Source organism: Girardinichthys multiradiatus, chromosome 20, assembly GCF_021462225.1.
Source record: "Girardinichthys multiradiatus isolate DD_20200921_A chromosome 20, DD_fGirMul_XY1, whole genome shotgun sequence".
Taxonomy (NCBI): Eukaryota; Metazoa; Chordata; class Actinopteri; order Cyprinodontiformes; family Goodeidae; genus Girardinichthys; species Girardinichthys multiradiatus.
In genome coordinates this window covers 48748833-48863348 of record NC_061812.1, presented here as the reverse complement: position 1 = coordinate 48863348, position 114516 = coordinate 48748833, and the positions used below count along the sequence as shown (strand labels likewise).

Sequence of the window (114516 nt, the reverse complement as noted above, 5' to 3'; positions counted from 1 at the left end):
CTGCATCAGTTCCACCACCCTCTACATCAGTTCCACCACCCTCTGCTTCAGCATCACCACCCGCTGCATCAGTTCCACCACCCTCTGCATCAGTTCCACCACCCGCTGCATCAGTTCCACCACCCTCTGCATCAGTTCCACCACCCGCTGCATCAGTTCCACCAGCCTCTACATCAGTTCCACCACCCTCTGCTTCAGCATCACCACCCGCTGCATCAGTTCCACCACCCTCTGCATCAGTTCCACCACCCGCTGCATCAGTTCCACCACCCTCTGCATCAGTTCCACCACCCGGTGCATCAGTTCCACCACCCTCTACATCAGTTCCACCACCCTCTGCTTCAGCATCACCACCCGCTGCATCAGTTCCACCACCCTCTGCATCAGTTCCACCACCCGCTGCATCAGTTCCACCACCCTCTGCTCCAGTTCCACCACCCGCTGCTTCAGCATCACCACCCGCTGCATCAGTTCCACCACCCTCTGCATCAGTTCCACCACCCGCTGCATCAGTTCCACCACCCTCTGCATCAGTTCCACCACCCTCTGCTCCAGTTCCACCACCAGCTGCTTCAGCATCACCACCCGCTGCATCAGTTCCACCACCCTCTGCATCAGTTCCACCACCCTCTGCATCAGTTCCACCACCCTCTGCTCCAGTTCCACCACCCGCTGCTTCAGCATCACCACCCGCTGCATCAGTTCCACCACCTTCTGCATCAGTTCCACCACCCGCTGCATCAGTTCCACCACCCTCTGCATCAGTTCCACCACCCTCTGCTCCAGTTCCACCACCCGCTGCTTCAGCATCACCACCCGCTGCATCAGTTCCACCACCCTCTGCATCAGTTCCACCACCCGCTGCTCCAGTTCCACCACCCGCTGCATCAGTTCCACCACCCTCTGAATCAGTTCCACCACCCGCTGCATCAGTTCCACCACCCTCTGCTCCAGTTCCACCACCCACTGCATCAGTTCCACCACCCTCTGCTCCAGTTCCACCACCCGCTGCATCAGTTCCACCACCCTCTGCTCCAGTTCCACCACCCGCTGCATCAGTTCCACCACCCTCTGCTCCAGTTCCACCACCCGCTGCATCAGTTCCACCACCCTCTGCTCCAGTTCCACCACCCGCTGCATCAGTTCCACCACCCTCTGCTCCAGTTCCACCACCCTCTGCTCCAGTTCCACCACCCGCTGCATCAGTTCCACCACCCTCTGCATCAGTTCCACCACCTGCTGCATCAGTTCCACCACCCTCTGAATCAGTTCCACCACCCTCTGCTCCAGTTCCACCACCCGCTGCATCAGTTCCACCACCCTCTGAATCAGTTCCGCCACCCTCTGCTCCAGTTCCACCACCCTCTGAATCAGTTACACCTCTCCCTGCTCCAGTTCCACCACCCGCTGCATCAGTTCCACCACCCTCTGAATCAGTTACACCTCCCTCTGCTCCAGTTCCACCACCCTCTGAATCAGTTCCACCACCCTCTGCATCAGTTCCACCACCCGCTGCATCAGTTCCACCACCCTCTGAATCAGTTCCACCACCCGCTGCATCAGTTCCACCACCCTCTACATCAGTTCCACCACCCTCTGCTTCAGCATCACCACCCGCTGCATCAGTTCCACCACCCTCTGCATCAGTTCCACCACCCGCTGCATCAGTTCCACCACCCACTGCATCAGTTCCACCACCCTCTGCATCAGTTCCACCACCCTCTGCTCCAGTTCCACCACCCGCTGCTTCAGCATCACCACCCGCTGCATCAGTTCCACCACCCTCTGCATCAGTTCCACCACCCGCTGCTCCAGTTCCACCACCCGCTGCATCAGTTCCACCACCCTCTGAAGCAGTTCCACCACCCGCTGCATCAGTTCCACCACCCTCTGCTCCAGTTCCACCACCCGCTGCATCAGTTCCACCACCCTCTGCTCCAGTTCCACCACCCGCTGCATCAGTTCCACCACCCTCTGCTCCAGTTCCACCACCCGCTGCATCAGTTCCACCACCCTCTGCTCCAGTTCCACCACCCTCTGCTCCAGTTCCACCACCCGCTGCATCAGTTCCACCACCCTCTGCATCAGTTCCACCACCTGCTGCATCAGTTCCACCACCCTCTGAATCAGTTCCACCACCCTCTGCTCCAGTTCCACCACCCGCTGCATCAGTTCCACCACCCTCTGAATCAGTTCCACCACCCTCTGCTCCAGTTCCACCACCCTCTGAATCAGTTACACCTCTCCCTGCTCCAGTTCCACCACCCGCTGCATCAGTTCCACCACCCTCTGAATCAGTTACACCTCCCTCTGCTCCAGTTCCACCACCCTCTGAATCAGTTCCACCACCCTCTGCATCAGTTCCACCACCCGCTGCATCAGTTCCACCACCCTCTGAATCAGTTCCACCATCCGCTGCATCAGTTCCACCACCCGCTGCATCAGTTCCACCACCCTCTGAATCAGTTACACCACCCTCTGAATCAGTTCCACCACCCTCTGCATCAGTTCCACCATCCGTTGCATCAGTTCCACCATCCGCTGCATCAGTTACACCACCCTCTGAATCAGTTACACCTCCCTCTGCTCCAGTTCCACCACCCTCTGAATCAGTTACACCTCTCCTTGCCCCAGTTCCACCACCCGCTGCATCAGTTCCACCACCCTCTGAATCAGTTACACCTCCCTCTGCTCCAGTTCCACCACCCTCTGAATCAGTTCCACCACCCTCTGCTCCAGTTCCACCACCCACTGCATCAGTTACACCTCCCACTGATACAGTTACACCACCCTCTGCTCCAGTTCCACCACCCTCTGAATCAGTTACACCTCTCCCTGCCCCACCTACAACTCATCTTCCGTCTGCTACGCCTCAAAGAAAAACTCCAACTGAGAAATGTAAGTTTATTGTTTGATTTAAAAAAATGTATATCAAACTACATTGTTTAAATATGTCAATTTCAGTTAGCATACATATGTATGTCTCACAAAGACCCTATGTCTTTGTACAACTATGTTGTTGTCTTGTGTTAAACTAAAGAAAAATGAAAATCAATCAATATAATTAATACTGCAAGCTTTATTATTAATTTCTGGGTTGAAAATAGCTGTCTTCATCAGTGAAGTTTCTACTTTCTCATACTACAGTCATCTGATTTGCGGAATGGTGGATAACATAAACAGTATTTTTTTAAATTACAGGAAATAGGTGTCATGATACTAAACTTATCTTTAACTTTTGTTTTGTCTTTCACTACCCCCTACCCCTTCCTCATCATTAGATGTACATGATGCTTTCACGGGAAAAGATGTCCATGTCCTTCTGTTGAGAGCGAATGCATACAAGTTGTCAGTCAGTCATTTTCTACCGCTTATTCTATAGTGGGTCGCGGGGGAGCTGGTGCCTATCTCCAGCAGTCTATGGGTGAGAGGCGGGGTACACCTTGGACAGGTCGCTAGTCCATCGCTGGGTAACACACAAACAACCATGCACACACTCATTCATACACCTAAGGGCAATTTAGAATGACCAATTAACCTAACAGGCATGACTTTGAACTGTAGGAGGAAGCCGGAGTACCCGGTGAGAACCCACGCATGCAGGGGGAGAACATGCAAACTCCATGCAGAAAGACCCCTGGCTGGGAATTGAACCCAGGACCTTCTTGCTGCAAGGCAACAGTGTTACCAACTGCACCACTGTGCAGCCCCATACAAGTTGTTTTACTGTGACATAAGTAAAATCGGTCCTAATATGGAACTGGAGAGTGAGGTACAACGAATATATTGTTTTTAAATTTCAAAGTTGTTACAGTATTTTGCTAATCTTTGGTCATTTACAACACATTTGCAATCTATTAATGCATTTATTGCTATAATCGTGAAGGATTACAACATCCAGAATACAGGTCAGACTGCTTTTATTGATTCAATTGCAATGACAGCAATGTGGCAGGGAAAAAGTCCAAGATGAAAGGTATATCTCAGGCATTCTACTATGTGTTTATGTGTGAGTTTTCCATGTGGTAATAACAGTTTTGAATCAATGATAAGATAATATGTTATTGGTTGTGATATTTATTCTTGAATATATATTACCAGGTTTTGCTGTAGCACTTAGAGCAAATTCTAATCTTGGTACATTGTTTGTATAACTAAACATACATTTTTGTTTGGTGACATCAAAACATGTTTACTGCTTTCTTAAAACCACAGATGAACCCAATGGATTATGAAGTAATTCTGGGAATTCATAATCATCACAACCACTGGACATTAGTGGAAAGAATTTGTTTTTATATTTTAAAAATATCTTATATAATAGTTATGTCATAAGCAAAAACCACATGAAGACTGTTGATTGCACACTTATTAGGTGATCTACCCACAAGACAAAAGATCTTTGTTCTTGGATCCACTGGGGTAGTCAAAGCAAGACATCCAGAAATGTTTGCAAATCACAAGCTATTAAATTCAGATGATGGTTCTTCTTATTAATATACCTATATTAACAGAGCATTTATGAGGAAGAAGGGATGCAGTGTGTCAAGGTGGACATGTGATACTGTCAAACAGCCCAAACAACAGGACAGTACATCATGTGGAGTATTTGCATTGAAGGTCCATACACATTTTCACACAATGTATGATTATGATGTATATTTTTAAACATTTAAACTTTGTTATTAATTTAAAGCCATTAAATAAAGCTTTATATATCAGTTTGCAGAAATACTCCTTGCAAAAGAGGCTGTGGATTTCCCTGTTTCCACAGAGGCGGTTAACAGCCTCATGTTTGACATTGCTGTGAAACTTCTCCTTAACAGTGGTGAGAAATCTAATATTGTTCTACCAAAAGTTTCTTATTTTAAAGTTTGCATTAATTGTTATCACGATTACAATTGTTTGCAGTTGTTGATACAAAGATAGGAATACTTAGCCAAAAATAACTACATTGACAATAGGGTGTGCAATAACATTTGTTTAAGAACCTTTTTCCTCTTTGTCCACAAATAAATAAATACAACCATTATATTTTCTGTTGTTATTAAACTAAATCATAATGCTACTTTTATCACTAAATATGTCCAAACATGCTACAATCTCATAGACAGCTCCTGAATAAATTGTGTTTGTGTTTACCACATCCTGTTTAATAGAAACCAGATAGTAACCGGATTTGCATCTTGAAGCAAGTCACTGAGCTCCACAGACAAACAAACTTTGAATCACAAAAGATTTGCAGAGTGAATATGCAAAAACAAGAAAAACTGAATATATAGCTATATTTTTATACTTCACATTTATTCTTATCAGATGACTTGGAAGACTTGTGCCACTTCTGCGGAGAGATGGAAAAGAGACGGACTTGAACTGGGTAACAACATTTTAGAATTATTCAAACATGTATTGTTAGGAGGTTAAATGGAGAGGACCTAAACTGCAATTTTAACTTGCGTAAGCAAGCTTTGATAGGATCCTGTCCTCCTGCGGACCGAAGTTGGAATAAGAAGGAATAGAAAATGAATGGATGTTATAATTGTAAACAGATGTTTTTGCTGAAAATGCCTCATATTATTTGTCCTTTTTCTAGATCCAATGTGAGATGTGTCTGAGGTGGTTTCATCAGGCATGTGTGGGAAGCCAACCAACAGAAAACACATTTAAGTGCTTTGCATGTTGTTTTTAGGTTTGTGTGTCTGCTGTGGTGTGCTTGTTTGTTTAGACTTTCTCTAAAAGTCAATAAATTACATTTTGAAAAATAAGCGTGATATTTTTCTTCACAAAACCTTTGTATAAGGTAACTAGGGGAAGAAAAGACCCAAAGTCTCAAAATGCACTAAATGTAACATCCATGAATCCTGCATGTTATTTTGTTCCTATGTTATAGAGGAGGAACTGATTATTTCAGCTGTCTGTAATATTCTGTTCCCCCCTGTAATTCTGGCAAATAAAGAGTAAATGTGTCCAAATTCACAAGAATAGTTGTGTATGATGTGAGGAATGACCCACCCAAAATATAAGGTGATTGGTTAATCTCTGTCCCATGGGGCAACAAAACATTACGAGGTGTGAGCGTCAGGCTGGAATACTGTGTTCCTCTATGATGTTCCTATAAATATTTTCCCCTCTTTTTAAAAGAGAGGAAATATGTTCTCATACATGACAGGGACAATATATTTAATATGTAAAGTACTTAAATAATATTAGAGTGGATTATTTTAAACAAAACATCAGACAGTATCATTATCAAAGCAGTAAAATATCTTTTATAAATCCAGTATTTTGTCATATTTTACATTAGAACGCGATTTACCAGAAAAATAAGCTACACTCTCATCTATTCAGGAAGCCAACAGAGTGAGCATCCATTGTTTTATATCAGTAATAAAAAAGTAGAAATAAATACGACGTGTGTTTGGTGTCTGACTGATGACTGTCAGGTTAAAGTGAAAATGACACAAGTTGGAAAAGACAAACAACACGAAAACAAGACCAGGTTCATTTTGTATTTATTTCTTTTTTCTAGGAGCTGTTGATTAAAAATGAAGTAACAACATTGACATGAATACGTTTCGTCGTTTTACCGACAAATCGATCAGAAAAGCTGTGAAGACGGTCGGGTTCCGCCTCTCTGGCTGCAGTGCGCGCTCCCGACACAGAGGGAACAGAATATTTCAGGGGAACAGAATTTTGCACAACAGCTGGAAGAGTTATGCTGCCACCTATTGGATACCCGGCATTTACACAAAAGTCACTTTCTATCTTAAATTCATTTTACTTACATGATCTGTCATTAAATCTTACAATTTTGGTGAAAACTTTGGTCAAATAAATTTTCAAGACAGATAAATGTGTTTACTCTAAAGACTCTATCAGATAAGAATAAAATATCAGGGGTATTTGGTACAGTATTATTAAACCTATCAACGGACAAAAAAAAATTACCCATATTATTTTATTATTTAACAATTAAAAAACCTGTACATAACAAGACCGGTGAGGTTAACAGTTTTAATTAGTTTTTTTATTGACAGTGTTGGACCGGATCTGGCTAACAAAATCTTAAACAAGTGGTTGCCAGATTTCCAAACCACTTACCTGTAACTTGTCGTTTCAGTCTGATACATTCCAAAGACATGCCTGTTAGGTTAATTGGTCTCTCTAAACTGCCCTTAGGTGTATGACTGCATGTGTGCATGGTTGTTTGTGTGTTGCCCTGCGATGGACTGGCGAGCTGTCAAAATTTAAATTCTATTTAAAAATATTATGTGGGTTTCTTCAAGGAGCCATTGTAGAATGTGATGGCTGTGGGCAGGAAGGATCTCCTGTAGCTGTCTGTCTTACAGCAGATCTGAAGAAGCCTCTGACTGAAGACACTCTCTTGTTGTAGGACAGTCTCATGAAGAGGATGCTCAGGGTTCTCCATAATGTTCTTCATTTTATGAAGAATCCGTCTTTGTACAATGATCTCCAGAGGTTCCAGAGGAGTCCCCAGAACAGAGCCAGCCTTCTTTATCAGCTTGTTGAGCTTTTTTAAGTCCCTGGTTCTGATGCTGCTTCCCCAGCAGATGATGGCAGAAGAGATCACACTTTCCACAACAGACTTATAGAAGATATGCAGCATCTTGTTGGAAACACTGAAGTACCTAAGCTTCCTCAAGAAGTACAGTGTGCTCTGTCCCTTCTTGTAGACGGCTTAACACTTGCATCTCCAGTCCAGTCTGTTCAGGTGAACACCGAGGTATTTATACTCCTCCACGACTTCCACCTCTTTTCCCATGATGGAAATAGTGTTAGACCTAGTCCTGTTTCTCTTAAAAATTTCAATCATCTCCTTTGTTTTATTCACCTTCAAGATAAGATAATTGTTTCTGCACCATGCCACAAAGTAGTACACCAGCTCCCTGTACTCAGTCTTCTTGTTTATCTCTGATCCGCCCCACAACTGCAGAATCTTCTGAGTATTTCTACAGATGACAGGGGTCTGTCTTGTCCTGGAGGTCTGAGGTGTACAGAGTAAAAAGGAGTGAGAGTACAGTCCCCTGTGGTGCTCCTGTGCTGCTGACTACCTGGTTAGACTCATAACCCTTCAGTCTCACAAACTGTGGTCTGTTTGTCAGGTAGTCTTTGATCCAGGAGATTGTTGAGGCCTCCACCTGAGTCTTCTGGAGTTTCTGACAAAGCAAATCAGGTTGGATTGTATTAAATGCACTGGAGAGATCAAAGAACATGATCCTCACAGTGCTGCTTTGTCCACATGGGTTTGTTGAAGCAGGTGTATGATGGCATCTTCAACTCCAACTCCACAGCGATGAGCAAACTGAAGGGGGTCCTGATGGTTTACTGTTTGCTTACTCAGGTGGGCCAACAGGAGTCTCTCTAGGACCTTCATGATGTGACATGTCAGGGCAACAGGTCTATAGTCATTGAAGACTGATGGGCGAGTTTTCTTTGGTACCGGAACAAGACAGGAGGTCTTCCACAACACCGGAACCTTCTTCTAGACCAGGCTAAGGTTGAAGAGATGCTGCAGAATCCCACAAAGCTGCTCTGCACAGACTTTCAGGACTCTAGGGCTGACATGATCTGGACCTGCAGCCTTGTTCCGGTTCAGTTTCTCCAGTTGCATTTTCACCTGACGTTTTGAGACACACAGGTGGAAGGGGGAGGCAAAGGGAGCATCAGCATCTTCTGATTAGGTTGAAGGCAAACATGTAGAAGCAGAAGGGTCCATGGCTGAGGTGGAAGATAAAACATTTGAGGTGTTACTGGACAGCCGTGGGTCAAAAGAGGGTGGGATGTCTGTTTGACTGTGAGCAGGAAAGAAGGATGCTGAGCTTGTTTCTGAACTGAACCTATTGAAGAATGTGTTCAGTTCATTGGCTCTGTCGAGACCTTCATCGGTCTGATCTTCCTTCTGCTTGAAGCCTGAGATCTTCATCTCTGACCACACATCTCTGATATTATTTTGCTGTAGCTTGCTCTCCAGCTTCTTCTCTCATATCTTGACTTAAAGTTGCTTCTGTATACTCCTCGAAAATGTCTTCCTCTCTGAAGGCTCTTTTTTTCTTGTTAAGCAGGTCCTTCAGGTCACTGGTGATCCTGGGTTTTGTTATTGGGGAAGCACCCACGGTTCTTGTGGGGATGATGTTATCCAATAATCGATGACACTCTCAGTCATGGCATTGATGTCCTTTCCATGTGGCTGGCACAGTGCGTCCCATTCTGATATTCAGTTAAAACTGATGATCTCCTCTATGTGTAGAAAATAAATTGTCACAGTCCTGATTAAAGCTTATAAACGATCCATGTGTAAAAATATAATTTAAAGAAAGGCTTCCAGATAGAATAAACCTACATGCTGATAGGAAGTTCATCAGCTCACTGTATTTTATCACAACTGTTACAACTGGCCTTATGCCCATACAGATGGAAGGATTCATCCCACTTCAGATCTCCTTTACATGGATTTAAATCCAAGAGCAACATTTCTCAAAAAATGTAGAACATTGGAAACTACAAGGCCTCACCTTGAGACAGAAATACATGTTGTTTGTCTCTAGTTGCTTCTCACTATTAGCTTTAAAGGCCGACTCAGCCTTGTATCCTAGCAACTTAAGCAACATGACCAGAAAACGAGTGGCTGTTTTCTTATCAGCCTCCTTAAAACATATTAGCAAAAATGTCATGACTAACATGACTCAATTTTCACAAAATTGAGTCATGTTACAGTCTGTAAAATAACAGAAGCCATTCCCCCTCCTTGCAGGGTTTAGTGAGAGTGGCAGAAAACATAGTAGGAGGTGTCTGGTTGTCATGTCAACACAAAGCATACTCTGTGTGGACCATTCTGCAGTTGCCTTGGAGACCAAGTGAAGTCTGTAGCAGTGGAATGATAGATAAACATTTGTTTGCTATCAGCTGATATTCTTTGTTAATTTTACAGTTGATTTTACACAAAGAAAAAAGGTTCCACTTACCACTTTACCTTATCTGAAAAGGTTAAACGGACAAAAAACATTTGTCTATGTAAAAAACAATGAATAAAAAAATGACGAGAAATTTAAAAGAGCTTTAGAAAAGACTTAACGATAAAGCAAGAGATCTTAGAGATTTTGTCTCTACTTCTCTACTTCTAAAGCTTGTATAGTACTCTGATTGACAAATTTGTTCTTTTTTTGGAAAGAAAAGAGGAAGGCTTAAAAAGCTCAAAAACAAACATTTATTAAAAACTGGTCTAACTTAACTTGATCAAAGGAACTTCCTATACGGTGCTCCCTCTCATCACGACCAAGGGATGTTAAAAAATAATGCTGTCTGGGTGTTACCACATTCCCTGATTGGTTCTTTTTATTTTTTCCTTCTGTGATTTGTAACTTTAGAAAACAATTTTTAACAGATTTTAATCCTACTTTGAAAATAAAAGAAATATGATGAGAAAAACATGTTTTACGCTTGTATATAAAGGAATGACACTTTTTATTTTTGAAAACACACTTATAACTTTATCATGGCTCCATAATACAACTGTAAACATGTCCAGTCCATCACTGTGTTCGTCTGTGGTAACAGGTCAAGACAACTTGTCTTGGACATAGTTGTCAGTCTTTGGAACCAGTGCCCTCCTCTATAAAGGTCAGATTCTTTGTCATAAGTGATCCTTTAAGCTGAGGACACACTACATGAGTGCTTGACCAATTTTACCCCCGATTCTCAGTTGGGAAAAGTCTGCGTCAGTCTGCGCTAGTTGTGGTCAGTTAGCAGGGCGAGTTGGTACAAAAATCTGTTAGTGTTAGAGAAGGCAAAGAATGTCATTCTTCGTCCTCCAACACGGCAAGTGGAATTAAGAACAAAAAGTTCTATTTTCGTCTCATCTGACCACAGAACTTTGTCCCATAACTCCTTTGGATCATCCAAATGGTCGTGGGCAAACTTAAGACGGGTGCTGATTTAAGCAGGGGAACCTTTTGTGCCATGCATGACTTTAAACTATGACATCTTAGTGTATTACCCACAGTAACCTTGGAAACAGTGGTTCCAGCTCTCTTCAGATCATTGACCAACCAGCTCCTCTGTAGCTCCTCCCTGTAGTTCTGGGCTGATTCCTCAATTTTCTTAGGATCATTGATACGCCACGAGGTGAGCTCTTGCCTGGAGCCCCAGTCCGATGGAGATTGACAGTCATGTTTAGCTTCTTCCATTTTCTAATAATTGCCACAACAGTTGATCTTTTTTCACCAAGCTGCTTGGCAACTGCTCCGTAGCCCTTTCCAGCCTTGTGGAGGTTTACAATTTTGTCTCTGGTGTCTTTGGACAGCTCTTTGGTCTTAGCCATGTTAGTAGTTAGAGTCTTACTGATTGTGTGGGGTGGACAGGTGTCTTTATGCAGCTAACGACCTCAAACAGGTGCTTCTAATTTAGAATAATAACTGGAGTGGAGGTAATAAGTGGACCTTTTAGAGGCGGACTAACAGGTCTTTGAGGTCCAAAATCTTTGCTGATTGGCAGATGTTCAAATACTTATTTGCAGCAGTAACACACAAATAAATTATTTTTAAAAAATCATTCATTGTGATTTCCAGATTTGTTTTTTAGATTACGTCTTTCACAGTGGACATGCACCTAAGATGAAAATTTCAGACCCCTCCATGATTTCTAAGTGGGAGAACTTGCAAAGTCGCAGGGTGTTCAAATACGTATTTTCCTCACTGTAGTTTGCATGTCTCCTTGTACATGCATGGTTTCTTTCCAGGTATTTCAGCATCCCTCTACAATCCAAAAACATGACTGTTATGTTCACGTGTCTCTGTGATGTACTGGCGACCTTTTGCCCAGTGATCACTTGAGATAGGCACAAGCACCCCACAACCCTGCAAGTACAGACGGATGGTGTCTTCAAGAGGCCAAAACATTAACCTTTTCAGCCCTAAGGGTTTTAGAAGCCAATCCGCCTTGAATAACTGAAATCCGCCAGGAATAGCTCCACAGTTATAAAGTCAGTCAGTCATTTTCTACTGCTTATTCCATAGTGGGTTGCGGGGAAGCTGGTGCCTATCTCCAGCAGTCTATGGGCGAGAGGCGGGGTACACCCTGGACAGGTCGCCAGTCCATCGCAGAGCAACACACAAACAACCAAGCACACACTCATTCATACACCTAAGGGCAATTTAGAGCTACCAATTAACCTAACAGGCATGTCTTTGGACTGTGGGAGGAAGCCGGAGTACCCGGTGAAAACCCACACATGCACGGGGAGAACATGCAAACTCCATGCAGAAAGACCCCCAGCCAGGAATTGAACCCAGGACCTTCTTGCTGCAAGGCAACAGTGCTACCAACTGCACCACCGTGCAGCCCTCAAATTGGCCAGGAATAGCTCCACAGTTATAAAGTCTAAATGCAAACTGTTGGTACTTATGTAAAGTTAAGACATCCAATCCAATCCAGTCCAATTTATTTATAAAACACATTTAAAAACAGCACGTTTGCCTAAGTGCTATACATACTAGAATAAATAAATAAATAGAAGATAAAACAAGACATCCAACAGACATTTAAAAAACATAAAATACAATAGATACAATAGGAGAGTCAACTCACAACTGGTCCAATCCTTTTGGGAAAAGATGTTTTTAAAAGAGACTTAAAAATAGGAATCGACGATGCCTGTCTGACGTTTAAAGGCAGTGCGTTCCAATGTTTGGGTGCCATAACAGAAAAGGCTCTGTCTCCTTTAAACTTTTTCCCAGTTTTTGGGGCAACTAAAAGCATCTGGTAAGCTGATCTAAGCACCCGCGAAGGAAGATAAGGGTGGAGTAGATCCTTGAGGTACAGAGGAGCAAGACCATTCAAGCATTTATAAGCTAACAATACAATTTTTCAATTAATTCTGTAATGCACAGAGAGCCAATAAAGCGAAGCCAGGACAGATGAGATATATTCATATCTCTGCATGCCAGTAAGAAGGCAGGCAACAGAATTTTGAACAAGAAAATTTGTTTTTTAACAGGCTGAGGTAAAACTGCTTCAAGTAACATCACATTTCACAGTCTGTCTCCAACTGATCAATACAGTCAGCTTCTTGTCTCCGAAGTTTTCCTAACTCACTGAACCAGCAGTAGATAAGCCAATAGAAATGTCAGCATAAATAACAAGTTCACTTTTACTCAAGCAAGCTCTATAAACATGTGCAAAGTTAACTGCTAAACCCCTACAAAGACATGACGGGGGCTGCGGTTGCAGGTGGATAATGTGCTTTAACACATGTATTTGTTCTCTGTCTGAAAGGATGAGAACAGCACATGTACAGCTACAGCATCATGAGCTGCACTGCTCTCAGCCTGTGTCAATATATGAGATTATGTGTGGGTGGAAGTCAGTGGGTGGGAGAGTGAGCATGTGAGGCAGATAGAAGTCAGGTACTGCCTCAAACTGTTGATGGTTAAGTCAGCCGCTGATGGTAAGTTTGCCTTTTTTGGAGCACTTCCTCTGTCAAGAGGAAATTGATTTCACTGCAAAACACTTGTATTCAGCCTCACTCTTCTACTGATTTATTTGTGTTATCTTTGCTTTCAACTTATTCTTATCCTCCAGATGTCTTTGTTTGACAGCCAACACTCTCCCACCCAGCATTCTCCTCCTTCCTGCCCTAACTCTCACAGCATGCATCTCTGTCTCTTTATTTCGCTCTTGCTCCCTCATTCTGTGTCTCATTTGCATGTCTTCCGCTTTCTCGTCACAAGAAACGTTTCTTGTCAAAGAGCTGAGAGAGGATCAGATTGGAGAGGGACATGAAGCAGGTGGGTCTGGTCAGAATGAAGCTGTTTAGAGGACTCTGTCATCGATCAGGCTGTATATCAAGCCGGTAAGTGAGCTCTGCCTGAATGTTTGCTGCACTTTCTTCTGAACTGTAGTGTTCTGTGTTACTACTCACTGTTAGATAGTGCATGCACTGTTTTGGTGTTTCATTCCTTCTTGTAATATCTGATAGAAGTATAGTTGAACTTTCTTCAAATCTTACTCAATTGTGTTCTTAATCTTATTCATTTTATCCATATAAAAGTCACTGGTAATGTCCATAGTTAATTTTTATTTTCATTTGATAAATACTTACTAATGTTTGTTCATACTATAAGCTGAACTTGCTTTTTAGGACAGTATAAATTTACAGTCATTCCACACAGGAAACATATTTTAATAGTTTAATAAAAATTTGATATTGTTGTAGGGTTACAAACTAAAAACCTTTTAATGCGACGCATCTCTTCAGCTAAACAATAGGAGGTGATTTACATGGTGATAAGGAAGTGAAAGTACATTCAGCTCAAAAGCTATGTACAGTGAATAATGTCAAAAAGTAAAATCCATGCACACAGGGCATTTTGTTTAATGTGATCAGAAGCGAACTTCCCTCTGTACACAACACCACAAAGTCTGTATGCTGCGTGGGCGTGCTCATGCTTCACAGCCAACAAAAGACTGTGTTCCATGCCAACTGTACGTCTGTGGTTTTAAGCCCCCCACACTAGAACAAAAAGAAATGTAATTTGCTCCTCCTAGCATGCACATTAATATTTGTCATGTAGGAGAATTTGCACATTGATAAAATTTACAAATGCACCAGCTGGTCTATAGACAGAGCCACCACACATTACAGAGAGAGTCAAGTGCATGCCGTGTTGTATTATTGGAGCAGGAAGCTAACTTTAGCAGACTTGTTTTGATTTGAGTCCTGATATACAAGAGTACCTGATCGTTCCACATCAGCCCTTCCTTCTGTTTACTTCAAGTTTGCATTTCTCTTCTCAACTGGTCTCACATTTGATTCCTTCCCACCTGCATATAGAGACTCACATGCCTCCACTTTTCTCTGCAAACATGATTATCATTACTCATCACTAGAGTGATGACATTAAGAAGTGGATGTGTTTTTGTTTTGGGTACTGCAGCACTGTGAACATGAACAGCAATCATTTGATTCTAAACATATTGATACAATGTGAAATTAAGACTGGCTTTGCTATCTGTGCTTAAGGATAATGCATATCTGTCTTCATTAGCTGCTTTAGCACATTGCAGGGTTGCTTTCTGTACCTTAAGACATAAAGCAGTGTGCTCAAATAAACTTACCAGCCCTTCTCACCTAAGGCAAAGAAAAAGACTAAAACAAACGTTCGTATCTTACAGGTAATTAGAGACCCGACACTGGTACATCACGACAGCTGCGGCGTTACCATGGAGACTGGAAAGCTGGGGCTGGCAAGTGTTCCAGTGCACATCAGCTCCGTCGGAGCACAGGCAGAGAAAAAAATGGACATCCAGACCCCTCTAACGGCTGTTTACATCCAAACCCTTCCCGCCTTGCCAATGCAGCCTTACCCTCAACCTCCTGCAGACGCCAGAGAGACAAGTGCACTTCATCTGGCCATGCCGCCGCTCTACTCCAAAGAGACACTTCCCTTCCTAACTCTGCATCTTGCTGGAGGATTTCAGCCTCAGCTGGGATTGAATGCAGCTGCTGTTGCTGCTCCAGCTCCTGCAGTCAAGCCTAAGTCTGCAGGCAAACATGTGTGTCCTCACTGTGGACGGGACTGTATGAAGCCTAGTGTGCTGGAGAAGCACCTCCGCTGCCACACTGGAGAGCGACCTTATCCCTGCACCACTTGTGGAGTATCTTTTAAGACTCAGAGCAACCTCTATAAACATAGACGAACTCAGGCACATGCCCGGCAATCATCTGAGTCAGAGCAGAGCAACCTGGGCAGCCAAGAAAGCATGTATAGCTCAAGAGAGACTTGTTCCTCCAGTTTGTCTCTTGATGAGCAATGTGAAGAGTTAGGCACCGAGATGAAGCATGCCACACTAATCGGTGCTGAGAGCACAATTCCTGCCGTTCAGATGCAAAGTTCTGTCAGTGAACAGACAGAGACAAGCCCAACAGTTCCCAATACAGAGACAAATGGGAAGGAAAAACTAACAGTGGAGGGGGATAAGCAGAAAATGGAAAATACAAAACAGTCATTGACGATAAGTCGGCATCTTCAGCTTCAGAGACAGGAAGCCACTATATTCTCCAAACAGTGGGAGAATTCTGTATCTAGAGGGAAATCACAGAGTCATGAGAGTACAGACTCTGGCTTCAGCGAGAGCAGCGATTACTATCCAAGTCCCAGCAGTGTCTTACCTGAACACAGTGTGGATTTCCTCTCTAAACCTAGCAGGGATGCTGTTGAAGAAACCCAGAACACACATCCATCTTCAGGAAGAGGCCAGGGTGGAAGCAATGAAAAAGGTACAGCAAGGGAAAAGGAGCAAAAGAAGCTAGAGGAACGGATATCGAAGCTGATTTCAGAAAACACAGCTGTTGTGGAGGACAAACAACTTGAAAATGTAAGGCCAAGAAAGACTGTTTTGTCAAAGCAGGGTAGCATTGACCTTCCCATGCCATACACCTACAAGGACTCTTTCCATTTTGACATGAGGATCAACCCAACTCAGAATATTGGGGTGCAAAGATACAGCAAGCCCAGGTTATACAACTCAGTGCCCACTCAGTGCTCCTCTACCATGGAACATGCCCCCTTAACACGCAGCAGTTCACTCCCTTTCAGCGTTACCCTTCTGCAGCCTGAGATAGGGAGCCCAACCTGCTTCAATCACAGCGATTATGTAACAGACATCCGTAGGGGAAGCTCTGGCCAGATCATCCCAACAGGTTTATCGAAGAAGCCTGTGAACCAGTATTCGTCTGCTCATCGCCCACTGGTTCGGCAGACAGCCGTAGACTGCAACCACGCAACAGACAGCCTCCTCACAACTTCATATGTGGAGGAGGCGAGCACCGGCAGTCTCAGCTGCGACGGAGATGGCAGTGACATTATTGAAGAGCCAAGCAGCAGAAAGTTCAGGAGGAAGAAAGCACAGAAGTTTGCTTACAACAAGTGGTACATGTATGGGGGTGGAACATTTAAAAAGCTCTACAGTCCTGACAAAAGTGGTGATACCAGTGCTTTCAAAGGCAGGAAATGTTCAACAAACGTGGTTCAGGAGGCAGTTCAGGGTCTACAGAAAAGAGCTTCAGTGGTTCAGAAAGAAACAGTAACAAGGTCAGGCTCAACCAGCAATGCAACAGCAGGCCATCTCTCTACCAATCACTCCCTTGTCTCTTCTGTGGATCTAAATGCACCAGATAGTTCTGTTAAGGCTCCACACAGGAGACATTTGTCTCTGTCAGTATTGCCATTTCCTGCCACCCGATCAGTGCCTGGCAGCAAAACAGACCATCTGACCCAAACAGAGGCAGGTAAACTAATAAATGTTCCAAAACATCCTGACTCCATGACAGAGCTTTGTGAATCCCATTTTCCATCTGACAGGAAAAAGCAGAAAACTGGAGACAAAATAATTTCCTCTCTGGAGATGGAAACTGACCCAAACACACCAACTCAGCACTCCGCATATGTCACTGGGAGCGCATCTACACAGGTTACAGATCTTACCTTTGTCCAATCTAAAGAAATCCCAAATTCTCCTGAGCTCAAGGGGTCCCTCTTTTTGCCATACTTACTCAATGCAAATGTTTCTCAGATTAGCACTTCAGCAGCTACTTCCGTCCCTGTTGCTGCCAAGAGCAGCTTCCTCCCCAAGTACCAGCTGAAGTTACCCAATGCCCATGAACCTGATCCTGCATCTTTACCACAGGTTGTAATTACACCAAAGAGAACAGAGGACTGTACTCCCACTCCTGATTTGTTATCAACTCCCACCAACCAAACCTCAGTGATGGCTTGTAAAAACATATTTAGTAACCCTGTCACTTTCCCATCCATGCAAACCCAAGACCACATTGCCTTGCCTTGCACTGTCACAAGTCTTTGTCAAGTTAAAAGATCACACCACCACCATAGTTTTGCATCTAGTGTATCTGTCATGCAGAGGCAGTCTGCAGCAACCACAATAACAACAAGCTGCTTTCAAGATTATACAAGTGGATTATGCAGCGCTTTATTGCATTGTTCAGAAACTGCAACTGACTCAATACATAAACAGTTACCCAGACCTTCTTCAACTGCAGCTCCAAACTTGTCTTTGTCTACAGTAAATAATGAGATATCTACTGCCGCCGTCACAGGTCTTTCACATCATCTGTCCTACCACAGATCTAACCCTCCTCTGGGACATAGACAAATCTCAGCAGCTTCAATCCTGGCAAACCGCAGAAACAAGGCAAATGTTGATTCTATCTCCCCAGTTGTACGTTGTCGCATTGTGCCATTGGACCAGCAAGCTGAAAATGTTTTTTATGTTCACACAGCAGATCTCCAGATCTGTCTTCAAATCATATCTGATGAGCAGATGGCTCTCATTGCACCCCAAATTGAGCGTCAGTCATCTCCTAGTCCGTCACAGATACATGAAATTGAATTAATGAGCCCAGAAGGTGTCCAGAATAAGAATCCAAATTTCGTCTCAATGAAAATTAGCAATGTTGAAGGAATACATGAACAACCAAGAAAACAAAAGGAGGGTGGCAGACACGAGTCTTTATCTAGACTTAACCCAGAGATTGGAACACATCCACAGTCTGTACAGCCTGTTAAAGAAAAGACAGAACATAGCGATGCTTGTAAAAAAGCATCATTAAACAAATCTATCCCTCCTCAAGCACCATCCCAACAATCTCACAATAATGGCCATCTAATCATGGTCACACAGACTCGAAATTCTTCAGGCAGCATCATGGCAACCTCTGCTTCATTCAGAGGCAAGAAATCAGAAGTGAGCCAAACCTCAAGGGCAAAACAAGTTCTGTCTTCAAACCTTTGTAATGAGGAGCAATTTCTTTCCAACAGGAAGGTCAGCCAAACAGGAATGGTCCCACAAACACTTTCTGGTCAACAGAGCATGTGCGAGAGATCTCTTTCTACCATTGTAGCAAATCAGAACAGCAAGAAAAGCGAATCTTTGGACAAAAGCCAACGAGAGCCTAAACATCCAGGACCCTCATGTAATGCGGATGTATTGAAAAGCCATGGTGGAGCTGTGGTGTGCAAAGTCAGTAGGACAGAGAGCGCAGAGTCACTCAAACAGGCCAACAGTGGCACAGGCATTGACGGATCAGTCTCTCCATTTCCCATCGATAACTCCAATGTTCTAAGACAGCTCAACCCGCAAGAATGTGTCTTTCACAGTCATGGAGTGGAGCCTACAAATTGTGTGAGCCAGAGTTCATTCATATATGCAAAGATGCAACTGAACAGAGTGGAACCTTTTGATAATTCCTCTTCTACACTGGAAGTTTGTGGAGATGAAATACAGAATATAATAAGTGAACATTCAGAGAAATCCCTGGGTCAGTTCACCTTACAGTCTGCTTCTGTTGACATGAAAAGACCCGGCGACGTTACAAGCATTCAGAGCTGCACTGCAGGTATAAATAACTGTTTATTCATAAGAAACATCTGACTATTATGTGTTATATTAGTTAGGATACACAGTGCAGGAATCAATCCACTGTTTATACCTGCTTGGTCTTATAGTTGTTATTGGGTGAGAAGTGGGGTACACCCTGGGCAGGTCGCCTGTCAATTACATGGCAACATTGAGACACACACCACAAACGACCATGCACGCAGACACTGACAAATAAGGGCAAAATCATTTTTTTGGACTGTGGGAGGAAGCCAGAGTACCTGGAGAGAACCTAAGCATTTAATCCATGCAGAAAGAAAGAACTTACCAAAAGTATGCCTAAATCATTTCTCATTACCCAAAATATTGAATAAACAGATTTCAAGGCAGTTAGTCTCCAAATTATCTAAAAAGTACATAAAATCTGTTAAAGAATGAGTTTGACTTTAGGGACATCTGAAAGAATTATTTTCTGGGATACAGGGTGGTAACTTTGTGCATTTCTAATGGTAATCAGTCTATTTGAAATATGGGAGCAGGACAAGAATGGCCTTATTTATGGTTGGTTCCATCAAATGTAAGAAAAACCATCTCATATTAGACACAGATCTTTATTATAATCATCAGGTAAAACATGTATGTATGCATCAAAATTGTAAAAATGCAGACTATCTTACTTAGTGCTTGCTCACGTGGTGCATCAGTTTACTCAAAAAGGGCAAGTAAACAGATCAAGGGGAACACTGTTCAAAATACGTTCCCGTCCATCATGGTGGCTCTAACTTATCTGAGTCTGCTGAAGTCTCTGCCATTGTTGTGTTTAGTTCCTGTGAAACTGGTATCCTGCTGTACACAGACAGCACAGGAGTGCTGCACATTACTACACCAGAACTGTCAGGAAAAGCTCTTGAATAGATCCCAGGATGCAAACAGACAGGCAGAAGCAGCTTGGTGAGCAGAAAACAGTTTAATAAAAAAAAAGTAAAATAAATACAGTCAGGTACAAGGTAGCTTGAGCAGGCATGGCATGGGCAAAACAGGACAAACCAGCAGAGAGCAAAGAGAATAGACGAGTATAAATAGTCACAGGTGAAACAGAGAGACCGACAGCACAGGCAGATTGAATGAAACTATTTTACAAGCTGACTGTAGCAGGATGTGGTAACTGTAACATGAATGAGCTGAACAGAGATGCAATGAAACAATGTAATCAAATGAAAGTTGTACAGATGTAACAGAACATAAACAGAAATGCACCATGAACAGATACAAGACAAAGAAAGAAAATAAACCTAAAGAATGAAATAATAAGGGCTGAACACAGTCGCCAGTACACGGGGAGTCTTCACTACTCACAGTACGCTTGACTATCTTGTGCCCTATAAAGCACCAGCTGGAGAATCATTACCAATAATGATAACAGGCAAGACCTGACAAAAATAACAAACCCAAACATCTCTGAATCTTGACGGGAATGGCATGAGCTGATCAATTTCAGTCTCTGGAAAAGTTAGGTAGAGACCTCATTCGAACACAAGATGGCAGCACTTTCCAATAAGTTTGCAGAAGGGAATCCTCCTGTAAATCTGGCTTCATGCTTCTGATTCCCAGGAACTATATTACTGATGTATTTTTAGTCATTGCACAAAGAGTAAAATGCTTGTCAGGAATTCTGACTGCAGGCAGAAATAATCAGAGGAGCTTTGATTGTTAAATTTGTAATTATTCAAAAGACAGTGTATGGGTGCCTGGGTCCTCGGGTCTAATAAGATCTGGTCCTTATATTTGATCACAGAGTTGGAGTTTTATTACAGAAAATGTCAATGTAAGATGTCACCTGGGTAACCAGCAAACAAAACATCTAAATGTGTTGTAACTAATTTTTCTGAAGATCCCCTTTCTTTGCATTATCAGAGCTAAATCCTTTTTCTGTGCTTCTGAGCGATAAAACTAACAGAGTACCCTCAAAAAGTGTTCATGTGTGTTTATTTAGAGTTTTTAAACATAAGAAAAGTTAATTTTACAATAATTTCAGGTCACTGACCTTTCATCAAAGCAAGCACAGTATCAGCTGCAACTAAACATTTTAACTATTCATATCTCCTTAAGCAATGAATTCCAAGTGGAAAACTGCATCTCTTTTAAACAAAAGTAGATCTTCTACTGAAGGGGTTTTACAGGACTGCTACACATTACTCTGACTTCATACCCATTCACTGACAGAGAGAGGTGAGCATCAAATGAAGCACCCAAAAGGATGCTTCATTTCTGACTTAATTTATTTAACATGTCAACTACTTGTGGCTATTTACAACTATGGTAAAAGAAAGTCCACCATCTGTCAATTCTAGAGATTAACATGACTGACCTGGTCTTGACAAGGTTCTAAAATAATGTAAGGCTAACCTAGATTTATGGATATGTTAAACCCACAATTTACCATGTTATGTTTCTTTTTAACAAAGATGATACCAAAGTGGAAAAAACTTCAAAAACAGTGGGCAAAATGCATAAAACTCAAGACTTTCTAGGGGATTTTCTTTCACAACAACTTTACATTTTGAATGTACACGTAGCATAAAAGGAAGTCTTATTTTGAGTTGGCATGAGGTTGGGTATTTGTATTGTTCAACTGCACAGCATGTGGGGCGTACACCTTATATCATCCCACACTGTGTTGTAAAGAGTCATCCCCACATGCAGGGCAATACCTGGATACAACAATCCGAACTATTGCAGACCTAAATAAACAATGTGACCCCTATCAACTGCTGTCAGGATCTGTCTGATGCATCTGTGAGGCGTTCTTTTTGAACAAGCTGATTCAGTGTTATTGTGTCGTTAAACCTGATCAAATCCTGCAAGCCGGCTGGCGGTGAAACTTCGAACCTTAAAGAAAACAACTGTTTTGTATCTGTTTATGTTGCCTAAGGGATTACTGAGGGAGCACAGAAGGATCAGGACCCAGAGGAACATGGGGAGACCCCTGGGCAGCCAGAGAGCACAGACTGGAGACCAAAGCAGAACCAAGGGGAGCCAGAGACAAAGCACCAACGCTTAGATGAGCAGGGTGGTGACGTTCTGACAGTGGTGGATCAGAAAAAGGGGATCGAGACAGACAAAGGGCCAGAGTCTCACTGCAGATACGTGGTTGTACCGGACATAACCAAGCCAAAGGTGAGATGAAAAATCACTGCTCATGTGTTGAATGTTATATATCCTTTCAAAGTAGCTTTGTGTTAGCCTGAATCAAACGCAAAGCTGCACACTTCTTTAGAAGAAATCTGGTCAAAACGTGTGTTCAGAATGTGTTAGGCGATGTTTGGGATTTTGTAGTTGCAGTTTTATGATTCCTAAAACCAAAGTCTGAAGAGCAGTTTGTTATCGGAGTCAAACTGTCATTTTCCTAAGCAAAATTTATTTCCTTAGATGTTATTAAAGATGAATATCTAGTTGGAATCTATTCATGGCTTGCAACAGTACAGTCCTGTAGCCAAAACAAGTGAGTTCATCAGTGATTGAACCTCTTTAAAAGAGAGAAGACTAATCTAGATGGCTCAATAAAAGTAATTGCAGGTCCATATCACTCCTTACATTTTTAGCAAAGGTAATTGTAAAGGTGCTGTCTGTTAGAAAAAAATCTTAAATCCTTTCAGCCAGGTTTACAAACACAGTACAGCTGTAAGACTGTGTTAGCACAGGGTTCAAATGACAATTGTTTGACTAGCAATGCATCAAAATGCTTCCCTTCCTCTTGGCCTCCCTGAGGGACACACTCACCAGGTGTGATTGCACTACACCCTCCATCTCTCTGTCTTTCTGAGTTCCCCGTGCATGCGTGGGTTCTCTCCGCATACTCCGGCTTCCTCCCACAGTCCAAAGACATGCCTGTTAGGTTAATTGGTCTCTCTAAATTGCCCTTAGGTGTATGAATGAGTGTGTGCGTGGTTGTTTGTGTGTTTCCCTGTGATGGACTGGTGACCTGTCCAGGGTGTATCCCGCCTCTTGCCCGTAGATAGGGAACCAGTCTAGCTCCATACCACACCTTACTTTCTTTTCCAGTTTGTCAATCAGGAAGTCATGATCAATTGTATCAAACACAGCACTGAGACCCAGTAAATCCAAGACATAAAATTTTGATGCTTCACCTGACAGAAAAGGATTAAACAGATTTTTATCAGAGCAACAACAAAAAGTATTAAATAAGTTACCAGACAAAAATGAAGACAATCAGTAAATCAATTAATTCTGGTGTTCCAATCACTACCATATATGCTGCAGGCGTATAGAGTTTGATTTGGAGAAACTTGACTGCAAGAGTTCTGACCTCAACCTTATAGAACAACTGTATGTGTTTATATATATATATATATATATATATATATCCACTGTATCCATTGATATATGAAATACCTTGAAATAATAAAGAAAAGTTTGGAAGAAGACTCATTCCAGTCTGGTATTGTGAGTACTTTGTTTTAATTATAGATTCAGCTCCACCCAAATCTGTCACGGAGTGCCATTTTTGGACTTTGTTTGTGGCTTTGTGTTTGTTTACCTTTTGCTTAGATTTTTCTATTTTGGTTTTTGTATCATGTTTTCTTTTCTCCCTCTTCCGCCTCCTGGTGTTTACTTCTTAAGTTCTTTTATAGTTGTTTTCTTATTACTTGGTACGGTTTATCATTATTATTGTAATTATTATAGTTCTTGGTCTTCCCTGGATTCTCTAGTTTTATTTCTCTTTAGTATCTTTGTGTTTAATTGTGTTTTATTATTTATTCCTTTGCACTCTTCTTGTTTACTAGTTTATTCTCTGTTTCCTTTCCAGTTAATTCAGTCAGTGTAGTTAGGTTTGTATTCAGGTTTTCTTTATGGGTTCTTTGTTCTCAGGTTGTTATTGTTGTTCCTATGTTCCCTCTAGTTTCTCTGTTTACTTTAGTCATGATTATTCTAGTTTTCTTATTCCCCATTTGATTATTTATCTTTGTCTATAGGTTTGCTTGGTCTGTGTCTCTGTTTATTGTTTAGTTACTTTGCCCATCCTCAGTCTTTGTATTTGTTTCACCTGTTCCTTGTTCCCTTGATTATCTGCCTTTGTTATCTCACAGTATATAAGTTGGTTTTGTGTTTTTGTTCAGTGCTGGTTCCTTGTGTTTGTCACACCTCGTTCTCGTCCATGATTATGCTTTGTTTTTTGCCACGCCTTGCCTTGGGAAATCTGCAGTGATTTTGCTACGTTTTGACCTTGTAAATAAATCTTGGAATTACAAAGATGATCCTGCCGAGCTCTTGTCTGCACTTTGGTCCGATCCAAAACCACTTTGTGACAAAAATCCTCCACAAATCATTCACACATTTTGAATTCTGATATCTGATGATGGTGTAGGAACAGATTTCAGGGATAATGGATACAATTTTTTTTTTTTAACCCAAAACAGTTTGTGATTTTTCTTATGAAAGTGTTGCAGCGCAATGGATATATAATTCAGCCCATGTGTCAGAGCAGTAGTAAAATGAATTACACAAGATAGTGTTTAGTAAACAGTTTAATTGCAGAACCACACACAGGGGTATGTTGATTTATGCCACTTTATAGCATCAAGCAATCCATTATATCAATAACAGAGAGCGCTGACAACAATTAAACCAGCAGAAATCTGGATATCTAAATGCCTTATAATGCATTACATACTTTATGATGCTTGATGAGCAGTGTGTCTACGGTGTAACAGTCCATAAAAATTATTTTAGACAATTTTTTATAAATCTTTATATACAACATTTTGATCACAGACAAAAGAATAAAACATAGTGCAGATGACAAGTTCAGTGTCTCTGGGTTAACAGAGGCTGGTCACATTAATAGCAACTGAAACAGCCAGAACAGCTACTCATGTTTACAGAACCTGAATTTTGCTGTAATAAATTGAAATAAATTGTGCCTATCAAAGTATGGAGTGTGAGTGGACCATTTCAAGAATTAGGTTCCTCTGACTATATGGTGTCCATAGCCCTATTTTCTCCCCGCAGATCCGCTTAAGAGAAGCCATCCGAGTGGCATCAGGAAAGTCAGTTAGGTTGATTACTTGAAAATAAGGAAACAGATCGTCATTAAGCTGAGTCCTGACAACCAGACATCCAACGACACTTTTAAACAGCTTGGTAGAAATGAGGTCTTAGGTACTAGCTGCGGAGCTTAATTGATGTACAGTTTGTAATTTAAATATACGTCTTGAAATTTGAGAGAGTTTTATTGATTTAAAGTTACATAGAAGGGAGAGGTGCACTAACCAGAACTGGCCGTTGCAACATTTCTAATTTTATCAATCTTTGATGTAAAGTGCAAAACTTTTTGACAGAGTGAAACTCAGTTGATGTAGAATTCTGAGGATTAATGAGCTCAGTGTTGAACAAGACTTTGCTGATCTGAGAAAAAAAAAAAACTGTTTTCTGGACATTTTTATTTCTTTGTTGTACTCGATCTGTGAGCTTCTGTAGGATGTGTAGTCAGATAATGTTGCCAAAATTAGAAATATCCTATCCAGGAGTGATGCTGAAAAACTAGTCCATGCATTTGTTACTTCAAGGCTGTACTATTTTAATTCTTTACTATCAGGATGTCCACAAAATGCAGTTAAAAGCCTCCAGCTGATCCAAAATGCTGCAGCAAGAGTTCTGATGAAAATCAAAATGAGAAATCATATTTCTCCTATTTATAGAATAGAATTTAAAATTCTCCTTCTCACATATAGTGGCCCTCTAGGAGTCCTACTCCAAGGACTCCTAGAGGGGTCCTTGAATTGAGATCTTGAGGCTGACTCTTGAGTCTTCCTATGGTCCAGGGAAGGTCCAAGGTCTAGGGAAAGTTGATAAAGCACTGTTCAGGAGTGGAGGGATTGGATAAGTTTTAGGTAGATTCACTTAGAAACATAACTTCTAATTGCTCAGAGGTTGCCAGCAATAACTGGAACTTAATCAGAGGATCTGGCGAGGAGTAAAACTGGGTACTCTTTTAGATGTTGGAAGAATGGGCTCAACTGCACCCCTCTCCAGCACACCAGGCACATTTTGGGGAAGATATGCTGCCTAGGCAGCTGATGATCTCATGACAACAATTGAAATATCATGATGTCAGCAGTTAATGTCTTTCTATTCTTTTATTCCAGGGAGAACAAACAAACGTAGATCCCTTTAAAATATCCTGCATGTCTGAACAGGATTTAACATCTCTTTCTCAGACAAACTCAGGAATGTCTGAGTGCCTTCCAACCAACCTTCATCAAGCCCTAAACACGTCACCTAACACAGACATGCCTGCTAACAGCATTCACACCAGCCTTTTAAATTCTCCACCACTGGAAAGCAATGATCTCTATCCACCACAGAAGAACTGGGACAGAAGCACCATCATCTACGATCAGCAAATGCAGGTCTCATGTGAATCAAATTCTCACGGGAACCAGCATGCTCCAATGCCGGTTCCTTTATCGGAAACACAAAGTGTTTTTCTAAATGCTGAGCCCATCCTTGAGTCATTGTCCAGTCAAGATCAAACAAAAAGCCCAATCAGTTTATCAGCTCAGCAAGACTTTACCACCACTGGTAACTCCAGGATAGCTGAAAGCTATTGTGATGGTTTTACTGTAGAAGGTAAAAGAAACCATAGTGTCTTACCAGATTTCGGGACATTCTCTTCTACATACTTAAGCCAAGTTGCCAAAGTCTGCAGAACGTCTGCTGAGATGACTAGAGACATCCAAATGCTGCAAGACAACCAGATGATGGCATCTTCATCTCAGCCCTTTTCATTTCTGGAACCTGATCAGAAGCAAGACACTACAGACAAACCAAAGGATTTCACCAATGAGAGCTGTAACTCTGGGAGGCCTGACATTAGCAACAAATACCAGTCCATTTTCATGATTGGGTCACTTCATGAACAACCAGCAGACTGTCTGCCCAGTGGAGTGAGGCCTGTGCTGAGCTTCCAAGACAATACAGAAGACACCAGCAGCAGTGACGATGAAGGAAAACTTATCATTGAACTCTAGGTAAACATATGTCATGTATTCTACAGAGTTTTTTTTTGCTGTGTATATTTTTATGAGACAATCCATCCTGAAGCCAAAATGAGGACAATGGCGGAATTAATTCAGTGGTAAGAGAAACAGTACTGCACATGTCAATCTCAACCTCTGAAACTTTAATATGGCATTTGTATATTTGAAAATATTCCCTATGACTGTAAAAAGAAATGTTGTGGTAATACTGTAAAGAGTAAATTAAGCTGTAATTGCAAACTGGGGTTCATGGTAACTCTGGTTACCATGAACCCCAGTTTGAGACAACTCTGCCATCAATGTCTCTTTACATCTCATTAAAACCAATTGTAAAAATAGTCCTGAATGGCCACCATTTGTCAACACATTCCTTTAGTATTGGAACATAATAGGACATATATTATCAGCTTGTATTGCTATTTGTTGTTAGCATCACCACAATTAGCCAATCCTACAAGTTGTCAGACTTGCAACTAGAACTTGCTCAACTCAAATGTGAAATTTCCAGATCTGAACTCCCACTTCCAAGACAAACCGACTGCACCCTTATAGTTGCTATATAATCTAACCTAACAGCAGTAGGTGTAAGTCCTTGTAAAATGCTGACCTGTTCAGAATGTAACCCTCTCAGTTCTACTGCTGTGATAGAATCCAGCACCTCCTGTGAACCAACGGATTAACTGTGTACAGAAAATAATTGGATGGATGTAACTCAATGTTCCTCAACTGGAAAGAAAGTTTTAGTTAAAATAAATTAACCAATATTATACTCAGACCGAAAACAACTTCAATACCCACAGGGAATGGTCCAGTTTTGTGCATAATTTAGTAAACATGTAAAGTGATTGGTCTATAAAGAATTCCATATCCAAGAAGCTTGGACTCCTAGAATTGGAACCTGAGCCTCCCAACATGAAGTGAATGTTACAAGTCGGTGCTTTGTCTATAGACAGACAAGTAAGCATGTACAACTAAGCCCACATTTATTCATACCCCTGGCAGATTTGGGTTTAAAGTCATCTTTTAGTGTGACTGAAGTGTTTCTTCTGACTGGAAGCAATGTTATCATTTTGGAGCAACCCAACATGAATCTGATTTAGAGCTCATCACCAAAGATGAATCATCAAAATACCAGTGGAGACATGCAAAAAGCTGCTCAATTATTAGAAGAAAGGTGTGATTGCTGTAATGCCAACACCCAATGATTACTTTGACATGTCATTTTTATTAAAATGTAAATTAAAACAGTTCATTAAAAAGAAAATCCAGTCTCTGCTGTCTCATTTCCTACCAAAATAAAATGTCTTGGTTAAAAAATTGTTTTAAATTTAAATCTGCCAGGGGTATAGATGTCTTGAAACTGAAATGTTGATACTATGTAGGCATTTGCAACACTTGACTGAGTTTGATATGGGTCACATTATGGGCATGTATGGAATTAAGTGGTTCCACTGTGCAGTTACTCGGACTATGGGGTGTTCTCTTTACAAGTAAGGTGTGTAGCCTCACACAACACAAACTGTATGTTACATTGAATTCCGCCTTTTATATTGTACAATTTCACAATAGATATCTGAATTATCTTAATTTCCCCACTGAGGAACAATAAAGGATATTTCTATTCTATTCTCCCAAGGCAGTTTGCAAGAACCCCACAGGCCTCTTACATTTACAGTATCACCTTCTGGCCACTCAACCACTGATAATGCTGTATAAAGTGTGTATGTGGTAAATCACAAATTACTGTTGCCACAGGTTAACAGAGGGACAAATACAACTAACAACTGTAAGGAAAAACGACAGGTAAGATGCACAGTAAGCGAAACCGGAACATAAATGTGAAATGTCTCTTACTAGGAGGGAGTAGGCAATCTGCCAGGAGGAGAGGGATTCGGACTGAAGAAGAAGTGAATATAGAGTCAATGGTAAGTCCGATGATTTCTTAGTTACTTGGGTTAGAGCTTGGAGTGCAGGCAAAGCATCAGAGGAGAGGTGGAGGGTGGACAAGTTAGGTTGAATCGTCTCTGGAGAATCCGGGTCTGGAAGCAGCCAGCCGGGGAAGTTCCAGAGTTCGGCGTCAGGTAGGTGTGTGTGGAAGATCCTTCCTGGGGAAATCCTAGGAGCGAGGCTAGTGCGAAACGAAGCCACCGGGGCCAGCCCGGGTAACCTCCAGGTAGTCGCCGGTTCAGTTCACTAAGAAGAACAAAGAATAAGTTAAACGTTGTCGAAGGCAAAGTACACATAAACTTAATTAATACGAGACTGGCTGAGTAGCTACCACAGAGGCTAATACTCGAGCGACGAGATGGTGGCTGCTTCCTGCTTAAGTACTCCAGGACTCAATCATCGAGATGGAAAACACCTGTCTCCACCACTGCTGAGCACTAACGCCTACTAGGAGTCAAAAAACGCAGACAAAAACATACAACAGAAACTCCAGCCCTGACAATAAGGTTAGATGAAGCATAGAAACATTGTTTTTCAGACAGTTTTTTGTCTGTTTTACTTTTTTTTGTTAACACCAATTAACTACTGTTACTTATGAGCCAGACAAAAAATGTAACAGAATAAGTTACCTTATTTACATCAGGCCTCTACCATGCAACCACCTACTGCTATTATATTATGAACAGCACTGAGATTTATTTAAGACTACCGGAAGCTTTGGAAATGCCAATAAATCTAGCTTTACAGTGGCTTGTAGAAGTATTCATACCCCTTGAACTTTTCCACATATTGTCACATTACAACCACAAACAGAAATATTTTTTACTTTACTCTGAGTGCAACCAATTACCTTCAGAAGTTGCCTGATGATTGCTAATGAATAAATAGAGTCTACCTGTGTGTAATCTAATCTCAGTACAAATACAGCTGCTCTGTGATGGCCTCAGAGGTTGGTTAAGAGAATATTGGGAAGCAAACAGCATCATGAAGTCCAAGGAACACACCAGACAGGTCAGGGATAAAGTTGTGGAGAAGTGTAAAGAATGTTTAGGTTAGAAAAAGATTTCCCAAGCTTTGAACATCTCATGGAGCTCTGTTCAATCCATCATCTGGAAATGGAAAGAGTATGGAACAACTGTAAACCTACCAAGACAAGGCTGTCCACCTAAACCTACACGCCAAGCAAGGAGAGCACTGATCAGAGATGCAGCCGAGAGGCCCATGGTGGCTCTGGATGAACTGCAGTGATCCACACGTCAGGTGGGGGAATCTGTCCACAGGACAACTATTAGTCGTGCACTGCACATATGTAGTCTTTATGGAAGAGTGGCAAAAAGAAAGCCATTGTTAAAAGAAAACCATAAGAAGTCCCGTTTGCAGTTTGCCAGAAGCCATGTTGGGGACACAGCAAATGTGGAAGAAGGTGCTTTGGTCAGACGAGACCAAAAGAGAACTAACACTGCACATCACTCTGAACACACCAACCCCACTGTCACATATGGTGGTGGCAGCATCATGCTCTGGGGTGCTTCTCTTCAGCAGGGACAGGGAATGTGGTCAGAGTGGATGGGAAGATGGATGGAGCCAAATACAGGGCAATCTTGGAAGAAAACCTGTTGGAGTCTGCAGAAGACTTGAGACTGGGGCGGAGGTTCACCTTCCAGCAGGACAACAACCCTAAACATAAAGCCAGGGCTACAATGGAATGGTTTAAAACAAAACATATTCATGTGTTAGAATGGCCCAGTCAAAGTCCAGACCTAAACCCAATCGAAAATCCATGGCAAGACCTGAAAGCTGCTGTTAAGAAACGCTCTCCATCTAATCTGGCTGAGCTTGACCTGTTTTACAAAGAAGAATGGGCAAGAATTTCAGTAGACTAGACGTGCAAAGCTGGTAGAGACATACCCTAAAAGACTTGCAGCTGTAATTGCAGCAAAAGGTGGTTCCACACAGTATTGAATCAGGGGGGCTGAATACTTTTGCACAATGCCCTTTTCAGTTTTTTACTTGTAAAAAAATAAATAAATCATGTATAATTTTTGTTCCACTTCACAATTGTATACCACTTTGTGTTGGTCTTTCACATAAAATTCCAATAAAATATATGTCATGGTGTGTGGTGGAGCAGGACCAAAAATGCAGGCAGGAGGACCGGAGTTGACAAGATTTATTAATAACTAACACTTACACGGGGAATGCAGGCAGGGTAACAGGCAAGAACACAGAGATGTGGAACTAAGGATGTATGCAGAGAATCCGGTGGAGAACAATGAAAACCAGGAAGTGGAATGTGAACCAATGAACTGGTAGAGGAGCTAATCAGGAGAATGTGAGACAGCGGGGTACCAGGGAACCTAAACAATACAGATGGAGAATGACTAATTAACACAAATAAGCAGGGAGTACCGGGAGGTAACCCAAACACATCTAAATGAACTGATGCAAGTAGACAATTAATCTGAACCAAAGGACATTAACCTGGGGGAAACAAGATCTATAAGGAAATTTAAACTAAACATATCTAACACAAGAAGTAACAAAACCTAAACAGAAGGAATCTAAATAAACCAAAATGAACAGAAGAGCACCTGGCTGAGCAAAGAAGGTCAACAAACACAAAAACCCATCACAAACAGATCCTGAAAATATATTTATTTTTGTAGTTATGGTTGAGGTGCAAACACACCCTCCATTTCTGCTACCTGTATGACCCCTTCTCTTTTCCAATGGTTATGATCAGTCTGACAGAGAGAGGTATCCCAATCCTTGTGGTTTTTAGTATAATAATGGCCACCAGTGGGACCCTTTGTGGGGTTCCTTGAGACGAAATTGTTGTAAATAAGCGCCGTTTAACCAAATAATCTGAACTGAAACTATCTCTGTAGTTATGCTGCTATAGGCTTAGGCTGCTGGAGGACATAATGACCACTTTCACCCTTTTCGTTACATTCTCACACTACGCTCCAATTTTGCATTATTTGCTGTTATTTCAGCTTTTAACTGTGTTCTCTCTCTTTTCTCTTCCTAGAAGCTACACCTGGCCTGGCTCTGTGTCTACCTGTGACACCTTTCTGGACAGGGGCATCTTCCAAGCTTCTGCTGGGAACAACTTAATGCTCACCTTCTACAGATGATCCACATAGCCCTGTCTTTCAGTGTTTAACCCTTTCTCTCTCCTAGACATGGCTACTGACTGAGCTTCTACTGTGACTAACTCTATGTGCTCTCTTTCAGACTCTAACCTTGAAAACTGGCTCAGAGTTTATCTGTTCTTTCTTTCTAGATGAAACGACTAAAGGAGCTACATCCATTAACATTTACTTTTCCTTCCCATAGAAAGTACTCTGGATCAGTGCTTGTGTTCTTTTTGTGTCTCTACTCGGTTCTCTCAAACCCCCAGTCGGTCGTGGCAGATGGCCGCTCACACTGAGCCTGGTTCTGCTGGAGGTTTCTTCCTGTTAAAAGGGAGTTTTTCCTCTCCACTGTAGCTACATGCATGCTCTGTATGAGGGATTGCTGCAAAGTCAACGCCAGTGACTGTCCACTGTCTCTACATGCTCATCCAGGAGGAGTAACTGCTACAAATCTCTGACTCGTTGCAATCTGCTGGGTTTCCTTAGATAGAAAAACTTTTTATCCAATTTGAATAAAAAGCTAACTCTGACTGCACTGTTCAATGGTTAGGATTAATTAGAATGTATGTACCTGACTGTTGTGAAGAGCCTTGAGACAACATGTGTTGTGAATTGGCGCTATATAAAAAAAACTGAATTGAATTGAAATTGAATTGGTTGTAATGTGACAATATGTGAAAAAGTTCAAGGCGTATAAATACTTTTACAAGCCACTGTATTTATAAAGCAATTTAAAACACCAAACAGAACCAAAGTGCCCTACATATTAAAAAGACACCAAAATAAATTAAGTATGTCCTTTTGAATCATATGTGTCAGAATGAAAGATGGATCCTTCTGCTAACCCACCACTGACTTTACCTTTGTCCCTAAGAAATGTTCTGGCTTTGGTTCGCACACTCCCACACACAAACCTATAATTTATTAAATCAATCTGTCTCCACCTTCCCACACTGACACTCACTTATCATTGAATTCTATTACTGTCCCAGACAACACCTGCTTGTGTGAATCATGCTCAGATGCTGCCAAATATCTGCAATGTTAGACTTTGCTGCCAGTCAGTAAAGAAGAAAGTGGCTGGAGGGCCACAATCCCTTTCCAAGTGCCTGTCTTGGAATGAGTCAGCAGGTAAAATAAAACCCCTAACAACAGGAAGTGTTTCTAAAGATGGATGATAGCTTTTGCTCATGTTGACTCGCTTGTTACTCCTCGGCCTATTAGATGTCATAAAACCTTTTGCACCTGACGGGAATTTCAGGTGAAATCTGCCTCATCGTCAGTGCATTTGTTTAGGCCTGTTTATTCAAAATGTTAACGGCGTTCAGTATTAGGTGTTACACAGAAGGAACCAGCTGGGGACAAGACATTAGCTTGGTTAAACTGCAAGATGAATTCTCTTGTTTTTTAAATGGGATTTGTTTTGTTTTGGTTTCTGAGTTTTACGTTCTGATGACATGGTTCTATACAGTCATTATGGGCATGAATTTGATCTTAATTATAAGCTTTTAGTGAGTTTTTGGAGTTTCTGCTTTTTGGCTAGAATAAACATACAAACAACTTCAATGAGTGCTTAAAGCAGTAACTAAGGTGCAGAAGTTCAAATTTATTGAGAATTTCTCCAATTCATACAGAGCAACAATTATACATAAAGCTTTAATAATATACATAAGCTACACCAGTACTACCTTTTGGTCGAATATACCTTAGCATGTTGCATCTCAAACAAATGCTTTTGTAGCCATCAGGAAGGTTCTAGCCTTATTCGGACAAATATTTCACCAGTCTTTCGGCAGAATTTGAAAACTTTAATGTGCCCAGACCAAGTTTTTAAATAGAATAACAATTTTAATTGAGTTGAAGTTGCAGCTTTGGGTGGACTTTGTAAAACCCTCCTGTTAAATTGGAGTATGATTTTCTTCATCAGCATCTACAACAGCTCCTTGAAGAAACCTTTATAATATGAGCTACAGCAACATTTAATTTCCCTTCGGGATTAATAAAGCATCTTTGTGATGTCCACCCTGGGTACACAACCTGCGACCAACAACTCATGAAAGAAAACCATCACTTGTAGCTATCATGTGTTTAGTTTCAAACATTTAGAGTTTTCTTAAGTTTTTTATTGCTAGTTTTCTGTTTTATTTTGTAATGTTTCTGAGTTTCCAGTGTCCTGTTGCTTTAGAGGCTTTCCCATGTCTAGTTGGGTTTGGTTTGTGTTCTGTTTACTAGTTTCCGGACTCTGTGTTTAGTTCTGCCATTCATTCTATTTGATTCATTCTGTTCTCTGGCTTATCAGCTGCTTCCACAGCTGTTTAGAAATAAGGAGTGGGAGATGAGTTGTTTTTCCCTTTGGATTATCAATTTAGTCTTTCATTTTAGTTTTAAAAGGTATAATATAAATTATCTAACACTTTATTCATTTGTCATATTGTAAGTAAGAATCAGTTTGTTTTGAGTAAAAAACTTGACAAAACAATCAGCTTGTTCTCCACTTTAACAAATGAGAGAACAGTTGCTCCATTGTTCACATGCATTTGCCATTTGAAAAATCTGTGAACTACACTTAAAGATCTGGTCAATATCAGGAAACTGTCCAGTTTAAATGAACTCCATCAATTCTACCACAAAGAGTGATCAATTATCCTTTCAGAATGATGCAAAAAGTTCAAAACATTTTGAACACCTAGGACATTCAGATCCTTTTGGGGCCTCTTGTCTCTATTCAAAGAAAATGGGGCCCTTCACCAGGAGAACATATTTGGGATCAGAAGAAGTGCTAAATCATTTTATTAAGCATATTTGATTTTGAGATGTATTTTCTGTCTCTGACTTTAACAACGTTAAGTAAATTAACAAAATTTAATCTTTAATTTTAGTGTACAGTATAATTAGTGGCCTTTATCATGGACATTTCTTGTAATTTCTTCTTTTCTTCTGTATTTTTTTTTCAGAAAAGTATTTCATTTATTCATATTCATTTTCAGAAGGAGAAAGAATGTTACTGTGATTTATGGAGGTAAGTTCTGTATTTGAACAAATACGAATTTATTATGGATTGGCTCTTATTCACCCAAGTCAACATTATCCATTCAGGCGCAAATATTTCCATAATAACAACCACACTAAAACTTTGATAAAATTCTACCCCAGCAACACAGCTTTTTATGTTTAGGTCCATTTCTGACAAACTATTTGACTACCTCCTGAATGACGCCACTACCACCATGCTTGAATGTTAGTGCAGTGCTCTTAGGTTGGACAGGCTCACACTGACAAGGCCCTGATAAGGCAGGCTTAAACCTTAGCAGAAGTAGAAAAGATTGATTTAATTTCGCATTGAATTTCTCACTGAATTCAGCTGTTAGTACCGATAATCTTGGAAGAATTAGCTTCAACGATTTACCTGGACCAATGACTGAAATTAGATTTCATCAGGTTTTATTGATAACAGATATCTTTCTACTGCTGTCCTGTTTATAAAGATATGTTGACATCCTAAAAAGTTTTTTTTACACAATAAAACATGAAACACAAAATGTTATCAGAACAAAGTTTGCAGTACAAGCTTTCAAGTGACTAATCAGTAAACGTTGTCAAAATCTTGCTCTTATTCATCACATCTTGACATGACTGGAGACAGGATGTGACTAAGCAGGAGGACAGGTCTGATTAAAACCTGGAGTGGCAGGTGGTGCAGCCTCACACAGCATGAAGCTTCCATGTATGAACTTCAGCTGAAACTCTTCAGTGTGGAATGGGCTGAAGGTCTGCATGGGCATGGCTGTCTCTCTGTCGGTGGCAGCCCTGAAAGAATCCTGTGGCCTTTTGATGAATTACTTTATATATAAACAGCAGACAAAACAGAATAATAAATAAAAACAGAATATGATGATTTGCAAATCTTGTTCAACCTGTATGCATTTCAATACACTACAAAGACAAAATATTTATGTCAGGATCTGTCTGTGTGTTATCTTCTGTTTTGGTTTTTCAGCAAGTTCAGTTGGGGGGTGGAACAGCGTGCTGCTGTCTCACACCTGTGAGCTATCAGGCTCGTTAAGGCAGCTTTTAAAGGAGCGGGTTGCTGAGCATTTGACGCCTGAGTGTCGTCCTTTGCGGTACCGCAAGCCCCCTGCATCTTGTCCTGGACTGAAAACCCTATGAAAGATTTTTTTGTAACCTTAAGCTCTGCTCCTTCCTCCAAGGTGCCTCCTGAGGCAAACTTCTTGGGTCCTCCCGGTGATGCTTGTGCAGCCTGGTTCAGCATATCTCCGGAGTTCCATGTTAGGATCGCAGGCAGACTTCCACCAGCCTCAAGACGCTCAGCAACCGAAAACTGTCTGCCCTCCAACAAACCGCTTGCCTCCAGAAAACTCAGACTTGTCTACCCGAAACTGACCTCCCCTCCCGGACTCCTAATCCACCTGCAACCGTAAGCTCTCCTCACTCTAACGATTCCTCTACGTTCATGAAGCCAAGCTCAGCCATCTGCTTTCCTTCCCCAGAGGGCGAACCGCAGGAGCAGCCGAGAGTTCCTCACACATATTGTCTTTTTAAAATAAATAACTTCCCTAGTCTCCTGAAGGTTCCTGCATATGGGTCAAGAAGCTCAATAAAACTATGACAATTTAATGTTCAAACTAATAAACGTCAGTGGTTTTGTTTTGTAAATATTAACTCATTTTGAATCTGATGCTTACAACACTTTCCAAATAAGCTGGGACAGGAGCAACAACAGACTGGGAAAGATGAGGAATACTCAAAAAAAACACCTGTTTAGAACATTCCACAGGTGGACACCTTGATTGGAAACAGGTGAATGTCATGATTGGGTATAAAATGAGCATTCCCAAAAAAGAATCTGGAGGAAAGCAGCAAGGCTGAAAACCAACATTGATTGACCTTCGATCCCTCAGGAGGCACTGCATTAAAAACCAACATTATTCTGAAACCGATATTACCACGTGGAATCAGGAACACTTTAGAAAACCATCGTCAGTTAATACAGTTTGTTTCTACATCCACGAGTAATAGTTAAAACTCTTCCATGCAAAACGACAGCCATGTATCAACAAGACCCAGAAACGGCGCCAGTTTTTCTGGGCCCAAGCTCATCTCAGATGGATTTATGCAAGGTGGAAAAGTTTTTGGAAATCATGGACGTCATGTCCTCCAGGCAGTTATTGACACAAACTTTAAAACCCAGCCTCTTTGACGGTATGGGGTGTGTCAGTGCCTATGGCATGGGTTGTCTGTGAAGGCACCATTAATGCATACAGGTTTTGGAGCAACATATGCTGCCCTAAACGTCTCTTTTAGGGGCATCCCTGCTTCTTTCAGCAAGACAATGCCAAGCCACATTCTGAACGTTACAACAGTGTGGCTTCATAGTAAAACAGTGCTGGTACTAGACCGGCCTGCCTGCAGTCCAGACCTGTCTCCTACTGAAAAGATGTGGAGCATTAAGAAGTACAAAATATGACAATGGAGACCATGGACTGTTGAGCAACAGAAGTTGTACATCAAGCAAGAATAGTAAAGAATTCCAATTACAAAGTTTCAAAAATTAGTGTCCGCAGTTCTCAAACGCCTATTGAGTGTTGTTAAAGGAAAAGTGATGAAACACAGTGGTCATCATTTACACAATGTCCCGACTTCATTGGAATTGGGGTTGTAAAATTAAAGAAAAAAGGGAACCAACAAAAATAATGACGCAAATATACAGTACAGAACAAAAGTTTGGACACACCTTCTCATTCAAAGAGTTGTCTTTATTTTCATGACTGAATATTGTAGCTTCACACTGAAGGCATCAAAACTAAATTAAACACATGTGGAATTATATACTAAACAAGAAAGTGTGAAACAACTGAAAATATGTCTTATATTCTAGGTTCTTCAAAGTAGCCACCTTTTGCTTTGATTACTGCTCCACACACTCTTGGTATTCTGTTGATGAGCTTCAAGAGGTTTTGATTTTTCTCCAGTATCATTGATGTTTATGTTCACCTTGATGTCATTTCAAATAAATGATTCTGTAAAGTGCAGAGCGAGCTCAATACCTAATTAGTATTGAGAGATGCATACGCATACTGTTGATGAGCTTCAAGAGGTAGTCACCTGAAATGGTTTTCACTTCACAGGTGTGCCCTCTCAGGTTTAATAAGTGGGATTTCAAGTCTTATAAATGGGGTTGGGACCATCAGTTGTGTTGTGCAGGAGGTGGATACAGTACACAGCTGATAGTCCTACTGAATAGACTGTTAGAATTTGTATTATGGCAAGAAAAAAGCAGCTAAGTAAAGAAAAACGAGTGGCCATCATTACTTTAAGAATGAAGGTCAGTCAGTCCGAACAATTGGGAAAACTTTGAAAGTGTCCCCAAGTGCAGTCGCAAAAACCATCAAGCGCTACAAAGAAACTGGCTCATATGAGGACCGCCCCAGGAAAGGAAGACCAAGAGTCACCTCTGCTGCGGATGATAAGTTCATTCGAGTCAGAAATCGCAGGTTAACAGCAGCTCAGATTAGAGAACAGGTCAATGCAACACAGAGTTCTAGCAGCAGACACATCTCTAGAACAACTGTTAAGAGGAGACTGTGTGAATCAGGCCTTCATGGTAAAATAGCTGCTAGGAAACCACTGCTGAGGACAGGCAACAAGCAGAAGAGACTTGTTTGGGCTAAAGAACACAAGGAATGGACATTAGACCAGTGGAAATCTGTGCTTTGGTCTGATGAGTCCAAGTTTGAGATCTTTGGTTCCAACCACCGTGTCTTTGTGCGGCGCAGAAGAAGTGAACGGATGGACTCTACATGCCTGGTTCCCACCGTGAAGCATGGAGGAGGAGGTGTGATGGTGTGGGGGTGCTTTGCTGGTGACACTGTTGGGGATTTATTCAAAATTGAAGGCATACTGAACCAGTATGGCTACCACAGCATCTTGCAGCTGCATGCTATTCCATCCGGTTTGTGTTTAGTTGGACCATCATTTATTTTTCAACAGGACAATGACCCCAAACACACCTCCAGGCTGTGTAAGGTGCTATTTGACCAAGAAGGAGAGTGATGGGTTGCTGCACCAGATGACCTGGCCTCCACAGTCACTGGACCTGAACCCAATCAAGATGGTTTGGGGTGAGCTGGACCACAGAGTGAAGGCAAAAGGGCCAACAAGTGCTGTTGGAAAACCATGTCAGGTGACTGCCTCTTGAAGCTCATCAACAGAATGCCAAGAGTGTGCGGAGCAGTAATCAAAGCAAAAGGTGGCTACTTTGAAGAACCTAGAATATAAGACATATTTTCAGTTGTTTCACACTTTCTTGTTCAGTATATAATTCCACATGTGTTAATTCATAGTTTCCTTAAAAGTAGGTTATTGTGGTGGCATTTAGGAATTCAGACTTTTTATCAGTCCCTTTGTTGAGAACAGTCCATGTTTTATCCAATGGCTGGTGCACATCACTTATTTTGGTATAATGTGTCTAACTGAATTTCATTCTTTGTTTGGATTGAATTGATTATGTATTTCTGTATAGTAATAGGTTCTGTTTGCCATTTTTCTGAGACATTCATTTGGTCTGTAAAACTTTTTTAATTGTGGTCTTTCTGCTACCTGTGCGACCCCTTCTTTTTCCCAATGGTTATAATCAGTCTGACAGAGAGAGGTATCTCCAATCCTTGTGGTTTTTAGTATAACAATGGCCACCAGTGGGCTCTACATGGACACACTTTATCAGTGTATTAATTTTACTTAGTACTCCTACACATAGCCCATTCTAAAATGGCCAAACTCTAACACTCAGTAGTTTAATCTAACCTCCCCAGCAGCCCTATACCATTCCAAACCCTTTGTGAAGAGCCTTGAGACAACGTGTTGTGAAATGGCACTATATAAATAAATATTGAATTGAATTGAATTCTTTTTCTTTTGGCTTTTCTTTTTCAGGGGTAGCCACATTGAGTAATCTGTCTCCATCTAACCCTATCTTCTGCATCTTCTTCTCACACTCACTACCTTCATGTCCCCTTTCACTTCACTCATAAATCTCCTCTTCGGTCTTCCTTTAGGCTTCCTGCCTGACAGTTCCAGCCTCAACATCCTTCTTCTGATGTACTCACTATCCCTCCTCTTTACACGTCTAAACCAACTTAGTCTGGCCTCTCTGGCTTTATCTCCAGCACATCTAACATGAGCTGTTTCTCTGATGCACTAATCCCTGATCATTTCCATCCTTTTCACGCCCAAAGAGAACCTCAACATCCTCATCTCTGCTGCCCCCAGCCCTGTCTTCTGTCTCTCTTTCTCAGTACCATTGTCTCTAAACCATACAACAATGCTGGTCTCAGCGCCTTTTGTACACCTTTCCATTTCATCTCATTGACACACTTTTATCACACAACACACCTGACATGTTTCTCTATCTGTTCCAGCCTGGTTGAACATGCTTGAACACATCTTTTCCACACTCGTAGTTGCTCTGCACTGTTGACCCAAGTGCTTAAAACCCTCCACCTTCTTCATCTCTACCATCATTCCTCTCTTTTTCAGAGAAAACCTCCATCTCTCTTTTCTCCACCTGTTTCCTGCAATGGAAAACAAGATAATCCTTGGTTCTCATTGAATGGTAATGTTTCATCACTCTTTTGGTCATGGTTTTTAACCATCTTTGTTTCCCGTAGTCATATTTTATATAGCTCATTGGTATTTCTTGTTCTTTCATTCTGATTGGTAGTTTTAGTTTGATTGTTCTAGGATAGTAAAGAGTTTGTTGATTAAGTATGCTTGACTTCGAGTCAACTTATTTTTGTTTTTCCTTTCAGTAGAAGCTAGCTAAACTGTCTGTAGTCGTCCTCTATTAGCAGCGTAGAATGAAATCACCGAAAATGTAAAACAGCGGGGTTGACACCCTAGTTCTAAGTCTACAGGGGCTGGTGCCTGGTAGCATATAGCATGGTAATCAGAGGCTTTCGTTTCACGAAGCAATCTGACATTAATAAGAAAGAAATGTATGCATGTGTAGGTAAGGTGGGCAAGAGAAAAGGTAGAAAATTGCTTAATTGTTATGTTTCCATTTCTCCACAGATCCATCAGCCCCAACTGAGTTTTAAAAACATTGAGGCTTTTAGCAGCATTAGTTAATGAGATTATTCTATTTGAAGACCTAGGAGGGTATCTTGAATTATATTAAAATCACCCCCTATTACAAAGTGATAATTTTTAAAATCGGGCATAGATGAAAAGAGGGTGGAAAATGTTCAGGATAAATGTTGTAATTGTGGTGGGCAACACAGAGCAACATGTGGAGGTTCTGCATTCGGGAAAAGAGCAGTGGACGTTCAAATAGTAAAGGCCACAAACAATTTAAGTCACGCTGAGGCATTAAAGAAGGTTCAGGAACAACCTAATAATACTGTAGGTAGCAGTGAAGCATAAAAAACAAGGATCAGATCAGCACAGTACGATTTGTAACCCTATTGATGCAATGGAATGCTAGAAGTTTGATAGCAAATGGTTAAGAGTTAAAATTATTCATACAAAAGCTTAAAGTAAAGCCTGAAATTATATGTATTCAGGAAACATGGTTAAAACCTACATTCGACTTTATTGTTAATGGCTATAATAGTATTCGTAGACATAGGGAAGTGGAGGTGGATGCATGATTTTTCTAAAAAGAGGAATGCAGTACAGACTTTTAGATGTGGGGAAAACACTTGAATGTATTGCAATAGAAATATGGACCAAAGATGGTAAATTCAAGTTGTTTAATTTTTAGAATTTATGCATAAATGACCTGTTTACTTGAGGTTATTGGGGGAGATTATATTTCATTTAAAAAGAAAGGTCATACGGTGCGGTGACTTTAATGCACACAATTCAATATGGGATTACAGGACTGATGTGAATGAGTTGGTTAATGAGGAGGTAATGGAGACTAAAAATCTTTTGCGCATTAATGATGGAGATGGGACAGGATTTAACATCAGAACCGGTACAGAAACAGCAATTGATTTAACATTAGTTTCTGATTCTTTGGCAGGACTCTGCTCCTGGAATGCTCAACTATTGGAAGTGATCACTTTCCCATAGTGATTAAAGTTGGCCTAAATAAGCAAGAGGATGAATCACGAGGGTTGTTTCATTGGTCTTTTTGTAGAGCTGACTGGGAGACGTATAAGATAATAAGTGAAGAATGAAATAAAGAAATAGACATGAGTATTGATATTGATTAATTAAATTTAACATTGTGCAATCCTGTTATAGAAGCTGTCCACCATTCAATTCCGGAAAAAGGTGGGAAAAATAAGAAGAAGATGTACCTTGGTGGACAATAGAATGTGTGTGAAAAGAAATCAGAATTTTCAGAATATTATTGAATGCAAGAAGAAACGAGCTATGGTAAGAAGGGTTACAAGAAATACAAGAAGGGAGTATTGTAGAAAGTTTTGTAATTAGTTAAGAAGAGAAATAGAAATAGGGAAAATCTGGAAAATGATCCAATGAATGAATGGTATAAGAAGAGATTATGTTTACCCAGTTTTAGTTAATGATGAAACGACAGCAGTCACTAGTGAAGAAAAAGCAGAATTGTTGGTACAAATATTTATCAAAATACATACATGTAGTTCAAGTAATATTGGTGAAGAATGGAGGAGGGGTAGAGTAACAACATTATTAGAGAAAGAGGAGAAGACAAATCAAGAAGAAGAAAAGTTTAATTAATATACATTTTTCAATAGTTAAATTAAAAGGGGCCCTGAGGAGAGATAAGATGTCAACTCCAGGGAATAATCAAATATGTTAATAAGTCAACTTCGTGAGCATTTAAAGATAATTTTATCAGATAAATTTAATAGAATATGGGAATGTGGAAAAGTACCCAAAAGTTGGAAAATGGCAATAGTTGTTCCAATACCAAAACCCAGCAAGGATTTTTCAAGACCAGAAAATTAGAGGCCAATTGCTCTAACATCATGGTTACATAAAATTATGGGCAAAATGCTTAATGAATGACTAACTTTTGTTATTGAATCCAGTGGATATCAAAGTGGTTTTAGTAGAAGGAGGAACACTGTGGACCCTGCAATAAGACTGCAGCATGAGTTAATAAAAACAAAAGTTAAAGTTTTGGTGGTTTCTAGACATGGAAAAGACTTATGATATGATGTGGAAAGAAGGATTAATGATTAAATTGAAGAAAATGGGCATTTGTGGAAGAATTTGTAACTGGTTAGATAATTGTTTAACTGAACGGGTAATTCAGGTAACAGTTGGTAAGAATTTTTCAGGGACTCCAAGAGGGAGCATAATATGTCCTATATTATTTTCAGTTAGGATAAATGATGTATTTATAGAAATAGAGAATGAAATGGGATGTTCTCATTTTGCAGACGATGGAGCGATTTGGAAACGTGGAGGGAAAATTAAATATATTATTAAAAAAGTGCAAGAAGCAATTAAATGGAGTTTTAAATTCTCTGTTGATAATACAAAAGTAATACTCTTCACAAAGAAAATAAATTAGGAGGTGAAACTGAAGTTATATAATCAGGAACTTAAGAGGATGAAATAATGTAAATCCTTAGGGATAAGGTTTGGTGAAAAGCTAACCTGGGAAATACATATACAAAGGGTTAATGAAAAAGGTCAACAAATATTGAATATGATGAGATGTTTAGTAGGGTGTGAAGGGGGGGGGCAGACAGACAAGCTCTGTAAATACACTGCTCAAAAAAATAAAGGGAACACTCTAATAACACATCCTAGATCTGAATGAATGAAATATTATCATTGAATACTTTGTTCTGTACAAAGTTGAATGTGCTGACAACAAAATCACACAAAAATCATCAATGGAAATCAAATTTATTAACCAATGGAGGCCTGGATTTGGAGTCACACACAAAATTAAAGTAGAAAAACACGCTACAGGCTGATCCAACGTTGATGTAATGTCCTTAAAACAAGTCAAAATGAGGCTCAGTATTGTGTGTGGCCTCCACGTTCCTGTATGACCTCCCTACAATGCCTGGACATGCTCCTGATGAGACGGTGGATGGTCTCCTGAGGGATCTCCTCCCAGACCTGGACTAAAGCAACTCCTGGACAGTCTGTGGTGCAACGTGACGTTGGTGGATGGAGCGAGACATGATGTCCCAGATGTGCTCAATCGGATTCAGGTCTGGGGAACGGGCGGGCCAGTCCATAGCTTCAATGTCTTCATCTTGCAGGAACTGCTGACACACTCCAGCCACATGAGGTCTAGCATCGTCCTGCATTAGGAGGAACCCAGGGCCAACCGCACCAGCATACGGTCTCACAAGGGGTCTGAGGATCTCATCTCGGTACCTAATGGCAGTCAGGCTACCTCTGGCGAGCACATGGAGGGTCATGCAGCCCTCCAAAGAAATGCCACCCCACACCATTACTGACCCACTGTCAAACCGGTCATGCTGAAGGATGTTGCAGGCAGCAGATCGCTCTCCACTGTGTCTCCAGACTCTGTCACGTCTGTCACATGTGCTCAGTGTGAACCTGCTTTCATCTGTGAAGAACACAGGGCGCCAGTGGCGAATTTGCCAATCCTGGTGTTCTCTGGCAAATGCTAAGCGTCCTGCATGGTGTTGGGCTGTGAGCACAACCCCCATTTGTGGATGTCGGGCCCTCATACCATCCTCATGGAGTCAGTTTCCAACCATTTGTGCAGACACATGCACATTTGTGCCACAGCTCGCATTGATGTGCCATCCTGGATGAGCTGCACTACCTGAGCCACTTGTGTGGGTTGTAGAGTCCGTCTCATGCTACCACGAGTGTGAAAACACCACCAACATTCAAAAGTGACCAAAACATCAGCCAGAAAGCATCGGTACTGAGAAGTGGTCTGTGGTCCCCACCTGCAGAACCACTCCTTTATTGAGTGTTTCTTGCTAATCACCAAAGATTTCCCCCTGTTGTCTATTCCATTTGCACACCAGCTGTGAAATTGATTGTCAATCAGTGTTGCTTCCTAAATGGATAGATTGATTTCACAGAAGTTTGATTTACTCTGAGTTATATTGTGCTGTTTAAGTGTTCCCTTTATTTTTTTAAGCAGTGTATATTAGAAAAAAAAAACATAAAGATAAAATCCAATAGCAGTTTAGTAGTATATAGGACAGTTTTATAACTACATCAAAATCTACTCAGATGCATCTCAGAATCCATCAAGTCAAATAGGAGTAGCAGTCATAGATCTAGAATTCAAAATTCAATAAAGGGTTAACTGTTTATACTGCAGAGATGATTGCATTACTGCTTGCAGTAGAGGATTGAGGATACCAGACCATTGAAATCCATTATTTGTTCAGATTCAAGTTCTTCATTAGTCAGTTTACAAAGAAATCATTCAGAAAATTATCATAATATATTATTAGAAATTTGACAAATACTAGACTGCATTCAGATGATGGGGTTAATAGTGATGTTTCTCTGGGTTCCTGCCCATTTATGTCATGATGCGGTGTTGTGGTAGGACCAAGGTGCAAAGAAGGCTTCTAGGAACAAGCTGAATGAAGGTAAGTTCAGTTTAATAAACCTTACTAAAAATCCAGACAGGCTTGAAAAGGTGAATGGTTGACAGGAAACCAGGAGGATTTGCAACCAGAACCAGACCAGAACACAGAGTAACCAGACCAGGCATAACCGTAGGAACCAGCAGTGAATAATGACAACCAGGGAACTTAAATATCGAGGGGAGTGGAATGTAAACCAATGAACAGTGAGACCAGGCAATCAGAGGGAACAATGAAATGGTGTGGACCAGGCTGCAGGAAGACAGAGGGAGTGAGACCAATCAGCAAGGTTAATACAGAACAAAAGGAAAACCAAGAACCAGACTAAGTGAAATGAACAAAAACACAAACACAAAACTTAAATACTGCCAGGATACGACAATATGGGGGTAAAGGGAAATTAAATGGCAGATAAGAAGGAGACTCTTATATCACTCCTACTCCTACCGGAGCAGGAGTGATATAAGAGTTCACGGACTGCCACCTAACCATTGCTCACCTGCCTGTCCACCCTCCAACACTGTGTGCTTAGCTGAAGCACTGCTGCTCAAGCATCACACAGAGATAATGTCAGCACTGTGAATCTCCGTGCCACTCCTGGCAAACTCAGTATCTGTGGGGAAGACTTACCTCCTCCAACAAGTCATCGTCCACCACCAACAGTAAGCGGACTTCAACCCTTCTCTACACACCTCTCGATAACTTCACCCAAACAACAAAAACCTCTCTCTTCTCCTCCTCAGTGCCAGTCCAGGTCCCTCTGGCAGATCCAGTCTGAGCTCTATCTCATTTTGCTTGTATTGCAAACAAACTGTTAAACCTGCTGTTCTGCCTCTGTGATTGTTGCCACATCTAGAGTCAGTAAAACTGAACATTATGACACAATGTGCCTTACAAAAGTTCCCATACCCCTTGAACTGTTTCATATTTTTTCATGTGAAAATGTGAAAATCTCAATATTTTATGTAACAATCCAACTCAAAGTATCCACTAACTGTGAAGTATTTTACATTCAAAAAATTTGAGATGTGAGTCCTAGGATTTTCTTCAGCCCTCCTCAGTCAGTACTCAGAACCACCCTTGGCTGCAGTTTGATCAGCATGTCTGTATATCTCTACAGACATTGCCCATTCTTTAAGCTCAGTCAGACTGGATGGAGAGTGTCTGTAAACATCAGTTTTTAAATCTCAAAAGTCAATTTCTGACTTGAGTTTAGGTATGGACTTTTATTAGGCCATTCTAACACATGGATATGCTTTGATCTAAACCATTCTATTATACAGGTCCTTCTCAAAATATTAGCATATTGTGATAAAGTTCATTATTTTCCATAATGTCATGATGAAAATTTAACATTCATATATTTTAGATTCATTGCACACTAACTGAAATATTTCAGGTTTTTTATTGTCTTAATACGGATGATTTTGGCATACAGCTCATGAAAACCCAAAATTCCTATCTCACATAATTAGCATATCATTAAAAGGGTCTCTAAACGAGCTATGAACCTAATCATCTGAATCAACGAGTTAACTCTAAACACCTGCAAAAGATTCCTGAGGCCTTTAAAACTCCCAGCCTGGTTCATCACTCAAAACCCCAATCATGGGTAAGACTGCCGACCTGACTGCTGTCCAGAAGGCCACTATTGACACCCTCAAGCAAGAGGGTAAGACACAGAAAGAAATTTCTGAACGACTAGGCTGTTCCCAGAGTGCTGTATCAAGGCACCTCAATGGGAAGTCTGTGGGAAGGAAAAAGTGTGGCAGAAAACGCTGCACAACGAGAAGAGATGACCGGACCCTGAGGAAGATTGTGGAGAAGGGCCTATTCCAGACCTTGGGGGACCTGCGGAAGCAGTGGACTGAGTCTGGAGTAAAAACATCCAGAGCCACCGTGCACAGGCGTGTGCAGGAAATGGGCTACAGGTGCCGCATTCCCCAGGTCAAGCCACTTTTGAACCAGAAACAGCGGCAGAAGCGCCTGACCTGGGCTACAGAGAAGCAGCACTGGACTGTTGCTCAGTGGTCCAAAGTACTTTTTTCAGATGAAAGCAAATTCTGCATGTCATTCGGAAATCAAGGTGCCAGAGTCTGGAGGAAGACTGGGGAGAAGGAAATGCCAAAATGCCAGAAGTCCAGTGTCAAGTACCCACAGTCAGTGATGGTCTGGGGTGCCGTGTCAGCTGCTGGTGTTGGTCCACTGTGTTTTATCAAGGGCAGGGTCAATGCAGCTAGCTATCAGGAGATTTTGGAGCACTTCATGCTTCCATCTGCTGAAAAGCTTTATGGAGATGAAGATTTCATTTTTCAGCACGACCTGGCACCTGCTCACAGTGCCAAAACCACTGGTAAATGGTTTACTGACCATGGTATCACTGTACTCAATTGGCCTGCCAACTCTCCTGACCTGAACCCCATAGAGAATCTGTGGGATATTGTGAAGAGAACGTTGAGAGACTCAAGACCCAACACTCTGGATGAGCTAAAGGCCGCTATCGAAGCATCCTGGGCCTCCATAAGACCTCAGCAGTGCCACAGGCTGATTGCCTCCATGCCACGCCGCATTGAAGCAGTCATTTCTGCAAAAGGATTCCCGACCAAGTATTGAGTGCATAACTGTACATGATTATTTGAAGGTTGACGTTTTTTGTATTAAAAACACTTTTCTTTTATTGGTCGGATGAAATATGCTAATTTTGTGAGATAGGAATTTTGGGTTTTCATGAGCTGTATGCCAAAATCATCCGTATTAAGACAATAAAAGACCTGAAATATTTCAGTTAGTGTGCAATGAATCTAAAATATATGAATGTTAAATTTTCATCATGACATTATGGAAAATAATGAACTTTATCACAATATGCTAATATTTTGAGAAGGACCTGTAGATCTGGCTGAATATTTGAGGTTGTTGACCTGCTGGAAGGTGAACCTCCTCCTCAGTCTCAAGTCTTTGCAGCATCTAACAGGTTTTTTTCTGGATTGTCTAGTATTTAGCTTCTTCATTATCTTTCCATCAATTCTGACCAGCTTCCCTGCTCCAGCTGTGACCTGTACATTGCTTGTGGCAAAATGCAGAGGGGAATTCCTATTCTTCTAGCACTTAAACAATCTTACTGCTTTGCCATAAAAAACAGATTTGTCAGGAGCACAACCAAAAGTTGTCTTATCAACAGAATCATCAACCTGAGCTGTAGATCTCTGCAGCTCCTCCAGAGTTACCATGGGCCTCTTTGCTGCTGCTCAGCTTAATGCTCCCCTTGCCCGGTACCAACCGTGTTACGTTAGCAGCTGAGCAGGGTGGCTCTCTCACTGAGGATGAAGATCATTCAATTTGTTAATTCTTAGACAAATATGTCTGCGAGGTTCTTCCAGTGGCTGGCTCTTGGGCTGCTCCGAGTGAAGGCCATCTATAAATTCACTTTCAGAATCGGAACACTCTGAATTTACATCTAAATTATCCTCATATTCGGAGACATCTTCCTCTTCCACATCGCTATGAATCAGACCCTCTTCAAAAATTAGCTCCAAAGCCTTCTGACAATTGAATCTTTTAGTCAAAATGGTGGAAGAATATCATGACCAAAAGATCATACTGTGATGAATACCTCTAGTATTTATCTCTTTTGTCTCAACCCATTGATGTGCAAGGCATATAGTGTATAGACATGATGTATGATTGTGACAATGTTGTGAAATAACATCTAAAAAAGCGTTTGAAGGTGGACACATGACAGAGGGTAAAGAGTGTGGAAAAATGAGAGCAAACAGCTTATATGTGCTTTGATGACAATAATGTAACAGTGTGTTTGTGTGTGTGTGTGTGTGTGTGTGTATGTGTTTGTGTCAAAATTAAAATTGTTGTATTACTACCCCAAGCTTCCATAAGTAGGTTAGAATGATCCACATTCAATTGCTATGGAATTTCAGTGGAACGTTTATTTCTGATCAACTGTGACTGACCGCCGCTCACAGAACCAGAACCCTTTGTAACTCTGAAAATAAAAGAAATCATTAATGTTACAAATACAGTATATTTTGTGTTTTTTGTGTATGCCAAACAAGCCCGCTAAGTATGGCCTGAAGATATTCTGGGGTTGTGATGCACAATAAAATAAATGGGTTGCTTAAAATTGGAGACAACCAGGGGAATTTAGAAGACACTAGGAGAAAACATTGTCCAGTGGTTATGCAGTGCATTCAGAAACACAGGACGCAACATCACCTTGGACAACTTCTTCACCAGTGCATTCAAGATTGGTATCACCGATGCATGATAGCTCCCTATTGCAAACCTCCATTGTTAAGAATGAAAAGGTGTGGGGTGATAAGAGAGACAACTCACCCACAGAAAAGACACATACAGGGCGACCTGTTGAAATAGAGGTGCCAGATCTGCCTAAGAAACAGAGAGGTCAACAGTTGGTGTCAGAAATGCTATGTACTTGTGCACACACACACACACACAAATTATACTGATGTCGTTGTAGTGTTTTAAAAGGTAAAATGTTAACAATACATTTTTTTGAAATAAAATAATTCGGGTGAACACAATTACGATATAAAATACAGTACAAATTTTCATGTACCCATATGACAAAATACCACAAATCACATTAATACGGGTCATTTATGGAAGAGTCTAGGGTCCTGTCATTCCTGCATAAAATGTGAGTTCCCCCACTTCACAATCATGAACCACTTTGCTTTTTGCAAAGAGATCAAAATGAAAAGTGTCCTACAGCTTATTGTCTTATTTTGAAAATCCTAACAGGAAGCATGAGTGATCGCAACTTCTCAAAGCAGGTAATAAACCAGAGTCTGGAGGCTGATGACAAGCAGAGGGAGGCAGCAGCGGAGCTCTACGGGTGGTCAGAAGTTTTAGGATTAGGAGACTTCTTCGTTGAGCGGGGCTCGTTCTGTTTTCACTTATCTCCAAACATTTTAACATTTTTATATTGATTTGTATGTGATGGCTGACGCATCATCGGTTGAAGTGGGAATTCTGTTCCTAATAGTGGTGACAGTGTCTTTCACTAATGGTAAGATTATTATTATTATTATTATTATTATTCAATTCAATGAGTGTAAATGAAATAAACCAAAAACTCTGGTGGTTAAAAGAAAAGGTGGTTAAATTTGAGCCAATCAGGTATTACTGCTGCTTGTCAACAGAGCAGTAAAAACAACCTTTATTTACAAGCTGACTGTGAAACGGTTTGACAGGACATCTGGACCAAACAGAACTTTTGACCAGACTGTGCAGGCCTGTTAGGTAGAATCAGCGCCGAAACTTGTTCTGGTGTTTAATTAATAGCAGGTCATTGATATCGCAGCCCAGAATCAGAGGAACTTTATTTCCCATCATGCCAATGCTTATCAGACATGGCTCGTCCTCGCATTCAATTTTGAATTGTTTTGTTGTTTCTTACTAAGTGACGTTAAAGATGTGCTGGGAAACTTATGACCAATCATGTTTGTGTGTAAAGCAATGGCTGGAATCAACCACCCTCTGTGTAAACACGTGGTTTTAAGATGAAACTGTTAAAACTGCAGCCCCATCATCACGTTGTGTTTGGTCCTCTGAACCCACCTCACTCTCTAATAATATTCATATAAAACTTCCACAGATGTGGATTTAAAATTGAAAATTATCTGTAGGTTTTCCGAAAACACAGTTCCTACTGTCTGAACCTTAAGCTATATTTGGGTTTTACACACCGAGTACAAAATACTGCATCTCTTAAAGAGATAATTAATTTCTCTGTGATCCTGCAGGTTCCTTGTCTGTAATCCAGAAAAAGGAGGTGGTGGGCGAGGTCAGCATGAGCACACTTTTGCTCAGCAGCAATGTGGCTGACCCTGTCACCATGAGCCCAGATGGTGAAGCCAAGTCTTGCTCTGCTTGTGACCCGCTGACAGCCAGGAGGCGCTCCAAGAGGTGCACATGTTACTCCTACAAAGACAAAGAGTGTGTGTATTACTGCCACCTGGACATCATCTGGATCAACACACCCGAGTAAGACTCATCCTTGCCTCTTTGTTTGGATCCATTTAAGTCCTGGGCTGTGTTTTATAAAGCTCCCATCTGGCAAGCAGCTTTGAGCTCAATCAGTAACAGTGCAACTGTCAGACCATATAGACTTGGAAAAAGGCCCTTAGCTGTCCACTGTAAGGGAGAAGTTTTATTCTGTATAGTCAAAGTTAGAAATTAAGATGTAATTTTAATGATAGTGTCACATATGCTACTGAACTCATTCAGAAAGTCCTCAACAATTAAATTTACGATAGTAGAAAGAAAGCCCAACTAATGTTCTAATCTGCTGATCTAAATCCTTTCAGTAAATGTAACATGCTTGAAAACTGGAAATACGCTGATATGTAAATCTTTGACCTGCTGATGTTTCTCTTTGAAAACTCTAAGTAACATCATTCAAAACATTGTTTTCTAGCCTCCCTGCTTTGAGCAGTTGTTAATTCTGTATATTAGGAGGAAAGGACAAAAAAGATTAGATGTTTGAGTCAGGAACAATCAAACTGAAAAGAAGGCAGTGGGGCTCAGATGATTTATTTGTGAAACTCTTGAAAATCTTTTTAATCTGATTGGAGAGGTTGTTGTTTCTTAAGCTGCAGATCTGTCAGTTTACCTGAGAATATCTGGCTGTTCCATTTCATATTTCATGATGCTACTGTGTTTTTGGGAAAACATTTTTATAGAGTTGTTCTGACCACAGTAATTAAACACAGACTCTTTAGTTTTTTCTTTTTGCATCTATGTTATATTTGCTTTGAAAATTGCTGCTAGAGTCACATATGAGTAAAATCTAAACCAATGCAAATTTTAAAGTCCACTAACAAAGAAGACTTTGTGTTTTTCTCTTTCTTAAAGACAAAAACTAAACCAAGCCTTGTTTTCATATATCTGTGTTGCTTATTAACTTTAAAGCCTTATCTGTGTAATCCGGAAGATTCTCAACACTGACTTTACGCTCAGCTTTTTTTATGTCTACAGAGCCGTTTTGACAGAAAGGTTAAGTAGCATCAGATATTCAGATGGGCCATTTTTTAATTTTCATACTGTTTTTTTTTTTTTTGCTGCCAATGTTCCCTTTAAACTAGAGGTTAGAGGGTTTTTCAGTTTTCAAGAAAGCAGCACCCATTAGGTGGATCTTTGCTTCCACTGGTATCTGCTTGCTTAGCATACTTGTTTCTGGAACTCTTTACCTGCTTGGTGTTCCCTTTTTAAACCTTGAAAATGTTTAATTTCACTTCCAGCAACAGAATCTGTTAGAATCATTTGGATCCTTGAACATAGTCTGCAGTACACCATGATTCCTATCATCCCTTTAGTCAGCCTAGATAGCTTATTTCTCAGCCAAATCATCTTTGAATTTCAGTTTAGTTCTTGAGAAGCAGATCTTTCACTCATTCCCACTTTAAACATCTGGATGTGGTGAGTGACGGCCAGGTCGAAGAGGGGGATGGCAAAGGGTCATCCGTCTCCTGTCAGTTCATTGATAACAGAGCTTTGGACTGAAGTGAGACCACCTGGACGGTCCAGCTAAAGTTTCAGCCTGTAGAGTGCATTTTAGTTTTCAGACCTAGCATGCATGTTCAGGCTTCACATCCAGGGATCTTTGTTCCACAGGAACACAGATGATGCTGCATCTTCAGTATTTCACTTTTTTTAGATCCCAGCATTTTTTCCTTCTGACCAAACTATCTCTCTTCTCTGCATGTTGTACAGTTGAACATATTAGTGTCTAATCATTAGAACACATTTTTTAAAGCGAATTTTACTACTTTAGTTTTTGAAAAAGATGTTTCCTGTAATGCATGCAGCACTCCTTTTTCTCACATTTATGCAAACACTACATTACTCTGCTTTATGATATAACAGCTGTAGCTAATGATGCACAGCACACATGGGAATGTGTGAGAAGGTGAACATATTTGGGAAGACTAAAATAAATCACCTGTAGTTTTATCTCCCTAAGGGGAGAGCTCCTAAAGTACATGCAGCTGGTGACGGTTACCAAAATTCTGACTTTACTCATCTTACCTCTGAGGTTGTCATTGTTCTCTGAAAGAGAAATCTTTGTGCCTTTTTCATTGAATGGTGAAAAACTGTATTCCCCTGTATTTTCAGAACAAATTAGATTTACTGCAACACTTTTCTTTTTTTTTTCCATTTTACGGTGCTGAGGTAAAGAAAATAAATCCTTTGAAAATGTTTTATAGATACATCACTGACCTCTATCCCAAGCTGAGAGAAACAGGTCAGACAACAGGGTCAGGTGCCAAAATATTCTTAAAAATATAGCAAACCAGCAGCAGGTGCTGTTTGTCAAAGATTTTTTTTCAGTCCAACTTAAACAATAAAAATCACTAAATTATTTGCAGGTATGCGCTTCAAACCTGCATGTAAATGATCAGAATAAACTGTAGACTGTTTTTTTTTTTGGCATAAATATTTTTAAAGCTCTGCTTATAACTAAAACTTTAAAGTGGGGAATAAAAACAATTGGCAGCACAAAGGTAATATGACCCAGAGATTTGTAGAGGACATGGCCACCAGTGAATGTGATACACTCACTACAATTTGATGTTTTATTTTGGAATTTGTAAAAAGGTTACTGACTAATAATTAATCAGAGCTCAAAGGGTTTTAATCTAATTTCCAAAGAATTGCTTTAGACATACTGTATCTAAAGAGACTTTTTACTTAGGAAGGAAAGCTGGACATTTTGTAAATCCAGAAGTCCTGTGATGTATATAATGTGCATAATTAAGCCCCAAATTATTCATACCACAAATGTTGGACAAACTAAAAGATTACTTTAAGCCTGCAGATTAAGGCTTAAAGTAGAAACATTTTAGAACGGCCCAGCCATAGTCCTGACTTGACTGATAGAAAATCTGCACTAAAGATTAAAGTGATGGTATGGCCTTCCAACCTCAAAGACGTGGAGCCTGTCACCAAAAATAAATCATCAAAATACCACAGGAAACACGCAAAATGTTGCTCAGCAGTTTAATTATTTTGGCTGATTAATTTAATTATCCTCTGAGGTATACTGAGAGTATGCAGGATAAATAGTCCTCGAGAGACCTTCCATTTTAGATAAGAGGATTCTGCCAAAAATTGACAGATCTTTTTGTATATAATATTCAACTTGGATTTGCTTATTGTCAACACATTATCAAAGTTAATTTTTTCTCTATACTCCACATCTTTAGATATATTGATTCCTAAATATTTGATGTCTTTGACAGGCATACCACATAATTACACTAATGGGTGGTCATGAATTCCTATTAATTCACATTTACTTAAATTTAGGAGCAGACCGGAGGCCTCTGAAAAACGTTTCATAACTTCTAGGGTTCTAGGGCTCTTTGGTATTTATGCTTCATTTTTAAGAAAACGGGTTGTATCATCTGCTAACTAACTTATTGCCAATGGATAACTCATCACATCCACTTTTTAATATCTTTAGAAGTTTTAATCATAATCGCTAGTATTTCAGCAAACATAATTTATAGTACCGGGGACGCCGGACGACCTTAACAAATTCCACGCTTCACTTAAAGCCACTGACATGTGGGGGAGCAGTAAGGAGCTGGTGATATCACTATAAAACATAAGGTCACAGAAATTATCACCAAATCCAAAGTAATGTAAAGTGTCCAACATGAATGAATGCTCTACCATGTAAAAGGCTTTGAAAAAATATATCTCGTCTCTGTATTAGGTCTAGTACCAGTCTGATGTTATTATGAATGGAGCATTTTTTAAGAAAGTCAGATTGTGATTCACTAATTGTGTGTATGCCCTCCTTCAGTCTGTTAGCTATGACATGAGCAAATAATGTATAATCTACATTCAGTAAAGTGATTGGACTTTACCCTTACCACTAGGAATTATTGTTATTAGCCCCTGCTTCATTGTAGTCATTAGAGATGTTCTATTAATACATTCATCAATGGCAAAAAAGGCCCCTCTGGCTCTTTTTGTACTTAATTCATCTAATTTAGACTTAAGATGCACAAAAGCAGCTCTATCGGAGTCTGAAATTGGGACTTTCTTACAGTACTCATCCAAATCTTGTATCAATGTAAGTTCTTGTTCTCTTAAAGCTTTGCTCCTTTTCTTCCCAAAATGTTTGAAATCTGTCTAAGTTTAAATTTAAAGAATTCTCATCTATTGCAATAACTGCCAATATTTACATCATATTTAATTTCTAATGTTAAATCCTTAACCATGTAACAGTATTCCTGTTTTTTTTAATAACTCTGCATTACATTCTCAGTGATTTGTTTTCTTTATTTAAAACTCTCTGGTCATAAATCGAGGTATAGTAAACAATGATCAGTTATTAGAGCGCTTGTAATGTTTAAATCTGAGACATATTTAGTGAATTCTGGAGTTGCAAACCACAAATCAATTCTAGATTTAATACTTCCATTAGGTTTAATCCAGTAGTATTGCCTAAGATCAGAGTTCCTATTCCTCCAAATGTCAACCAATGAAAAAGTGTTACAGAATTCAAGTAAAGTAGAATTGCAATGGATTTTAGAAAATCTAGTCAATATATTAGTCTGGTGCCAAATTAAAGTCCCCTCCAAACAAAATAAACTCTGTGTAATACAGACTTTTATATTGTGAAACAATGTAATTAACTTGTAGCAATAAAGATTTTTTTGGGTAGTGTTACTGTAGCCATAAACATTTGTTACAATAACATAAACAGCGTCTATGTTAAGAAGAGCTACCAATCAATGTCCATTATCATCTGCCTTATGTTAACTACACTGCTCAAAAAAATAAAGGGAAGACTTAAACAACACAATATAACTCCAAGTAAATCAAACGTCTGTGAAATCAAACTGTCCACTTAGGAAGCAACACTGATTGACAATTAATTTCACAGCTGTTGTCCAAATGGAAAAGACAACAGGGGGAAATCTTTGGCGATTAGCAAGAAACATTCAATAAAGGAGTGGTTCTGCAGGTGGGGACCACAGACCACTTCTCAGTACCGATGCTTTCTGGCTGATGTTTTGGTAACTTTTGAATGTTGGTGGTGCTTTCACACTCGTGGTAGCATGAGACGGACTCTACAACCCACACAAGTGGCTCAAGTAGTGCAGCTCATCCAGGATGGCACATCAATGCGAGCTGTAGTAAGAAGGTTTGCTGTGTCTGTCAGCGTAGTGTCCAGAACCTGGAGGCGCTACCAGGAGACAGGCCAGTACACCAGGAGACGTGGAGGAGGCCGTAGGAGGGCAACAACCCAGCAGCAGGACTGCTACCTCCACCTTTGTGCAAGGAGGAACAGGAGGAGCACTGCCAGAGCCCTGCAGAATGACTTCCAGCAGGCCACAAATGTGCATGTGTCTGCACAAACGTTTAAGAAACCGACTCCATGAGGATGATATGAGGGCCCGACGTTCACAAATGGGGGTTGTGCTCACAGTCCAACACCGTGCAGGACGCTTGGCATTTGCCAGAGAACACCTGGATTGGCAAATTCACCACTGGCGCCCTGTGCTCTTTACAGATGAAAGGAGGTTCAGACTGAGCACATGTGACAGACGTGACCACCAGAGGTAGCCTGACTGCCATTAGGTACCGAGATGAGATCCTCAGACCCCTTGTGAGACCATATGCTGGTGTGGTTGGCCCTGGGTTCCTCCTAATGCAGGACGATGCTAGACCTCATGTGGCTGGAGTGTGTCAGCAGTTCCTGCAAGATGAAGACATTGAAGCTATGGACTGGCCCGCTCGTTCCCCAGACCTGAATCTCATTGAGCACATCTGGGACATCATGTCTCACTCCATCCACCAACGTCACGTTGCACCACAGACTGTCCAGGAGTTGGCGGATGCTTTAGTCCAGGTCCGGGAGGAGATCCCTCAGGAGACCATCCGCCATCTCATCAGGAGCATGCCCAGGTGTTGTAGGGAGGTCATACAGGCACATGGAGGCCACACACAATATTGAGCCTCATTTTGACTTGTTTTAAGGACCTTACATCAAAGTTGGATCAACCTGTAGTGTGTTTTTCCACTTTAATTTGTGTGTGACTCCAAATCCAGGCCTCCATCGGTTAATAAATGTTGTCAGCACATTCAACTTTGTACAGAACAAAGTATTCAATGAGAATATTTCATTCATTCAGATCTAGGATGTTATTTGAGTGTTCCCTTTATTTTTTTCGAGCAGTGTACATTACCAGGGCATTTGTCGAAGCAGATGGCAACTCCTACAGACCTGTTGCTCCCATGAATGAACGGCATTTTGTCTCCCCACTGACATGTCCAGAAGGTGACGTCACAGGCACAAGAGTGTGTTTCTTGATGAAAAACACAGTGGCATTTTGGCCTTTTTCAGTGCAAGAAAATTCCTTTTCTTTTCACATTGTCTTTGGGAGTTCATGTATTCAAAAAAATAAAAGATAAATTGACTTTCAGAATATTAATTTGATTAAAAACTACACAGCAACAAAAACACACTAAATAATAATAACAAAGTTAGAAAGCTTTAGATGGTAAAGGTGACTGTGATGTCTCCTCCTGGTGCCATTATCCCATGTAGATCTATTTGCAGAATACACAAAGGAAAGTTCAGTTTTAAATGCAACAACCGTTTATGTAGCTGAAAGGCCCTCTGAATAAAGCTTTTTCTCCCGCCTGATGTGCTTGATTGATGCGTGGCCACAGCGCCTTCCTTGCCAGCCTGTCTTCTTTATTCAGGTCCTCCATAAACCTGATTCCAGCATATCCACCGATTTTGGACTCCTTTGTCATCCTCCATGAACCATATCTGTGGTATACAGGTCCTTCTCAAAATATTAGCATATTGTGATAAAGTTCATTATTTTCCATAATGTCATGATGAAAATTTAACATTCATATATTTTAGATTCATTGCACACTAACTGAAATATTTCAGGTCTTTTATTGTCTTAATACGGATGATTTTGGCATACAGCTCATGAAAACCCAAAATTCCTATCTCACAAAATTAGCATATTTCATCCGACCAATAAAAGAAAAGTGTTTTTAATACAAAAAACGTCAACCTTCAAATAATCATGTACAGTTATGCACTCAATACTTGGTCGGGAATCCTTTGGCAGAAATGACTGCTTCAATGCGGCGTGGCATGGAGGCAATCAGCCTGTGGCACTGCTGAGGTCTTATGGAGGCCCAGGATGCTTCGATAGCGGCCTTTAGCTCATCCAGAGTGTTGGGTCTTGAGTCTCTCAACGTTCTCTTCACAATATCCCACAGATTCTCTATGGGGTTCAGGTCAGGAGAGTTGGCAGGCCAATTGAGCACAGTGATACCATGGTCAGTAAACCATTTACCGGTGGTTTTGGCACTGTGAGCAGGTGCCAGGTCGTGCTGAAAAATGAAATCTTCATCTCCATAAAGCTTTTCAGCAGATGGAAGCATGAAGTGCTCCAAAATCTCCTGATAGCTAGCTGTATTGACCCTGCCCTTGATAAAACACAGTGGACCAACACCAGCAGCTGACATGGCACCCCAGACCATCACTGACTGTGGGTACTTGACACTGGACCTCTGGCATTCTGGCATTTCCTTCTCCCCAGTCTTCCTCCAGACTCTAGCACCTTGATTTCTGAATGACATGCAGAATTTGCTTTCATCTGAAAAAAGTACTTTGGACCACTGAGCAACAGTCCAGTGCTGCTTCTCTGTAGCCCAGGTCTGGGGAATGCGGCACCTGTAGCCCATTTCCTGCACACGCCTGTGCACGGTGGCTCTGGATGTTTCTACTCCAGACTCAGTCCACTGCTTCCGCAGGTCCCCAAGGTCTGGAATCGGCCCTTCTCCAAAATCTTCCTCAGGGTCCGGTCACCTCTTCTCGTTGGGCAGCGTTTTCTGCCACACTTTTTCCTTCCCACAGACTTCCCACTGAGGTGCCTTGATACAGCACTCTGGGAACAGCCTATTCGTACAGAAATTTCTTTCTGTGTCTTACCCTCTTGCTTGAGGGTGTCAATAGTGGCCTTCTGGACAGCAGTCAGGTCGGCAGTCTTACCCATGATTGGGGTTTTGAGTGATGAACCAGGATGGGAGTTTTAAAGGCTCCAGGAATCTTTTGCAGGTGTTTAGAGTTAACTCGTTGATTCAGATGATTAGGTTCATAGCTCGTTTAGAGACCCTTTTAATGATATGCTAATTTTGTGAGATAGGAATTTTGGGTTTTCATGAGCTGTATGCCAAAATCATCCGTATTAAGACAATAAAAGACCTGAAATATTTCAGTTAGTGTGCAATAAATCTAAAATATATGAATGTTAAATTTTCATCATGACATTATGGAAAATAATGAACTTTATCACAATATGCTAATATTTTGAGAAGGACCTGTATTCTTGTGAACTGAATGATTACGTATCTCACTCAGTTTATTCCTTTGGACTGATCCGATGCACTGTGTCGACAATGTCGTCCATATTTTGTTTTCAGTGGGGTGCTATTTTCCCTGGCATCTTGATCCCATCACGTCTGATCTCCTCAGACATCAGTTCTTTCTTTATTTCTCAGATTCCATCCTCGCTGGCAGTGGTCCTGTTCGCTGTATTTTTCTTGAAGCTCATCATTTTCGGCTCATACACATTCCAGTTCCTTCTCTAACACGCTCCAGGAGTATGGAATCGGGGGCCCTTTATTAGGGGCCATCCGGTCCCTGTACGAGTGGAGCAGGAGTTTGGTCCGCATTGCTGGCACTAAGTCAGACCTGTTCCCGGTGCATGTTGGACTCCGGCAGGGCTGCCCTTTGTCACCGGTCCTGTTCATAACTTTTATGGACAGGATTTCTAGACGCAGCCAAGGGCCGGAGGGGTTCTGGTTTGGGGACCAGTGGATTTCGTCTCTTCTTTTTGCAGATGACGTGGTCCTGCTGGCCCCCTCTAGCCAAGACCTACAGCATGCGCTGTGGTGGTTCGCAGCCGAGTGTGAAGCGGCTGGGATGAAGATCAGCTCCTCCAAGTCCGAGGCCATGGTACTCGACCGGAAAAGGGTGGCTTGTCCTCTTCAGGTTGGAGGGGAGTTCATGCCTCAAGTGGAGGAGTTTAAGTATCTCGGGGTCTTATTCACGAGTGAGGAAAGAATGGAGTGGGAGATCGACAGACGGATCGGTGCGGCTGCCGCAGTAATGGGGGCACTGTGCCGGATCGTTGTGGTGAAGAGAGAGCTGAGCTGAAAAGTAAAGCTTTCAATTTACTGGTCGGTCTATGTTCCTACCCTCACCTATGGCCATGAACTTTGGGTCATGACCGAAAGAACGAGATCCCGGATACAAGCGGCTGAAATGAGCTTCCTCCGTAGGGTGGCTGGGCACTCCCTTAGAGCTCGGCCATCCGGGAGGGGCTCGGAGTAGATCCGCTGCTCCTCCACATCGAGAGGAGCCAGTTGAGGTGGCTCGGGCATCTATAACTGTGTAATTTTTTGAACCCTTCCGAATGGTGGCTTTTCTGCTTTCGGGACTTTTAGAAGTGCTGGTTAGGCTGTGGTAAGTTCCTTTCAAAAGGTCATGGGATATTTTTTTGTAAAAGTCGTCCATGTTTCGTACAAACTGCAGTCCCTCCAAAACTACATCAATAAGTTGTCCGGACCAACCACAATGTTTTACGTCATCATGCCAATGTTTAGCCAATCAGATAGTGTGAGGTCCTCGGCAGGCACAGGGCCCCGAGCAGATCTGACCACCCAAGCAGATCTGGTACTGACACCGGCAAAAATAAAATGCCTATATCTACTCTAAATAAGAAAATGCGTTGTGGTCTGGACAAAACCCTCTCAGGGTCCGGAGCTGGACCCACGTCAGGGGTTCGGGGACCCTTGCTTTAGATGGTGTAGATGAGTTTGAGACACTCACGTCATCCAGGCATATCTTATCGCCGCTGCTGCCGTCCGTCTCCATCGATGCCAAAGCGGCATACACGTGATAACATTTGTCCGTTAAAACGGATTCTTTAGTGGGGTTAGGTTGCTCAATTTTAGTTGAAGAGTTTTGTGAAGGTTTTGTGAATTGAATAATAAATTATTCATGGGAATGACAATTAAAAACAATATCCAATATTTGGAGGAAGCTGTCTGAGGACTCACAACAAGCACAACTGCTCACACCGCCATCTTTAGGCGACCCCAAACCGTTTACAGGTATACTAGCAACATGGCGCATTTCCGGAGTCATTTACTTCCAGTCCGGTCTTGTGGGATCTATATATATTTATACCAATATATTATTAATTTAATAATTTAAATTGCTGTTCTAATGGCAAAGATTTGGTTATTTTCTCATATAATTTTCATGGACTATCCTTTATTTTACTCTTTCTGCTCATTTTTTCATGGTAAAGTGCACTTCTTTATTATGAATTGTTAAACTGTTTTTGAATCTATTTTCTTATTTTAAAGATTTAACAAAAAGGTGGAGAGTGTCAAAGGTTTTAGAAATACATTCTCACTAAATGGGTCCCTCGCTTTCATGACTATTTACATTGTAGATTTTCACCAAAGGCAAAGAAAACAGTGAATAAACACACATGGAATTATGTAGGAAAGTGTTAAATAACTCTTTTATTTTAGATTCTTCAAAATAGCCAGCCTTTTCTTTGATGACTGCTTTGCTCTCCTAGCATTCTCTCCATGAGCTTCATGAGGTGGTCACATGAAATACAGGTCCTTCTCAAAATATTAGCATATTGTGATAAAGTTCATTATTTTCCATAATGTCATGATGAAAATTTAACATTCATATATTTTAGATTCATTGCACACTAACTGAAATATTTCAGGTCTTTTATTGTCTTAATACGGATGATTTTGGCATACAGCTCATGAAAACCCAAAATTCCTATCTCACAAAATTAGCATATTTCATCCGACCAATAAAAGAAAAGTGTTTTTAATACAAAAAACGTCAACCTTCAAATAATCATGTACAGTTATGCACTCAATACTTGGTCGGGAATCCTTTGGCAGAAATGACTGCTTCAATGCGGCGTGGCATGGAGGCAATCAGCCTGTGGCACTGCTGAGGTCTTATGGAGGCCCAGGATGCTTCGATAGCGGCCTTTAGCTCATCCAGAGTGTTGGGTCTTGAGTCTCTCAACGTTCTCTTCACAATATCCCACAGATTCTCTATGGGGTTCAGGTCAGGAGAGTTGGCAGGCCAATTGAGCACAGTGATACCATGGTCAGTAAACCATTTACCAGTGGTTTTGGCACTGTGAGCAGGTGCCAGGTCGTGCTGAAAAATGAAATCTTCATCTCCATAAAGCTTTTCAGCAGATGGAAGCATGAAGTGCTCCAAAATCTCCTGATAGCTAGCTGTATTGACCCTGCCCTTGATAAAACACAGTGGACCAACACCAGCAGCTGACATGGCACCCCAGACCATCACTGACTGTGGGTACTTGACACTGGACCTCTGGCATTCTGGCATTTCCTTCTCCCCAGTCTTCCTCCAGACTCTAGCACCTTGATTTCTGAATGACATGCAGAATTTGCTTTCATCTGAAAAAAGTACTTTGGACCACTGAGCAACAGTCCAGTGCTGCTTCTTTGTAGCCCAGGTCTGGGGAATGCGGCACCTGTAGCCCATTTCCTGCACACGCCTGTGCACGGTGGCTCTGGATGTTTCTACTCCAGACTCAGTCCACTGCTTCCGCAGGTCCCCAAGGTCTGGAATCGGCCCTTCTCCAAAATCTTCCTCAGGGTCCGGTCACCTCTTCTCGTTGTGCAGCGTTTTCTGCCACACTTTTTCCTTCCCACAGACTTCCCACTGAGGTGCCTTGATACAGCACTCTGGGAACAGCCTATTCGTACAGAAATTTCTTTCTGTGTCTTACCCTCTTGCTTGAGGGTGTCAATAGTGGCCTTCTGGACAGCAGTCAGGTCGGCAGTCTTACCCATGATTGGGGTTTTGAGTGATGAACCAGGATGGGAGTTTTAAAGGCCCCAGGAATCTTTTGCAGGTGTTTAGAGTTAACTCGTTGATTCAGATGATTAGGTTCATAGCTCGTTTAGAGACCCTTTTAATGATATGCTAATTTTGTGAGATAGGAATTTTGGGTTTTCATGAGCTGTATGCCAAAATCATCCGTATTAAGACAATAAAAGACCTGAAATATTTCAGTTAGTGTGCAATAAATCTAAAATATATGAATGTTAAATTTTCATCATGACATTATGGAAAATAATGAACTTTATCACAATATGCTAATATTTTGAGAAGGACCTGTAGTTTTCCAAAGAGTCTTAAAAGAACCTTCCAGAGGTGCAATGAGAGACGGTCAAGGGTTAATATTTGAGTCTTCACAGAAAAAGGCAGCTAGTTTAAAAATATAAAATATAGAAAATATTTCCTGTGTTTTAGATTTGCTACATAATTGCAATTATGTAGCAAATGAAAAATTGTTAAATTCTTTAATAATTTTTCATTCACTACATAATTGCATATGTGTTCATTAACTGTTTTGAGGCCTTCAGTGAGAATCTACGTATAATCTAAATAGTCATAAAAATAAAGAAAACCATTAATGAGAAAGGCGTTCTAAAACGTTTGACCAGTAGTGTGTGTGTGTATATATATATATATATATATATACACACACATATACATATTTATATTTATGTGTTAACTGCTATTACATTTGATGACACAAAGACATTTGTTAACAAGGTAATGTCCTACCGATTATGTTGGCAGGCACACTGTACCATATGGTATGTCCAGTTACCCGGGTTCACTGCGTATGAAGCGTTCTGTCGAGACTGAATGGAGGAGGAGGAGTGGGGCAGCCACTAGACGCTGTGCATGCAAGCTGCAGACCGACTCTGAGTGCAGTAGCTTCTGCATGGACAGGTAACCGTGCTGAGTCTAGGAAGAAAAGTGTTGAATATATGTCTTCTGTCTCTGCAGCTTCTTATCTGTCGCTGTAGGTGCAGTCCAAAACATATCCAACTGACAGTAGCATATAATGTTAAACCAAAGATAAATTAACAGTCAACACATGACATGCCTCTAAATGCATTTTGTTTTTCCTCAGGCAAAAGAGGAGACCCCTTGCAACACAAATAGCAAAAACGAGGACACCACCTTTCCACAGAGGGGACAGGGTGTGGAATCTGAAATGAACAGACGTATCTACAATCTAGAAGGGTGGGACATAGATTCTGTTGGTGCCATGTAAATAAATAGGGGTATACATGGAAAAAAGTTGCTTGCACAAAAAATGAAAGAGGTTGCCACCTCTCTTTGTCTGCATTTGTGTCACAGCAGTGGAGTGTCATTTACTCACACATAACTCTGTGTTTCACATGGCTCATCACTCCAGGATGTTACGTAATATCTTTGCTATCTTATGAATATATGTGAAATCATGTGTGATATTTATGGAGGGTGAGAAGCTCGTGACAAATGTCAGCATTTCCTTTTCTCTTACAAGCTGAATCCAAATATTTTTTAAATAAAATGTGTTTTCAGTAGGCTATAAGTTATTTAGTGCCTATAACACATTAATTGTATATACAGTTACACATGTGGTGATTCTTATTAACATTCTCTATCTTAAAGGACGTGGTTTTTTAGATAACAAGTGAAATGGTACATGTATTTATACCTAAGGATCAGGTACATCCAGTCCGATGAAAGACATGATAGTGAGAGGTAATCGTCAGTCTCATCCAGAAGAGAATGTGTTTTTGTCACTTTTTGCTCACCGCAACTGGAAATGGTTTGATGATGATACTATCCACACAATGCAAGAATGGCTGGTAATAATGACCGCAGGTGCTTGAAGACAGGCCTGCTTGTTTTTACTCAGTAGTGCGAAAATGTTTCTGGTTCCTGGTTATCTAATTGGAGCAGTGGAAGGTTATTGGAGGTCATCTGGAATGCCAGAGAGAGTCTTTATTTGCTTTCTATGCAACTCCTGGCATGGTTTAATAAACAGCATTAAATATGCTACCGCTTGTTTAATGAGAACCACAAGTAGCTTAAATAAGGGCAGCCTGGTGTTTAAACTGTCTTGGTGCATTGTGCATATTATATTATTTTGTACTGTAACAGCTGGAGCAAGCTATTCGACTATCATCTTTTACATGAAGGTAAAGGTCAAATGAATTAAAACTAGCTTGTATTTTTACTTATTTTCCTAATAAGAAATGCCTTTTAGTTGTACATTATGACAAATTGCCTGTAGGGCACTGCTTAGTTCAAACTGGATAAGATGTTTCAACATGTTTTTAATTTCAAGGTGAAATTACCAGCATACTAGTAGTACCTCCTGTTTAAGGGTGGTTTGTTGTTCTGATTTTGTTATGATTGTTCAGTGTTTAAAATAAGTAAAAGAATAAAACAAAAACAGCCATTGCAATTTCTTTTTTTATTTTTTTTATTTATAATGCTACCTTTCTAATAAAGAATTATTTTGGCATATAGTGAAGGTAAAAATTGATTCCTCTTATACAATTTCTGTCCCAACAATAGTTTTCTTTCTTTATTGCTGAAATATTTCCAAGATGGCCACTGGGGAAAGTGTGTTTGTGAAAGTTGCTGCAAACAATTAACTGAAAAGTGGACGTAACCGTGGATCAAAGAGCTTTTAAGACGGAAAAACACTGGACATTGAGTGGAGAAGAAGGACAGTGAGAAATGTCCAAGCAAAAACAAAAGCAATCTTCCAAACAAACAGGTATGAACATCAAAACAATTTTTTAACAATTGAGAGGAGACATTAGAGGACCCTTCATCAGTTAAATCCTCAGGTATGGCTGAAATACTCAAAGAACTGAGAGAATTTCAATCTGAAACTGTAGTTAGTTTTGGATCATTAAAGGAAGAGTTAAATGTGCTTCATGGAGACTTCACAAGTATTAAAAAAAGAATGGATGAAGCTGAACAGCGAACTGATCAGTGTGAAGATTATGAAATGAAAACCTCTAAAGTGCTCCTTCAAATGTAAAAACAACTTGAATTCAGATGCGAGGAACTGGAAATTCAAATCAGGAGAAATAATATGAGAATCTACTCAGTTCCAGAAAACTGTGAAGGAAACAACATGATTGACTTTGTGAACAAATGAAATGGTTCATGGAAATCTGGAAGTGACAGATGAACTCCACGTAGACAGGGCATATCGGATAGGCCCAAGATCAGGATCAAAGGACCGGCCCAGAACTATTCTGGTTCAATTTTAATCATATGCCATGAAACAAAAGTCCTGCAGGCTGCATGGAGAGCAAAGATAGTAAATGATTGAAGGATATATTTTGATGAGGACTTCACAAACTGAGTGTTCGAGGAACATGCAAAATATAAAGACATACGCAAAGTACTTAATGAAGGGAAAATAAAGTCACGGATCTTTTATCCAGGAAGACTGAAGATTTTTTGTGAGGACAGGAAAGTAAAGGTGATAATGACCCCCAAGCCGCTGCAATTGGATTACATGAGCTCGGAGTCAACATGGACATTCCAGAGAAAGAAATGGATCTGGAGTTAACAATGCAGACTGCAGGATGGGAGTCGGACCGGAAAGAAGGAGAGCTTCAGATCGTAAAATCTGGACGGAGTTAAAGCCCTTCTTGAAAAACACAACTGAATAGAGGTCCTTTGAAAAAGAGAAATACATAAATAGAGTTTTTATTTTTTTTGGTTTTCTTTTCTTTCCTTTTTCTCAATTTGTGTTAAACCCTGTCTCTCTCCTAGACATAGCTGACTGAGCTTTTACTGTAACTAATTATATGTGTTCTCTTTCAGACTCTAACCTTGAAAACTGTCTCAGAGATTATCTCTTCTTTCTTTCTAGATGAAATGACTAAAGGAGCTACAGGGGTTGGACAATGAAACTGAAACACCTGGTTTTAGACCACAATAATTTATTAGTATGGTGTTGGGCCTCCTTTTGTGGCCAATACAGCGTCAATTCGTCTTGGGAATGACATATACAAGTCCTGCACAGTGGTCAGAGGGATTTTAAGCCATTCTTCTTGCAGGATAGTGGCCAGGTCACTACGTGATACTGGTGGAGGAAAACGTTTCCTGACTCGCTCCTCCAAAACACCCCAAAGTGGCTCAATGATATTTAGATCTGGTAACTGTGCAGGCCATGGGAGATGTTCAACTTCACTTTCATGTTCATCAAACCAATCTTTCACCAGTCTTACTGTGTGTATTGGTGCATTGTCATCCTGATAGACGGCACCGCCTTCAGGATACAATGTTTGAACCATTGGATGCACATGGTCCTCAAGAATGGTTCGGTAGTCCTTGGCAGTGACACGCCCATCTAGCACAAGTATTGGGCCAAGGTAATGCCATGATATGGCAGCCAAGACCATCACTGATTCACCCCCATGCTTCACTCTGGGCATGCAACAGTCTGGGTGGTATGCTTCTTTGGGGCTTCTCCACACCGTAACTCTCCCGGATGTGGGGAAAACAGTAAAGGTGGACTCATCAGAGAACAATACATGTTTCACATTGTCCACAGCCCAAGATTTGCGCTCCTTGCACCATTGAAACCGACGTTTGGCATTAGCATGAGTGACCAAAGATTTGGCTATAGCAGCCCGGCCGTGTATATTGACCCTGTGGAGCTCCCGACGGACAGTTCTGGTGGAAACAGGAGAGTTGAGGTGCACATTTAATTCTGCCGTGATTTGGGCAGCCGTGGTTTTATGTTTTTTGGATACAATCCGGGTTAGCACCCGAACATCCCTTTCAGACAGCTTCCTCTTGCGTCCACAGTTAATCCTGTTGGATGTGGTTCGTCCTTCTTGGTGGTATGCTAACATTACCCTGGATACCGTGGCTCTTGAACAAGACTTACTGTCTTGGTTACAGATGCGCCAGCAAGACGTGCACCAACAATTTGTCCTCTTTTGAGCTCTGGTATGTCATCCATAATGTTGTGTGCATTTCAATATTTTGAGAAAAACTGTGCTCTTACCCTGCTAATTGAACCTTCACACTCTGCTCTTACTGGTGCAAAGTGCAATCATTGAAGACTGGCTACCAGGCTGGTCCAGTTTAGCCATGAAACCTCCCACACTAAAATGACAAGTGTTTCCGTTTCATTGTCCAACCCCTGTAAATATTACATGCAATATACCTAACCCCTAACCCAGTACTGCTACCACCTGCAATGCACAGTTTCACCATCAACGCTGTTTTTACACAACTTGGCCTCTACCTGAACAGTTGATCATTGACCCTCACACAATAACTGACCAGAGGGTTCCCCTTTCACATCACCTCTGGGGGGACTTTGGATTTGCAAATTTTAACAACGAAATATGCCTATTTTGTGTCACAGTTGTCATTTATCATGTCTTTAATCCTAATACAATGTAAATTTCTGCCCAATTTCTTCAATATTAAAAGGTTTCTTTTAATTTTTGTATTTGTGATTAAAGCATGTCACAGGCACTTTTTTCCTCTAAACCTGCTCTGTCCTCGCCCTTTTAAATAAAATTCTGGTCTTCATAAAATGCATTAGACAGAAACTGCTTTGCTTAAAGTGTCCAGTGACAATGACTGCAAACACTGGCAAATTCACTGTTTTAGTCTTCCTAGCAGTCTTTGTTAATTAAGATGGTGTGATCAACAGTGCCAGACTGCATAGTTTGGTGGGGATCTCTTGAATTGTTGTAGAGTGGGCTAGAGCTTATGCTTCAGACTGAAGCTTCAGTGTCCATAAAAACCAGATCATGTCAGACTCTACTGATTTAATGTGTAGGGGACTCCAAGGCTCTTTTATGACCCCACTCCTTTTTTGCTGTACACTAACCAACTTGAAGAGATTATTTGTTTCTCTCTTTGTCATGTTTGTTATATTTGGAGGCTGGTTGAAGATGAGAAGAAGCAGAGAGCACATTGTTGTTGACAAGTAAGGAGATGCAGAAGGAGGCAAAGTTTATCCAAAGAAGCTGAAGTTATCATTTCATCAGATTGGTGTATCGTTGAATTTTATATTTGCATTTCTGCTTTTTCCCTCCTGGTTGGTGTGACAGAGTGGTCGTAAGTTGGATGGTGGACAGGCAGGTGAATGAGCAGCTCAGGTTGGCAGGTTTCCAGGCAACATTTTCCAGGAGGGCTGCCAAAGGAGCGACAGGGAGAACCGGGAGAGGAATCCAGGAAGAATTCCTCCAGACAGACATTAAGAACAAGGAGGCGGACAGCAAAAGCCCAGGGTAGGGATACACACAAGCAGGCCAGTTTCTGGCAAAGAGAGACAGCAACGTAAGTGTCAGAACTACAAGGTGCTAAGACACAAAGATGAGAGCCTGATTACCGGTGATGCAAGCAAAACAATCTGGCAACCACCACGGGGAGTCTGCTCCTCCGGGTGATCCTTGGTGAACTCCAGCTGCACGTGCCAGCCACACCCTGAAACAACAGGAGAAAGACATAATTCAATTCAATTCAGTTTATTTATATAGCGCCAATTCACAACACATATCGTCTCAAGGCACTTCACAAAAGTCAGGTACATACATTCCAATTAATCCTAACAATTGAACAGAGCAGTCAGATTCAGTTATTTATTCATAACACATACATACACCAAACTGCACAGCTCTGTGGATATGAAGCTTTTTTACTTTCTTCTATTTTATCGTTAAGGAAGAAACCTCCACCATCAGCGAACAAGGTGAACTACTAGTATTTAGTAGTTAGTTAACCAGTAGCTACTCACTGTAAAGATGCATTTTATTGTTAATATAATGAAGCAGTTGAATTAACCAGGACATTTTAGTAACCAAATAACATTGTCGAGTTCTGTTATTTATGAGAAGTATGTTAGTGGACATGTTTTCATGATGGTTCGGTTTACATATGTATGTGTTAAAGACATTATTGTCAAGGAATGATGTAATGCTGTTGATTTTGTTACTCACCTGGAACTTCAATGACCTTATGTTCCTTGTTCCTAAAAGTCATATTTAATTTCTATTTTACAGGAAGTAACAGCCTATATGCTATTGTAAGAATAAATTCTGTTGAGCTGAACAGATCTTAAATATTTTCTGCCTCCATATTCACTTATACAGTGGCAACACAGCTTTTGGCCACAGCCATCCCTGACACCCCTAGATCAGGGGGACAACAAGTGCCTGAAACACAAATGAGTAATAATTTAACCATAAAAGAGTAGATTTTTATGACTTGCCACAATCCCCCTGGCTACTGATCAGTGCTGACGTTTGGGTAAATTGGGCATGAGATTCATTTAGTCTAGAGTACTTATTTTGTGTGCTAACGGCTCCAGCTGCATACCCATCGATCCAAGCCCGCTGACAGGTTTGCCAGGCCCAACACAGTCTATCAGGAGGTACAGTGTCATAAGACCCCAAACACTTCTGTAGCCAGCTCCATCGCGCCTGCCATGTTCCCTACTCAGCAGACCTGTTTGTCCCCCCCTTACTGGCAGGCCTGCATATATTTTATTTCATTCATGCTGTCTGACACAAATATTTAACTGCTAAATGAACAGGGAGAAAATATCCCACCAAAATTCCAGTAACATACATCTGACATGTGAATACTGTCTGAATCTTCTTTACCTCATGTAGTAAATTAACAGATGAATGGATTACAGTCTGAGATGGCTTCAAGGAAAGAGAAGCACTTTTGAACTAACCTTTTACCTCAGGGTTACACTAATTCATCTGCAACTTGAACACAGATGACCAGCTGGGTGGTTCAAATTAAGCACAGAGGGATTCTCACTGCTAGAGAAAAACATGATTTGATTGAACTGTTGCTTTTGTGACAACCTAACTTTATTCACGATTGAATTCCAGTTTTATTATTCTATCAGGTATAGCTGGAACAGAGCTTAAACAATAAACATTAAAGAGTTCTTCAAAATTCCAACTCACACTTGACTTTTAAAGGTGGGAAGCTAAAAATCCAATCCCTTTTCTGACCCAGGGGTTCCCAAAATGGGGTTCGAGACCCCCCAGGGGGTCGCAAGACACCAAGTGGGGGTCGCGAGATGATTTTCAGAATCATTGTAATGTGACCACTGAGGAGTAATAAATAAATATATCATGAAATAAATAAATGTACCATTAAATATACCTATTAAATAATTTAATTGTACTATTTATTTATTTAATACATTCTTAAATAATTAAATATACCATTAAATTATTTCACTCTATATTTATTTATCAAATAAATTAAAGAGACAATTTGAATAACTTTGTATAGCTTGCTGCAACACCTCCCTCAATGTTTTGTCAACAGAAACTCCAATGCAACTGATTGCACTGTCATTGAACTCACAGCACTATTTTTCTATGTAAAGATCATTTTCAGCACTGAATTACAATAAATGTGTGCATTTAACAAACAGCATTCAACTGTCCAAACAATTAAAACAGCAAATATAACGGTAACACGCACACAATATAAACTGTGAGAAGAAGTGAGAATGAGATGTCTGATGATTCTCATGTCCTGCCGCTTTCTGCTGCTAAAGAATCCATCCATATTTTGTACATGAGCTCTGGAGAAAGTTTGCGGCTACATGACTTTGTCCAAAGTGTAGAATTCTCCATTTTGCTGTCTCTGTCTTCTTCAAATGTTGTGATGACAATAGCTTTTGATATCTTACATTGTAGCTCCTCTGGCGCCAGTCCAAAGTTTTATTCGTCATCCTCGTCTTGGGTCAATGTCAGCTGGAAACTAGGAATGTTCTCCAAAGTTATGTAGTCCTCTTTTTCTCCATTTGCTCTCTACCGACTTGTTTTTACTTTTTTCATGGCACGTCACAAATGTAGAGTGAAATAATTTGTGTTTTTAGGGGGTCGTAAGGTTGCCAATACGAGGTTGACCCATTAGGGGGTCTCTGGTACTGTTATTTTGGGATTCACAGGCTGACATTTTTGGGAACCCCTGTTCTGACCAGTCAATAGTTGTGCGCAGATTGATACTGAAATACTGATACCTTCGATACCAGATTTTTATGCTCTAAAATCGATTTCCAAATGAAAAAATGTATCCTTTTGATACTTAAGTCATTTGAGATAATAATTACAGGAACACAGTTGAAAGAAACTAAGCTTTTGAGATCTTGTCTAAATTCTCCGGTTGGTGGGAATTACTTTTCCTTACGGTTGGGTAAGTGTGTGATGCAAAGCAGAATACCACTGCTGCTCAGTTAGTCAGTCACTCAGACATGATAGCAGAGCGTAAATGGAGTCATGTGTGGAGCTATTTCAGCTTCGCTAACAGCCGTGGTTTGTGATGTTTGTGGAAATTTGTGGCAACGCAACAAACCATGTGAAACACCTCAGGTTAAACCACAACATTTATGATGAGATGGACAGACATCTCTGGTAGAGACCTTCGGTACTGCAGGCAGGCACCATCTAGGTACAGAGAGAGAAAACGTGGAACAGTGCAAGTGGCGCTAAGCTCTGTTGCTGTTGTTCAAATAAATTATTATGGTTATAAAACAAGAAATGAAATAAATTCATGCTTCAGCAAATTGCTGCATGAGTTCAGCTTGGAATGTATATTACTGAGATCATCTCATAGGCCAAAAAGTCTAGATTCAAGTAAGGTTTACTAAAGAATTGATTATTTAAAGTGCATTGCATAAACTAGGTGTCATTAAATTATACTGTTAGGGCTTACTTGATATAGGACCCCAGAATGCAGACTAGAAGGCAGCATGTCGGTAAGTAAAAAGGTTTTAATGACAAAAAACAAAAACTCACTCACAGCAGGAGGCAGGAACAAAACAACAAACGAGCAGGCGAGACAGACATGTCATGATCCGAAAACAAGACTTGAGCATGAAAAATGTTTCCGCAATGAATGACAGAACAGGTGTGTATATATATGGAGTGAAAACCAGGTGGAGCTAGCAGACAGATTAGTTTGGGCAGGTGAACCGAATAAACTTAATTGACAGACAGAACAAAACGTGGCTGCGGCAAAAACAGAGACTCTTGAACACAAACTAACAGAAACTAGAAAAAACATGAAACAAAAGCATAACCAGATCCGAAAACCAAACTTGACAAAACATGAACAAGACGACAAAACTAAAGCATGACCAGGAAAATAACAGAAACATGATTCAAAATCTAAGAAGAAGAATAAACAAAAGAACGAGTCAAAACCTTAACTGTGAAAAACATAAGAAAAAAACAGAAACCAAAAACCAAACAACCCCAAATCATAACATATACAGAGCAATTACAAAAAACATCGGTGTATGGAAAGAAACTTGTGCCATCAGAAACTGAATTTGAATTGCTCTGACTGATTTTGTATTTGTGTAATTTGAAATAAAATGCATTGGTTTGAAAATGAATTTCACTAAACTGAATAGTAAGGTTTGAAACTGAATTAATTTGCTTTTAAAATGTATTTTGTTGTATTAAAAATTCATTTTGACTACTTTCACTTTCAGATCTGTAATTCAATTTCAGTTTCAAAATTCAGTTTTTTGTGTCACACATCCGGATCCTTGAGGATAGCCACAGATTAATTAAACACAGATTCATTGATTTACGTTTCACATCGGGTGAAACTTCCTTTACGGCATGTTGAGCTGCAGCAGTGCAGCTACATGAACTTGGCGGATGTTAATCACCAGGTCAAATGAGCATCTATAAGAAGTCATGTAAACAAATGATGGTCAAACAGTAACACTTATGCTACCTGTAGTTGTTAGCTAAACATGCCAGATTAGCATAGTGTGCTGCTGGTGTTACGTCGGTCTGCTTTTCTCTTGCCTTTACCTCAACGTAACTTCTGTTTCCTAGCAACCGTGTTAACGTGAAGCGCAGAGCTGTGAGTCCGAACAAATGGAGCCTGAAGGTTAATAACGCTGTCTCTACTGTAAATGACTACACGGTTTTTATTTACCCTTTAACATATTGCTGATGGCTTATAATGCTGTTTTGTTTTAAAATGTTATTGTTTTATTATCTTGTTCATTATTCAGCCATTTAAAATGTTGAACATATGTTTTGTTTTCATAGATATAGAAATCTAACACTAGATAAAATACATTGATGACAAATACCATTTGTTTAATTTATTTGCAAAACTTTCAACAACTTAAACACTAACATATGTAATTAACTGATATCTTGAAAAACTGATGAGATATTTTAGGTTTACACAACTACATTCTCATCTAAAAACATTGTAAAAGTTCAGTTGTTTCACAGAATGCGCAATATATCCAATTTTATTCACAACTTTTCTCTCTCCTCCGGCCTTTGCTACTTCCGTTTGAACAATCTACTTCGACCCGCAATGAATCATGGGATAGGGTGGGTCGCGGAAGATACACCGGACCCATCCTTCAAATATGGGGATAAGAAGGACGTATTTGTTGGAACCTTGGAGATTGGACAGCATTCGTCACCCCATCCAGGACGTTATCGGCCTACAAATGCATCCTTCAAAGGATGCAGTCCTGAATTTGGACCCAGCAATAGTGAATGACATCCGTGAATCATTAAATCTGTGTTTGATTAATCTGTGGCTTCTAGAACCCCAATGTGTGACACAAAAAACAGAATTTTGGAACTGAAATTGAATGTCAGACCTGAAAGTGAAGGTAATCAAACTGAATTTTCAAAACAGAACAAAGCAATTTTTAAAGCACACAACTTCAGTTTTAAACCATTATATTCAGTTTCAGTTTAGTGAAATTCATTTTCAAACCAATGCATTTAATTTCAAATTACACAAATACAGATTCAGTCTGAGCAATTCAAATTCAGTTTCTGATGGCACAAGTTTCTTCCCATACACCCAGTATTATAAAACAACAACACATTCCTTAGGTGTAATGTTCACCAGTATCGGTATTGGATCGGTATCGCCGATACCAGTCTAAATTTTACTTGGTATCGGATCAGAAAGGAAATTCGTGGTACCAAACATCACTACCAGTCAGCATAATGTACCTAATACTCTACCAGAGTGCTAAAAATTTTATACTTTCAACACTTTGGTGTAGAAGCTGTTATAGAGTGAAGAAGACTCAGAAGACATTTTGCAGTCTCACTGAAGGGTTTAAAAGATGGAGGAAGCATAAAGGTGAAAGGTGAAAGGTGAAAGAACCAGCTTGTTTAAAGATGCTTCTTTTAAACATGGTGAGACTTTAGCAGATAATAGGAAGGTGAGTATAAAAAGTTGGTCTTTTTTATCGTACTCGTACTCGTTGTCTTCCGCTTATCCGGGACCGGGTTGCGGGGGCAGCAGACTCAGCAGAGATGCCCAGTCATCCCTCTCTCCAGACACCTCCTCCAGTTCCTCCAGGGGGAGCCCAAGGCGTTCCCAGGCCAGCTGAGAGACATAGTCCCTCCAGCGTGTCCTGGGCCGTCCCCTGGGCCTCCTCCCAGTGGGACGTGCCTGGAACACCTCCCGAGGAAGGCGTCCAGGAGGCATCCGGTATAGATGCCCGAGCCACCTCAACTGGCTCCTCTCTATCTCTAAGGGAGTGCCCAGCCACCCTATGGAGGAAGCTCATTTCAGCCGCTTGTATCCGGGATCTCGTTCTTTCGGTCATGACCCAAAGTTCATGGCCATAGGTGAGGGTAGGAACGTAGACCGATCAGTAAATTGAGAGCTTTGCTTTTCGGCTCAGCTCTCTCTTCATCACAACGGACCGGCACAGTGCCCCCATTACTGTGGCAGCCGCACCGATCCGTCTGTCGATCTCCCGCTCCATTCTTCCCTCACTCGTGAACAAGACCCCGAGATACTTAAACTCCTCCACTTGAGGCAGGAACTCCCCTCCAACCTGAAGAGGACAAGCCACCCTTTTCCGGTCGAGTACCATGGCCTCGGACTTGGAGGAGCTGATCCTCATCCCAGCCGCTTCACACTCGGCTGCGAACCACCACAGCATGCTGTAGGTCTTGGCTAGAGGGGGCCAGCAGGACCACGTCATTCGCAAAAAGAAGAGATGAAATCCACTGGTCCCCAAACCAGAACCCCTCCGGCCCTTGGCTGCGTCTAGAAATCCTGTCCATAAAAGTTATGAACAGGACCGGTGACAAAGGGCAGCCCTGCCGGAGTCCAACATGCACCGGGAACAGGTCTGACTTAGTGCCAGCAATGCGGACCAAACTCCTGCTCCACTCGTACAGGGACCGGATGGCCCCTAATAAAGGGCCCCCGATTCCATACTCGTGGAGCACCCCCCACGGGCATCACAAGGGACACAGTCGAATGCCTTCTCCAGGTCCACAAAACACATGTGAACCGGTTGGGCAAACTCCCATGAACCCTCGAGCACCCTGTAGAGGGTATAGAGCTGGTCCAGTGTTCCACGGCCAGGACGAAAACCACACTGCTCCTCCTGAAGCCGAGATTCGGCTATCGGTCGGACTCTCCTCTCCAATACCCTGGCGTAGGCCTTACCAGGGAGGCTGAGGAGTGTGATCCCCCTGTAGTTGGAACACACCCTCCGGTCCCCCCACCCCAGTCTGCCAGCCAGAGGCACTGTCCCTGACCGCCACGCAATGTTGAAGAGGCGTGTCAACCATGACAGCCCTACAACATCCAGAGACTTGAGGTACTCAGGGCGGATCTCATCCACCCCCGAAGCCTTGCCACCGCAGAGCTTTTTAACCACCTCGGTGACTTCAGCCTGGGTGATGAAAGAGTCCAACCCTGAGTCCCCAGCCTCTGTTTCTACCACGGAATGCATGATGGCAGGATTGAGGAGATCCTCGAAGTACTCCTTCCATTGCCCGATAATGTCCTCAGTCGAGGTCAGCAGTCTCCCGCCCCCACTATAAACAGTGTTGGCGAAGCACTGCTTCCCCCTCCTGAGGCGCCGGACGGTTTGCCAGAATCGCTTCGAGGCCAACCGGTAGTCCTTATCCATGGCCTCACCGAACTCCTCCCAGGCCCGAGTTTTTGCCTCTGCCACAGTCCGGGCCGCAGCACGCTTGGCCTCACGGTACCCGTCAGTTGCCTCAGGAGTCCCACAAGCCAACCACAGCCGATAGGACTCCTTCTTCAGCTTGACAGCATCCCTTACTGCCGGTGTCCACCACCGGGTTCTGGGATTGCCACCGCGACAGGCACCGCAGACCTTACGGCCGCAGCTACGGGCAGCAGCATCGACAAAAGATGCGGAGAACATGGTCCACTCAAACTCTATGTCTCTAACATCCCCCGGGATCTGGTCGAAGCTCTCCCGGAGGTGGGAGTTGAATACATCCCTGGCCGAGGGCTCCGCCAGGCGTTCCCAGCAGACCCTCACTATGCGCTTGGGCCTGCCACGTCTGTCCGGCTTTCTCCTCCTCCAGCGGATCCAACTCACCACCAGGTGGTGATCAGTGGACAGCTCAGCCCCTCTCTTCACCCGAGTGTGCAAAACATGCAGCCGAAGGTCTGATGATACGACAACAAAGTCGATCATTGACCTCCTGCCTAGGGTGTCCTGGTGCCAAGTGCACTGATGGACACCCTTATGTTTGAACATGGTGTTCGTTATGGACAATCCGTGACTAGCACAGAAGTCCAATAACAAAACACCACCCGGATTCAGATCGGGGAGGCCATTCCTCCCGATCACGCCTCTCCCGGTGTCACTGTCGTTCCCCACGTGGGCGTTGCAGTCACCCAGCAGAATAATGGAGTCCCCTGGAGGGGCACTATCCAGCACCCCCGACAGGGACGCCAAGAAGGCCGGGTACTCTGCACTACCACTCAGCCCGTAGGCTGAAATGATAGTCAGAGACCTCTCCCCAACCCGAAGGCGCAGGGATACGACCCTCTCATCCACTGGGGTAAACCCCAACACGAGACAGCTGAGCTGGGGGGCAACAAGCAAACCCACACCAGCCCGCCGCCTCTCCCCGTGGGCCACTCCAGAGTAGAAGAGAGTCCAACCCCTCTCAAGGAGATGGGTTCCAGAGCCCACGCTGTGCGTGGAGGCGAGCCCGACTATTTCTAGTCGATATCTCTCGACCTCCCGCACAAGCTCAGGCTCCTTCCCCCCCAGCGAGGTGACATTCCACGTCCCTAGAGCCAGCCTAAGCATCCGGGGATCGGGCCGCTGAGGTCTCCACCTTCGTCCGCCACCTTCGTCCGCCACCCAATCCTCTTTGCACCGGTCCCTCACGGTTCCCCCTGCAGGTGGTGGGCCCACTGGGGGATGGCCTCGCGTCTCTCGTTCGGGCTTGGCCCGGCCGGGTCCCGCGAGGAGCAACCCGGCCACCAGGCGCTCTCCGACGAGTCCCGATCCCAGGCCTGGCTCCAGGGTGGGACCCCGGCTCCTCCGTACCGGGCGACGTCACGTGCCTCGATATTTTGTTCTTCATGAGGGGTTCTTGAACCATTCTTTGTCTGACCCATCACCTAGAGCCTGTTTGCCATGGGAGACCCTACCAGGGGCATTTAGGCCCCAGACAACATAGCCTCTAGGATCATTTGAGCACTCAAACCCCTCCACCACGTTAAGCAGGCGGTTTTTTTTATCTATTTGAAAAATCCAATTCTATCTGTTACAGAACATCCAGGATTATGGAAAGTGTGTGTAAACTCTTCTGGAGACTCATGTTTACACTTAATAATGCTAACCATGGTAATCATTCTAAAGGTATGTTTAAAACACTAAAATGCCAACTCTCTATTTTGCCTTAGTTTTGAAATATTAGTGAAATCCTGTTTTACTGCAGAGCTGTGGAACACTGACTGCACTCCCTTTGTGATCTCCCCTCTGGTATTAATAGAAATAATTAATGTTTGTTCATGACAAATGGATTCTTAAGGCCCATGCATACTTACCATAAATAAATGATTTAACAGACTAACACATCCTAGATATTAAGCTGGACACAGCTCGTGTTTATTTTAAAAACATCTTGTTTTTAAAAAATCCTGTGTGCATCTACATTTAGAGAATTCCAAAAAAAGAAAAATATTTCAATGAGTTAGAAAGTATCTGGTAAATGAGAAATGTTTTCATTCTTTTTAGCTTTCAGGTTATTTTTAGGTCTTGTGTGTTCTGTTACCTCTGCTACCTTTGTGTTTGTAGACTGTCAGTGATGCAAAGAGAGACAGCTCCATAACCTTTGGCAGAAATCATTACTTTATTTTACAATAAACCTTTTAATGTTACAGTATAACATGAACATTTTCAGTTTATGCAAATAATAGAAAAAAGGCAAAAAAGTGCAGAGATCCTGAGTTGTTTGTGGAACGTAGCTTTCTTGTTGATTTTCTTTCCTTTTTTTTTTTTACACAGTTACTTTTAAGTTTATTTTCCTTTCCATATATTAACATTATTCATGTTTTTTGTGTTTTTGTGCACAAATGTGGCGAATACATCTGATTCTGGTTCTGATTCTAAGGTTGTATATGATATGTAAGAAAACCCGTTCCCTCTTTCAATTAAGATATGATTGCAAATCATCCATATTTCAGCTTCATCCCCTAGATGAGTATGTTTGGTAGAGTCAGTTAATGATTCATTATTTGGAGGAGTCCAGTACATTGGAGAATTATGAATCCATTTATCTGCCCTTTTATTGCAACTCTCCACCAGTTTGAGCAGAGATCCCCAGACCTTCCTCTTCTGAGGAATTACCTTCCTTTCTTCCAGAATGACACTGAGGTATTTCCAATATGATGAGAAACAGAATCTACCCTGAGGCTGTCTATAGAAAATAAAATATGGTTTTAATAAGTTGAAGGAAAGAAAGCAAAATGTCAGTAATAAAATACACTGGCAGAAAAAACTAAAATACCTTTAAAAAAGAAAAGGGAGAATTAGAAAGATGAAAAAAACAACTAAATAAATGAGCAACCAATAGCAAAGGAGGATTAAAAAATAAAAAGAAATGGAACCATTCAAGTTTTCAACAAGACAGTAAAGTCATAATAAATAAATTGTGTGATTCTAGTTTTATTGGATTCAAAAGCTCCCTTTGATACGGTGGGTGGATCACAACATTTTATTATCTCGTTTAGAGATAATTTAACCTTTAATTAATCCAATTAATTTGGGTGTGGGATGTCCATCATGGCGATTTGAGCACCAAGAATGGCTAGAGATGGTTCTGCTGTTACGATTCTGCTCTGTTTGTCTGCATCATCTGAGCTATTAGGAGGATTTCTTTCACCTGCTCCTTCCCAGCCAGCTCCCTAATCAAACCTCACTCTGGCAGACAAACAGTGCCAGATTATTGAAAGCCTTGTGTGAGTAAATGCCTAACGTTCCTTCTTTCCCTGGCTGCCTGATTCTGATCTCATTTATGCCCCCTGGATTTCTCTGCCCATGTCAAATATTCTCTTGGCTTCTGATTTCTGGACATCGACCCTGCTTCTGCCTCCCGACTACGGCTCTCTGCCTAACCCCTGGATCCGTCTGCCTAAATCTGCCTTCCCGTTCATGAGCTTGCTTCTGTGCCCTGACTGACGATTCAAGCCTCTCCCTCAGATCCTGTCTCCTGACTGCTTCTCCGGCTTTGACCCAGTTTCTGTTCCCTGACTACCGCACTCTGCTTACTCACTGGAAGTACAAACCTGAGAACCCATTAGACGTTGTACTGGATCATCACACTGAGGAGCTGTAATTCAGTTTCCTTATCTCTCAACAGATACTGAAAAGGTTAGTGGCTTTTATTCTGCATTTGTCACTCTTCTCAGTACTCTGCTCAGCCACTAACCTATCTGTCTGCCCTCAGAGGTTCCTGAGCCTGCAGCTGGTGGTTTCCTGCCGATCATCTTCCAGAGCTTTCAATAAATCTTTTGAATCTTACCTGCTATGTTCGGCTGAAATTTTGGTCCTTTGAATTATTCGTTACATCTGCACTAATTTGTATACCTCTGAGCAGAGTAGAGGTACACTACTCATTTTGTGCTTCATTTTCTAATCAACAGAATCATCAGCTGATGGACATTTTCCATAATTTGAACCTGCAGTGTAACCTGGTGCACAAATTATCTAGTTGGGGAAAAACAGTGTCACACCGACCCTTAAAGAAGCTGTGAATGACACCAATGAACACCACACCTTAGCTCTGATGCTGCACCTGCCGCATTTGCACAAAGTTTCGGAGGCTGTTTATGGAAATATCTGACTATTGTTCTGGAAGCTCATTTGAAAGGTCAAACGCCAATGTTGGACGAGAAGGTCTGGCTCACAGCCTCTGCTCTAATTCATTCCGAAGAGGTTGTGTCAGCTTAAGGTCTGGACTCTATTCAGGCCAGTCAAGTTCTTCCATACCAAATTCGCTCGGCCAAACTTTGTGGATCTTGTTTTTTCACAGGCGCTTAGTCTTGTAGGAACAGGAAGGGACTATCCAGTTGTTTTCACAAAGTTGGGAGCATGAAACTGTCCCAAATGTATTGGTGTATTGAAGGTGTTGTTCCAAATGACTGGAAACATGCAGTGGTGCAGCATTTGATTAAAAAGCCCAGCCTGAATCCAACTGTTGTGTAGAATTTTAGACCTATCTCCAAGCTTTCTTTTCTTTAGAAGATTTTGGAGAAAATCGTCTACAGTTTATGGCCTTTTTAATGGCACCTAACATTTCTGAGGTCTTTCGGTGTGGTTATAAGTCACTTGAGAGCACAGAATCTGCACTGCTCAGGGTTTTTAATTATACTTTTTCAGCTACTCTCAGAGTCTGCAGTCTCTGCTTACCTTCTTCCACCATCAGTTGCTGCTGAGGGCTGCGTCTCTGGGTGCGACAGGTGTTCCTCATTTTGACGATCATCTGGAGGAGTATATAGGGGACGGATCACCAGCACTTCTTTGCCTGAGTGTTTTGCCTACAGCGGTACCATCACCTGGCCAGATCTTGTATTTTGAAAATCTTGTGTCTCTTTGATTAAGAGAAATTACTCACTGTTTCTGTCTCGCTCCTTCCAGGTTCCATAGTCAGTCTTTTGACTCAGTCTGATGGTTTATCGCACCCTGCATCAGAAGAACCCGGATCAAGTCCCAGCTGGCAGTCCGTTATCCAGTACTCTTTCCTCGCCTGCATGCACCCAGTCCACCCTCCAACGATCCGCTTACTTGGACCACGGAAGTTCCTGGTGGATTCCCAGAAGAGGACCTCCTGGATCTCCAGACTCATTTGCCATCTCCCTGGTGGATCTAGTCCTCCCTGCCATCTGAAACAGACTGTTAGCTGTCACTCACCAAGTACTTACCTGACCTGTTTCCCTCTTTTTCGCAGTCCTCCGGTTCCTGTCTGCGTGGCTGATCATTATCTGTTCCAGAATTCTAGCAATAAACTTCCAAAACTGTTTACTGTTCTCTGAGTGTTCTTCCGTATGTGGGTTAAGTCGGCCGTTAAAACGATGACGGCTACAGACTCTGGAAATTGTGTGATTTTAAGTTTTATTGGATTCAAAAGCTGCATTTGATACGGTGGATCACAACATTTTATTATCTCGTTTAGATCATTTTATAGGCATTTGAGTGACAACCCTTGACTGGTTCAGGTCCTGATTGAACAGAAAAGACATTCTATATCAGCCTGGGCAGTTTTAAATCTTCCTCCGTTTCCCATTCTTGTTGGGTCCCACAGGGCTCAGTTTTTGAGCCTCTGCTTTTTTCATTGTGTCTGCTTCCCTTGAGCTCAATTTTAGGAAGTACAAACGTGCCTTTCATTTTTATGACGATGACTGCTAGGTTTATTTTCCCCTTAAACGTGAGAACTCTTGGAATGCCTTACAGAAGTAAGACCCTGGATGACTCTTTAGTTCCTCAATTTTAATGACGGAAAGACAGAAGTTTTGCTTTTTAGTCCCGGGGTCTTTAGTGGGTCATCCTCTGTAGTGCTTGGCCCACTGCCTCAGTAGATAAAACCTGCTGTCACTAATTTTAATCTTGACAGGCAGATCACCTCAGTGGTAAAATAACAACCGGCGAAAGTGAGACGTGTTCTTTTAAAACAGGACTGAAACTGTAATCCGTGCATTTATCACAACACACCTCGGTTACCGAAACTCTTTATACAATGGCGTCTCACAGACATCCTTGTCTTGTCTCCAGCTGTTGCAGAATGCAGCTGCATGTCTTTTAACTGGTACATGAAAAAAGAGAGAGCACACACCCCTGTTTTATCCTCACTCACTGGCTGCCTCTTCAGTTTAGGGTTCATTTTAGGATTCTATCAAGCTCAAGATGCTGGTATGCCACAGTATTTACACAACTGCAACACACCAGCATTTTTTAGCTGGTACAACATGTGCTCTGTTATGCGGTGGGGAGGGGCACTGGTTCTCAATCACCCTCACTTTGTTATAATCTGACGTAAAGCTGGTACCTGACCCACACTGACTAATTAGTTATCAATAAAAAAAATATCAGTTTATTTTCAATATATTTTTTGCAAAATGTTTCAGCATGTTGACTTTTTCAGGGCAGACCAGGTATTTGCCATCTATCAATATGACCTGATGTTTTTGTATGTAAAGTTAGGTAACAACATTAAAACTAGTTACTGAGCCACACTAAAATGTAAACTTGTGCATGTAATTTTGGCCACATTTTTAACCAGTCTAATTATTTAACAATAAAACTTTTAAGTTTATAGTGTCACATGTAGGCTATTAAAATTGACACCTAAATAATTTATGCTCCTGACAGAATAGGTTTAAAATTACATTTTGACGAACATGTTTTTCCTTACTGGGAATTGTGAATGTTTTGGAGTGGACCAGTCAGAGTTCTGAGTTTCTAGAGGGAGCTAAAGATTGGGTTGATGGCAATGAGGCATTTTAGTAGATATTTGATCTCAGTCAATCCGTTCCTGGTCATTTAAGGTTTAAATATAAAATACTGTGACAAAAAACACCTCTACATTAAACAGACAATTGAAGCATCTTGTAAAAGTATATAAATATGAAAAACAAAAGCAAAGAACAAAACAGTTTTTGCACATCTCAGATCTTCAGGCAGTTGGTTCCAAAGCTGATGAGCATAGAAACTAAATGCGGAGCTGACTTTTATAGAGGCTGCTTCACACTTAACTGAACAGTTCCAGTGTGCGCTACAGGTCATGTCTTAAAGATGCCAACACAAACATATCATCTGCAAAAATGATAAGATGAGACCCTGTGGTTCCCAAACCCAATCTCCACTTAATGACTACACCATCAGATCCTCTCCAGGAACAGCACTCCTGTAAACTTAATTTCACGACAAATGAATAAATCCATGTAAAAGAGTTCATGTTGAGGTGTGATTTTGTTTTTTTTATACAAGGATTATGAACACAAATTATTTTAGTTTTAAAGTGTGTGAACTGGACTTAGAACTTGTTCTTGTTAAACATGAGCTTGCACAGTACTTTGGAGGACTGACAACCATTCAAAAGTACAACCTGTTCCTGTGCATTTAAATAGTGACATCAGACCTAAAGCTTCTGAATACGTGATAAAAAACTGTTTTGGAATAACAAATACATCAGACAGATGCAGTAGCAGCATCAGTCAAAAACACAGTTACCAACCTGGGACAGAACAGATTAACACAGTTACCTAGGAAAAAGGATACAAAGGAGGCAGGTTGTGTTATTCCAAAAGGCTTATTGGGAGCAAGGCCAACAAGAGGAACCAGAAAGATCATAAAGGCAGCATTAAAGGGGGCTAAACCAGAAAAGGCTGGAATCCATTGCAGTTAAGTATCTGCTGAATACCCAACAGGTCACTCAGAAACATCCTGTGCAGGAGGTCAAACAAGGAGCATGACTGATTTATGGACAATGTTTGTTGGTGAGCTGCTGTCACACTTGTCCATTTTGCAAGGGACAGTCAGATTCAGTTATTTATTCAAATTGGTTAAAATGTTTTTCTATCTAAGGAAACCCAGCAGATTGCATCCAGTGACTTGCAGCATTCACTCCTCCCGGATGAGCATGTAGAGACAGTGGACAGTCACTGGCAACTGACTCAGATGTTCCACCTACAGGTGTTCTGTCCTATTTTAAAGGCAGTTCTTGTGTTTAAAACTATGTATCCAAACCACGTCAAGCTGTGAAGAAGTTTTTTGTAGTTTCAGCTCATTGTGCTGTGAAGGTCACAGGGGAAGTAAGGAATGCTTTGCAGCAATGTACAGGGATCTAACGTCTTGTCACCCATTTTGTTTAACTCAACACATTAATCTCAGCCATGCCTGTCAAATTATCATCTACCCCAAACTAAAAAATGTCCTTCTGTTTGACTCCTAACTCAGCAACAATACGCACTGAGGTTATCCCACAGCCATTAAGCTCTAATAAATCACTCACCAAATTCTACTCTCAGATGACACAGGAATGACAATGAAGTAAGATTATTCTTTTGGAAGTCATTAAACAATATAGTCCCACAGCAGGAAGGAACGGTTACCACATACAAGGGATTGTGAACAGTTCAACATCCTGAACTAAACTGCAGATAAATTGATGTTCCTGCCCAGAGACGGACAACTGCTGGATGTGTTCAGCAGCTTGTTAATTCAAGAGTTTCTGCAACATGACAGCTTTCTGGATCATGTGAGGGAGACTGTGTCTGGATCTGGCTTTTGTATCAGGTTCACTCTGCGTTTTCAAACTAGCGTACAGATTCATTTGTACTTTATCAAGGGTTTGTCAGAGACTGTTTAATCGTTCTAGTTTATTACAGGTAAACAAGATACTTGCAGAATAAGTCATCAGTAACAGAAACATTATGTTGAGTGCCTTGTGTGGCACTCATCTGACTGTTGAGACAATCAGCAGGTTCCCATCGTTTGACTCATGAACTCATCAAAACTGCCTGGTTTCAGCTCTAAACTGTGACACGCAACCAAAGCGTGTCAAGAGCAATAGCTGAAAACACCAGCACTTCCTTTTTCTCTCACACACACACACACACACACAAACCGTTCTCCACTGTCATCAGCCCTTCCCTTGTCTTAGTACCTCAGGGTGTTTGTGTCAACATGTCAGAGGTTGCAATACTTCTAATAATCTGCTCCCTCCCCTAAATGACAACAACACACTAAGTATTTATCAATCTGACTGGAGGAGCATGTGCCCCATGAAAAAAAAAAACAAGCAGGAGGAAAATAATCCAATGTTTCACATTCACATCCTTTATAATTTACGGAGGTGAAAACAAAATTATTTGCAAATCAGAGGCAGAAATGTGAACCTGTACTGTACTGCCACCTTCTGGTCAAAATGATTCCTTCATGTTGGATTTTTTTTTTTTTTTAGATATTCATGCAGTTTGATCAGATCCTTATGGATTTATTGCAAAGATATAGATTTAAAACTTTATAATTAAACCCTATTTATACTGTTTTCACCTTGTCATTACATGATCAGCTGACTCACTTTCAGCACAGTGGCAATAGGAGCCCAGGTGAGGCTGTACTACAGTCCAAATCACTGTCAAACTCATGAGAAGGCTGATTGCTTTAGGAGGGACAGATATGCATGGAATCCACGTCCTCTTGTCTTAGCATTTGGTTACTTTCAGAGAAAAGAGCGCAGCCATCATCTCTCTCTCTTTTAGTTTTTAAATTAGAAAGCCTTTTCAAGCATAAAAAGAAAGCCGTAGAAATATATTTGCAGCAGATAAACTATTTCTGAAAGTGTTAATAATCCAGCAAGGACCGGATGCAGAACCTGAGGGATGCATGAGCCTTCAACTGATCATTGCTGTCTGGGAACCACTTGTTTTTCTGTTTTAAAGGTGATGGGCAGAGTGGTTTATCACTAAATTCAATCAACTTCAGCTATTTTTGTCAAGATCAAACATTTTAGAAGAAAATCATTGGTTCAAAGAAACATGGACACCAAAAAACTGTTTAATACTGTGTTTCTTCAGAATGTGGCAAATAAAGAGGGTCTGCCCAATAAACTAAAACAACATACAATAAAAAAAACAACATAAATTCTTAAATTCAGTTCATAGGTTGCCACTTCCTGTCTAGACCTGGTGCTAAGGCATCTTCTGGATGATAAGTGTTGCCAGGAGCAAGAGAGATGAGCATATTTCCATCCAGTACTTTAGGAGCACTGAGCTTCAGAAAGATGCACCAAATGTCTTGATTAAGAACGCTGTAAGTGTTGCTAGTTATTAATCTGAGAGGATACACCCATAAGATATCAGTCTGACTTCAGGAAATGATCAAATTCATTGGATCTGTCTGCATTTGCCAGAGCTGTGAATAGAATGGGCTGTAACTGTTTCAAAGTATAGATCAGACTGGCTCCAAATGTCTTTGGATTTATGTGTGAAGAGGTCTGCGGGTCATCTCTTTAAGAGGCTGTTAATAGCTTTAATTTCATCAGCAGACAGCGGAGAGAGACTGTAGCCTCTGAGCTCACGGTTTCCTAGAAGCAAAAAGAAGAAAACGCATCATGATTACTTTCTAAGGAACTTCAGACACATAAAACAGCTATAACATAGGAATATACTGTCTAATGAAATTCCTGTGCACAACCTGATGTTCCTGTTGACTTTTCTTTTTGTTGATGGATTATTCTAACCCAATATGAAAGGCCGTCATGTCTGTGGGTTAGAAAGTGATCAAATAGACTGCAGCGACCAGCTGTGTGTCTGATTCAAAAGGATCTCCCAGTAAACGCTGCGTGTCAAAGTGAAGAATTCTGCACCACATCGCACCAGGTGAATAATAGTGCTCTATGGCGAGCTCAATTTGGCTGCAATTTGCCATAGTGGCAATTAACTGCTTGTAATATAACTTTTAACTTTCCTGTGATTTTTCTTCTCTTTGTCTTAGTTTGTATAAAATGTAATTAAAATATCCTAAAACGGTGTTGTTTCATATTTTTCCCCATCAGGCACAGGCAGCAAAAAGAGCCCAGTTAGGAGCTGAAATAAAACTAGATCTAAATGAGAGATATTTCTGTTTCTGGAAGAAGAAAAAAGAAATAAAATGGTATATGACAATGAGTACAAATAGTAACTAATATAACTATTGTTCTAGGTTTGGTCCTATGTTTTCTAGAATGTGAATCAACTACTTCATTATGTTGATTTTATGTATTTGTTGTCAGAACTGTGCATTAAAGTAAATCATGTTTTATTCATTTCAACACTTTTTAGGTCTCTAGTTTTTTTTTTTTTTAGAAAATATAGAGTTTGGGTTTTACTCAGTCAGATACGAGAACACTGCTGGTCAGTGAGAAGCAGGACCTGGTTACCAGTAGCTAGACACAGTGACGAGAACATTTAATGAGTTGCTTTATATTTACAACCAGCACTGCTCTACTGATTGTTTTAGTCTGCGGTTTCTCCTCAAAGGTCTTTGTCTAAGCTTGTAATAAATTATTTTTGAGTTTAACAATGCATGTTTCTTTTTTAACCAGCGCTGTAATCATGTGGCGGCTAATCAACTTTTTATGTGGCTAATAAAGTTTAATCCTGACAGAACCCTGCATCCTTAACTATCCATATCCTGGTTAAACTTAATTTGTTTTCTGCAAACATTTAGCAGAGACAACATGATGCTTTTAAAGCATTTCAGCATCATAGAACGGAGTCAAATTGAAATGACGTGAAATACGTTTTAAAATACAATAATCTTTTATTGCAGTGGAAAACTCTCACACTAAAAAGGCAAAATCCAACTTTAAAACTTTAATCACAATAAATGTATATAGTCATGGAAAATCCCAGGTAAAAAAAAACAAGTTTTACATTTATTGGTACCTCTTCTGTTGATAATTCGTACCCCACAGGTTTACCCCAGGATTTGGGTCTGAGGAGTGGGATGACCATGAAAGTAGGACCATTTTCTCCTGACTTATGATCCAATGAAAGGGTCAGTGAAAACCCATTCTCAGTTTACTGGTTCTGGTACGTCAACAAGTCTGTGATTTCATGGCCTCTAAGAAGGTTTCCAGGGTGTTTAGAAGAGAAAGGTCATCAGAGATCCTCAACCATACTTGGGTATGAGTACTCTTCCACATATTTACATCAGACCCACCTGAAGTAGAGAAATTATATCTTCCTAACCTTCCTGCTCATTGTTTGTGGTGACGAGATATAAACAGGTCCTCGTTCAGCCTAGCAGCCAGTGGCTGAGGGAAAAAGTCCTGTCTCAATAACCTAGAAAAAGTGAAGTTTAAATGAATAAATAAAAATGATTTTTAAAGGGACCGTTAGTCAATGAACCAATAATTGCTCAACCAGTGATTTATTTAATCATCTTTCCTGGGATTTTCCTCAACAAATGAATGCCGTCAAATGAAAAGGTTGGATGTTCGTTTAAAGCTTTATATACAAATTCAGCTCAGGAATGTGATTAACCATGATCTCCCCCGTATACCGTATCATACAGTGGAATGTGAGGAGGCGGAGCATACCTTGCATCTCATTGAGACAGTTGACCTTTGTTTTCAGCTCTCTACGAAGATCATTGATCTCCTTGTCAAGCTGCTCCTGATCTACAGAGAAGAAAAATGAATTTAGATTTTCTTTTTTATGAATTTAAGATTTTTGTGTCTTTTAGAAAGTTTCATCTGAAAAGGATCACCTTTCTGGATCATCTCTCTTGTTTTGGATTTGGGGAATTTAATGAACATGTCCCCAAAGCAAACCTTCACTTTTTCTGCAAACAGCAGTGCACATAAACATCACTTTAAGGGCAGTCACACTTTTAAACCATATTATACTTCTACAACTTGGTATAGATAATACATTTGTACACCGAGCCATGAGTGTATAATTGAAATTCAGGAAATCTAGTTTTACAGTAACAATGCTGCAGCATGAAGATCACTAACCTGAATCTGACATCTCATGTTTCAGAGCACTCAGCGCCTCCCTGTTCCTGTTTCTCTTCATGTCCAGGTCTACAATCTGAAACACCAACAGACAACCTGAGTTCTGCACAACATACAGCAGCACCATGGTGCTGCTGCATCCCATAACCAAGGCAACAGGGCATGTGGAAAAAGGGAAAAAAAATAAACTTCTGTCTTGAATCAGCTTGAGACTTGCAAAATGGACGGAGCTTTTTAGTTGATATTTTTCCACCTTTTATCTAAACTGCTGCAGAAATCATGGAGCTTTGTTTTGTTTGACTTTCTGAATATTTAGGATTTAGAAACTGGACAGAGAGGTAGAGGTCAGCAGACTGACCCTGGGTAATTAATGGTCTGTAAGGTATCCCTATAGATTCTGCAAACCTATGAAGTGTTTTGCCTTGTGTCCTGCTACAGTGTGAATCTTTTTCCGCCACACTGCAAATCAGAAAGTGGAGCATGTGACTTAATAGCCCAAAAGACCCAATTATATGTGCTCCGATCACCAGTCATGGACTTACTAGACAGGAAGCTTTCTCCTGTAAATGGTTCCAAAAAGCCATCCAGGTTTAGTTTTTAAAAACTGCTCTGTCCCAAATAACAGGCCAACAAACGTCTGTTGAAGCTCACATAGAGCTTTTATGGTATTTTTGCAGCTTGCATTGAAAGGCAACATAAGTGAAAGGCACCAGCAACCGTGTAACAGCGCTTTGAGTTTTCAGTAGGAGCGGAAAAGCTCTAAATGTGTTCAGTCCATTTAATTGTTCTAAATCCTTCTCAATGTAGAATGTTGGAATTCAAATAGTTTGGAAAAGGCCTTAAAACCCTTCCCAGTTTGAATTTGGTCAACATCACAACGTGTTTATTTGCTATACAATTTCTAGACAAGCTAGACAGAAGCAATGAGTTACGGAGGATGACGCTGATGTTAATTCGGTCTATATGTGTTCTAATGTTTGTTTATAAGGTGACTAAAACAACGTCATGCATGTTCACTCACTGAGAAAAAAAAAAATCAAATCTAAATCATTAAAATGTCTATTACTATTCTAATGAATCTGTTTCTCTAAGGTCATTTTCACAAACACCTGCAGGTTACAGAGCAATAAACTACCGATGGTTCTGCTTTTATAGTGGCGTTCTTAGTGATGGTGGTCCAGCTGTCAATGCATTGCTGCAACTTTCCACTCATAATTCCAATGTTAACAGTAAGAGTTTATTTGGGAAAAATAAATAAATACATGAACAATAATAACAGCTATAAAGGGCATTATATTATGATGTTAATAATCTGAGGATGGATTTCACTTATTTTATGAGACCTGAGTACACAGGCAGATTAATCAGTTATTTTTATGGAAGAAATGTAAGAGCTTTCATCCTCAGGCTATTAGCTTAGCTCCCCGTTTAGCTGTTAGTTTAGATGTTTGGCTGAAATGAGCAGATGTCAGGCTTTGAGTTAATCGTTTTTCCTTGGGGTTCGGGTACCTGTTGTTTAGTAGTAAGAACATCCTCAGCTGCCTCCTCGACGTCTGTTAAGTACTGTAAAACACGCTGAGAACCAGCGTCCATGGTGGTGCAGCTCCACAAATATTTCCGGCCTGAAACTAACACCGCTCCAGAGGACCGCTCGAACAACAACGTTCTGTCTTCTTCTTCTTCTTCTTCTTGGTTTTATTGGCGGTTGGCAACAAACTTTTAGTAGCATTACCGCCACATACTGGTATGGAGTGTGGTTCGTGTCGGTCTATCTATTTATATATATATATTTAAATTCTACAAATTAAATAAATAAATTAATAAACCTTACCTATATAATATATATATACACACAAATTACTTACACGTTTACTGGTCCCTTACTGCCGGGGTCCACCACAGGGTTCAGGGATAGTCGCCGCAAGAGGCACCGCAGACGTTACGGCCACAGCTATGTCCGGTCGTCATCAACAATAAAGGAGAACATAGTCCACTCGGACTCTATGTCTCCAAACTCGGAATCTGGGAAAAGCTCTTCCAGAGGTGGGAGTTGGTGGATAGCTCAGCCCCTCTTTTCAAGAGTCCAAGACATGTGGCTGAAGGTCAAAAGACACGACTACAAAGTCGATCATTGACCTCCTGCCTAGGGTGTTCTGGTGCCAAGTGCACTGATGGACACCCTTATGCTTTAACATGACGTTCGTTATGGACAATACGTGACTGGCACAGAAGTCCATTAATGAAACACCAGATCGGGGAGGCCATTCCTCCCAATCACACCCATTCAGGTGTCATTGTCAAAGCCCATGCTGTATGTGAATGTAAGCCCAACTATTTGCAGCTGATATCTCCCAACCTCCTGTACAAGCTCCAGGGTATAGGACCCCAGCTCTGCTGTACCAGACAACATCACATGCCTCGTTCTACTGGTCCTCATGAAGGCTTCTGAACCGCTCTTTGTCTGAATGGTCAGCCAACACGTGTTTGCCATGGGAGACCTTACCAGGGGCAATTAAGCCCTGGACAACATAGGATCATTCTAGCACTCAAACACCTTCCCCATGGTAAGGTGGCGATTGAAGGAGGGGCGTTAGATGTACCCTATCTGCAAATTATGGCATGGTATGCTTATTTGAAGATCTGCACACAGTTGGATTTTTTTTTATCATGTATTTAATACTTTTTTGACAGCTTATAAAGTATTGGCTAATTCACTCACATCACATTCAAAGATGGAAAACTGTAAACCTCTTCATATAAACATGATGGTCAAATAACATGATGTACAGGGCTTGCTAAACTCATTATACCGCTGGAACTGTATTCCAGTAACATTTTGTAATGTTACAACCACAAGTTAATTTATTTTGTTTTGTTTTATGTGGCAGACCAACACAATGTTGTACATAATTGTGAAGTGAAAGTAATATTACATTTTGCTTTCAAATATTTTAACCAATAAAAATCTGAAAAGTGGGGTGTCCATTTGTATTCAGCCCCTTTTACTCCTATTTATTCCTAAATACATACATACATCCAGTGCAACCAACTGCTTTCAATTGTGTAACGAAGTAAGCATACAGTCATATTCAATAAATCACTGTCACATTATATGAAGATTAATTCCACACAGACTGTTGTTTTCAAGCATTTATTTCTGTTCATGACATTCTAATTTATTGAATATAACTGAATAGGCAGCTGTTCTTTTTCTGGCCTCAGAGATTCTTTTGACAACATTAGAGAACAATCAGCATCATGGAGACTATGGAACACATCAGTCAGGTCAGGGAGAAAGTTGTGGTGATGTTTAAAGCAGGGTTAGGTTCTAAAACAATTTCCCAAGCTTTGAACATCTCCCAGAGTTCTGTTCAATCCATCATCTGACCATGTAGTGGACGGACCAACTGCAGACCTACCAAGACATGGACGTCCACCTAAACTGACAGGCTGCCAAGGAGAGCATCGATCAGTGAAGGAGGCAAGAGGCCCATGGTAACTTCGGGGGAGCAGCAGAGATCCATCGCTCAGGGGAAGGAATATGTTGATAAGACAGCTATTAGTTGTACACTACACAAATATTGCCTTAAAAAAAGTTTAAGACCAATTCCACAAGCCGTATTTGCAGTTTGCAGCAAGTCATGTATGGGACACAGCAAACATGTGAGTAAAAGTGCTTTTATTAGACCAGGATTGAGCTGTTTGGTCTACATACAAAACACTGTGTGTGGCAGAAAACCATCTCTGCACCTAGTAAAACATGGTAGCTGCAGCATCATGCTGTGGGGTTGCTTTTCTTCAGCAATGATAGGAAGCTGTTCAGAATTCATGGTAAAATGGATTAAGCTAAATCCAGGATGATCCTGGAAGAAAACCTGTTAGAAGCAGCAGAAAACCTGAGCGGAGGTTCGCTTTCCTGCAAGACAGCGACCCTAAATATACAGCCCGAGCCCTGGAATGCTTTAGATCATAGCTTATTCGTGTGTTAGGATGGTCTAGTCAAAGTCCAAACATAAATCCAACTGAGAACATAAAGTTTTGAAAATTGATGCTCTTCAGCAAAAATGTCAGTCGGTAGATGATTAAAGCTGGTGGAGACCTGCAGCCTCATAAATTCAGTATTCAATTGGAGGGGGTGAATCCAAATACATGGTGCACCTTTCAAATTTGTCTTTGTAAAAAAATAAAATAAAACCATGTATAACTTTCCTTCCACTTCACATCTCCAAGCTCCATGAAAGAATCCCTGCAGTGTGGGCCTACCACATAAATGCAATAAAATACATTAAAGCATGTGTGTGTAATGTGACAAAATATAAAACAGTTTAAGGGGCATGAATACTTTTGTAAGGTAGCGTAGCTGATTGTTGATGACAACCTGGGATCTTTTAGAAAACAACAAATAGATCTTTTCATCTCCATGTTCCATGACAAATGTTCATGTAAACATTGATGTATGTTCCAGATGTTTTACAGTAAATATCACATTATGCTTGTAATCATGTCTACAGCTGAAATAACCAAAAAACCAGTAATGAGAACATTTGAATAATGATCGAGTCTTTAAATGATGACAGTGTCTGAGCTTACAGACAGCTTGCTGTTATGTAACAAATTCAACATGTTTGGACCTGCTGGGCATCTGGATTGGGGAATATTTGGACCTGGGCAAATTATCTATAATTGCAGTTACAGCATCTGGTTTTATTTCCAGTTCTGTGCAGCCAACTGCTCTGCCCCGCTCAGCTCTTCCTTTTCTACACTGAGAACTGCTCTGGCCTTTCTCTGACCCCTTCAGTTGCCTGTCTCCTCCACATTTCCTCTGCTCAGAGCTACTCCTCTTTCTGACCAGTCCAACTGTACAGTCTGACTCGTTCCCTCTCCCAGCCTGGTCACTACAGCCCCTGATGGAGGAATGGGACCTTCGTGAAGCACCTTGGATGGGATTGCGAATGTTTCCTGAAGCCTGCATCCTCTTCAAGTGGCTGTTGGTCCTTGCAGGGCTGACGACCATCTGAGCCCTGAGCATTCTGTCTGTGGAGAGGACCCGGCTTTCGCTGTAGCTCCTTTTAGGGAGCGGTGCAGGCCTTCTGCTGCAATCTATCATCGGACTCAGTCTGGACGGATGACTGTGGCTGTGGATGGAGCGGCAGCATGATGTGTTACGGGTGGAGTAACAGATCCGGCAGAGAGTGCAGACACAGCCAGGCAGTAGGGTGGAGTGGCTGGCCAGTGAGGACAGGAGGGTGAGGGGAAAGGCACGCTGGCACTGGAGGATGCATTTAGGAGAGCTAAGGCGTGATGGGGCAGAAGCGGTCGACCTCTGACAGCTGGATAGCACTCCTGACACCTCCTGTGTGCCATGCTCCGCCTTGACAGTCTGGATCTGGTACCACTCCAGCTGCAGCAACCTCTCCAGGAACCTCTCCAAAGTGCCCATGAGCCTTGGCCGAGGGGCCCCTCTGTCCTCTGTGTTGTAGAAGAAAGCCAGCTGACTGAGGCTCCATGAATTAAAAGGTGGAGGGAGAAAGTCTGGGAAGTCAAATTCTCCATGGTCCCCTGCTCTGACTCTCAGGCTGGGAGAGTTTGGGTCTTCATCCTCGATGACCTCGGGCCTGAGCTCAAGTTGTGAGGCGATTGGACTGGAGGACAAGGGAAGTCTTTCTGACTCAGACAAGTCTGTGTCACTGTCCTGCTGTAGAGGTCTGCTCAGAGCTTCCCCCTCCCGCTTGGGTGAGAGCTCTTCTTGCTGGTCAGGACTGGAATGAGGCAGGCTGTAGCAGGGCTGGTCAATTGTGTGTTTGCTTGCTCTCATGCCTGTTCGTGTGTGTTTTCTATGGACACAGCGCTCAGCAGTTGATGACACCTCTATCATCATTTTGTCTTCTTCAGAGGCTGCTGGATGAGACATGGAGGTTCCCTGAGCACTGCAGGAGAAAGGAAGTCTGATCATCTTAACAACCAAATAACAAAATATATTCTTACTACCATCTCACCTTTGATGAAAAGCACTGCATTTGGTCAAAGAAGTGTTAGACTTGTGCTTTCTTCTTTGTGGTCTCTGTGAATATACAGTTGAGGCCAAAATTATCAACAACAATGGGATATTTAACCTAAAAGTAGTCTTAAAATCGACCAACATGTTTCTTGTGACAGCATGTAATATTAAGCAGTGGCCCAGCCAGGATCCTGGCTTAAATCTGAGTACACAGCTAAAAGTTAAGGTGATGGAAAGGAGGCCTTCCACCTTTTAAGAATTAGAGCTCATCAAAATATGAGTGGAAACATGCAAAAAGCTACTCGGCTAATATAAGAAGGGTTTTAATGGGAATTGATTATTTTACTTTGATTATCGAGAAGGGTATACATTATTTGATACATGCCTTTCAAAGATGTTTACATTGTTTTAATTTCATTTAAGAGAAGTTTGTCTGATTTTATATTCAGAAACAAAAATGTTCATTAAAAATAATTATATATATATATATATATAAAAAAGAAATACCAGGAATAATCCTTTGCACCCACCTTCTCATGGTTGTTTTCCTGACTCTGGATCAGGCACTGCGACTGAGGACTCTTCCTTTGTGCCTGCCGCCTTCCCATTTTGGTCCTTAAAATTATGAAGTACAAGACAAAAGAAATCATCATATCCCAGTTCCACACGACAATACGTCCAGAAAAAATAAACATGGAGTCAACCGTGTTTTTATTCTAGTATGCAGAATCTGCACACTAACAGATCTCAGTATATGCCACAGCTGAACAGTCACTGCGCCTCATGCTCCTGGTTCCTGCTGTTCAGCATCATTAATAATGTTAAGAACCCACCCTGCCACAGTCAGCCTGCTGCTTCTCCTCGAAGCCTTCATCCATTCATTGTCACCGATGGAGACCCTCTCCACACACCGCCGTGCTACCCGCTCCTGCAGGATGCTGCCCATCACCGCTCTCAGACGGCACCAATGAAATCAAAGAACAATGACAATACAATCATCTGTGGAAGGGGAGGGGGTTCAAATTCACAGAACGCAGCCTTTTGTTAGTTGTGAATCATTCAGCTGCTGTCCAGCAGAGGGCGCTGTGGCGCTGCTCAACAAATTAAAAAACGTGATCAGTTAAATGTCGCTTTCTGCTTCTCTTCCAAGGTGAAATAATTTTTGTAATTTTATCAGTTCAGAAAAATCATACTCGCATATTAAATAGACCTATACTACACTTATACATTTCTGCTATTCTTTTATGCAGATTCAAATGCTTTTTAGCTTACTGCTAAGCCCAAATTCAGCTTCTCAGAAAATGTGAATATTACATCAGACCAACAAGACGTTTTTGTGGGACAATATGTTTATGTACAGTATATGTACAGCCAGCTCCCTAATTACACCTAACATGCTCCACCTGTTCTCCTGCCTTTATAAGCAGCTCTCTGACAAACAGTGCCAGCTTTTCGAAAGCCTTTGTGTGAGTAATGTCCAGCGGTCCTTCCTTGTTTGCCTGCTCTGATTTGATCTCGTTTTTGTCTCACGGATTTCTCTGCCCTGCCTTGCACTTATCAGAATCCACACTGGCTGCTGGATTCTGGACCCTTGTTTATGCCTCCTGACTTCCGCTCTCTGCCTGTTCACTGGGTTTACAAACCTGAGAGCCCGTGTGACGTTATCCTCCTGTCACTTAAGTCAGGTGACCGAACTCCCGCACTGAGGAGCTGAAATTCACCTTGTTCCCCAACGGATTCTGAAAAGGTTAGTGGCTTCACTCCTGAATTATCCTCAGCCCTCTGCTCAGCCTCTAACCTACAGGTCCTTCTCAAAATATTAGCATATTGTGATAAAGTTCATTATTTTCCATAATGTCATGATGAAAATTTAACATTCATATATTTTAGATTCATTGCACACTAACTGAAATATTTCAGGTCTTTTATTGTCTTAATTTGGATGATTTTGGCATACAGCTCATGAAAACCCAAAATTCCTATCTCACAAAATTAGCATATTTCATCCGACCAATAAAAGAAAAGTGTTTTTAATACAAAAAACGTCAACCTTCAAATAATCATGTACAGTTATGCACTCAATACTTGGTCGGGAATCCTTTGGCAGAAATGACTGCTTCAATGCGGCGTGGCATGGAGGCAATCAGCCTGTGGCACTGCTGAGGTCTTATGGAGGCCCAGGATGCTTCGATAGCGGCCTTTAGCTCATCCAGAGTGTTGGGTCTTGAGTCTCTCAACGTTCTCTTCACAATATCCCACAGATTCTCTATGGGGTTCAGGTCAGGAGAGTTGGCAGGCCAATTGAGCACAGTGATACCATGGTCAGTAAACCATTTACCAGTGGTTTTGGCACTGTGAGCAGGTGCCAGGTCGTGCTGAAAAATGAAATCTTCATCTCCATAAAGCTTTTCAGCAGATAGAAGCATGAAGTGCTCCAAAATCTCCTGATAGCTAGCTGCATTGACCCTGCCCTTGATAAAACACAGTGGACCAACACCAGCAGCTGACACGGCACCTCAGACCATCACTGACTGTGGGTACTTGACACTGGACTTCTGGCATTTTGGCATTTCTTTCTCCCCAGTCTTCCTCCAGACTCTGGCACCTTGATTTCCGAATGACATGCAGAATTTGCTTTCATCCGAAAAAAGTACTTTGGACCACTGAGCAACAGTCCAGCGCTGCTTCTCTGTAGCCCAGGTCAGGCGCTTCTGCCGCTGTTTCTGGTTCAAAAGTGGCTTGACCTGGGGAATGCGGCACCTGTAGCCCATTTCCTGCACACGCCTGTGCACGGTGGCTCTGGATGTTTCTACTCCAGACTCAGTCCACTGCTTCCGCGGGTCCCCCAAGGTCTGGAATCGGCCCTTCTCCACAATCTTCCTCAGGGTCCGGTCACCTCTTCTCGTTGTGCAGCGTTTTCTGCCACACTTTTTCCTTCCCACAGACTTCCCACTGAGGTGCCTTGATACAGCACTCTGGAAACAGCCTATTTGTTCAGAAATTTCTTTCTGTTTCTTACCCTCTTGCTTGAGGGTGTCAATAGTGGCCTTCTGGACAGCAGTCAGGTCGGCAGTCTTACCCATGATTGGGGTTTTGAGTGATGAACCAGGCTGGGAGTTTTAAAGGCCTCAGGAATCTTTTGCAGGTGTTTAGAGTTAACTCGTTGATTCAGATGATTAGGTTCATAGCTCGTTTAGAGACCCTTTTAATGATATGCTAATTTTGTGAGATAGAAATTTTGGGTTTTCATGAGCTGTATGCCAAAATCATCCGTATTAAGACAATAAAAGACCTGAAATATTTCAGTTAGTGTGCAATAAATCTAAAATATATGAATGTTAAATTTTCATCATGACATTATGGAAAATAAGGAACTTTATCACAATATGCTAATATTTTGAGAAGGACCTGTATATGTCTGCCCTCGGGTTCCTGAGCCAACCGCTGGTGGTGGTTTCCTGCCGAACTTCGCCCAGAGCTTTTAATAAACCTCTTGAATTTTATCTGTTGTCTGGCTGAAATTTCCGGTCCTCGGAACCTCCCGTTACATCAGCCTGTCCTGCTGAGGTGTTCAGGAAGCCCTGCCTGCTTAAATGGCAACACCTTTTTAACAGCACACAGATTGAGTTTTAGGTTTGCTGCCCAAGCATGCACACATTGATAAAAGTATGGGTACTTTTGGCAGTGGTTGTGTCTATGGAGGACCAATCCTGTCATGAAGAATACACACAGAAATAAATGACAAAATTAATGACATGCTCAATTAGTATGCCATTAAATTATTTGATCAGTTATCAAATAATCTATTTCTTTAACTGATGTAATCTGTGCTATTACACTTATATATAAAACCAAAAATTTTTAATACATGGGAGTTTGCCCAACCGGTTCACATATGTTTTGTGGACCTGGAGAAAGCATTTGACTGTGTCCCTCGTGATGTCCTGTGCGGGGTGCTCCAGGAGTATGGAATCGGGGGCCCTTTATTAGGGGCCATCCGGTCTTTGTACAAGCGGAGCAGGAGTTTGGTTCGCATTGCCGGCACTAAGTCGGACCTGTTCCCGGTGCATGTTGGATTCCGGCATGGCTGCCCTTTGTCACCGGTCCTGTTCATAACTTTTATGGACAGGATTTCTAGGCGCAGCCAAGGGCCGGAGGGGGTCTGGTTTGGGGACCAGAAGATTTCGTCTCTTCTTTTTGCAGATGATGGTCCTGCTGGCCCCCTCTAGCCAAGACCTACACCATGCACTGGGGCGGTTCGCAGCCGAGTGTGAAGCGGCTGGGATGAAGATCAGCTCCTCCAAGTTCGAGGCCATGGTTCTCGACCGGAAAAGGGTGGCTTGTCCTCTTCAGGTTGGAGGGGAGTTCCTGCCTCAAGTGGAGGAGTTTAAGTATCTTGGGGTCTTGTTCACGAGTGAGGGAAGAATGGAGCGGGAGATCGACAGACGGATCAGTGCGGCTGCCACAGTAATGGGGGCGCTGTGCCGGTCCGTTGTGGTGAAGAGAGAGCTGAGCCGAAAAGCAAAGCTCTCAATTTACCGGCCGGTCTACGTTCCTACCCTCAGCTATGGCCATGAACTTTGGGTCATGACCGAAAGAACGAGATCCCGGATACAAGCGGCTGAAATGAGCTTCCTCCGTAGGGTGGCCGGGCACTCCCTTAGAGATAGGGTGAGGAGCTCGGCCATCCGGGAGGGGCTCGGAGTAGAGCCGCTGCTCCTCCACATTGAGAGGAGCCAGTTGAGGTGGCTCGAGCATCTATACCGGATGCCTCCTGGACGCCTTCCTCCGGAGGTGTTCCAGGCACGTCCCATCGGGAGGAGGCCCAGGGGACGGCCCAGGACACGCTGGAGGGACTATGTCTCTCGGCTGGCCTGGGAACGCCTTGGGCTCCCCCCAGAGGAGCCGGAGTAGGTTTCTGTGGCGAGGGATGTCTGGGCGTCTCTGCTGAGTCTGCTGCCCCCGCGACCTGGTCCTGGATAAAGCGGAAGACGTCTTCCGCTTTATTCTGCTTATTACTGATTATATTATCCATTATTGAATAAATAAAATTACTTTGTTATGTTGGGACTCACAGCCATGGATTTCAAAATGAAAACTCCGGTACAAACTTTTCTGGAACTTTCAAAATAAATTGCATTTAACCGACTTCCACAGCACAACTTCAGAAGGGGAAAGGGGGGTAACAGCGGACTTCCCATGATGCCACTGCCCGTATAAAACCCCCACCTTTCCAATGGTCCTTTCTCTACCAGCCAGACTCTGTGCGAGGCTGGCCAGGGAGACAGCGCGCTAATGTCTCTTTGCTGGCAAACAGAAATAAACTCTTCAACTGGATCCAAGAGTGTCATACGATCACATGCACTAAGATAAGTACAAATGAATCACTGTTTGTGTTTCCGGTAGATTCATTCATAACGGGATAATTAAGTTACAAGCCCGGCTTGACTTTTCTCTCTGAGGCCTACAGAATCAAGCTGTGTTATAGAGAGTTCCTGGCAGAGACGCTGTCTCTACGACTCTGAGTGGAGCAGTTTCCCGAAGGAGGACAACGGACGCATCACCGTGGTCACCAGTAACTTGCCATTTGGTCAGCGGACAGAGCAAGCTGTGCCATCAAACAGCTATGGAGGTTATCTGAAGCTAACCTCTTTGTTCACAGAGCTTTCTTCAAACTTCATCGTCCCCCGGACAACTCCTCCTCAGCACGGTTCACATACGAGGTTAGGGTTTGGGCAGAGATATTTAGGATGAAATGATCTAAACATTTTTCATTTTATGAAGTTTTGTTTGTGTGAAACTCTGCTATATTGGTGCTAGCAGGCTATCTGCAGCACACTTGCTCAGTTTTGTGTTCTGTGTTTGTATATTTTTAAAGTTAAGACAAACTTTACTTGAAGAGTGATTTTAAACAGAATATTGATCATAACGCGCCGTCCGCCCTTATGCATTTTTAATTCTTTTATTGAAGGTATTTTTAAAGGTGTGTGTTTTGATTCTGGTGCAAACTATCAGCCTCCTTTGTTAGCTTTAATTGCTAACAGCTAAGAACACGTGCTTGTTGCTGAAGAATATTTACCCAGAAAGGCTGTTAGTTTTCAATCCAGTAAATGATATTTCCCCAACATTTTTTTACTAAACTTGATAACTAAGTAAACACCATTAAGCCCCATTTCTCCAGAAAGATTTCTCTTTTCCAAAATATTCCCTTAAATATTTTACCATTTCCTTAATATTTCTTTAAATATTATTTTAATAAATAAAGGCAGCTAATGAGACACTGTTGAGAATTAGTCATCCAGAAGGTTGGTTTTATTCATCAAATCATTCTTTTAAACATTATTTTATTAAAATTATATTTTGTCTGATCTTGCATTGTGAATGGTTGTCTAAAGGTATCCTGATTATTGTCCAAGTTGGTTCCAAGACTAACATAACTTCATTTCCAGATTCTTCAAGATAATCCTTGGTTCTCAAACATAAATATTACATGGTAATATTGCATCACTCCTTCAGTCTTGGTTCTCAATCATCTTTAATCAACTTGTTTATATTGTGCATAGCCCATTAGTCTTCGTTATTCTTTAATACTGCTTGGTAGTTTAGTTGGATTGTTTTAGCATAGTAAAGAGTTTGTTGATTGATATGTTTGACTTTGAGTTGACTTATTTTTGTTAATAAATTCTTGTATTTTAAGAAATTGTGTGAATTCCTTCCATGTGTGTGCAGAGTTTTGCTGTTCAATAATGTCAGAGCTTGGCTCATCCTTTTGATTTTGTTCTATTACCACCGCCTTACTAGGCTGGTATTCACAGGATAACCCTTAACAGACCGAAATATTATTTGATAAAATATTAAATTATTAATATTAAATATTAAATAATATTTTCAAATTCATAGTCACAACAGTTACATTTAATAGGACACAAATTGGCCCAGTAATGATTTTATTGACTGTGATGGATTGGCAACCTGTCCAGGGTGCAACCCACCTCCCGCCCGTAGACTGCTGGAGACAGGCACCAGCTCCCCTGTGATCCACTATGGAAGAAGCAGTAGAAAATGACTGACTGACTGAATTTTTTGAGTCTTTTTTTGCTGGGTGTTTTTTTAATTGTGGCAGGATCAGTCTTCCACAGAACACCTGTTGTCACTTTGAAATTGCTGGAAGAATGTACTGAGTTCAAATCCCTGCTGGGGTCTTCTTTGCATGTAGTTTACATTTTGTCCCTGCGCATGTCTGGAATCTCGTTTTGGTCTCTGCTCCCTTCCAAAAAAAAGTTGCCTTTTGATGTTTGTGTGTGTGAGTATGTGTGTGAGTGTGTATGTGAGAGCAGCTTTTTGCATATTTCCTTTGAGGTTGAAGTGCCTCCTTGCCATCACTTTAATCTCTAAAGCTTTTAAAAGAAATGTGTTCAAGGTGTTCTAGGTTCCACTGTACTGACGGCAGACTTGTTCAAGGATAAAGACGTGTCTCAGTTACTCACAAAGTCACCTCTTTATTATGACACATAAGATACGGACTTCACAGCTCCATCCACAGATTCTCTATCATATTCAAGTTGGGCCGCCCCAAGCCATTAAAATTATCTTCAGTCAGAAGAAACGTTTGTGAAATTAAAAGCCAGGGATAAGAATAATTTGGATAACTACAATAATAAGACGTGTCCCTCATCTGTTTTACCCTCCAATCCAGTAGAGGGCAGTAATCCATACGTAAGGTATTTACAAACTGCACCTCAGATCAAACCTGAGGTTAGCGCGCCCTCTGCTGACGCCGGACTCTGATGCAATGGCTGGAGTTGAAAGGTTGGTCCCGTCTTCGTCCAAAATGTCCAAGTTGCAGCAGCTCAAATTGTTTGTCAGTGAGCGGCTGAGCGCAGCAGCAGAGGAGATCTTCGGTGCTGTTGAGAGAACCTTGTTAGGGCTGGAAAATGACGCGTATGTGTCAATGGAAGCGGTCAGAGACACCGAGCTGCTGACGTCAGCTGAGGCACTAGCAGCAGTACCAAACACAGGTAGGTTCTAAGCTGCCTGCTTTTTCGGGTCTGCATGTTCTTCATTATTCTGCAGGAAAACGTTCCTCCTCTACTGTCACCGCTCTCTGTTTAGATCAAAATAACAAAATGTGTTTTTGTGTTAGCTTGATGAAAATTCAATTCAAAAATGTGAGATGTTTTTAAAGAGTTCTAGGCTGTTACGAATCAGGATAAGATTATAGCATCCGGGCTTTAAGTGCAACTTTTAAATAAAACACGTGACATACTAAGTTCATGGAAAAATTAAAGCAATGTAAGCAGTTCATGTGCCGCATATCAACACAAACCATTCATCCAAACTGATCCCGATCAGTCTGATCCAAACTGATCCCGATCAGTCTGATCCAAACTGATCCCGATCAGTCTGATCCAAACTGATCCCGATCAGTCTGATCCAAACTGATCCCGATCAGTCTGATCCAAACTGATCCCGATCAGTCTGATCCAAACTGATCCCGATCAGTCTGATCCAAACTGATGTCATGCAATAAAAAGCAAATTAATTACTTAAAAATCATACAATGTGATTTTCTTGATTTTTGTTTTAGGTTCTGTCACTCACAGTTGAAGAAGTACCTATAATAAAAATTAAAGACTTCTACATGCTTTGAAAGTGAGAAAACTTGCCAAATCTGCAGTGTAACAAATACTTGTTCTCCCCACTGTACAGCCCAAAGCATGATACTGCCACCCCCATGCTTCATGTAGTTCTTTTGTTGATGCTTAATGTTGTTTTTGACATACCTTTTGGAGTTATGACCAAAAGGTTCAACCTCGGTTTCATCATTCCATAATATATTTATCTTCACGCTTTTGCAGAACTTCAAATGTGTTTTTGCTAGACTTGAACTAGGGCGCCACATTGGCCAATAAATCACAAATTAAGGTTTATTGCAGTATCACTGTATTCAGTTTGAATATGGCAAAGAACTGTCTGGGCTGCAATTTATTTAGATGCCATGCATTCAGGCCCTTGCTGCCTGTAATATGTTTAATGCCGCTTGTAGTTTAATGCAGCATACGGTGTTAAGAAGCTAAAGTGGTGGTAAGGTAGTCAAGTCATTAAGAAACTGTGCTGAAAATAGTAATTTTTTTTCCCACTAGCTGGATAAGCTTCAACCCGATAGAACACCTTCAGGATGAATGTAAAACCGAGACCATGAGCCAGGACTTCTCATCCAACATCAGTGTCTGATCTCACAAATGTGCTTGTAGAAGAACAGTGAAAAACATTCCACAAACACACTCCTAAACCTTGTGGAAACCCAGAGGAGCATGTGTGTGAAGCCAGACCAGCAAATACTTTTGGCACTCCTTCGTATAAAAATCAGCTGAAATCGGTGCGTTCTTGTGTGAAAGTTTTGATGTGTGTCACTAACTCTAGGCAATCTAGAAAAAGTCAATTAGACCTGCTGTTTATTTCAAATGTTCCTCCTAAAATATCTAAGTTGTTTTGATCTGCTGAGTTGTACAGGTTAAAAGACAAATTGAAGGTGGAAAAGGTTCTGAAAGATTTATGCCGACCTTTTTTTTTAACATTATAAAACCTTATGCCTTCTCCTGTGAATGTGCGATAGAAAGTATCCTGATGGGCATCCTCATGTTATATGATCTTGAAAACATTCTTTGTGTTTCTAGCTTCCCAGGAGCTCAGCATGTCTGGGAAACAACCTTCGAGGGACGCAGCTCAGGTGCTGGTGAAGCAGATCAAACCCGAGTTTTGGGATGGTACAGAATACTGGCCCGGGCCGGACAACGGAACACTGCTAGATCTTCTAAATAGTGACTCTGTTGCTTGTTTAAAGTCTGAACAGAGCACACAGACATCCTCCTGGTTTTCCCAGAATAATGCCATCATAGAGGAAGGGATTCTTTTCCCTCACGCCTCCACTGAGCAGGAGAAAGCCGAGGCAGCAGATGGTTATGACAGATCTGAGTTCTGCCAGCCGATCTCATTTGAAGCCGAGGCAGAGAATGATGAGAGTGCTACTGAAAGGAATGACATAAGCACACATTCAGCTTTGGTGAGCTCTAAGAGGAAGGCAAAGCAAAGACTAAACAGTAAGAAAGGGATAACCTTTCACTGTGGAACGTGTGGAGAATCTTTCCTTCGCAGGAGTTCAATGGTGATACATGCTAAATCACACGGAACAAGTTTTCCAGTTCTCTGTCCTTCAAACAATGCACCATCTGCACAAAGGTCCCCTGGATCTCTGCAGACCCACAAGGTGGACAATCTGTGCCACGTCTGTGGGAAAACATTCACCACAGCGACCCATTTAAAAAGGCACATGCTAATTCACACGGGTCAGAGGCCTCATCGTTGCAAAGAATGCGGCAAGACGTTTGCCCGGGGTGAGTGTCTGAGAATACACATGAGGATCCACACGGTGGAGAGGCCGTACGCGTGTGAAGTGTGTCCCAAGAGCTTCAGGCAGAGGAGCAACTTGGTCACTCACATGAGAATGCACACAGGAGAGAAACCTTATCACTGCAGCATCTGCTCCCAACCGTTCACCTACAAGAAAGACATGAATAAACACATGCAAACCCACACAGTGACAACATGAATCCCCACTGTTTGATGGAGATCCACCCATCTATCGCCGAGCTGTATTCGTGCTTGACTAAGCTAACAATATAGAGCATCAAAGAGCATGAGGCAGACAGAAACATGTGGGAACTGTTCTAATGAATTTAATGAAGGAGGAAGACATTGGACCTGCTGATCAAGAGAAAATTGTCCATTTGTGATCATTGGTTGATTGGTTCATCACTACAGTGTAGCTTTGTTCATGCTGAAGGACACATTAGCTCCATTGTGGTCTGTAGTAGATGTTTAGATGCCTTCCCTGTTTAGAACATGTTTAAACCTTCTTTTTACTTCTTCAGCTAATTTCTCTGCTTTCTTAAAGTTAATAAATCCAAGTTGTAATAAAATAGTTTTGACACCTCCGTGTCTTGAAATTTCAAACCTAAATAAAATATAATCATTTGCATGTTTTCTTCAACCATATGGGTGAGATGATGTGTGTTGAGCGCTCCGTGGTCTGTAGGAACATGCTAACATAGATTCCATCTCCACCAAACCTACTTTAAAATACATCTGGTCTGTTAGTGCATTTATTGTAGAGACGTTGACCATCTGACCTGCTCCTTTACCCGTCATCATCAGTGATTGTGGAAGTCTGCTTTTTTTCCTTCATTGATCATGATGAACTAAAGATTCAGCATCATTTACTGCTGAATACTCCGTCCATTCAGTCAACAGTCCATGACAGGTTTCCTACAGCTCACTGGAATCAGCTGATCCTCTGTTACAGAAGTTCTCCATTCATTGCTGGGACTGTCCCAGATGTTTCTAGGTGTAAAATGTGGATGTGAATGTGCCCTGAGCAGAAGGTACAGTGTCTAATCAGGCTGATGCTGGTGTGTTCTCCGAGTCGGTTTAAAGGCTGCACCTCTTCGTCTGCTATTAATAATGATGTGTATATTAGTGTATTTATTGTTTTCATTTATTTTGATCATTTCATTGACTTTATTTGTGACTTCCTGATGGATTTACTAGCAACCTCTCCAGCTTGTACCCCACCTCACTCAATGACCACAGGATATGAGCTCCATGCGCCTCCGCAGATAAGTGGGTATAACCACTGGATGGATGTTCCTAATGGGATTAGCTCAAGCTTACTTACTCTGTTGTATCATTTTAAAAATGTTTTAATTAGTTAAGCTATTAAAATAGTTGCCATAATTCAGATTTTGTTTTTGTAAAGCATGTTGAATGTTTTATATACAGGTCCTTCTCAAAATATTAGCATATTACGATAAAGTTAATTATTTTCCATAATATCATGATGAAAATTTAACATTCATATATTTTAGATTCATTGCACACTAACTGAAATATTTCAGGTCTTTTATTGTCTTAATACGGATGATTTTGGCATACAGCTCATGAAAACCCAAAATTCCTATCTCACAAAATTAGCATATTTCATCCGACCAATAAAAGAAAAGTGTTTTTAATACAAAAAACGTCAACCTTCAAATAATCATGTACAGTTATGCACTCAATACTTGGTCGGGAATCCTTTGGCAGAAATGACTGCTTCAATGCGGCGTGGCATGGAGGCAATCAGCCTGTGGCACTGCTGAGGTCTTATGGAGGCCCAGGATGCTTCGATAGCGGCCTTTAGCTCATCCAGAGTGTTGGGTCTTGAGTCTCTCAACGTTCTCTTCACAATATCCCACAGATTCTCTATGGGGTTCAGGTCAGGAGAGTTGGCAGGCCAATTGAGCACAGTGATACCATGGTCAGTAAACCATTTACCAGTGGTTTTGGCACTGTGAGCAGGTGCCAGGTCGTGATGAAAAATGAAATCTTCATCTCCATAAAGCTTTTCAGCAGATGGAAGCATGAAGTGCTCCAAAATCTCCTGATAGCTAGCTGCATTGACCCTGCCCTTGATAAAACACAGTGGACCAACACCAGCAGCTGACACGGCACCCCAGACCATCACTGACTGTGGGTACTTGACACTGGACCTCTGGCATTTTGGCATTTCCTTCTCCCCAGTCTTCCTCCAGACTCTGGCACCTTGATTTCCGAATGACATGCAGAATTTGCTTTCATCCGAAAAAAGTACTTTGGACCACTGAGCAACAGTCCAGTGCTGCTTCTCTGTAGCCCAGGTCTGGGGAATGCGGCACCTGTAGCCCATTTCCTGCACACGCCTGTGCACGGTGGCTCTGGATGTTTCTACTCCAGACTCAGTCCACTGCTTCCGCAGGTCCCCCAAGGTCTGGAATCGGCCCTTCTCCACAATCTTCCTCAGGGTCCGGTCACCTCTTCTCGTTGTGCAGCGTTTTCTGCCACACTTTTTACTTCCCACAGACTTCCCACTGAGGTGCCTTGATACAGCACTCGGGGAACAGCCTATTTGTTCAGAAATTTCTTTCTGTGTCTTACCCTCTTGCTTGAGGGTGTCAATAGTGGCCTTCTGGACAGCAGTCAGGTCGGCAGTCTTACCCATGATTGGGGTTTTGAGTGATGAACCAGGCTGGGAGTTTTAAAGGCCTCAGGAATCTTTTGCAGGTGTTTAGAGTTAACTCGTTGATTCAGATGATTAGGTTCATAGCTCGTTTAGAGACCCTTTTAATGATATGCTAATTTTGTGAGATAGGAATTTTGGGTTTTCATGAGCTGTATGCCAAAATCATCCGTATTAAGACAATAAAAGACCTGAAATATTTCAGTTAGTGTGCAATGAATCTAAAATATATGAATGTTAAATTTTCATCATGACATTATGGAAAATAATGAACTTTATCACAATATGCTAATATTTTGAGAAGGACCTGTACACAACTAACAAAAGTTGATATTCAGCTTTCAGGTGAAATTTCAGGATGGAACTAAAATGCATTATAACCTTTAATGTGACCTTCTCTAAACGTCTGAATGGACATGTCGTACTGTTCAATGTTTCAGTACTTTTTACACAACCTGCTTTTCTCTAACAAGGAGCTTAACGGCAAAATTCACAACAGGTGTTTGACCATAATTTGTCCAATACATTTCCTGGTTCAATCAGGATTGGCATTTAAACAGTCCACATTTTGACATCATGAGACCAAGATGACACCTGTGAGGCTTCAAACAGGATGTTCTCAGGCAGAAGTGTCCACTGAGCTTAGTGTCATCAGCAGAGTCTGGAAGAGTCACAGAAAGGGATAGAAGTGGACGTCTTTCAGCCACATCCCACACTGACGACCGCTTCACCGTGAACAGGGCCCTGCAGAACCGGATGATGAATGCCACTCAACTCCCCACCCAAGTGTCACATCAGACCACTCCAAACCGTTTACACCAGCGTGGTCTGAGTGCTAAATGACCTGCAAGGTTACCTGACCACACCACCAGGACCAGGTATCATCATCTTGCGTGGGCCAGGGAGCATTTGTGATGGATAAGGGACCAGTGGGTCTCAGTGCTGCTCTCTGATGGAAGTGGACTCATGTTGAGCGGAGATGATTGCCACCAAGGATGTTGGAGACGTCGTACTACCTGAATGACATTCATTCAGTCATTGTGCTTCTGCATGAACAACACAGGCCTAATTTCCACTTCATGGACAACAGCTCATCAAGGTTGGATCATTAGGGGACGGCTGCTGGTGTTGGGACCCCAGCCATGAGTTACAACATTAAAGGCCAGTAAGAACTTTTCTGTAACTTTCAAAAATAAATCGCATTTACTACTTCCAGCACAGCCAGGAACAGGAACAAGAGGGGTAACAGCAGACTTCCCGTGATGTCACTGAACAAAAACCTTGCGTTCCAACAAACAGACCTCTTCCACGCAGGCCCCCAGCAGAACTGGAAGGAGGGACACAGCACGCTAATTTCTCCTTGCTGGCAAGCAGACATAACTCTTCAAACTGAATCCAAAAGTGTCATACGCGGTCATATGCACAAAGTTAAGTAGGAATGAATTGCTGCTTGTGCATCCAGTATTTATTCATGAACGGGGGTAATTATGGTGCAAGCATGGCTTGACTTTTCTTTCTGAGGTCTACAGAAGCAAACTTTGTTCCAGAGAGTTCCCAGCAGAGACCCTGTTTCTACAACTTTGAGTGGAGCGGTTTTCCCGGTCTGAACGATTACATATACAATAAACAATGTACATTGTTACTGGAAGTACTACACTGTTCTATACTGTTTATACTTTCTGTAGTTTGAGAAGTTTAATGATGTGAAAAAACCCGAGTGGGAAATGTTTGTTTCTTCTTCTTGAATCTGTTGTTTTGTAATGATGTAACTTATTTTTATATGTTTTATTTTATTCTTTAAAATACCAGAATTTTCTCATTACTTTATATTTATGACTGTCTGATTACATCATTTTCACTAATTAAATCAGATGTTTTGAACAGTTACTCAGTACTTTAGTAGCCTTTTTTACAAAAGACACGTTTACTGTTAATTTGACAAACTTTTTGAATGACGTTTTTCTTCTGTTCTTGTGAAAATGTATGGAAGTAATGCTACCCTTACTCAAGTACAACCTGTGGCTACTTTACCCACCTGGTGTACAGAAATATGAAAGTCTTTACAAAAACAAGAATCTGCATCTGTTACCATACAGTGCAGCAGTTTTTCGGTTTCCTGCAAAACCATTTCAAATGAAGTATATTCCGAATGATCCTCTAGAAATGTGTTTTTCTACATCAGCACTTTTATGCCAGAGATAAATGTCTTGCTAAGAAGATTGTTGCTTTCGAGGTCAACAAATTGCAGAACAACCAGGAAGAGGTGCAGTCACAAACAAAAGAAAGTCAAACATTGACTAAAGCCTAACAACAGACCTGCTATTCTATTTTCCTGATTAATGTTTGATTTTTGGATAAAAATGGATTAAATGAGACTCTGAATGAACAGCTACAGAGAGATGTTTATTTTCAGCATGAGCAATTCAAATTCAGTTTCTGGCCCGAGTTTTTCCCCATAATGAACAAACTGGAGCACCTTAAAAGGAATGTTAAAGTCCTGGAAACGCAAAATGACGTTCTCATTCAGCTTTGTCATTACATGTGTTATCTGTGATATGCTGTGTCTTTTTCTTACAGAGATGTAGCTTACCAACAAGATGCCGGGCTCAGCCTATCAGATTCAGGAGCTACTGGTCTTTTGTGAAATTTTTGAAATCATTTGTCAGGAATAATCAGAGGAGGTCCTTTTATTTAAATCAACAATACTCTGAGTCTTTCATCTGTTCTGATTAAAATGAAAAGTTGAAATTTGGATCGGCTGAGCGGTGACGGTGGAGCTGAGCTAGTTTTTGTTTCTCCCAGGCTGTTGTTGCAGTGATGGTGATTTGGTGTGTTTGTGTGGTTGCGGGGTATGGTGGGGGCTGTCGGCCCCGGGTGTTTGCTGCTTGCCCGGTGAGTTTGTCCCACCTTGGTGTGGGGTCCGTTGTGAGTATGATGCGTGGTGGTATCTGCTCTCTTGCACTAGTGGGCAGAGGGTGGGGTGGCGTTGCGCGTGACCCTTGCCTTGCCGTTGCACCATACTGTGTGGTGGAGGGCGGGATACAGCGGGGGTGCTCGGAGAGGAGCTATATGTGGAGCTTGCACTGTTTGGATGTGTCTTTATCAGCTTTTGGTGGTGGAGCTCATCTGTGGGGGTGTGCCCCTGTGGGGAGGGATTTTATGGCATTTGGGTTCAATTCAATTCAGTTTATTTATATAGCGCCAATTCACAACACATGTCGTCTCAAGGCACTTCACAACAGTCAGGTTCATACATTCCAATTAATCCTAACCATTGAACAGTGCAGTCAGATTCAGTTATTTATTCAAATTGGATAAAATGTTTTTCTATCTAAGGAAACCCAGCAGATTGCATCGAGTCAGAGACTTGTAGCATTCACTCCTCCTGGATGAGCATGTAGAGACAGTGGACAGTCACTGGTGTTGACTTTGCAGCAATCTCTCACACTGAGCATGCATGTAGCGACAGTGGAGAGGAAAAACTCCCTTTTAACAGGAAGAAACCTCCAGCAGAACCAGAACCAGGTTCAGTGTGAGCGGCCATCTGCCACGACCAACTGGGGGTTTGAGAGAACAGAGCAGAGACACAAAAAGAACACAGAAGCACTGATCCAGGAGTCCTTTCTATGGGAAGGAAAAGTAAATGTTAATGGATGTAGCTCAATTAGTCGTTTCATCTAGAAAGAAAGAACAGATAAATTCTGAGCCAGTTTTCAAGGTTAGAGTCTGAAAGAGAGCACATATAATTAGTTACAGTAAAAGCTCAGTCAATTGCTGTGTCTAGGAGAAAGAAAGGGTTAAACACTGAAAGACAGGGCTATGTGGATCATCGGTAGAGGGTGAGCATTAAGTTGTTGCCAGCAGAAGGTAGACACAGAGCCAGGCCAGGTGTAGCTTCTAGAAAGAGAAAATCATTAAGGGCTTTATATGTGAGGAGGAAAATTTTAAATTGTTTTCTGGATTTAACAGGGAGCCAATGAAGGGAAGCTAAAATAGGAGAAATATGATCTCTCTTTTTCATTTTCATCAGAACTCTTGCTGCAGCATTTTGAATCAGCTGAAGGCTTTTAACTGCATTTTGTGGACACCATGATAGTAAAGATTCACAATAGTCCAGCCTTGAAGTAACAAATGCATGGACTAGTTTTTTAGCGTCACTCCTGGACAGGATATTTCCAATTCTGGCAATGTTCGGGAGGTGAAAGAAGGAAATCCCAGAAACCTGTTTAATATGGGATTTAAATGACATGTCCTGGTCAAAAATAACACCAAGGTTTTTTAATTTATTAACGGTGGTCAATTTAATGCTATCCAGGTTAAGTGATTGAATAAGCAGTTTCTGTTTTTAAGACTCCGGTCCAAAGACGACAACTTCTGTCTTGTCTGAATTTAGAAGCAGAAAATGTAAAGTCATCCAAGTTTTTATATCTTCACGACATGCTTGTAGTCTATCTAACTGGTTGGGCTCATCAGGATTTATGGATAAGTAAAGCTGAGTATCATCAGCATAAAA

At 41.5% G+C, this 114516-nt stretch overlaps 5 protein-coding genes and 1 long non-coding RNA gene across 13 annotated transcripts; 4 read left to right on the top strand and 2 right to left on the bottom strand.

Annotated features, from left to right (window-relative positions):
* The first annotated feature begins 13569 nt into the window (after positions 1-13569).
* On the top strand, positions 13570-37200 carry znf831 (zinc finger protein 831). 3 transcript variants are annotated; one of them, XM_047348050.1, is made up of 8 exons: positions 13570-13867; positions 15190-19432; positions 22346-22590; positions 26580-29398; positions 35512-35576; positions 36555-36678; positions 36766-36992; positions 37066-37200. In XM_047348050.1, the coding sequence occupies exons 2-4, from the start codon at positions 15238-15240 to the stop codon at positions 27462-27464; spliced, it is 5325 nt and encodes a 1774-aa protein (XP_047204006.1). In that variant the 5' UTR covers positions 13570-13867; positions 15190-15237; the 3' UTR covers positions 27465-29398; positions 35512-35576; positions 36555-36678; positions 36766-36992; positions 37066-37200. The 3 variants fall into 3 exon arrangements, with proteins under 3 accessions (XP_047204006.1, XP_047204004.1, XP_047204005.1); XM_047348048.1 differs by having other exon boundaries at positions 26580-29554; XM_047348049.1 differs by lacking the exon at positions 35512-35576 and having other exon boundaries at positions 26580-29554.
* Positions 37201-50942: 13742 nt separating this feature from the next.
* Positions 50943-66536, top strand: LOC124857085 (endothelin-3). The gene is made up of 4 exons (XM_047348193.1): positions 50943-51160; positions 51897-52137; positions 64874-65029; positions 65214-66536. Exons 1-4 carry the CDS (start codon positions 51091-51093, stop codon positions 65299-65301), a joined length of 555 nt encoding a protein of 184 aa, XP_047204149.1. The 5' UTR covers positions 50943-51090; the 3' UTR covers positions 65302-66536.
* Positions 66537-81358: 14822 nt separating this feature from the next.
* LOC124857291 lies at positions 81359-83430 on the top strand. Its single transcript, XR_007035559.1, has 2 exons — positions 81359-82956; positions 83049-83430. It is a non-coding gene; the product is annotated as an uncharacterized LOC124857291 (long non-coding RNA).
* A 4515-nt stretch (positions 83431-87945) lies between these two features.
* Positions 87946-92605, bottom strand: pdrg1 (p53 and DNA-damage regulated 1). Of its 3 annotated transcripts, XR_007035295.1 has the most exons (6): positions 92422-92605; positions 90913-90988; positions 90663-90737; positions 90493-90573; positions 90114-90235; positions 88515-90014 (listed from the first exon to the last, which is right to left on the bottom strand). XR_007035295.1 is itself a non-coding variant. In XM_047346572.1 (5 exons), exons 1-5 carry the CDS (start codon positions 92503-92505, stop codon positions 88412-88414), a joined length of 399 nt encoding a protein of 132 aa, XP_047202528.1. In that variant the 5' UTR covers positions 92506-92601; the 3' UTR covers positions 87946-88411. The 3 variants fall into 3 exon arrangements, 2 of the variants coding, with proteins under 2 accessions (XP_047202528.1, XP_047202530.1); XM_047346572.1 differs by lacking the exons at positions 88515-90014; positions 90114-90235 and adding an exon at positions 87946-88494 and having other exon boundaries at positions 92422-92601; XM_047346574.1 differs by having other exon boundaries at positions 88515-90235.
* Positions 92606-94047: 1442 nt separating this feature from the next.
* Positions 94048-97990, bottom strand: LOC124857137. 4 transcript variants are annotated; one of them, XM_047348264.1, is made up of 4 exons: positions 97744-97990; positions 97441-97525; positions 96909-96973; positions 94048-96857 (listed from the first exon to the last, which is right to left on the bottom strand). In XM_047348264.1, exons 1-4 carry the CDS (start codon positions 97854-97856, stop codon positions 95516-95518), a joined length of 1605 nt encoding a protein of 534 aa, XP_047204220.1. In that variant the 5' UTR covers positions 97857-97990; the 3' UTR covers positions 94048-95515. The 4 variants fall into 4 exon arrangements, with proteins under 4 accessions (XP_047204220.1, XP_047204221.1, XP_047204222.1 ...); XM_047348265.1 differs by having other exon boundaries at positions 94048-96839; positions 97744-97989; XM_047348266.1 differs by having other exon boundaries at positions 94048-96865; positions 97744-97800.
* A 6069-nt stretch (positions 97991-104059) lies between these two features.
* LOC124857139 (zinc finger protein 16-like) lies at positions 104060-108707 on the top strand. Its single transcript, XM_047348268.1, has 2 exons — positions 104060-104928; positions 106588-108707. Exons 1-2 carry the CDS (start codon positions 104703-104705, stop codon positions 107517-107519), a joined length of 1158 nt encoding a protein of 385 aa, XP_047204224.1. The 5' UTR covers positions 104060-104702; the 3' UTR covers positions 107520-108707.
* Positions 108708-114516: the final 5809 nt, after the last annotated feature.

What these genes read in the sequence shown, in the direction of transcription:
- LOC124857085 (XM_047348193.1), top strand. Translation starts at nt 51,091, where the DNA reads ATGGCTGACGCATCATCGGTTGAAGTGGGAATTCTGTTCCTAATAGTG. An exon ending in GACAGTGTCTTTCACTAATG is followed by an intron (nt 51,161 to 51,896) that starts GTAAGATTATTA and finishes GTGATCCTGCAG; the next exon opens with GTTCCTTGTCTGTAATCCAG. An exon ending in ATCTGGATCAACACACCCGA is followed by an intron (nt 52,138 to 64,873) that starts GTAAGACTCATC and finishes TTATGTTGGCAG; the next exon opens with GCACACTGTACCATATGGTA.
- LOC124857137 (XM_047348264.1), bottom strand. Translation starts at nt 97,856, where the DNA reads ATGGGCAGCATCCTGCAGGAGCGGGTAGCACGGCGGTGTGTGGAGAGG. An exon ending in AGGAAAACAACCATGAGAAG is followed by an intron (nt 96,974 to 97,440) that starts GTGGGTGCAAAG and finishes GTATATTCACAG; the next exon opens with AGACCACAAAGAAGAAAGCA. An exon ending in TGCAGTGCTTTTCATCAAAG is followed by an intron (nt 96,858 to 96,908) that starts GTGAGATGGTAG and finishes TAAGATGATCAG; the next exon opens with ACTTCCTTTCTCCTGCAGTG.
- LOC124857139 (XM_047348268.1), top strand. Translation starts at nt 104,703, where the DNA reads ATGGCTGGAGTTGAAAGGTTGGTCCCGTCTTCGTCCAAAATGTCCAAG. An exon ending in AGCAGCAGTACCAAACACAG is followed by an intron (nt 104,929 to 106,587) that starts GTAGGTTCTAAG and finishes TTGTGTTTCTAG; the next exon opens with CTTCCCAGGAGCTCAGCATG.
- znf831 (XM_047348050.1), top strand. Translation starts at nt 15,238, where the DNA reads ATGGAGACTGGAAAGCTGGGGCTGGCAAGTGTTCCAGTGCACATCAGC. An exon ending in CATTCAGAGCTGCACTGCAG is followed by an intron (nt 19,433 to 22,345) that starts GTATAAATAACT and finishes ATGTTGCCTAAG; the next exon opens with GGATTACTGAGGGAGCACAG. An exon ending in CGGACATAACCAAGCCAAAG is followed by an intron (nt 22,591 to 26,579) that starts GTGAGATGAAAA and finishes CTTTTATTCCAG; the next exon opens with GGAGAACAAACAAACGTAGA.
- pdrg1 (XM_047346572.1), bottom strand. Translation starts at nt 92,505, where the DNA reads ATGGACGCTGGTTCTCAGCGTGTTTTACAGTACTTAACAGACGTCGAG. An exon ending in AAGAGAGATGATCCAGAAAG is followed by an intron (nt 90,574 to 90,662) that starts GTGATCCTTTTC and finishes TCTTCTCTGTAG; the next exon opens with ATCAGGAGCAGCTTGACAAG. An exon ending in CTGTCTCAATGAGATGCAAG is followed by an intron (nt 88,495 to 90,492) that starts GTATGCTCCGCC and finishes TTTTGCTTCTAG; the next exon opens with GAAACCGTGAGCTCAGAGGC.